General features: G+C 39.5%; 3 protein-coding genes across 4 annotated transcripts; 1 reads left to right on the top strand and 2 right to left on the bottom strand.

Annotated features, from left to right (window-relative positions):
- The first annotated feature begins 10,556 nt into the window (after positions 1 to 10,556).
- Positions 10,557 to 12,529, top strand: MGAT2 (alpha-1,6-mannosyl-glycoprotein 2-beta-N-acetylglucosaminyltransferase). Its single transcript, XM_043984328.1, has one exon. The coding sequence runs from the start codon at positions 11,045 to 11,047 to the stop codon at positions 12,404 to 12,406; it is 1,362 nt and encodes a 453-aa protein (XP_043840263.1). The 5' UTR covers positions 10,557 to 11,044; the 3' UTR covers positions 12,407 to 12,529.
- Positions 12,530 to 12,569: 40 nt separating this feature from the next.
- DNAAF2 (dynein axonemal assembly factor 2) lies at positions 12,570 to 39,145 on the bottom strand. The gene is given in 5 exon segments (XM_043984327.1): positions 12,570 to 15,787; positions 20,524 to 20,661; positions 36,755 to 38,995; positions 38,997 to 39,116; positions 39,119 to 39,145. Coding segments are annotated over 5 exon segments (3,060 nt in total). The 3' UTR covers positions 12,570 to 15,253.
- A 1,386-nt stretch (positions 39,146 to 40,531) lies between these two features.
- Positions 40,532 to 83,337, bottom strand: POLE2 (DNA polymerase epsilon 2, accessory subunit). Of its 2 annotated transcripts, none has more exons than XM_043985616.1 (19): positions 83,163 to 83,337; positions 80,676 to 80,776; positions 79,485 to 79,560; positions 77,648 to 77,725; positions 77,000 to 77,093; positions 70,572 to 70,646; positions 68,633 to 68,716; positions 65,803 to 65,859; positions 64,924 to 64,972; positions 61,779 to 61,851; positions 58,991 to 59,163; positions 58,174 to 58,263; positions 55,048 to 55,102; positions 47,970 to 48,026; positions 47,810 to 47,887; positions 46,575 to 46,683; positions 45,773 to 45,949; positions 43,670 to 43,737; positions 40,532 to 42,476 (listed from the first exon to the last, which is right to left on the bottom strand). In XM_043985616.1, exons 1-19 carry the CDS (start codon positions 83,228 to 83,230, stop codon positions 42,467 to 42,469), a joined length of 1,572 nt encoding a protein of 523 aa, XP_043841551.1. In that variant the 5' UTR covers positions 83,231 to 83,337; the 3' UTR covers positions 40,532 to 42,466. The 2 variants fall into 2 exon arrangements, with proteins under 2 accessions (XP_043841551.1, XP_043841550.1); XM_043985615.1 differs by having other exon boundaries at positions 47,970 to 48,029.
- Positions 83,338 to 102,403: the final 19,066 nt, after the last annotated feature.

Below are 102,403 nucleotides of genomic sequence, written 5' to 3' on the forward strand. Positions count from 1 at the left end.
TCCAGGGCCAGTGCTCTATTCACTGTGCTATCTAGCTGCCCCAAGACTTCTGGCATCTTAACCCCATGTTAATAGTTTTCCTAATGTTGAACCAGCCCTGCATTCCTGTATAAATCCCACCTGGTCATAATGTATTATCCTGGTGATCATTTGCTGTAATCTCCTAGCTAATATCTTATTTAAGATTTTAGCATCAATATTCATTAGGGAGATTGGTCTATAATTTTCTTTCTCTGTTTTGGCTCTGCCTGGTTTTGGTATCACCACCATATTTGTGTCATAATTGGAAAGATATCAATTGCTCATGGATAGGCAGAGCTAATATAGTAAAAATGACAATTCTACCTAAATTAATTTACTTATTCAGTGCCATACCAATCAGACTACCTAAAAATTCTTTTATAGAGCTAAAAAAAAATAACAAAATTCATCTGGAAAAACAAAAAGTCAAGAATATCAAGGGAGGGGACAGCTAGGTGGCGCAGTGGATAGAGCACTGGCCCTGGAATCAGGAGGGCCTGAGTTCAAATCCGGCCTCAGACACTTAACACTTACTAGCTGTGTGACCCTGGGCAAGTCACTTAACCCCAATTGCCTCACCAAAAAAAAAAAAAAAAAAGAATATCAAGGGAAATCATGAAAAAAAATTCACAGGAAGGTGGGTTAGCTGTACCAAATCTGGAGCTTTACTATAAATCGGCAGTCATCAAAACTATCTGGTACTGGCTAAGAAACAGAGTGGAGGATCCATGGAATAGGCTAGGCATAGGAGACACTTAGTAATGTAGTGTTTGATAAACCCAAAGACTCCAGCTTCTGGGATAGGAACTCAGTATTTGACAAAAACTGCTGGGAAAACTGGAAGATAGTATGGCAGAAATTAGGAATAGACCAACATCTTACACCTTATACTAAAATAAGGTCAAAATGGGTACATGATTTAGACATAAGAGGTGATACCATAGGTAAATTAGGAGAGGAAGGAATAGTCTGCCTTTCAGATCTTTGGAAAGGAGAACAGTTTATGACCAAACAAGAGATAGAGAATATTATGAAATGCAAAATGGATGATTTTGATTACATTAAATTAAAAAGGTTTTGTACAAACAGAAGCAATGCATCCAAAATTAGAAGGGATGCAGAAAGCTGGGAAACAATTTTTATGGCCAGTACTTCTGATAAAGGTCTCATTTCTAAAATATATAGGGAACTAAATCAAATTTATATGAATCCAAGTCATTCCCCAATTGAAAAATGGTCAAAGGATATGAACAGGCAGTTTTCTGATGAAGAAACCAAAGCTATCTATTCCCATATGGAAAAATGATCTAAATCTCTAATGATTAGAGAGATGCAAATTAAAACAACTCTGAGGTACCACCTGACGCCTATCAGATTGGCTAATATGACAAAAAAGGAAAATAATAAATGTTGGAGAAGCTGTGGAAAAATTGGAACACTAATGCATTGTTGGTGGAGCTGTGCACTGATCCAACCATTCTGGAGAGCAATCTGGAACTGTGCCCAAAGGGCTATAAAGCTATGCATACCCTTTGACCCAGCAATACCACTTTTGGGTCTTTTTCCCAAAGAGATCATAAAAAAGGGTAAAGGACCCACATGTACAAAAATATTTATAGCTGCTCTTTTTGTGGTGTCAAGGAATTGGAAATTGAGGGGCTGCCCATCAATTGGGGAATGGCTGAACAAGTTGTGGTATAAAAATGTAATGGAATTCTATTGTGCTGTAAGAAACAATGAGCAGGAGGAGTTCAAAGAAACCTGGAAGGACTTGCATGAACTGATGATGAGTGAGATGAGCAGAACCAGAAGAACACTGTACACAGTATCATCAACATTGTGTGTTGATCAATTTGATGGACTAGATTCTTCTCACCAATGCAATGGTACAGGAGAGTTCCAGGGGACTCACGATGGAAGGGGATCTCCAAATCCAGAAAAAAAAAAAAGAGCTGTGGAGTATAGATGCTGATTGAACCATACTATTTCTTTTGGTTTTGGTGCTGTTGTTTCTCTATTTTGAGGTTTTTCCTTATTGCTCTGATTCTTCTCTTATAACATGACTAATGCAGAAATATGTTTAAAGTTAATATATATATATATATATAAACCTATATCAGATTACCTGCTGTCTAGGGAGAGAGAAAAATCTGAAATTGGAAAGCTTGTATAAACAAATGTTGAGAACTGTCTTTACATGTAACTGGGGAAAAAATACTTTTATCAGAAAAAAATATATACATATATACACACACAGGAGCAGCTAGGTGGCGCAGTGGATAAAGCACCAGCCCTGGATTCAGGAGGACCTGAGTTCAAATTTGACTTCAGACACTTGACACTAGCAGTGTGACCCTGGGTAAGTCACTTAACCCCAATTGCCTCAACAACAACAACAACAAAAAGATGCACTAAAATATACAGAAAAAAAGCAGGAGGTTCAGTAGGGGACACAGAAAAACAGAACAGTGGTGGAACAATATTGGAACAGTGTAGAATTGAGTATGTACTAAGCACTAAGCCATAAGTAATGGAGTTTAATGGTATCATATACAATCCTCTTTTTCTTTTTTATTCATGGAAGTGTTCATGTTTTTTGATATTTGTCAAATCCATAGTAATGATGAAAAATAAAAGGCCATTACATATTACATGTATTTACAAGTTATTATCATCAAAATTATATTTTATTAAATTTAAAATAAATTTTAAAATAAACATCAATTAACAAATATTTAACCAAAATGATTAATATTTGATAAATCTATAGAAAATAAAAATTAGAGAAAGGATTCATTGTTTAACAAATGCTCTTGTAGAAAATTAGTTAGCAATTCATCAAGAAATGGATATAGAGCCTTTTCCTATACAACATATTTTAATGAATTACTGCTGGATGACAAAGTTAAAAAATAAAAATTATGGAAGATAGAACAATGGATTTATTTCAGTTGTGGAAAGGGAGATGACCTATTAAAATCATTAATGACAAGATAAATGGGCTTGATTATATTAAATGTAAAATTTAATACAACAAAAATATAATCAAAGGGAAAAGACAAATAGCAGATTGGGAGAAATGTAGCAAAAATGACAAATGACATCTAAAATAAATTAGAAACAATTTTCAGGAATCACAAAGTGGTAGTAGTTGCTCATAAATGTGTTTAATCTCACTACTAATCAAAGAGATGCAAATGAAAATAACTTTGAAGTATCACCTTACACCCATTAAATTGACAAAACAATGAGAAGAAACAAATTAATTCTGAAGAGATTGTGGAGAAACAGGTAATATCATTCATTAATGGTGGAATTTCAAAATTTCAAAATCTTTTTGAAGAGTTAACAGGTAGTATACCAAAGTTAGGATTAGGATTAGGGTTGGGTTAAAGTTAGGGTTTTGGAGTCAATAATAGAATAATACTGTGAAAGATAACTGACTTTGTTTTAGGACAATATCTGTCAGAAGCAATTCACTAATATCCAAACATACTTCCTTATGTTATGGGCCTGAGGTACCTCAGAAGTTTTCTGGGGAAACTCAGGGAACCTTCTCCTTGTAGAAGCTAAACCAAAGGACAGATATGCCTAAAGAGATAAGTGGCACCCAATAGGGACTGAGTTAACTCCAGGAACACCACCCTTCATTCCAGTCTCCCCCACCCCTTGGGGGAAGATGATCCCATTAATTGTGGCTGCTGCCTGAACGGCACCTAGGGGACAGATAACTCCAGAAGTCAGGACCACCTCCCCTCATTCCAGCTTCTCCCACCCCCAAAAGGAACTTTCCATAGTCAGATGATCACCCCACTATTGGTCCTCTATAAAAGTATTTGCCTTTCTCCTGCTCAAGGAGATTGGTATCTCAGAGAACCATGTCTCTGTGCTATGCTATCTCCCCATGAGAAAAGTTCAAGGACTTTTCTCTTGGTTTCCTTTCTCTAGTGCCTAAATAAAAGATTATTTTATCCTAATTGGATTTATGTGTGAGAGGGTATAATTCTTTTATTTATTTTTTTTTTTTTTTTGCAGGGCAACGGGGGTTAAGTGACTTGCCCAGGGTTGCACAGCTAGTAAGTGTCAAGTGCCTGAGGTTGTATTTGAACTCAGGTCCTTCTGAATCCAGGGCCAGTGCTTTATCCACTGTGCCACCTAGCTGCCCCCGGGTATAATTCCAACCATTTCCCCTGTGAGGCTGAGAAAAAGAAATCCAAACAGGCATATTTTTTTCCTAATATACTGAAAAATTTCCCTGATCCAATGCATTGCTTATATTTTATAGTACACAGACAAAATTCATTTAGTAAGATAAAACAAGACTACAAAGTTCAAGTTTAGGGTTTCTGATTTACTAAATAGAACTTTAGTAATATTAATGCTCAATCGAGGCAGCTAGGTGGTGCAGTGGATAAAGCAGCTGCCCTGGATTCAGGAGAACTCGAGTTCAAATGCAGCCTCAGACACTTGACACTTACTAGCTGTGTGACCCTGGACAAGTCACTTAACTCTCATTGCCCTACCCAAAATAAATAAATAAATATTAATGCTCAAGGTGCACCCTAGAAAATAATCTATTTTTTTGGAAAACTAAGGTCCAGTTCAGGGTAAACAGAAGGGTTACCTCCCTTGAATTGGTCTGCGATAAACTAATACTTTCTCATTTACAAATGGATAGCCCCCTTATCTAATATTAACTTCGGGAAATTGAAATCCTTTCCTGAACTTGCGTTCTATTACAAAAAAACTGATTAGATAATTGATTGAAGTAAGAGCAAGTACTTAAGACTAGGATACTGTCATAATATTATTTCTCATCATCATTATTATTTTTTTTTAGTGAGGCAATTGAGGTTGTGACTTGCCCAGGGTCACACAGCTAGTGAGTGTTAAGTGTCTGAGACCGAATTTGAACTCAGGTACTCCTGACTCCAGGGCCAGTGCTCTATCCACTGCGCCACCTAGCTGACCCTATTTCTCACTATTTTACAACATCATTGAGGCCTCAGTGGATATACCAGAATAGTGGAAAGGTATCTCTCAAATAAGGAAAGGAAAGACAGTTATATTTATAGTATGGGTAAATTGATTATTAGTCTCATTATAATAATCTCCACTTTGGGGAGGAGGTACAGGGGAGTGTCTGTCTTACTCATAATATTCTCCACCTTGGGGAGGTACAGGGGAGGGCTTATCCTAATTTGGAGTTCCTGGGGTCCTAAGCCAACCTCTGTGGAGGTGTGTTTTTGGGGTTTATACATCTTAAGGTGAATTTGGGAACAAATTTGGCCTTTTCTGCGCATGTCTCTTTCTGATTCCCATGGCTAGTTTCAAATTATCTCTATTTTCATTAGAATTTTTATACCCATGTTATTTCCTTTATTGTTATATGACCTGACCCTTTATGGTCCCATTATGGGAACTGATCACTATGGGTATGATAACCTAGCATAAGTTATCCACAGACTGGGGTGTAACTCCCATTTGGAGCTAATATCTGAATTAGAGCTTGGATCTTAGGTTTTTCTATTAACCCCTTTTTGCCTCCTACATCAATATGGATAAATTGATTATCAGTCTCATTATTATAATATCCACCTTAAGGAGGTACATGGGAGGGCTTATCCTAATTTGGAGTTCCTGGGGGCTTAAGCCAATCTCCAAAATGGGTACCTTTTTTCTGTGGAGGTGTGTTTTTGGGGTTTACACATCATAAGGTGAATCAGGGACAAACTTGGCCTTTTCCGTGCCTGTTGCCTTTTCATTCCCATGCCTAATTTCTGAATATTTTCATTTATCAATTAGAATTTCTATAGCCAGTCTCTATGTCTTTGTTATAGTTAAGGTCTCTATGACCTGTCTCTTGCTGTTCTTGTTATGAGTGGTGATTAATGTGTGTAACAAGAGCCTAGGCTCTGACTTGTAAGGCCCAAATCTTAAATTATTCATTAATCCCTTTCTGAGTTGGGGTCTGTAAGTTATAACCCCTCTTGGAGCTCAGCTCTAAATTAGAGCTCGGGTCTTAAGTTTGTCTGTTAACCCTTTCTTTGCCTCCTACATCAAGATCACAAGCTTGCCATGAAAGTGTGATATAGTAGTGATGAAGGGCTTCAATTATTTGGACATATGCTGTCAACCTCGGTCTAAAGCAGAACTACTTAAGATTTCTTGGTTTGCTTGGGGGGTGGGGGTGGGGAGGGGGCCTTCCCCACCCAGCGCATCTCCACCAATAAGTTTGGGATACCAATGGAGTTTGGGATAGAGGTTACACATGAAACTTTAATAATTTTCTTTAATAACTTTAATAATTTTCCTTAAAATCTGTTTTCTAAGTTAGCACCAACAATATCTAATTTTTTAAAAATCTGAATTTTCTTGCTATTTAGTTATCTTCGTTTACAAAGTTTGGGAATCTGTGTGTATTGTTCTTTTGGTTTTGTTTTGTTTTGTTCTTCCTATATTGCTTTGAATTCTTCATAATGACTAATAGTCATTATGAATAGAGCATTGAGTTTGGAATCAAGAAAATTCATGTTCATGAGTTCATACCCAGCCTCAGACACTAGCTGTGTGACCCTTAGCAAGTCACTTAACCCTATTTGCCTCAGTTCATCATCTGTAAAATGAGCCGGATAAGGAAATATCAAACCACTGCAGTATCTTTGCCAAGAAAACCCAAATGGGGTCACAGAGATGTATACAACTCAACAAAAAAACCAAATTCATATACCATAATTTGTTTGGTCATTCTCCAGTCACTGGATATAGTTTGTTTTTGTTATTTAAAAATAGTGCCACAATTAATAGTTTTATAAATGTAAGTCCTTTTTGTTGTCAATAACCTTTTGGGGGGGCGGGCATAAACCCAATGGTGAGAATACTAAATCAAAGAACATGAACAATTTTCTCATTTTCCTTGCAGAATTCCAATGTTTTCCTGAAAAATGGATAATGTGCCTGTTTTTAACACTCACCTTCAATTTTTCCATCTTCTACTGTTTTTTTATGTGTCATGTTGTATTAGTTTACATTTCTCTAATTATTAGTAATTTTCAGAATTTTAAAAGATTGTTGATAATTTACATTTCTTCTTTTGAGACCAGTTTTGTCTTATCTTTTTGACCTGTGGCCATTGTTCGGCTTCTTGATGGCTCTGGGTGGGCCTAAATGGCAATTGTTTCTATTTTGTCCAGAAACCCTGTCTTCCCCCTCCCCCCCAATCCTTTTCTTTTTGACTAGGTAAAAGAGGCCTTTCCCACTGTATCCAGGGCCATCTCTGTCCCCAGCTAGCTTGGCACAGTCCTTCCTCATTTAAATCCATTTCTCTCTAAGAAGAGGGGTGGGGTGTGAGAGGTGGGGGGGGGTGGCAAAGAACAACAAATCTTTTACATATCTACATATCTACATAGTTTGCTCCTTGAGTCCTCCAGTGGAATGAATGTGAGTTCCTAGAGGACAGGGACTGTGTTTAACCTTTTATCTCCAGTGCTTAGTACAGTGCCTCTAACATAATGTTATAGGCCTAGTGTACCCCAGAAGTTCTCTGGGGTAAATCAAAGAACCTTCTCCTTGAGAAACTAAACCAAAGGACAGACACACCTAAAGAGATAAGTAGCACCAGATCAGGACTGAGCTAGCTCCAGGACCACCACCCTTCATTCCAGTCTCCTTCACCCCTGGGGAGATAAGATTAGGTGTGGCTGCTGCCTTCGTGTGCAGAGGAGAGAGATGGCTGGAGAAATCTGCAGCCACCTCTCACCCAACTCCCCCAGCCACCACAAGTGGGGGATGGTCCTCCCCCCAATAAAGGAACTTTCCACAGTCAGATGATCACCCCTATCAGTCCTCTATAAAAGTATCTGCCTGTCTTCTGCTCAAGGAGATTGGTATCTCAGAGACACACCTCTGTACCATGCCTTGTCCCCATGAGAAGTCCAAGGATTTCTCTCTTGGTTTCCCCTCCCCAGCTCCTAAATAAACTATTATCTTATTCTATTGAATTTGTGTGCAAGAGGGTATAATTCTTTAAAGAGGAATTCCTAAGGACCCCAAACCCCTACCCCTATTCCAAACCCCCACTCTATTTCCCCATCACAATAGTAACGTCTTAATAAATGCTAGTTGGCTAATGCCCTCTCGGAAGACTGAACCTGAGATCCTACTGACAAGCACAATTTACTCAGAACGGACTTGATTCCCTGGCCAATGAATTGCCTGGGGCTCACCAGATTTTGTCCAATTCCAGCCTCTCATTGTTATGTAGATCTCCCAAATTCTCCCCCCCCAGAGATTCCCAAGCTTTCTTTATGTACTTGTTATATAAAACAGCTTACCCTATGAAATTATTTGATACTTAACTTCCCAAAAAGTAATCTTCTCACTCTATCTGCTTGTTTTGTAAAAGAATTTAACTGGTGAAACCAAAGAAGTCCCTTCACTCTCTAGATCTTTGTACTGTTCCCAGAGGTTATAAGTGGCTATGTCGGTATCACGAGTTGCAACTCTTCCGCCCCAACTAAAGACCTTAATTTTGGGGGGTGGGGCAAGGGCAGGGCAACGAGGGTTAAGTGACTTGTCCAGGGTCACACAGCTAGTGTCAAGTGTCTCGTCTGGATTTGAGCTCAGGTCCTCCTGAATCCAGGGCCGGTACTCTATCCACTTTGCCACCTAGCTGCCCCAACACCTTAATTTTGTTATATTGATTGTTTTAATTAATTTTCAGGTTGACACTACTTTGATTATTATCTTTAAAATACATTTTTAAAATCCTTATCTTCATATATATGTGTGTTTTAAGAATCACTTTCTATTCCCTGCTCCCCTCCCCCCCGTTTCAATTTCAAGAAATATTTTACTTCTCTCTCACCTCTTCCTATCAATATTCCATGTCCCATTTTTGTCCTTTTCCTTTTCAAGGAGTTATTTTTTCAAATTTCAAACCATTGTTATTTCACCTTCTATTAGGTGAAATAGTAACCATCTATTAGGTCTACCTCAGAAGCTCCAACCTTCTTAATGGCCTCCCTCGAACTAATTAATTTTCTTATTTTTTACACCTTAATTGCATTCAATCTAGAATACCTTTAATTTTTTTTAATGTTTTTTTTTAAGTGAGGCAATTGGGGTTAAGTGACTTGCCCAGGGTCACACAGCTAGTAAGTGTTAAGTGTCTGAGGCCGGATTTGAACTCAGGTCCTCCTGACTCCAGGGCCGGTACTCTATCCACTGCGCCATCTAGCTGCCCCTGAATACCTTTAATTTTTAAAAATTTGCTTGACCTCTTTGCATGTTTGGATTTCTTCAGAAAGAAAATTTCTAACTTCATTGGAGCTTTTTTTTTTTAATGGGGAAAAACATTTTCCTTTGCTATTCAGTATCTTTCATTAAAGTACCTTTAGTAAAGATGCAGGTGCTATAGAGTTTAGAGATCTGGACTTTGAATCTAAATCTTTCCATTCTGTCTCTAATACTTACTAGCTATCTGACCCTAGGTAAATTACTCTCTTAAAGCCTCATTTCCTCATTTGTAGAATGGGGATAACGGTGAGGATCAATTCACCGACTATTATTAAATTTCTTCTCCTGTCATATTCAACTTGCTGGAGAGGGTAGGGGTGGGAGTGGAGTGGTGGGGGTGGTGTTGATGTAAGACAGTCTTTGCCCCCAAGGAGCTCACATTACAATCTGGGCATGGGGAAAACTGTAACACAGTATTGCATAAGTTAATACATAATCGTGCATAATAAAGTGGCACGTGATGCCATAGGATCAAAGATTTAGAGCGGATGAAGAAACTGTGCTTTGCCCCAGGTCATAAAAATGTGACAATGATATTCAGCACCTATTCTGTGCAAGGCATAAACTAGAAAACGAAAAACAATCTAGGAAGTAAATGGAGCAGGGAGTCAAATCCATAACCTCTAACTCAAGACTTTCTTGAGGAAATGCCATTTGATTTGAACTTTTAAAGCGTGAAAAACTCAAACTCTAGATAAGTATTTTTATTTCATTTTGTTACCCGTCAAAGAAAGCCAGGGGGCTGGGTTTTTAATCGTTCTTGTAACCTTCCACTTTCTCATCTCTGATGCCTTTTCAGAGGTCCAGAGATGCCACGTTCCTACAATACTCATACAAGTTTCCTGTTCCCCAGAAACTAGGCTTTCAAGGATGACGTGTCGTTATTGCAAAAGATGGGCTACGAGGCCAACAAGGCCCCTATGCTGGGGGCTCCAGCACTTCATCGTGTGGGTTGCCCGAGCAAGTTTAGTCCACCTGAAACAGAATGTTCCCTAACCTTGGCCCCAATGCAAATACCACCTGGGCACCTGCGCTCCAACTCATCGTACCGCGCCTGACGGGAAGGGGCGGGACGACCATAACGGAGTGACGGTGCCCCCGCCCAATGGGCTACACGAGGCCGTGATAGGGCGCCTCGGGACGTGACTGAGAGGCACCAACCAGGAGGCAGGGAGGGCGGGACGTGAGGCCGGAGGGCAGAGACGTTCGCTGGCCGTGTCACAATCTACGCCGCCAAAGCTGGAACACAGCTGCCACCTGCGTCGCTCCGCTGCCGGCAAGTAGAGGGGGCTGCGCGAGGATGAGCGCGGAAGGGGCGCAGGCTGGCTCGGGTTGCGGGAGCAGAGTAGAACGAGGGCACTGAAGCTGCGGCATGCTCTTTCCGGAGCCGCTGTGCTGAATGGCGAGAGCGCGGAGCACCAAGAGCCGGGGCTCCTAGCGGCCGGGAAGCTGTCGGCGCTGCTGTTGCTGCTGCAGAAAAGGAGAATGGGCCGCACCGGGTCGGCGTGGGGCCGCTGAGGACCGCTGCGGCTCCGCTGCCTTCGGGCCTCGGGACGGTCCCAGCCCCAGCCCCCACCTCCCGCCGGGCCAGGGATGAGTTAGCCCGGGGGACTGCGGGGGGCTTGGCTGCTGCTGCTACCGGCGGCCTGCCGAAGTCAAGGCTCCGCGCGGCCGGACGCCGCTAGCTAGCCCGCTCCCTCCTCCCCGCCCCGCGGCCCCGGAGACCATGAGGTTCCGCATCTACAAGCGGAAGGTGCTGATTCTGACGCTGGTGGTAGCCGCCTGCGGCTTCGTCTTCTGGAACAGCAACGGGCGGCAGCGGAAGAATGAGGCCTTCGCCGGCTCGGCGCCCGCCCCGGCGCGAGCTGCAGGCCCCGGCGACCTCCGCAGGTTTCCCAACGGCACGGCCGCCCCGCCGCCCGAAGTGGACAACATGACGCTGGTATACCGGTCGCTGGTGTACCAGGTGAACTTTGACCAGACGCTGAGAAACGCCGCGGCTGGAGGAGCGGGCGCGGCGGGAGCCGGCGGCGAAAAGGCCGGCGGCGGGGGAGGAGGCGGCGGCGCCGGGGGCCCCGCGCTGCTGGAGCCCGAGCTCGTCCTGGTGGTCCAGGTGCACAACCGGCCCGACTACCTCAAGCTGCTGCTGGACTCGCTTCGCCGGGTCCAGGGCATCGGTAACCTCTTAGTCATCTTTAGCCACGATTTTTGGTCGGCCGAGATCAATCAGCTGATCGCCGGGGTGGATTTCTGCCCCGTGCTGCAGGTCTTTTTCCCCTTCAGCATTCAGCTGTACCCCAACGAGTTCCCCGGCAACGACCCCAAAGATTGCCCCCGAGACCTGCAGAAGAAAGCAGCTTTGAAAATGGGCTGCATTAACGCGGAATATCCCGACTCCTTTGGCCATTACCGGGAGGCCAAGTTTTCTCAGACCAAGCACCACTGGTGGTGGAAGCTGCATTTCGTTTGGGAGAGGGTCAAGATTCTCCGGAACTATGCTGGGCTTATGGTTTTTCTGGAGGAGGATCACTACTTAGCTCCAGACTTTTTTCACGTGCTCAAAAAAATGTGGAAATTGAAACTGCAGGAGTGCCCCGAGTGTGATGTGCTCTCTCTGGGGTCCTATTCTGTCAGTCGCAGTTTCTTTGGCAAAGCAGACAAGGTAGAAGTGAAAACTTGGAAATCCACAGAGCACAATATGGGCCTAGTGTTGACTCGAGATACATATCAGAAACTGATTGAGTGCACAGACACTTTCTGTACTTATGATGATTATAACTGGGACTGGACTCTTCAGTATTTGACTACAACTTGTCTTAAAACTTTCTGGAAAGTCATGGTTCCTGAAGTTCCTAGGATTTATCATGCTGGAGACTGTGGTATGCACCACAAGGATCCCTGTAGACCATCCACCCAGAGTGCCCAAATCGAATTGCTTTTAAACAAAAACAAACAGTATCTGTTTCCTAAGACTCTAAGTATCGTTAAAAAGTACGTTATGGCTCCTCTCCTCCCACATGGGAAAAATGGAGGATGGGGAGATATTAGGGACCATGAACTCTGTAAAAGTTATAGAAGACTGCAGTGAAAACTGCACAAATAAAAATGACAGTTTTTAAAATTTGGATCTTATTGGTCTAAAGGACACAACTGTACAAAATGATTTAGGAACTGGTTTCTGCTTTAATACAAATAAACATTCTTGTTAAAAGTGTTAAATAGTAATCTTTTTTAATCATAACTTTTGCATTTTAAAGTGGAACAGATTCTATTTTGAGGGTAGTACTTCAGAGTCCAAAATCCCAATTGCAAAAGGTAACATCAATTGAAAATTGGAAGGGCTGAGGAATAGAGAAAAACATAATTAAAATCCATCCATTAAATTTTTGCTATCTGGATCTTTGCATACTTTACTACTGGTTTTATAACCCATATCAAAAAAGTTATTTTCAGAATGGCAGTTACCTGTATGTAATGTTACATGAAGACCTGCCTGCACAGAACATCCTTTTGGTATGTATTTGACAGGGAAAGCTTAAATATTGTTTCTACTTTAATGGGGAAATTTACCTGGTTGGTTGTTTTTTAATGCTGCCAAAATAAAAATCCACATTTTTGCATATAAGAACTCAATTTTTTAGGTCAATTGTATTATATAACCTCAATGCCAAAATTTAGTTGGTAAAAAATGTTTTGAAAGATCTTTGTATTTTAAAAGTGTGGTGTTAATTAGTTCTTTAGAAAATATGGGAGTGGGGCAGCTAGGTGGCAGTGGATAGAGCACCAGTCTTGGAGTCAGGAGTACCCGAGTTCAAATCCAGCCTCAGACTCTAGACACTTACTAGCTGTGTGACCCTGGGCAAGTCACTTAACCCCAATTGCCTCACCTCCCCCCCAAAAAAGAAAGAAAATATGGGAGTACTAGAAAGAATACTAAGATTTGGAATCAGGACCTGGATGTAAGTGGCCTTGCCACTGTGTAAACCTTTCTAAGCCTAAATTTCTTAATCTATAAAATGAGGAAAAACATCTACCTCATAGGGTGGTTGTGAAGATCAAATGAGCAGGTGCATGTGAGTTACTGAGAATGTGTAATTCTCAATTTCAAATAATGCATCCCTCCCCAACAAAAATACCAATGGAAGAAACATTTAGCTTTCAAATGAACAATAAAAAGACTTTAATGGAAATGAAACCTAAATTTGAACACAAAACCATGAGACAAAAAGTATTGGCAAAACATTTGCTCTGGTTGGTCTGTTAAAACAGGAATCACATTTTTTAAAATGACAAATTACAAAGACTAGTAAACAGCTTATTTAAAATATTCATATATAGAGTAGTAAGTTCTGCAGCTGACTAAAAAAGGCTATAGAGTATTTACAAAGAAAATGCTAGCAAATTCATTAACAATAAATGAATTACATGGATTTTAAGTCATCACATTCCATCCATCTTAGGAGAAACTTAAACTAATGCTGCATTTTGTCCATCATTCCACACCTCTTCACCCCAGGAGATTACACCAGCTCTGGGGTTTACCAGCTCTTTCAGGTTTGGCCTGGAATTCTTAACCCCAAAAAGCTTTGACCCAAGGGGGTCAAGCCACTATGTACAGTTCAAAAAGTAGACTCATCTCTGGACTTGGGGTTGGCCAGAAACTAAACATCTTCTAACTTCTCTTTCTTGCTGTAATTTTTTATTAAAGCTGGGTCCCTTCTGAGACTTCGTGAATTAAGTATTGTTCAGTGAAAGTTTTACTTGTCCTTTTGACTAATGATATCAGACTATTGCAGGGGATTGAATGCTCTTCATTTCTGATTTTTTTTTCTCTCCTATTCCAGGAAGCATGAAAAATTTACTTTAAATTAGTAAATAAGAAAATGCAAACTGAATTTTGTATAATTAATTATCCAAGCTATGTTAGATTTTTGTTCCCTTGAGATAAATTACAGAAAATTTTCCTATCTGATTTTTAAGATTTTTCCTTAAAAAAGTTAGTTATATGAAACCAAAAGACACATTTTAATACATACGTTGTAAGAAACACTGATGAATTTTTGAAGTAATTTTAATGAGGAAAACAAGTGTTTCTGATAATCCTATTATGTATGCTAAGGCAAAGAACAAATTTTCAGAGCTGAAGTAAAAATACTAAATACTATTTTGCTCTAGAAATACTGTATCTTTAATTGTTTAGTGCTTTAGTGATTGTTAAAGGGGTTCTTTTGATACCATCTGAGCTTCTAGAACAGAAAATTCTTGAGTATATAATGCAAGTTAGAATAATTAGACAAAATCTGGTTGTAAGACATGTATCACAGTTCAGAATTCTGCCCTAAGTATTGCTAGTTGGTTTCTACTCTCTTGAGAACTCTGGAATAACAAAAATTCCAATTTTATGAATAACTCAAAATAATAGTCAACAAAAGGAAAAAATACAGTTGTTTAACTTTTAAAATTCAGAGCATTTAAAATTTAGAAAAAAAGGAATTAGTGAATCAGTATTTGATTTTAAAATATTAAATGAAAAACTAAAAGGATATAATGTAAAGATTTGAACTGTTTAGCTATATGATTCATTTTTTAAAATCTCTGAAAGTAATTGGGTAAATGATTTACTATTTACTAGTTTCTTCCAGGCTCTAAATTTGATGCTTTCTTTTTTTTTTTTAATTTTTAGTGAGGCAATTGGGGTTAAGTGAACTTGCCCAGGGTCACACAGCTAGTAAGTGTTAAATGTCTGAGGCTGGATTTGAACTCAGGTACTTCTGACTCCAGGGCTGGTGCTCTATCCACTGCACCACCTAGCTGCCCCAATTTGATGCTTTCTTAAGTGAATTTAGATATAAGCTAATTGTTACAGAGACACCATCTCTATTTTAGACCTAGGGACTTTATATTACCTTGAATCTGATAAATTAAAATCTCCAAATTAATCCAAGTCATATAACAAGGAATTTTGAAAAGTGAATGCACAGTCAGTCACATGTTCTTCAATAATCTGTACACTTCCATCCTTCATATTGGTTTCTTTTATACTTTGATGTATGTGATCTTCATGCAGTTCTTTCTTTTCCATCAATGCTGGTTCTTTTACATTTTGTTTTTCATTACTTGAATAAACAGCAGTTATTTCTTTCGTGAAAACAGGTTTGGACACGGAGTCAGACTGTTGAGGTTTTCTAATAACCTCTGTAGAAGTACCAGGAGGTTGCATGCAGGGAGCTGACCCACAAATGCTCTTTTCTAGTGCTTTGTCTGCTGTATAAGAATCAGAATCAGAAGGTTTGGTGTCTCTTTTTGTATGTTCTTTTTCAACATCAGTTGTATTGTTATTGTTTTTTGTATTTGTTTGAAATATATTTCCCTTTTCAGGCAGTTGGTTTTCTTTTTCAGTCAGATGGCTTCTTATATTAATTCTTTGTTCCTTTTCATTAAACTGATCTTGGCCATCTACTTCTTGTGACTGTCAAAAGAAAGAAACGAATTGCTCTTTGAAACAAAAACAATTAAATGGTAGGGCTTTGGTAAAATAACTAAATATAAAACATCAGTCATCTCTAAAAGAATACATTAATTACTATAAATTCTGTGTGCCTGAGAAAACAGAAGATATAGACCTGGACTGGCAATAAGTTATTTCTCTAATAGTCTATAAGATGTGTTATATAGATAACACATCTAATTGCCTCCAACTATGTAGATGCTGGCCCATTCATGCCTGTCTATCCTTCTTGCTACTTTTGACTGTGTCCTCTCATAAATATGCAGTAAGAGGTATACTAAAATGCTGGGGCCTTTTCTTGAATTCTCTTGATGATATACTAAAGGGAGCACAAAGGCAATTTAAATAAAACTGCAGCAAGATATAAGTAATTGTCTAAGCAATAAGAGGCTCCAGCTTCAGCAGCCAGCCTTGGCTCTTCTCTTTCCTAGGTTCCCAGTCACTATCTCTTCTCCCAGATCTCCAGGCTCCTGAGTTGGTTTAAATTTTACTGCTGCCTTAAGTATCTATTCCTCAATCTGTATCGAAGAAGGTTACTTTCGTGTTTCTTCCCTTGTCATTTTTTTAAGTTATAATAATCTTTTATTTTATTTAAATATGTAAACATGAAAATAAGAATTCTTACTGCTTTATATTAAAAAACAAAACAAAAAACCCCACAAACAAATAGGAGCAGTTTACTCATGTGATTTCACTTAAACATTTCAAGAGCTTAATGTTACTAAGAAATTAAGGTAAACCAAAGAAAGCAAGAAAAATACAGGAAAGCTTACAACATGAAGTGAATTAAGTTGTAAGCAAGCCAAGCTTTAATAAGTACAAGTTTCTGAATTGGTTTGGATCCTAAACAAAGACACACAGAATTCTAGCATGAGGTAGATTTTGGTTGCACCACTTCCAAGATAAGTAGAATCTTGAGACTTTCCCAGTACCTGCCTCTCCTAGTGTTATTTCTGAGTGTAAACTGTTCCAGTTAATATCTTTAAGCCCTAGTTACATTGCACTAACATTCTCTGACTATCTTTGGCCTTTATAAGTTATTGTTCTTATTCCTAGAAATCTGGATGAAATGATCTTTAGAGGCACTTTCCTATCTGGCTTCTAAAAGTTTCTTCCTCTAGGAATAGATGAAATTCTGTCATCATTCTTGGAAATGCCTATGGACTCTGGCCCCCAGGACGCTTACTTTATCTATTTTTTTTTGGCCATGTTTGCATATTTTCTCTGGTGGCTGTGTGGTTAAGATTAGCAAAATTATTTATTTTTTCAATCAATAGTATTGTCCATTTCCCCCCATTTATATGTAAAGATAGTTTTCAACATTTCTTTATAAGATTTCTAGTTTCAATTTTTTCTCCTTCCCTTCCTTCCCTGATCCCTCCCCCAGACAGAAAGCAATCTGATAGAGGTTATTTATGTACAATCACATTAAACATTTCTAGCAGATATTATTTCTCTTTAGTCTCTTTGCATCCCAGTAAAAAGAAGCCAATAGTCCATGTTACCTTTTGTGCTACCTATCATTGGCTGTCGGAGGGATACTTCCAGCTCTGAGTTCATTTGCAGAAATGTCAGATCTGTCCTAAGCCATCAAAATATACTGAGCTCAATGAATGAATGATAAAGCAAGATCAGGTTACCAGTTTCATTCATTTCAACCAGTTCTTTCTTTTGGGGGAACCTTTATTATTGTATCCATAATTTGGTAGCATCAAAGTTACTTTAACAAACATTAAAAGTGATAGATATAATTTGCATAAATGAAAGCAAAGAGTTTTGTGGTGAGGCAACTAAGATATTATCCTTTTTTTCCCTGTGATTAATCAAAGGCCAAACCAACAAACGTAAGGTTTCATTCAGAATTTTTTTTGGGGGGGGGGGAGGGCAGGGCAATGAGGGTTAAGTGACTTGCCCAGGTCACACAGCTAGTAAGTGTCAAGTGTCTGAGGTTGGATTTGAACTTAGGTCCTCTTGAATCCAGGGCCAATGTTTTATCTACTGTGCCACCTAGCTACTCTTCATTCAGAATTCTTGAAATTGGTACTGGACAATTACCAAATGATTTGACATGAAGTGTCTAATACTTAAAAATCAAAACAAAAATAGCTAAATAGAATAATTGTCTAAATGATTAATTTTACAATGTCCAACCTACTTATTCAAGACCTCTGTGGTACTGGCACCCTTACTGATGAGGAGGGGCCTATTATTGCTTACTTTATATATGGCATTTTGTTGTTGTGAACCTGTTATCAGAGGAGGATTTTTTTTTTTTTTTAGTGAGGCAATTGGGGTTAAGTGACTTGCCCAGGGTCACACAGCTAGTAAGTGTTAAGTGTCTGAGGCCGGATTTGAACTCAGGTACTCCTGACTCCAAGGCCAGTGCTCTATCCACTGCACCATCTAGCTGTCCCAGAGGAGGATTTTTTAAAAATTAACTACCCTAGAAGGAAGCTGTGAGCCATAATTCTTCAACCCAATTATAGAAGTATGTTGGAACAGAAAAACATGTCAAGTCTACTGACCCCAGAAGTGTCTGTCATCCCAGTCCTGCTGACAAGTTAGAAACTGGAAGCAGAGGATTACGACTGGGTTGTGTGTGTGTGTGTATGGGGAGAGGGTTGTTAGGAAAATTTAGGCTGGGGTGAGGAGGATCCACTTGGGGAACAGTAGAGGGGCTTAAAGCTCAGGGAAGCTGGAATTCTAAAAGACATTTCTTCCAATGAGATCACAAGCTCTCTGGAGAAGAGGGGTATCATTACAGTTAAGTCAGTTAAGAGAAACAGTTGAAGAAGTCAACATTTTGCTATTAGGATATCTTTATGTCATGCCAGTGGAGAATAAACTGTTAGACCACAGGCAGTCTCTATGTCAGACTAATGAATTTACTTCAGGCAAACCATTCAGGAGAGAAATCCCAGGTGAATGTAAGAGAAAAATTACAGAACCTGGAGGCATTGAGATCTCTAGTGCAAGAGGAATAATTTTTGGAGGACAAATAGGGACAGCAAGTGAAAAGGGACAGGGCTTCCATGGCTCAGTATCAATGATTCTAAGGTTGAGAGAGATGACAAAATATCTTTGTAGGTTAGAAGCCCAGGAAATGACTCACTGGGGAAACAGAAGATCAAGGAAACAGGTACCTCATAAATTTGAGGGGGGACATAAATTCTAGAAGGGCTAATCCTAGATTATAAAAAGAATGTTTTGTCTAAACCTTTTCCCCACCCTAATTCGACCCCTCAGCTACACATAGCAGGCCTGTTTACTGTGTTTTTTAGACTATCTGGCCAAAAGGAATCCTAGTGAAAAACCTGAAGCTTGATGTAATAAAAAGTGCTGATAGTAATAATTAATAAAATCTAGGAAAGGGTTCAATCAAGCAAGATAATGGAAGCTAAGAAAAATTAAGTGTCTTTAAAGTTTATCTTTGTTTTAGACTTGAAAGCCCATCAGACTAAGTATTAAGATCTGTGTGGAGACCATAGGATTTTGATTGATTTGTTTAGGATCAGTTAAACACATCCCCTGGCCTCCCTGGTATGAATAGCTAGAATGAGTCCACATGGCATGTGGATAAAATGCTTGACTTGGAATCAGGAAACCTTGGTTTCAAAATCCTGCCTCTCACACTCACTGGTAAGAAAACCCATTTAACCTTCCCCTGGTTCAGTTTTCCTCATCTGTAAAATGGAGATAACTGTAGTCCCCATCTCACAATGGATGTTGAGGTTCAAATGAGATGTAAAGGTAAAGTTCTTTGCAAACTGACATACATGTAAATTATAATTTGTGGATGATTATAAAGAACTTGCCCAAGCATTTTCCCTGGAGGAAACTGTAAGATACTCTGTTTATTTGTTTCTTAACACTGGGAGTCAACATGGTATATAGTGGAATGAGAAACCGGATTGAAAGTTAAAAGCCCTGGTTTGGGGCCTAACACTAATTTGCCATATAAGATTTTCTATTTCTTGGGCCTTAGTTTCTTAATTTGCAAAATAAGGGAATTGTACCAGATGACCTAAGATCCTTTCCAAGTTTCAAAATTCTATGACCCAGGAACCTAAATTCTAGGTCAAGTTCGTTCTCTCTCTCTCTCTCTCTCTCTCTCTCTCTCTCTCTCTTTCTCTTTCTGGCAATGAGGGTAAAGTGACTTGTCCAGGGTCACATAGCTAGTGTCAAGTGTTTGAGGCTGGATTTGAAGTCAGGTCCTTGTGAATCCAGGGCTGGTGTTTTATTCACAGTGCCACCTAACTGCTCCAAGTTCTATCTTCTCTTGTACACCAGGGCCAAATTCTATGGAAAGGCTTCTTCATGAAACTCTTGAATATTTTCCACTTCCAGATCAGCAATCAATCAATAAACATTTATTAATCATCTACTGTGCTAAACAAGTTGTAAAATAAATATTAATAATTATTAAAATAACTAAAGAATTGCAGAATTTAGTAGTACATTATTCAAATTAATTTGGTTCTAGGATTAGAAAATATAATCTAGATAGCATTATGTTATAGTTACAGCATCAAGGACTATGCACTTTTCTTATAAGTGAAATTTAAGTGTAATTTTTGTGTGTTAAGTTACTGTTTAAATGTTCAAAACATTAAAAGACACTAAAAGAGCAAGAGTGGGATTGTTAGACTTTAACTATTTCACAAATCTCTCTTCTAGAGAGTTCACCAAAATTTTACCTTTAACTGAATTTGGGTCTTCTTATCACTAACTTCAAGTACTTCAATTAATGGCTGGGTTTTGGGGGCTGACTTTTTAAAATTCAAGATGTCTTCAAGAAATTCATCAACATTTTCTTCAATGACAAAAAATCTTTCCTAAAAAAAAAGAAGAAAAGTGATGTATTTAAATCTCCCTTTAATATTTGTTGAAAATTAAATATAGTTTTCATACCTATCCTCCTACAAGATAAACAGAACCAGGACTCACATAAGATCAGAGAAGGCTATTTCTGCCTCCCAGAAGCAGGTACCTCACAGAAAACCAGATCAGAGAATGGGTAGAAAAACTAAGCATAGATTTATTTCATCCCAATAACAAGCATGCATGCCATTCAGAGAACTTTACAAAAGAAAAGTTCTCAAAGATTTCCATTTTTCTGAGAGTGTATAAGGTTTTTTTGTCCACTGGTTACAGTGTTATGTTTCAATAGTATGATACAGAAGCAAAAGCAGTTTAATAATTTCAGTTATAACAAGTATGGAGGAAATACAGAAGCATCATGATAAGATTACAGGATTCCAAAAAAGGGTTTGGCTAGGATCAGGACACCCAGATGTCCCCATAAGATAGGGACTTGCTATCCTGAGAGAAAAGAAGTCACCAGGTAGGGACTAATCTGCTAGCTATCTGGGTTCAGTTTGGAGTTCAATTGAAGGGCATTTTGTTCCTATTAATCCAGGTTTTCATAAAACTCCCTTGGATAATAAGGCTGTTCCATCAAATCCAGGTGATTCAAATACTTGTTAATCATCTCACTTGAATCTAGATTAATTATTTGGCATAACAAATTATACATGAATGATCATTTATGCCTTAATAATAACACTTATCTCCCAGAGTTGTTGTGAGGATAAAATGATATAATACTAATAAAGTATTTTGCAAACCTTAAAGTATTAGCTAAAATGTTAGCTATTATCATCCTGTTACACTTGAAACACCTGCACCTAAAAGCTCATGAAGAGACAAATTTGAACTTCCCAGTCAAGGGCAACTTTTTAAAATGATGCATAGTTTAAAAAAATAAATATTTTTGTTATCTTTTTGTTTTTATATTATATAAAATTCTCAATGTCTCCCTCCTCCCTGGGTGGGGGAAACACACACAAACACACACACACACACACACACACGTTCCCAGAAGGGGGCGGGGAAGGGGAGGCACCAATAAAAATGAAGCAGAATAAATCTTATTCTAAATACACCCACACACACTATCTTTCTGTCCAATTTCATATCATCCCTCTTCATGCAATTTCCTTTCTAGTCAAACCAACTCTAGTCTCTTTCTGCTTTCACTTCTATTTTTTCACTTTTTCCCTGAATCTTTAGCTTCCTTCAAAGCCCAGCTCTGGTGCCACCATCTACATGAGGCATTTTCTGAAATCTCCAGTTATTGGTGCTGCTTTACTCCTGATATGACTTTGTTTATATACACAGGGCATTTGAAAAGCAATTAGGACTAGAACTTTTGGATTTCTCCCTCTTCCTCCCCACCCCAACTCCTACTCACTCAGTCCACTGAGATACAATACCTTAATTGCCTTAAATATATAACAAATACAACTGCCTTAAAGACAAGAGATGGTTTGCTTTTTTTTGTACTAATTTCTTTTCTTTTGGGGGTGGGAGGGGCGGGGTTCAGGCAATGAGGGTTAAGTGACTTGCCCAGGGTTGTGCACACAGCTAGTAAGTGTCAAGTGTCTGAGACCAGATTTGAACTCAGGTGCTCCTGAATCCAGGGCTGGTGCTTTATCCACTGTGCCACCTAGCTGCCCCTTGCTTTTTGTTTATACCAAGCACCATGTCTTACACATAGTAGGCTCTTAAATGTCTGATGAATTAAACTGAACATGATTGGTTTCTGTAAAGAGACCTGCTGGATAATTAGAGAATCATAAAGGACTGTCAGGACTACTACACAATAAGAGAATATCCTATTAACATGGCATAGCAGGTGCATAAAAAGATATATTTATAGCTATAAAAAGAACTGATTTGTGGTCAAAAAGAGTTACAGTAAGCTACCAAGATGAAAATGTAGGCAGTGTGAGATGCAGTATGCAAGATTTAGCATCAAGGGGTCTAGGTTTGAATTGGGCCTCTTCTCTAACATCATTCTAACATCTAATATCCTCTCCTTAACCAACCCTCATTTCATCTGACTGCTCCCATTACCTATCATTTAATTGCTTGGGCAGCTAGGTGTTGAGTGGATAGAGTACCAGGCTTGGAGTCAAGGAGGACCTTAGTTCAAATCTCACCTCAGACATTTTCTATCTGTGTGACCCTGGGCAATTCACTTAATCCTGTTTGCCTCAGTTTCCTCATCTGTAAAATGAACTGGAAAGTGGCAGCTAGGAGGCGCAGTGGATAGAGCACCGGCCCTGGATTCAGGAAGACCTGAGTTCAAATCTGGCCTCAGACATGTTACACACTTACTAGCTGTGTGACCCTGGGCAAGTCATTTAACCCCAATTGCCTCACCAAAACAAAATAAAACAAAAATGAACTGGAAAAGGAAATGGCAAACCACTCTAGTATCTTTTCCATGTAAATCCCAAATAGTGTCGCAGAGTCAGACACAACTGAAATGATTCAACAATTGTTCTGGAACAGAGTAGGCATTTAAGAAATGTTTATCATTGATTTTTTTTTGAAGGAGCCAAATTATGAAGAACTTTAAATGTCTTTAAAAAGATTTTTTATATGGTCCTGGAGATAATAGAGTCACTAGAGTTATTCATTGTGGGACTGGGGTTATTAATATGGCCAGACCCACACTTAAGAAAAAAATCTCTGGAAGCTGTGAGGATGTATTGGAGTGGAGAAAGGCTTGAGGCAGGAAGAACAATGAAATGATAACTAAGTGTTACAAATACAAATAGGAAAAAGAAAGATAGTCTCTGTCTTGAGGAGCTTACAATCTAATGGAGAAAGACAAATCACAAAAGAAAGTTGAAGGAGAGTGGAAATCAGGAAGGGTAACAGAGCAGCAGATGGCAAATGAAGGAAGCTGGAAAAGTTTGAGCCCTCCGTCTTGGGAAGAGTTCATTGCTCTGCCCTTCAGTTCTCCAATCAGAAGGGAAAGGCAACTAACTGGCAGCTAGTGGATAGAGCATTAGGTCTGGAGTCAGGAAGACCCGAGTTCGGGTTCAGATTCAGAGACAACTTACTAGCTATATGACCTTGTGGAAATTACTTAACCTTGGTCTGCCAGTTTCCTCATCTGTAAAATGAGAATAATAATTGAACTTACCTCAAAGGGTTATTGTGAGGTTTAAATAAGCCAATAATTGGACACTTTTTGTTTGTTTGTTTTTTAAGTGAGGCAATGGGGGTTAAGTGACTTGCCACAGCTAGTAAGTGTTAAGTGTCTGAGGCCAGATTTGAATTCTGGTACTCCTGACTCCAGGGCTGGTACTCTATCCACTGCGCCATTTAGCTGCCCCTTGAACACTGTTTTTTACATGTAATTGGGAGGAAATAAAACACTAAATTTTAAGCAAGAAGAAAAAATGAGCTAATAATTATAAAGTGCTTAGCATAGTGCCTAGCACACAGTAAGAACTATAAATGTTAGTTATTGTTATTATTAACTGAGGGTGCTGTGATTTCAGGTGAAGAACTGATCCTGGGAAAGGTCCTTTCTGACCTTCCAGCTTCTTTGCTTCCCTCCAAACTGAGTCACTGAACCATTAACATATCAATTAAGGCAAGCAGTCCAACAAAGTTCTGAATCAACCCAAAGTTACAAATTCATTTGATTGTATTACCAAATCCTTATCTCCACATTTTCTCCACAAGAATAAATTCTAAGTAAGCTTTACTTCAACTAGTTCAGTAATCTTATCAAAAAAGAGAATAAGTTTAGTCTGTCTTGGCATTTTCTGGATGTTGGCTCTTTGTAATTACCATTTGACTTTCTATGTGTTCTTTAACCCCTTGTTTAGTGATACATTCTAGACTTTTTCCAGGTATCAAAGGCAAATTCACTGGCCTATAGGTTCTGGCCTTTGTTCTCCTCTCTATGCCCTCTTCTATTCATGTGGTATGTCCCTTCTGTTTTCCATGACCATTCCAATATCACTAGTAACAGCTCAATAATTACAGCTGCCAGTCCTTCCAAGACCCAAGAATGCTATACAGTGGGGTGACCTGAATTCATCAAGGGCAGCTAAGAACTCTTACAAACTCATTTATCATCAGCTCCTTATTAGTCATTTTTATTTTATCATTTCCAGTATAAAAGTCATTGTTCTTTGCCAAGAAAACAGAAACTAAACTTGCTTCACCCTCTTGCTGTAGTTGTCATCTGAGTCTAGTCTAATCCAAGCAGGGCAAAGGTCCTATCTATCCCTTCTGAACCCTTCTCCCAGTAAAAATTAAAAAAACCAAAACCTATCCCCTTTGTTATCTTGAGGTTTCCTCACCAGTCTCAGTTTATTCAAAGCTGCAGGGCCAAGGCCCTGCCCCACTCATATTCAGGTTCTGTTTCCTATCCTTGTGTTTTGGGGGAAATGGGGTACAGGGTTTGGGGTTCTTAGGAATTCCTCTTTAAATTACACCCTCTTGCACACAAAAACAGTTAGAATAAGATGGTAGTTTATTTAGGGGCAAGAGAAGGCAAGGGGTGGGGGGAAGGGAAACCATGAAAGAATTCCTTGGACTTCTCATGGGGAGAGAGGTATGGAACAAAGCACGTGGCTCTGAGGTACCAATCTCCTCGAGCAGGAGGCAGGTAGGTACTTTTATAGGGGGCTGATGGGGGTGACCATCTGCCTGTGGAAAGTTCCTTTAGTGAGGGAGGACCATCCCCCACTGGTAGAGACTGGAGGAATTGGGTGAGGGGTGGCTATGGCTCTCTCAAGCCATCTCTCTTTTCAGGACACAAAGGCAGCCGCCACACCCAAAGTTATCTCCCCAGGGGTAAGGGAGATCAGAATGAAGGGTGGAGGTCCTGAAGCTAACTCAGTCCAATCTGGTTCCACTTATCTCTCTAGGCGTATCTGTCCTCTGGTTTAGTTTCTCAAGAAGATTCCTTGATGTGCCCCAGAGAACTTCTGGGGTATTTTAGGCCCACAACACTTGCTTCTATTTTCTGTATTTCTTTTAAAAATCTAAGTCAGTTGGTGAGTTCTCTGTGAATCCACATTGGTCTTTCCACAAAAATCACATTTTCCCTCTTTACTGGAATTGTTTTCCTTAGTGTCGCCAATTTTGTTCTTATTCTCCATGTGCAGATTTCCTCTGAAGTCTTTTATCCCATGGGACCTTACCTATCTTTCCTCTGATCTCTGAAATCTGCTTTCCTAGAATTTGGAGTACATGTCCAAGTATGCCCAGATTGCCTCTCCTCCATCATAAACTCTAGGAGGGAGCCATACTAGAATTTCCCCTTCTTGGTTCTGTTATGGGCCCAGGGCACCCCAGAAGTTCTCTGGGGCACATCAAAGAACCTTCTCCTTGAGAAACTAAACCAGGACAGACATGCCTAGAGAGATAAGTGGAACCAGATTGAACTGAGCTAGCTCTGGGACCCCCACCCTTCATTCTAGTCTCCCCCAACCCTGGGGAGATAAGATTAGGTGTGGCTGCTTCCTTTGTGTTCTGAGATGGCTTGAGAGATCTGCAGCCACCCCTCACCCAACTCCTCCAGCTACCACCAGTGGGGGATAGTCCTCCCTCACTAAAGGAACTTTCCACAGTCATATGGTCACCCCTATCAGTCCTCTACAAAAGTACCTGCCAGTCTCCTGCTTTAGGAGATTGGTATCTCAGAGCCACCCTCTCTGTGCCATGCCTTTCTCCCCATGAGAAGTCCAAGGACTTCTTTCATGGTTTCCCTTCCCTTCCCCTTCCCCTAAATAAACTACCATCTTATTCTAACTGCTTTTGTGTGCAAGAGGGTATAATTCTTTAAAGAGGAATTCCTAAGCACCCAAAACCCCTACCCCTTACCACATTTTCCCCATGACAGTTCCTTCACCTTTTGAAGGATGAAATTATCACTAAGGCAATTCAAGAAGTTATTAGTTATTATTTTGTTTTTGCTTTTGGCAGAGGGAGAGCTCCAGCAAATGTTGGGAAAACTGAAGTCCCTGCATCATCACTCTATCATACCAAGCTTGTGATCTGTTTTCCATACTACTACTCTTCTATCTTCTTTTTCTGCCCAGATGCTTTGTAGTATATTTTACTGACAAAGTCATTCTGCTTCTCCCATTCTGTTTCTTAAGCTTGAAGAATTCTCTGCTACTATGAGAATCAACACGATTAGTTGTTCTTTGTCCTTCACTCTCCATTTGGCTGTGAGGTTTATATGCCCTAATACATAATCAGTTTTTGTGTATGTGTCATGTACTGATGAGAAAAAGGTATATTCTTTTCTATCCCGATTCAGTTTTCTCCAGAGGTCTATCATATTTTTCTAAAATTCTATTCACCTCCTTAACTTCTTTCTGATTAATTTTGTGGTTAGATTTGTCTAGTTCTGAGAGAGAGACAGAGAGACACAGAGAGGTTGAGGTCCCCCACTAATATAGTTTTGCTATCCATTTCTTCCTGTAATTCACTTAACTTCTCTAAGAATTTGGATGCTGTACCACTTGGTGCATACATGTTTAGTATTGATATTACTTCATTGTCTATGGTACCTTTTAGCAAGATGAAGTTTCCTTCCTTATCTCTTTTAATTAGGTCAATTTTTGCTTTTGCATTGTCTGAGATAAGGACTGCTACCCTTGCTTTTTTTACTTCCGATGAAGCATATCTTCTGCTCCAGCCTTACCTTACTCTGTGTGTATCTCTCTGCTTCAAATGTGTTTCTTGTAAACAACATATTGTACAATTCTGGTTTTTAATCCACTCTGCTATCTGCTTCCATTTTATAGGAGAGTTCATCCCATTCACATTCACAGTTATGATTACTGTGTATTTCCCTGCATGCTATTTTTCCCTTGTTTGTGTTTTTCTCTTTCCTTTTCCCGTCTTTTCTCACTAGTGTTTTGTTTCTGGCTACCTCAGTCTACTCTCCCTTCTATCAGCCCCACCTCCTTTTGTCCTTTCCTCTTTCAATTCCTAGTTTTGCCCTCCCTTCTATCAACCTCACCTCCTTTTTGTCTTTTCCCCTTTCCCCTCCTAGTTTCCCCCCTCCCTTCTATCAGAACCCCACCCTTTTCTTTCCCCTTTCCCTTTACTATAGGGTAAGATAGAATTCTATACCCAATTAAGTGTGTATGTTATTCCCTCTTTAAGCCAAATCAGATGAGAGTAAGGTCAAAACAATGTTCACCCCTCCCTTCTTTCCCTCTATTGTAATAGATCTTTTGTGCCTCCTCACTTTGATGTGATCTACCCCATTTTGCCTTCCCTTTCCTCTTCTCCCAGTATAGTCCTTTTTGTTTCCCTTTTAGTTTTTTTTAATAACATCACATCAGAATCCACTTATACCCACACCTTCTGTCTGTGTGTACTCCTCCTATCTGTCTTAATAAAGATACAGTTCTCAAGAGTTACAAGTATCTTCTTCCTGTGTAGGGATGCAAACATTTTAACCTTATTGAATAACATGGTTCCCCCCCCCACACCTTTTACCTTTCCATGTGTCTCTTGAGTCTTGTATTTGTAGACTGAATTTTCTGTTCAGTTCTGGACTTTTCATTGAATGCCCATCTTTTCCCCTGAAAGATTATAATTAATTTTGCTCGGTTGTAATCCCAGTTCTTTTGCCCCATATATTCCAAGCCCTCTGATCCTTTAATGTTGAAGCTTCCAGGTTGCATGTAATTCTGATAGTTGATCCTTGATATTTAAATTGTTTCTTTCTGGCTGCTTGCAGTATTTCCTCCTTCACTTGATAACTTTGGAATTTAGCTACAATATTTCTTGGAGTTTTCCTTTTGGGGTCTCTTTCAGGAGATGATAGGTAGATTCTTTTTTTTTTGGCAGGGCAATGGGGGTTAAGTGACTTGCCCAGGGCTGGCACTGCCCCTAGGTAGATTCTTTCAATTATTCCTTTTTCCTCTGGTTGTAAGACATTGGAGCAGTTCTCCTTGATAATGACATGAAATATGCTGCCTAGACTTTTTTTGATCATGGTCCTCAGATAGTCTAATTATTCATAGGTTGTCCCACTGGATCTATTTTCCAATTCTGTTGTATTTCTGAAGAGGTATTTTTTGTTTTCTACTTTGATATTCTTTTGATTCTGCTTTGCTTCTTCCTGTTGTCTCATTGAGTCATTAGCTTCCATCTGCCCAATTCTGATTCTTAAGGAATTATTTTCCTCAGTCAGCTTTTGTACTTCTTTTTCCATTTAGCAAATTGCATTTTTTTTGTTTTTGTTTTTGCGGGACAATGGGGGTTAAGTGACTTGTCCAGGGTCATCCAGCTAGTAAGTGTCAAGTGTCTGAGGCCAGGTTTGAACTCAGGTCCTCCTGAATCCAGGGCCAGTGCTCCATTCACTGCGCCACCTAGCTGCCTCCATCGAATTGCATTTTTTGAGCCAATTTTGATGAGTGTTAGGCTCATTTACTGCCCAGATTAGATTACTCCGGGGCAGCTAGGTGGTGCAGTGGATAGAGCACCAGCCCTGGAGTCAGGAGTACCTGAGTTCAAATCTGGCCTCAGACACTTAACACTTACATACTAGCTGTGTGACCCTGGGCAAGTCACTTAACCCCAACTGCCTCACTAAAAAAATAATAATAAAAAATAAAAAGGTTACTCCACCTAGTTAGGTGTGTCTGTTAGTCCCTCCTTGAGGCAGCTCTGATGAGTTTAAGATCTTTGAGCCTTTTCTGATGAGTGTAAAATTCATTTACTGGGGCAGCTAGATGGCGCAGTGGATAGAGCACTGGCCCTGGAGTCAGGAGTACCTGAGTTCAAATCCGGCCTCAGACACTTAATACTTACTAGCTGTGTGACCCTGGGCAAGTCACTTAACCCCAATTGCCTCACTAAAAAACAAAACAAAACAAAAAATTCATTTACTACCCTGCTCCTCTCCCATCTCTTCCCCCACTCCATAAGCCTTTTCCTGTTACTTTCATGTAGGATTTCACTTCTGCCCTTCCCCCTCCCCCCAGTGAATTCCCTTCACCCCTCAATTTAACCCTAAAGATGTTATCATCTAGCTAAGTGACACAGTGGACAAATCATCACCCCTGGACCCAGGGGGATCAGAGCCAAAACTCGGCCTCAGACACAAGAGAGTACTGTACGACCCCAGGTACGTCCCCCAGCTAAAGTCTTCTTTTTCATTAAAGTCTCATTTTTTCTGCTGAAAGATAATGCTGAGTTTTGCTGGGTAGGTGATTCTTGGTTGTAATCTCATTTCCTTTGCCCTATGGAATATCAGATTCCATGTCCTCCGGTGCTTTAATGTAGAAGCTGCTAGATCCTGTGCTATCCTGACTGGGGCTCCACAGTACTTGAATTCTTTCTTATTGGCAGTGTACAATATTTTCTTCTTGACCTGAGAGCTGTAGAATTTGGCTATAATATTCCTAGGAGTTTTCCTTTTGGGATCTCTTTCTGGAGGTGTTTGGTGGATTCTTTCAATTTCTATTTTAGCTTCTGCTTCTAGAATTTCAGAGCACTTTCCCCTGAGAATATCTTGGAAGATGATGTCTAAGCTCTTTCCTTGATCATGGTTTTCAGGTAGACCAATAATTTTCAAATGATCTCTCCTGGACCAATTTTTCAGGTCAGCAGTTTTTCCCAGAAGATATTTCACCTTGCCCTCTATTTTTTTATTCATTTGGATTTGCTTTATTGTGTCTTGGTTTCTCATCAAGTCACTGGCTTCCATTTGTTCAATCCTAATTCTTAGGCAATTATTTTCTTCAGAGAGCTTTTCCATTTGGCTTTTCAAGCTGTTGACTTTTTTTTCCATGTCTTTCCTGCATCACCCTCATTTCTCTTTCCATTTTCCCCCCTACCTCTCTAACTTTATCTTCAAAGTCCTTTTTGAGCACCTCTATGGCCTGAGACCAATTCATATTTTTCTTGGAAGCTTTAGATATAGGGGCCCTGATGTTGACATCTTCCTCTGAGGATGCCCCTAAGTCTTCCTTGTTACTGAAGAAACTTCTATAGTCCTCACCTTTCTCTGTCAGCTCATCTTGCCTTTCTTTTACTAGACTTTTAGCTCCTTAAAGTAGGGCACTGTTTCCAGGCTGCAATATCCCAAGCTTAAGGAGTCCCAGGTGGTATGAATTAAGGAGGATCAGGTTCTTCACTCACCTGGCCTGTTCCCTGGTCCTTAGATGACCCCAGACCAACTTGCTAATCAACCAACTTTGTGTGTTGTGGTTGTTAGCTCCGACAAGCCTGTGCCTCTCTCCCACCTGGGCCACTTCTACTCGAGCCTACCTCCTGGTTCTCAGCAGGGGTGTAAAATCCAAGTTCTGCCTTAGCACCAGCTAGTCATTCCCCTGCCCAGGGCTCAGCCCACTCACCAGACTGTGAGCTTAGTTCCAGATGACACTGGTGCTTCAGCTGATTCAGAGGCTCTGGGGGTCTCCTTCTCTGGTGAGGACTTCCTGAGACTGGATCTGTGTTAGGGTGACTGTGGGGTTGGGCTCAACTCCTGTATAAGCACAGCAGCTCCCTCCTTCTGACATGCCAAGCTGTTTTTGGTTAGAAGATGATTTCAGCACATTCTTCTTTGAGTTTTACTGCTCCGGGCATTTTCCTGTGGCGTTATTTGGATGTTTTTTGGAGCGATCATGTCATGAGTTTGGGAGCTCACTGCCTTTCCTCCGCCATCTTGGCTCTACCCCAGAAGTCCCCTGAATTGCATTTTTTAATGAGTTGTTGTCCCAAATTTTTGTCCTTTCTCCAAGCTTCTCTTGCATAACTCATTTCTTTTCCCAATTTCTCTTCTATGTCTTATTTGGTTTATAAAATCCTTTTTGAGCTCTTCTAAGGCTTTTTGGTCTGAAGACCAATTCTTTTTCCCTTTTAAGTCTTTACATGTAGGTGTTTTATCATTGGATTGTAAAGAAATGAGCTGCTCAGACCACATAACCTTTAATAAAAGAATTTTACTTAATATCATAGGAAGCATAGTCATCAAAAATCCAATTTTGGTTTTGTTAGACACAGCTCTTCTCCAGCACATTTCTTTCTAATCATGAGCCTGAAACATGGTGCTGACTTGAATCAGGTGTGACCCAGAACATACTCAATGATTTTGCAATTTCTTTTTTGTAATTTCATCCTGCTTTCTCCTTCCCTTCTTCCTTCCCTTTCCTCCCCATGTGTGTTGTCTTCCCTCATTAGATCGTAAGCTCCTTGAGAGCAGGGACCGTCTTTCTTTTTTGAAGTGCCACATTGTAGGCACTTAAGAAATATTTATTGAGTATTGACTATTAGGTCTTCTGTTCTCTCTTTTGCTGATTCCTCATGCTCTTCCCAACCCCTTAATATAGGTATTTCCTAAGAGGAAATACCTTAGTCCTCTTCTCTCCCCACACTCTTTCCCTTGGCAAATCTTATTCTGTCCCTTGGAGGTGATAGACAGAATTAGCTCTAGTCCTAAATTTCCCTTCTGCCCTCTAGACCCACTGATCAAACTGCTTACCTTGCCACCTCAATGTCACACTGCCATATGAAACTCAACATGTTTAGAACTGAATTATCTTTCCTCAAGTCAGCTTGCCCTCCTGACCTCACTTTCCCAGTGTTCCATGATTCAATTCTTTCCGATCCCTTTATCTGGGGTTATTCACATACATCCCACTCACCTTTCCTATCTAAACATTTACTAAGTCTTCCTCAGTACTCAACATATGTACTCTCCTTGTAATTCCCACTGCTATATTTTTATTTTAGCCTCTTTTTTGCCTTTTAAGGTTGAGTTCTGCTCCTGGGGTACAACAGACACTGTCCAGAGCTTCTTTTGCTGGGGGCCGAGTCACCTGCTTTCTGTTCTGAGGCATTAGCAGCGTTGGGGCTGGAAGTCATACGCCTGGTCTGGTGTGCCACTTGTTTAGCTCAGGAACCTCGGTTGCTCAGCTGCTGATGGCAGTTAAACTAGGTTTTGAAGGATGAATAAGGATATAGAAAAGGAAAGGAAGGACATAAAGGAGCAAAGGGATGGAATTGGTTGAATGGCCCAGGGAGTAGTCTAGTCTAACTTGATCATGGTGGAGAATGGGGTGGTACCATATTATGGAGGTCCTTAAGAGAAAGCACAGTGTTATGGATTTGGAGAGACCTGTCTCCTACAATTAGTCTGTGACAAGGGTTGAGTCTCTAAAAGTCAGCTGAAAAAGATCCAACGAGATCTAATGTTTGTAAAGCACTTTGTGGACCTTTAAAACCACAAAGATTCACCTAGATCCTCCAGTCAGCAATAATTGTAAACCTTAAAAGTTTTATGTAACTGTAGACCAGGACATTTCTTTGATACTTTGATGGATTTCTGACCTCAACTTGGGCCCACTCTCCAAAGGTACAGATTACAACTCATCCTTCTTGTATACTTCTTTCTTGTCCATGTTCTCCTGCATACTCTACCCTGGAGGTCCAGAAGACATGCTGGGGTCTCTAGAGCCTTTAAGTGACTTGCCCAGTGTCACACAGTTAGTAAGTGTTAAGTGTCTGAGGCCGGATTTGAATTCAGGTACTCCTGACTCCAGGGCCAGTGCTCTATCCACTGCGCCACCTAGCTGCCCTCTAGAGCCTTTATAATGTACTGACATCAGTGGAGCTCTTGTTTCATAACAGCCAATCTCCTTTCCAGTCATAACTCTCCAGTGGGATCCTTTACCACTTTTCTCTTGTACAATTCTTCACCTGGGGTTCCAGCCAGTGTCTCTCAAGCTTCTAATCTTGACCCCTCATGTTCGTTCACTACACATATCCAAGTCTAGTTTCTACCCTCACATCTCTCAGAGAAATGCCTTTCTTTCCATGCCCCTGAGCTTGTGGACTTATCATTTCTTGTTTGAAGTATTCTTACAACAGCCTTCCAATAGGTCTCCTGTCTCAAGTCTCTCTTCATCCTAATCCATTCCCACAGCTGCCAAAAGAATTTTTCTAAAGGGTGAGTCTGATAATATTGCCTCCCTAATTCAATAAGCTCCAGTGACTATTATCTCCAGATCCAAATATAAAGTCCTCTGGCATTTAAATCTCTTTAAAACTTGGCCCCTTCCTACCTTTCCAGTCTTCTTACAAATTTCTCCCCCTTCATGTACTCTATGATTAAGCTTCACTGGCCTAATTGCTGTTCCTTAAACAGATGTTATAGGACAGCTAGGTGGCCCAATGTTCAAATCCTGCCTCAGACACTTACTAGCTGTATGATCCTGGACAAGTTACTTAACCCTGTTTGCCTCAGTTCCTCATCTGTAAAACGAGATGAAGAAAATGGTAAACTACTCCAGTATCTTTGTCAAGAAAACCCCCAAAAGGGGTCATGAAGAGTCAGACATGACTGAAAAGTGACTAAACAACAATAAAAAACAGAACACTCCATCTTTTATCTCTATGTCTTTGCACTATTCATTCCCCATTCCTGGAATGCTCTTCTTCCTTACTTCTGCTTCTTAGCTTCCTTGAAAGACTAGGTCCAGATCCTACCTTCAGCAAAAACCCTTTCTCAGACCCAAGGTACCTTTTATCCATTTTTTTTTTTTAAAAACAAGATTTGGGGGCAGCTAGGTGGTGCAGTAGATAGAGCATGGGCTCTGGATTCAGGAGGACCTGAGTTCAAATCTGGCCTCAGACACTTAACACTTACTAGCTGTGTGACCCTGGGCAAGTCACTTAACCCCAGCTGCCTCACTAAAAAAACAAACAAAAAAAAGAACCAAGCTTTGGCCAGTTTATTAAAGAATACTTTTGTAAAGTTTATTTTTCACTGGTCTGTTCTGGCATGCTTCTAATGATATCAGAATCACCTAGATTAATGACAGCCAGTGTACAAACTCTGTAGTATTTTCCACATGCTGTATTTGCAAGTTGTTTTCCCCTTTAGAATGTGAGCTCCTAAAGGGCAGAGACTGTTTTTACCTTTCCTTGGATCCCCATATCTTAAGCACTGTGGCTACCAATTAGCAAGTACTTAATGCTTGTTGAGTGACTGGTCATATATTGCAGCCTACTTATGCCTACCATTTTAATTAGATTTTATTCATTTTCTGTCATTAGAATACATTGCCAGCTCTCATTCTCCTCTGGCTTTTTTTTTTTTTTTTTTTTTGCGGGGCAATGGGGGTTAAGTGACTTGCCCAGGGTCACACAGCTAGTAAGTGTTAAGTGTCTGAGGCCGGATTTGAACTCAGGTATACTCCTGAATCCAGGGCCGGTGCTTTAACCACTGCGCCATCTAGCTGCCCCCTCCTCTGGCTTTTAAAGCTCTTTATATCTTCTCAGACATTACTACTCTCTACATCCTCTGCAATCTAGTGACACTGGTCTTCCTGCTGTCACACAAGTCACTCCATCACCCAACTCCACATATTTTCATTAACTGGAACTCTCATGCCTGATCTCTCCCCACTTTTTTCCACTTCCTGGCTTCCTTCACATCCCAGCTAAAATCCCACCTTCTAGGAAAAAACCTTTCTTGATCCCCCTTAATGCTTGTCCCTTTTCTCTGTTGATTATCTCAAATTTATCCTGTATATATCTTGTTTGAAAATACTTGTCATCTTGTGTCCCCTATTAAGGCAGCTAGGTAGCAAAGTGGATAGAGCTCTGAGTCTGAGTTCAAGAAGTTAAAATCCAACCTCAGATACTTACTACGTGTGAGGCCTTGGGCAAGTCACTTAACTTCTCCCTCAGTTTCCTCAACTGTAAAATGGGGATAATAATAGTAGCTCCTATCTCACAGAGTTATTATGAGGATCAAATGAGATATTTGTATAGTTGGCACTTTAAAAATACTTATTCCCTTCCTTTTTCCATTAGGAAATAGGGGAAGATTAGACTTATGAGATATTTGAAAGAGAGGACTATTTTTTTGTGTGCCTTTCTTTCCCCTGTGCTTAGTGGAGTGTCTGGAACTTAAATACTTATTGACTTTATCTATTGAGGCATGGGTACTCTAGGTATAGAACTGTTCGCTTATTATTATACTTGCTGAATAGTTTTATGTTACAGCATTAATTGTAAAAGTGGGTAAATCAAATGTTTCCTCATTCTCCCTAAAAATATTTAAGTTGATTTCTACTTACTGTAATGGGAAGAGCTCTGGATTTGGAGTCCTCTGACTTTGAATCCCAGCTATTCTAAATTACTAACCTGTATTACCTTGGCCAAGGGCACATTATAACTTCCCTGGGCCTCTGTTTCCTCATTTGAAAATTGTAGGACTAGATTTGTAAATTTGATGACTCAGAAGAGTGTGGCTGATGACTTTTTGGAAAATTCTGCCTCCCTTAAATCCAATACACATGCAAATCAAGACATTACCTGTGATGTCTTTGATCTTGGAAAATTAAAGTCCAAGAACAACAAAGTGCTGTCAATGAACTTATCTTACTTTATCTTCAGAAAAAGGTCATTTATGTACTATATATATATATATATATATATATATATATATATATATATATATATATATATATATAAGATACAAAGATTCCAAACCAAGTTTATGCTTAAAAGACTAGAATCCAGGGGCAGCTAGGTGGCACATTGGATAAAGCACTGGCCCTGGATTCAGGAGGACCTGAGTTCAAATCCAGCCTCAGACACTTGACACTAGCTGTGTGACCCTGGGCAAGTCACTTAACCCTCACTGTCCTGCCAGAAAAAAGAGAGAGACAAAGACAGAGAAGAGAAAATAAAAGACTAGAATCCTTTGCTCTCAATTAACTGTGAAGATGAGAATTTTGAAAAATAGGTACACTGAAACTCAAAACAATTCAATTTATTCTCTCCTGATTTAGGAGATGTATTTTTTTGCTTTCAGCTTTCTGTTTAGTTCAGTTTTTGTTCACCCTGAAAAGAGTTAAATAAACTATGTAAACCACACACACACACACACACACACACACAAAATAGGTACACTGGCTTCCCTATAATTTGTATTTTATACATTTGAATCTACATCATTAAAAATATTTCATAATGAAAAGATACACTAATGCTACAATGGGAATCCATACTAATTTTGAAAAAATGGAATTATTTTAAAAGTTATAAAGTAGAATAGAGGACTGTTACCTGCAAACAGTTGTTGCTCAAACCAAAATACCACTTTCTCCAGTGCCCATAACTCTCCGGAGATTTGGCCAATTCGATGGCTGTATTGAATGAAGAAACATTTATTTTCGGTTCTGTGGTGCTCAGCTTATTTTCAGGAGCAAACTGCAAAACGAATGAATAAGAAACAAAATCTTGTGTGGAGAAGCAAAGTTTGTACTGATGGGGACTCAAATCACTTAGAAGGCTTTGTGGCTGGACTTGAGGCACTTGGATTAACAAAGTAAGAGATTCTTCATCTTGATTACACTGCAAAGGAGGGCACAGGGGTTTCACTCTATGTGTCTCTGAAATGACATCTGTTTCCCTAGGTTGAACTTTATTCGTATTCCCTGGAAAGCTTTCATTTCCAATAGTTGTTTTCTCTTTGGGGTCTTCTGCAGACCCTGTATTCCCCAGAAAGCTCAGTGTCCCAAAGGGTGGTACCTCATTACTGCCCGCAGGCACGGCAGGCTCCTTTCCTCCAGTGCCATTTGATAGATCTGCTTTACTATTAAGTGGCTGCCCTGAAGTACCCGGTGGACCTGCATTCCCTGATAAGCTCAGGGTCCCAGAGGGTGGCATTTCATTAGCGGCCCCAGGCAAGGCCACAGTGCCTGAAGGAAAATCCTCTCCTCCAGTGTAACAGCGTGGATTTTCTTTAATAACAAGTGGCGGCCCCTTAGTATCTGGTGGAATGACCGCCATCCCAATAGCTGGGTCCTGCGTGGTACCCTCCTTAGGGTCTATCGATTCTTCACCAGCCAAAGCCCAGGAATTCTCAGGCTGGGACTGGAAAGGAATGAGGGCATCTAAAGGGATTTCTTGGTTCCTAGTATCCCTTAAGAGCTTGTCAGACTGGCTTCCTAGCTCTTCAGAAGAGTAAACAACAGACCGAGAGTCATCCGTTTCCGGCATGCCTTTTGATGCTAAAGGCAATTCCTTCACCCCTCCTTGCTTCAGAAGTGTGTTTTCCGAAGTAGAGATCAGGCCGGTTCCCTCCTCTTTTTTCTCCTCCTCTTCCTTTTTCTCCCCCTCCTCCTCTCCCTTTTTCTCCTCTTTCCCCTCTTCCTCCGTCTTCTCCTTCCCCTGCTCCTGCGGGCCCAGGTGCTCTATGCTATGCTTCGGAGGGACCACCGGCAAAGTAACTACCAGCTGCCGCTTGGCCTTGTTGAACTGAGCACTACCTCGGCTCTCGTCTACCGGGTAAGGAAGCGGGAGGCGGAGCCTGTAGTCGGGTTTGCGTGAGTCGAGCAGTAGCTGCTTCTCGGTCACCTCCAAGACGGCTTGTCCGGTGGAGCGCAGCAGGGGCAGCTCGATGGTAACCACCAGCTCCCGGGGTACGGTACTCGGGCACGAGTCCCGGGAACACCGGTAGTCCTGCAGGTCCACGTGGTGTCGTTGCACTAGGCTGTGACGCGGCACGGTGGGGGCCAGCTGTGGAGGCTCCTCCCGGGGAGGCGTGGAGCCCTGGGGCTTCGGGGCAGGAGGCTGCTTCGCCGAGTCGGGATAGGGGCAGGGATAGGGGAAGGCGGGTAAAGGGTTGTCTCCTGACTCCTCCCCCTCGGGCGCCGGCGGGGGGCCCCCGGGGAGGGGCGTCCGCAACACGGCCGCCTCTGGCGTGCCTTTGTATTTGATCTTCAGTGTCTTAGCGTTGCGTCTATCCAGCTTCACTCCGAACTGCTTCTCCACCGCCTCCAGGGCCGTCGAGTCGATCATGCTCCGGAACCGGTCGTGGAGCTTGCCCAGCGACAGCGTGTTCGGGTGGAAGATCACGTCGTAGACCTTGTAGCGGGCACCCTGGCGGCCCATGTACTCGCGGCCCGGAGCCAGGCTGTAAGGCAGGGACCAGAACTGCCCCCGCGAGGAGCCCTGCGGGCCCCCAGTGCCGGGCCGGCTGCTGGGCTGGCCCAGCAGCGGGTTGCTGCAGATATTGACGAAGCATCGCTGGGCCCCGTTGAGGCTGGTGCGCAGCACATGGCCCGGCTCCGGGTGCACGAACTGCACGTCCACGCCGCGCTCCCGCTCCAGCGCCGTAATCTCCTCTTCGTAGCGTCTCCGGTTCTCCGGGTCCGACAGCTCCGCCGCATACTCGCCGAAGAGACGCCGGAACTCCGGGTCCTCGAAGGCGTTGGTGAGCTTCTTCACCTCCTCGGCGCTTAGGTCCAGGTCCTGGAGCAGTGAAGCGGGGTTCTCCGAGGCCATGTTCCTGATAGGGGAAGGAGGAGGAATCCTCTCTTCGCCTGCGGGCCCGCTGGGGACCCGCCTGTCCAGCCGTCCGGCGAAGTGGACGGGTTAAGTGGGTTACCAGGGAGACTGGCGGTTGGTAACCGCGGAGGGGTGTGTGTGATACGGCCGCGTGGCTGTTGTCATGGGGATGAATGACATTCGTGCCCAAACATTGGTGGTGGGGAGAGCAGGCAGGAGGAGCCTGAGTTTGAGTCTCTCCGTGCTGGTGGAGCGAAAGGGGTGAGACCTGGCTGGTGGGAAAGCGGTAGAGTCTCTGCCCAGCCACTTGTTTATCACTATTGATTTTAATTCTAGAAACCACCTTCAGTCTCCACCAGAGAGTCTCCACCAAATCACCTATTTATTCTAAAAAATTTGTGTAGAAAGCTTAGCCAGCCCTAAGAGGTTGAGTATAAAAAAAAATTCGGTGTCTGTCATTTTTTGGACGTTGCCTTAAGTTAGTCTATCAATAAACATTAAGCAATGTGCAAGGCACTGTACTAATCACTGGGGTTGCCAAGAAAGTCGAAAAATAGTACCTGCCCTCAAGACGTTAACAAAATAACGGGGAGAAGACAACATCTAGAAAGAAACTGAAAGGGGGAAGGAGGAATAGGAGGGTGCCCAGAGGGTAGTCATAAGGAAGCCCAATAGGCTTAGTGAGCAGTGAGAAAATGGTTGCCCTGGGTCGCCCTCTTAAATGGAGTGCCTGGGAGGAACTTTCTAACATCCACCTTCCTCTTCGATCGGAAGATGGAAAGGGTTGGAGGAGCTGAGGATACCGAAGTTTGAGTTTCAGAGTTAAGATATCCCCTTGCAGAAAGACCACGTAATCCAATATAGCAGTAAGGTGGGAATCCCTACCATTCATTTGTTCCACTCAAATGCCAAAGTACGATTCAGATTTCAATTGAGTTGTAGTAGTTAAGATTTTGTGGCTTTTAGAAATGCAAAATTACTAAGCGGAAAGAGATCTTAGATAAAATCTAGTTTTCTCCTTATTTTTTCCTACTTAAAAAAAAATCAATCTGTCCCTCTCCAAACCGACTTCCCTACCTCCGAATTTTAAAAAGTAAATAAAACCTTCACTGTCCACAATATATATGTACCAAGAGAGATTTCCACACTGTCCAAGTCTCAAAATGTATTTCTCTGTATTTTAAGTTCATCATTTCTTTGGTAGGTGATCAGAAGTGTTTCATCTTGATTTTGTATTCATGGTTTATTGCTGTGATTGGAGTGGCTTTTTTTTTTTAAAGATGCTTGATTTCTTTCAGGACTCAGTTCAAATTCTACTTATCCCAGATGCCCCCTGACACTCCACGAGGGGCTAATGCCTTTCTCTCTCAGAATGCCTTTTATATACTCTGTGTGTGTGTGTGTGTGTGTGTGTGTGTGTGTGTATATACATATATACATATATATATATATGTATGTATGTATGTATGGTTTTTTCTGTTTCTCCCTCCTTAGAATGAGAACTGCTTGAAAGATGGCGTTTTTGTGTCTCTCCCCCCCCCCCCTTTTTGGTATCCTCAGCATTTTATACGTCTGGCAAACAACACAGTAAGCCCTTAATAAATACTGGTTGACTTGACTAATGACAACGGACATCCTATCTTTATTCTTATTGGAAAGGTTCTTTCCCACACAGGCTGTGGGAAATGTTTCAGAATTGAAAGTTGTATGACCTGGCAGTTTCTCTGTTCTGTCATCCATGTTGATTAACCTCAGTGAGTTAATGAGATAAGCCAGATTCCTGGAGAATAACTAATATTGGTGTGGAATTAGCTATTTATACCTCCTTTGTTTTCACTGGGTAAAGCTTAATTTAAAAAAAGGACCCTTGTCCTTGTCCTTGTACCTCAATATCGAGGTAGCTATGGAGTATCTGAGTGGTTGTGGTAGGCTGGACAATGCCATCCTTTCCAAATAAAACAATCTTCATGGAAAAATAGGATGCTTATTAAGTATTTTAGAATCTACTGTTAAGGTAATTCATGATATGAGTGGAGATAGAGGCTTTAAGTGAGATGTCTCATAAACTCTGAATCCAGTTTTTTTAGTCGTTGAAGTGAAAAAACCCTGCCATCCTTGATTCTGCTGATGGGTCTTACACTATATGTCAACACAGATCAATTGTTTAAACTGCTCCCTTGATAGATTTAATACTTCCATAGTGATGCCAGTCTATTCTGTACGCTTCACTACTCATGATTTTAACTTGTTCAGCTGTTCTTTTTAAACAATAGTAGAAAATACCTGTCTATTTCATTGGCGCTTTGAGTAGCTTCTTTACAATCATTGTGGGAACTGGTTTAATTGCCTGCCTTTAAAGATGTCAGTTTTAGTCTATCTAGCAAGACTGCTTGTATCTTTTCAAAAAGATGAAAAGGTAGTATGAAATCTTTAATAATAGGGAACCTTAAGGCTGTGGAAGTGAAAAAAAAAAACTATTGAAGACATCTCTAGAAGAAATGGTGATCTCATGGCTTTTTGAAAACTTATTTTAAAAAGATTCTATAATTTTGTAGGGGGTTTTTGCTATTAAATGGGCTCACATATGGAAAATATAATTATTGTCTAGAGACAACAAACCATTGAGACCACTTAAAATTGTTTCATTAATCTAGACCAAGAACAATGAATAACTTTATTCTTGTTTTATCTTTTTTTTTTTTTTTTTGCGGGGCAGTGGGGGTTAAGTGACTTGCCCAGGGTCACACAGCTAGTAAGTGCCAAGTGTCTGAGGCTGGATTTGAACTCAGGTCCTCCTGACTCCAGGGCCAGTGCTCTGTCCACTGCGCCACCTAGCCGCCCCCGAATAACTTTATTCTTAAAAATATAAAGTACGAGACAATGCACTAAAATAACTTCGATATGGTTGGTTTTGGTTTCTGTTAACACTGTCATTGTATACTTTTTTCAAATATTTCATGAAAAATGTATTGCATTGAGAATTTTAGCTATAAAATTAAAATGCTTTATTTTGTCATTGTTGATAAAAAGGCTCAGGATTTTCATGGTAACTCTCTCAGCTGCTCTGGTTTCAACTTCATGGAACAGTATGGTACTCCTTATCTCCTTGCATCTTCTTTTTTGTGTGTTGTTTTCCTCCATCAGATTGTAAACTCCTTGAGGGCAGGGATTTTCTTTCTTATTTGTATCCTCAAAGTTTAGCACAGTGCCTGGGCACTTAATAGATGCTTATTGGATTAGAACATGCAGAAAATTTTCTTCTATAAAATTTCCTTCTAGAGGTTAACATAATTTTTTATTGCTTTTATTGTCGGAGGCCAGATTTGACCTCAGGTACCCCTGACTCCAGGGCCGGTGCTCTATCTACTGCACCACCTAGCTGCCCCTTTTATTGCATTTTAAATAAAGATAATATAGCATTTTAAATTAAGTTAAGCAAAATTCTAAGTAAATTTGGTTCCATCTTGGAGAATCCCAGAAGTCTTATTAAAGTTTGCTGAAAAATAGAGAAAAATGTTACTTCATTTAATAAAATTAAATATTTAATAACTGAAATAAAACCATCCTTTGTGTTTATGATACTGACACTTTCCTTCCCTCTTAAATGTCCAATTCTTATAATCCCAGGCTTCCTTTACAGAGTTCAACTACTCATGTTTGTAATAGGGGTTTAATTTTTCTTGTTTTCTAAATGGAGGGAGGTGAGTGGGAGAGAGGAAAGGTTGATCTTCATTTGAAAACACAGCTCTTGGGGCATCAAGGTGGTACAGTGGATAAAACGACAGTCCTAGATTCAGGAGGACCTGAGTTCAAATGTGGCCGCAGACACTTGACACTTACTAGCTGTGTGACCCTGGGCAAGTCACTTAACCCTCATTGCCCCAGGAAAAAAAAAAAAAGTAAGCTTCTTGAAGAAAGACACTGTTTTTTTGCCTTTCTTTGTATTCCTAGTACTTTGCATAGTGCCCAGCACAGGTACTTAAAAATACCTTTTTTTCTTCTATTTACTTCTTTTCTTTATAATGTTTTTAAAAATTCAACTTTATTTTATTTTCAGTCCCGCATTCTCTACCTCCCTCCCCACCCACTTGAAAAGGCAAGAAAAAGAAAACCTGTTATAAATTTTTAGAAATACTTTGTTGACTGACTCAAATATTAAGAACTTGGTGTTAAGCCTGCAAACCAGCTGACGCAGATTTCACAAAGAGTAGAATGATTGAAACAAAGTAAGACAAGGCTGAGTTAGTATTTAAATCTAGAAGTTTTGAGGAACAAAACATCAAAATCATAAAGGGAATTAAGGAAAAAATGGGAAGGAAGGAAGCCTAGTAGTACATAGTAAGCATCACAAAAAGCAAAATCCAGAGCTAGAGACAGAGTTCTTAGAGATAGTTAATTTTATCAGCCCATGGAATTAGAGCTGGACAGAACCTGAATCCAACCTCTTCATTTTACAGATGAGGAAAATGAAGCTAGTGTCAGAGGCAGGATCTGAACCCTGAGGTTTTCCTCACTGCCCTCCATGTGGCCTATGCCTTATCCACAGCACCAGATAGTGACAAAGAGGTGGAAATACACCATTTGATTAAAGTGACTTTTTAACCTTTTCCCTTTTAAAATGATTCCTATTACATATCCCGAAGAAAGCTGATGGCCTAACACAGTTAACAGAATTGTGAATACACTCACCTGTCTTCTACTGTCTTATTAGAAGGATAGAAAACCTTGAATGAAAATCCACTTCTTGGAAAAGAACCCTTAAAAAAATTTAAGTATTTAAATGAAACAAATTTCAGTTTACAAAAGAAGTAATTTTAAGGTCAAGGCTTGTACTAGTAGTTATTGTGAAGAACAATCCATATTCTTTCATGTTGAGATAAAAGTGAGGGGAGGAAAAATTGGATTTTATATGATCTATAAGTGAGACACTTGGTATTTTAAATGAAATGAAACAGTGTATCAAAATGTATCAAAAGTAAGTGTCTTTACATCAGTAATTATACTTTTGAATCCCAAATAGTAAATATAGCAACTCATTTGTATTTCTTACTTTTGATTCTTATTCTCTGATACTTAAAATCTTATTGTTTTTGCTTGTACTAGGTCGACTAGCTGCAATGACATTTTCTTTTTAAACTGGCTATGCATTCCATCATGAATAGGGGATATTCACTTTAAAAAATTAAAGACAGGGGCAGCTAGGTTGGCACAGTGGATAGAGCACCGGCCCTGGAGTCAGGAGTACCTGAGTTCAAATCCGGCCTCAGACACTTAACACTTACTAGCTGTGTGACCCTGGGCAAGTCACTTAACCCCAATTGCCTCACTAAAAAAAAAAAAAAAATTAAAGACAAACATCGATGATGGGGGGAAAAAAGCAAGTGAGCCAGCTAGTTGGTGCAGTGGATAAAGCACAATCCCTCAATTCAGGAGGACCTGAGTTTAAATCGGACCTCAGACACTTGACATTTACTAGCAGTTTCTCACTGTCACAAGAGGTCTAAAAGAAGGAAGGGAAGCTGTGTGTTTATGATTGAAGGGTGTTTTTTTCCCATAGTATAATAAAAATGTGGAAAAAGTAATAAATTTGGTTCATTTAAGAAGAATTAATTGTGAGGATAACAGATGATAGAAAATTTATTAAATGTTTACTATATTAGCCACATACTGTTCTTAACCTTGGGGATACAAATATAAGCAAGGAAGTCTCTCCCCCTAAGAAGTTTACATTCTAATGGGGTGGGGGTGAGGGGGAGAGAGAGACAACAAAAAAGGACAGCTATTATTAAAGAGCTGATTTATAAGTATATTTATTCTGAAAGAAAATGTGAATACACAGAAAGTTTTTCAAAGACTGCTACTTAGAGTATAAGCAACCAAAAAAGGGACAAGCATTAATAATTCTTTTTCAGGGGAAAATTGAACAAATTTTTTTGAAAAGAATTTATGATGGGTTTTTATCATAAGACCTGGAAATAAAAGGTCAAAGCCTTTAGAAAAAAACCCAACATCCTAGAGATTTAGAGAAGTACATATATCAAAATCACAAATGACTGTTGACATTTCTTTGACCTTAATGACAATGCTTATTTAATATTCATTCCCTAAAGTCAGAACTAATCAATTTTATTATTATTATATAGAAAATCTGAAGCATTCATGAAATTCTGTGCTATAGGGGAAAATGAGTCCAACATGTTATCCACAATTGGCTCATATACTTTGTAAGTTTTTAACAAAAAAATTTCATTTTCCAGGTGTTAATTCATCCAATTTATCTCCAGATTATTTTTGCCAATTAAAAAAAAAGTCTTCAATCAATACAAAGTCATAGCAGTGGTTGGAGGAAGTAGGTTTGTGTATCTGTTGATACAACATTCACTTTCATGTAAAAGTTCTGCTATTTTTGTAAAAATGTGGGGGTGGATATCATTATTTAGTAGCCACATCTGAAAGACAGTAAGCTTTCTTTCTGTTATAGCAAAACAACCAAGTTCTCTTGCTATTATTATATTCCTATATATTCTTTTTTTTGTTTGTTTGTTTGTTATTTGCGGGGCAATAAGGGTTAAGTGACTTGCCCAGGGTCACACAGCTAGTAAGTGTCAAGTGTCTGAAGCTGGATTTGAACTCAGGTACTCCTGAATCCAGGGCTGGTGCTTTACCCACTGCGCCACCTAGCTGCCCCCTATTCCTATATATTCTGAAGTGAGTCAAATTTTAACTTAGAAAGTTAAAGATCTTAAAAAAATCTAATGGTAGCAAATAACATAATGTTAAATGAATTCTTACCGGGTTTATACAAAGACAATCTGTATTGGTAATAGTAAAAGGATCATATTTATCTGCGATGACAAGTAGATCAGGAACAGGATACACTCTCAAAGTATGATCATATGGCCAATACACTGGACAGACATAAAGTGGTAAGGGAGTGAGATGTCCTTGTGATAAAAGAGTCTTTACAAACTACAAAAGAAATAGAAAAAAGTATATGTAAGACAAAAAGAACCTCAGTTTTTCACTTGAAAAATCTGATGTAGACAAGTTATTTCAAATCAGGTAAGAAACAAGTAATATAAAAAACTAAAGGTACAAGCTTGACCACTGTTGTAGAGACAAACAAGATACTCAGACATAAACTCCTTATGTCAGGTAAGGTAGTACACAATCCTCTAAAAAAAAAACCACAATAATTGCATAAAAACTGAAAAGATACTAGCATCTTTAAATATGAATGTACTTAAAATCTTCATTTTACACTTTAGATTAAAGATAAAAAATAACAATTCTTTAAAACAGTCCTCAGTAACACATGGTTTAATCTGTGACAGAAGCATTGAAAAAAAAAAGTATAAGTGTTATATGACTGTGGGACAGATAATTTTTATTTAATTCAATATGACAATACAGTTTAAGAAAATATATTGGGGGGGCAGCTAGGTGGCACAGTGGATAAAGCATTGGCCCTAGATTCAGGAGGACCTGAGTTCAAATCCAACCTCAGACACTTGACATTTACTAGCTGTGTGACCCTGGGCAAGTCACTTAACCCTCACTGCCCCGCAAAAAAAAAAAAAAAATGTTAACTTACATGATGAGGAATATCCAGATTGCTGCTAGGAAAACGGACACAATTTCTGCACATTTTATTCACCAAGTCTTCACGAAAGATAATGATTTCTTGTGTGCAATACTGAATTCTAGGATGAAAATGGGTTAAAATTTTAATACTTAAGCAGGATTTTAAAAAAATTATTTTTGTTTAGGGACCTCCCAAGTGAAGAAATACTTTCTACCACCGTAGGTCATCATCTCTACAACTTGATAGTCTTTGAAAGTCTGCAAGAATGTGTCAAAAGGAGGTGCCTAGGGGGCAGCTAGGTGGCGCAGTGGATAGAGCAACGACCCTGGATTCAGGAGGACCTGAGTTCAAATCCAGCCTCAGACACCTGACACTTACTAGCTGTGTGACCCTGGGTAAGTCACTTAACCCCAATTGCCTCACACTCCCCCCCCCCCAAAAGGAGGTGCCTTTCTGGCTTCAAGACTGGCTTTCTATCCATTATGCCATGCTATCTTTCTTTGATTTTTTAATTCAAAGCAAACTTCATTTGTAATAGCAATCCACTTATCCCATTCGTTTTGCAGAAAATTGTTTTACAGACAAAAATTATAATCAGTTATATAGACAGCAAATGTTTTGTAATGTTTCCATTCTTTGATAAATTTTCTTAAAGGGTGAGGTTCTGAGAACAATTTGTACACACATAGGCAATAATGTACATTTTCAATAATTTATCTAATATGTAAAATACTACTTATCAACAGAACAGTTTGAGAGAGCTAGACTGGACCTCAGAAATAGGCAAATTCAGTCCCTACATCATGCAGATTAAAAAGAATACAAGAAGGCAGCTAGATGGCGCAGTGGATAGAGCACCGGCCCTGTATTCAGGAGTACCTGAGTTCAAATGGGGCCTCAGACACTTAACACTTACTAGCTGTGTGACCTTGGGCAAGTCACTTAACCCCAACTGCCTCACCAAGAAAAAGAAAAAAGGGGGGAAAAAGAATACAAGTGACTTATCCAAGGTCACACATATAATAAGCGTCAGAGCTGTAATTTGCACCCAGGGCCTGTAACTTCAAGTCCTGCTCTTTCTACTGTACTATACCATTTCTCAACAGCTTTGAATTCTATTAGTATCTCTTCTTTTTCATTTACGATGAAATGATTTTGATTCATCCACGAGAAATCAATAAATACATTGAAAACATTTTAATCAGGTCATGTATTTCAACAAAAGAAAAAGAATGATTACTTACCTGCAGGGATTAGTAGTGAAAACTGAAAATGGTACCCGTTGCCTAAAGTCATGAGTGATGCTTTCAGCAAGTGGTGGCCTATAAAAATAATTTGGATGGTACAGATTACTTCTTAAAAGTTCCTCAAATTTCCCTTAAAGTTGTAAAAAATATGGTTTACCTTGGTAAAATAGAACCAGGCCCAGGATCCTCTGGCCCAGGCACAAACACAAAACGACTGCTGTAAACATAATACATCACTTGTTACTTAACTACTAATAACAAAACAAAACAAAACAACCCCCCCCCAAGCAATTAAACTACTTTTTGGCAGGAATGATTTAAATATAGACCATTACAATTTTTTAAAAAGTCCTGGGGGGCAGCTAGGTGGGGCAGTGGATGGATAAAGCACTGGCCTTGGATTCAGGAGGACCTGAATTCAAATCCAGCTTCAGAAACTTGACACTTACTAGCTATGTGACCTTGGGCAAGTCATTTAACCTCACTGTCCTGCAATAAATAAATAAAAGTCCTGCTGAATCTGCTTTTGTCACAAAGAAACAAAGTAATGACAGAAAACATACATGTAATATGTAGAGATCAATTTATAGATTACTGGGTACAAGATTTTTTTTTTTGTGACAGTTATGTGGAGCACTCAGGAAAAATCAACACCCTCCACAAATGGCTGTCAAGACCAAAAAAAAAAAAAAAAAGACCCCCTTTGCTGTTAACCTTTGAATGAATCAATGAAATAGCATTTCTTTGCTCACTATGTGCAAGGCACTGGGGATACAAATGAAAAAAATAAAACACCTGCTCACAAGGAGCTCTTCATCAGGTTCATTAAAAGGGTGAACCCTTCAAAAATGAATGAATTTCAAAGACTACCTATTTGCAGAAAAAGCATCTATAGATGGGCTTCATGTAATCTCAGTTAGATACCCATATTTGACACCAAATGAATAGAAATAACATCAAAGGAGCATTATTAATTTGCTTTGCTGTTACACTCAACGGACCATGGGACCGTTCTGTCTAACTTTCAGATGGCAACCTTCCATATATGTTGTCTTCCCCTTTAGTATGGAAGATCCTTGAGAGCAAAGACTCCTTGCTTTGCTATTTGTAACCCCAGTGCTTTGTAAATAGTGAGCACTTAGCAAATAATTCATTTATTCATTTATCCTAGTTGCACTCCTCTGGATGTTTTCCAACTTATGAAAACTCTTCCTAAAATGTAATACCCAGGAATGAATATACTATTCTAGATGTGGTCTCAGCAGGACAAAGTAACCTTGGATAATTACCTCTTCATTCCTGGAAACTAAGCCTTTCTTAATGCAGTTTAAGATTGCCCCATTTTTTCTGGCTGCCATCTCACACTACTGACTCATATTGAGCATATAGTCTACCAAAATCTCCACATCTTCTTCACGTGAATTGCCAATGTCTTACACTGTATGTAAGGCTTTATCAGTACAAAGTACTACATATTTTATCTCATTTGATCCATATAGCAACCTAATGAGATATACAAGTTGTTGGGGTTTTTTTTGTTTATTTTTGGTGAGGCAATTGGGGTTAAGTGACTTGCCTAGGGTCACACAGCTAGTAAGTGTTAAGTGTCTGAGGCCAGATTTGAACACAGGTCCTCCTGACTCCAGGGCTGGTGCTCTATCCACTGCGCCACCTAGCTGCCCCCTACACGTTTTTATTATCCCTGGGTTTTTTGTTTTTTTTTTTTACTCTTTTTTGGCCAGGCAGTGGGGGTTAAGTGACTTGCCCAGGGTCACACAAGTAAGTGTCAAGTGTCTGAGGCTGGATTTGAACTCAGGTACTCCTGAATCCAGGACCGGTGCTTTATCCACTGCGCCACCTAGCTGCCCCTATTATCCCTGTTTTAAAGATAGGGAAACTGACATTCAAAAAAGTGAAGTGACCTCCCCAATGTGAGATAGCTAGTCATGTCAGAGGCAGGTCTTGGACTCTCCCCACCTAATCCCAATTACAGTGGCTCCAATATTCAGACCCTCCAGTCATTTTTCCTTTCTCAAGAAGTTCAGCACCTGGTTCACCTTTCTCTAATTCTCATCTTCTGCCCTTATACTAGGAGACCTCAGTAGTCACACAGATGCTTCCTCAAAGCTCCCTAACTTTCTTAAATCCCATGACCCACTCCTTCACCTTAGGCACACACCAGGATAGTCATACAATAGATCTCATCATTATCCATAAATGTTCCAATTCCCTAATTAGAAACTCTTGACATTCTTCCCCTGTCTGACAGTAACCTATTGGCTGTTCCACCTTTCTCTATGCCCCAACTCCTCCTCAGCTCATCCTTTACCCTCAATCAAAACATCTAACCCCACTCCACTCAGTAACTTTTCAGACCATTTTTGCTCTGACTCCCTCCTTTCCTCCTCCTTCTGAACTCTATAAACTGTCCCCTGTTCTTGAATCTCTTGCCCCCTCTGTCCTATCAACTCATCTTTTTCCAAATCGTAGCCCTGGATCCACTTGACGCAGTCCTGCTCATAAGACACTGAATGCAGTGGGAGGAAGTCTCATAACTGTGTTGACTGGGTACATTACAAATTGTACTGTCCAACCTCCACTGGACCCTTACTGCAATAAAGCAGTCTTTAAAATTCCTTGTCACTGCCCACAGAACCTTCCCTTTCCCCAAGCCTCCTCTACCTCTCCCTTCCCCTCTCAGCTGAGTACCTTGCCTCTTCTTTTTTTTTTGGTGAGGCAATTGGGGTTAAGTGACTTGCCCAGGGTCAGACAGCTAGTAAGTGTCAAGTTTCTGGGGCCAGATTTGAACTCAGGTCCTCCTGCATCCAGGGCCGGTGCTGCACTGCGCCACCTAGCTGCCCCTGGTACTTTGCCTCTTATTGACAATTGAAGAAAATTGAAACCATTCAACTGTGATATCTCTTCCCATTGCCATCATCTCAAAGCCCTTTTTGACATCATTTCCTGTTTTTCCCCCCAGTGTCAGACAGAGCAAAGGCAACCTTTTAACAGTATGTTTGATCCCATGCCTTCCCATTTTCAGCAGACTGTATCTGCAATCATCCTCTCTCAATCTCAAATCTTTAACCTCTTCCTATCTACTGGTTTCTTCCCTACTGCCTCCAAACATACCCAAGTCTCATCCAAATTGTCACTACACTGTGTGCACTTTGTCTTGCTGGGGTGGAAGTGGAGATAAGCTCCCCCTCTCTATAAAATGCTCCAGTGGTGTGCTTCTCAAATAGCCTCTGACAACCGAAGCCCAACTCCTGGCCTTCTCATGGTGGAACTTTTTCCACTAACGAGAGAAGGGGTGAAGGCGAGTCACTGGCGCCTTAAAACCAGTCACTTCGGGTAGGTGGGGCTTGTTAGCCTTGGCAGGCAACCCGCCTAGGGGAAGGAACCCTGATTTTAAACCTCCACTGCCTTGCGGCTATACCCATATATGGGAAAGGCTTCAGGAGTTAACCCTGAGGAAAAATCAGGAGTCGGAGTCCTTTAGGCAGTTGGATGTTGGACATCACATCCCTCTGGCAACTCCTGTGGTGGCACTGGTGCCAAACTGTATTGGCTCTGCCTCTCCTTTGGATCCACCAACGTCACGGAGAGGGAAAACCTGCTGCATGGGCAACAGCTTGTTTTCCATATTGATCCGCCCAGGCCAGCGCCCTGGTGAGGACACTCCAGCTGCTCCTCATGGGGTAGATATAACACAGGATGCAGCAGTTACCGGTTATAAGTCACTCAGGAGGGGGCAGCTAGGTGGCGCAGTGGATAGAGCACTGGCCCTGGAGTCAGGAGTACCTGAGTTCAAATCTGGCCTCAGACACTTAACACTTACTAGCTGTGTGACCCTGGGCAAGTCACTTAACCTCAATTGCCTCACTAAAAAATTAAAATTAAAATAAAATTAAAATAAGTCACTCAGGAGCTGTGGCTCCCATATCGTACTGCACAGCCACACTGTGGCCTGTGGCTCTTCAAGGCGCTGATCCATAGTCATCCGCGACTGGTGGAGGCCGCCTACTACTACTACTACTACTACTACTACTACTACTACTACTACTACTACTACTGTGTGTACTTAATGAATATTCAGTGGTATAGATTTTCAAAGGATCATAGATTTAGAGCTAGAAGGCTCCTTAGAAGCCATCTAGACCAATCCTCTCATTTTGCAAATGAGGAAACTAAAGCTCAGAGAAGTTTAAACAATTTGACAAAAGGTCATACATATAGCTATGTGGTGCCGTGAATAGAGTTCTGGGCCTGAGTTAGGAAGACCCGAGTTCAAATTTTCTTTTCTTCTTTTTTTTTGCTGGGCAATGAGGGTTAAGTGACTTGCCCAGGGTCACACAGCTAGTAAGTGTCAAGTGTCCGAGGCCGGATTTGAACTAAGGTACTCCTGAATCCAGGGCTGGTACTTTTATCCACTACGCCACCTAGCTGCCACCCCCCCCAGTTCAAATTTGACTTCAGACATTTCCTAGCTGTGTGACCCTGGGCAAGTCACTGAACCCTGTCTCCTCACCTGTAAAATGAGCTGGAGAAGGCAATGGCAAACCATTCCAGTATCTCTGCCAAGAAAATCCCAAATGGGGCCACAGAGTAAGACATACCTGAAATGCCTGAACAACATAGCTAAGTGGCAAAGCTGGAATGATGGACTATAGGTTACATACATTTCCACACATGACCATTAAAATACAGTGACATAAAAAGAAAAACATACAAAAGAAGAATGACTGTCAGACAAAAGTTTGACTTTAAGAAGTTACAGGAAATGAATTAAAAAACATGTCCAATATCCAAAGGGAAAGTTTTTATTTGTCAGGAGGTGAAGAGGAAAGCTTTTTAGGGGGTGGGAAGAAGGGAGCAGCAGTAGTAATTAAAGAAAAGCTAAGAGAGGAAAGAAGAAAAATTAAACATTAAAAATAGGGACTAGGGATGGCACAGTGAATAGAGAACCGGAGTTCAAATCCAGCCTCAGACACTTACCAGCTGTGTGACCCTGGGCAAGTCACTTAACCGAATTGCCTCACTAAAAAAAAAAGGGACTAAAGAGACCTTCAGTGGAGAATACTGACAAGCAGGGCAATGTTGGTACTACTTCAAATGTACTGTATGTTATGTAAAGAATTAATCATGATTTAGAAGCCCCAGTGCAGGGGGCAGCTAGGTGGCACAGTGGATAAAGCACTGGTCCTAGATTCAGGAGGACCTGAGTTCAAATCTGGCCTCAGATACTTGACACTTTCTAGCTGTGTGACCCTGGGCAAGTCACTTAACCTTCACTGCCCTGCAATTTTAAAAAAAGCCAGTCTAGAAGCCCCAGTGCATGCCCAGGTGGGGAGCTCAGGCACTGAGCCTCCTTACTGGCACAGTGCTCCACCGACCTAGAGCCAACGCCTATGTGGGCCTGGCCAAATTATAATGATAGGAAATCGGGTGAGGGCAGTCAAGTGACCTCCGGCGTCTGTTAATTCTGTCAGTCAGGGCTGCCAGCCAATTAGCTTTGGGCTGTGTGTCTGTCCGCCTTGTTTCCTGGGAGCCAAGGGGTTGCTGGTAAGTAGAAGGGAGGAGATTCGCCATTCTGACTTTGGAGCTGGAAAGCATAGGATGCAGCTGCATACTCTGTTGAGCCCTGGGTGGTGGTGTGATTCAGGTCATATTATTTTCCTTCCCCCATTCCTTTTTTTCCTTTCCCTTAATTCTTCTAATCTTACTTGTGTTTTTAATTTCGTTGTTAGTAAACCCTGTTCTGTTTTTGAAGGAGGCTATTATTGCAGTGAGCCGCCTAACTAACACTCCCCAATTAAAATTTGGCCCCTACAGTTAAAAGGGACATACATATGTAGATTCGAAGTTGCCACTTTCAGGTCTTTCTTGTGTTTGGAAATGTTCATGTCTGTTGATTTTCTAGTTTGTAATTTTTAAGAAGTGGGGAGGTGGCATTGCACAGAAGACCTTGTTTAGGGCCCATTTCTAACATACACTGGCTGTGTGAATGTGGACCAGCCCCTTGAACACATTGTTTCAAGCAGCTCTCTAAGAGGAGCTTGGTGAAATGGAGAGAGCCACATACTTTGAGTCTGGATGACCTGGGTTAAAATATGGTCTAAGACACTTGATAGCTGTGTGACCCTTGGCAAGCAATTTAACCTCTATCTGCGTCAGTGTCCCCATCTATAAAATGGGAATAATGATTGTACCAGCCTCCCAGGGGTGTTGTGAAAAACAAATGACATATTTGTAAAGAGCTTAGCACAATGCCTGGTACATATTAGGCACTTAATAAATTTTCCTTTTCCCTCCCCTCTACCTTTCAAGATTATAAATTGTAGAGAAGGTACTGAACTAGTACTATTTGTGCTAGTAAAATGATAGGTCTGGTCCCCACCCCCATCCCTAAAAAAGGAAAAAAAACCCCAATAATCCTGAAACAAGAAAATGAATAGTATATTATCTTAATTGAGGAAAGGAAAAGTTCCTCACAGATCCAATTATGTAAACATTAAAAAAAACATACACAAGAAGAATGACTGTCAGACAAAAGTTTGACTTTAAGAAGTTATAGGAAACTTATAATGTGAAACAGTGAGAAGTTAAAAAAAAGCAAAATTAGAAGTATTGGTTTTATGGTAACAGCTCTATAAAAAAGTATATCACATGTGCATTAAAATAGTATATGCTTTTGAATGGGCAATCCTAAAGATAATAAATAATATTAACACATTGCCTTCAGTGTCTCTACATACCATTTCTTTTTCTTAATATTGCCTTCAGTGTCTATATATACCATCTTTTTTTCTTAATAAATTTTCATTAGCTTTTTTTTTTCCGGCAAGGCAATGGGGGTTAAGTGACTTTCCCAGGGTCACACAGCTAGTAAGTGTCAAGTGTCTGAGGCCAGATTTGAACTCAGATACTCCTGAATCCAGGGGCAGTGCTTTATCCACTGCACCACCTAGCTGCCCCCTTCATTAGCTTTTTTTTTTTTTTTGCAGGGCAATGGGGGTTAAGTGACTTGCCCAGGGTCACACGGCTAGTAAGTGTCAAGTGTCTGAGGCCGGATTTGAACTCAGGTCCTCCTAAATCCAGGGCCGGTGCTTAATCCACTGCGCCACCTAGCTGCCCCCCCCCATTAGCTTTTAAACAGTCACTAATAGAATTCTGTTTTGTTAAAAAAGAAGAAAAACAACAGAAACATATAGCATAGAAGAGTATATCATTACCTTTGGTGAATATTAGGGTATTCACATATTATGTCTGCAAGAGCCTTCAGGGAATCTAAAATTTTAAAAGAATATTAAAATCAAATTTTGTATGCTTCTGGATATGAAATGAAATACCATCAAAACACTGCGATGGCTTGAACCGTTTAAATTAATGATGCAAATTATACTAATTTATAACTAAAATATAATATAAAAATGGCTTTAATCTGTCAGTTAACTATTTGGAATCTGGAATGTATTTTCCCAAGTTATAAAATTGATGGTTAGGTTCTCAAACAAAATTGCAAAAACCTGTTTGACTCATAACTGAGCTTATGTGGTACTTTCCTTTTTTTTTGTGGTGCTTTCCTAATAAGTGATACTGAACCTAACCATTATCTGCAATCATTTTTCTATAGAATGTTCAAAATGCCAACATAAAAGAGACCAAGAACACATTTTTCTTTAGTATAGGAAAATAAGGGACTCCTACTCTTGCCTCAGGGACTGACTGATTGCCCAGGCTCCAAACAGGTTGGAAGCAGGGTGGACAAAGGCAAAGATGAAAGCTGATGAGCTAAGGTACTACCAAAGTAAACCTCCTTTTGGGCAGCTCTTTAATAACTGGCTAGACAACTGCTTCAGATTAGGATTTCTGTTCTCTGGCCTACAGATTATCATATTTAAACTCCTGTCTCCATGGGGCAGCTAGGTGGCGCAGTGGATAGAACACTGGCCCTGGATTCAGGAGGACCTGAGTTCAAATACAGCCTCAGACACTTGACACTTACTAGCTGTGTGACACTGGGTAACCCCAATTGCCTCACCAAAAAAACCCAAACAAACAAAAAAACAAAAAACCCACTCCTGTCTCCAAAGCAAAAACCAGAGTAAAACTAGTCAAGGTATTGTAGGTATATTAACAAAGAAGAAAACTAGCTGTGTGACCCTGGGCAAAAAAAAACAACAAACAAACAAAGAGGAAAGAGACAAAGAATAAAATGCAAGAGCTAAGTGAAAGTCCTATGTAAGTGTTAATAATGGGTAAAATACTATGAGGATGATAATAATAATTAGCATTTTTATAATACATTAACATTTGCAAAGCACTTAACAATAACCTTATGAGGTAGGTGCTATTATTATTCACATCAGAAAAGCAAGGCTGAGAGAGGTTGCTGCCCAAGATCAAACAGATTTTAAGTATAGGAGTAAGGATTTGAACTTGGGTCTTCCTGATTCCAAGTCTAACACTCACACTGTACCACCTAGTTGCTCAAGTGATCCACACATTTTTTTGTTGTTGTTGTTGTTTGTTTTTTTGGTGAGGCAACTGGGGTTAAATGACTGGCCCAGGGTCACACAGCTAGTAAGTGTTAAGTGTCTGAAACCGGATTTGAACTCAGGTCCTCCTGAATCCAGGGCTGGTGCTTTATCCACTGTCACCTAGCTGCCCCTGATCCACATATTTTTGATTTTGTATTCCATCAGTAAAGTATGAACACATATTTACAATACATGTATATTTATTTTAAAATCATATAAGACTATACTAATATTTATTGTACTTTGTAAACAGGAAACATCACAAAAAGATTAAAGGATGAGGTAAAGATGAAATAACATTTCATCTTAGAGTCAGTAGGGAGCCACTGATGTTAATTAAATAAGGGAATAAAATTATCAAATCTACCCTTTAGGAAAACCACTTTGGCAGCTCTGTGGAGAAAGGCTTGGAGGTAAAAGGCTAGAGGCAAGAGCATCAAAGAAGAGGTTATTGTAATAGTCCAGATCAGAGGTGATGCTGGCTTGAAATAGGGTGATGTAAGTAGAGCAAAGGGGACATATGCAAGTGGTATTGTAGAGACAGGAAAGCCAGGATGAGAGTAAGGAATTAAAGATGACCTTGCAGAGGCAAACCTGGATGGCACCATGATAATTATAAGGAAGTTCAAAAGAAAGGTGATTTTGGGGGGGGGGGAATAATTAATGTATCTGCTCATCCTGTGAGACTGTCACAAGGAAATCAAAAGGGGGAACTGAATGGTCCTCTAATTGACTGGTCACTGCCCAGAGCACAGCGAACGAAAGTGCCTGTAACAGCCACAAGTTGAGCTGGAGAGCAGGAAGGGGTGGGGGTTGGGGGTATGGCTTGCTCTGGGTACCATGATAGTTGAATTGCCCTGGTACACAAATGCCTCAAAATGACTGAGGAGTTTAGGAACTTACAGAGCTTCAGGAGGGGATAGAATGGGGTGTGGTTATGTAAGGTCATGGTCTCCTTGCATTTAGGCCATGATTCCCATTTTATGGAAACCACTGTACTAGAGGGGAAGAAAGAGGGCTAGGAATAGTAATGATGAAGAGTAGTCTTAGCAGAAAATTATTATTCTTATCTCCACCAAAACCAGAAAGAGAGGGAAATGCCAGGCACTGCAGTGGCAAATGAAGAAATCTCTATAGCTGTCAGCCATCCTTAGGTTCATAAGAACATAGTTACAGAGTTGAAAGAGACCTTGATTATCAGCTATTCTATTGCCCTCATTTTGCTGGTAAGGAAACTCAGGTCAAGAGGGACAGTAAAATGTAAGCTCCTTGAGGAGAAAGGACTGTCTCCTTATATAGTTGTATTCCCCTTGCTTAAAGGATTGTTTCCTGATATAGTTGCCATCCTCTCACCCTCAAAATTTTCTAGTATACAGTAGGTGTTTAATGTTTGTTGATTGCTTGATGCACAAGGTTAAAAAAGATGGTAAATAGCAGAACTGTGATTTGAAACTAGGAACTTTGACTTCAAATCCTGGACTTTTTCTATTATACAGGGTAGACCAAAAGTCACAAAGGGGTTTCAATATTTAACGACTCCTTTTTTTGGTTTGTTTTTAATTTAAAATACCATAGCATCATGTAGAGTACATATAGGAAATGAATTTGTTATGTGTGAAAAAATCAAATCTCATAAATGGTGAAAAATAAAAAATAATTTTCAAAAAGTTATTAAAACAATGTGACTTTTAGAACACCCTGTACAACATAAGGAGGGCTTAGTCATGGAATAGTTATCACTTTTATACACAATTTGATTTATGAAAACATTCTCGTATTTCTTATTTGTGTCTTGTTTTTAAAAAGATCCTTCAATACCTTTCAATGACTGAATGTGATTTTTTCCATACGGTGCAGATGAAAAATTTCCACAGAAGATGAAACAGGTTGGAGGTACAGAAGAATAGCCTAAGGAGCATGAAAACAAATAAAGATTACTTTTTAATGCAAGAAGTCTATTTATAAACACATTAGCAATGTACATCATGAGGTTCCTTAGGACAAAGGGTAAGGACATTTTTCAAAGTCTAATCAAAGGGGCCAGTAGATGGTGCAGTGGATAAAGCATTGGCCCTGGATTCAGGAGGACCTGAGTTCAAATCTCCCTCAGACACTTGACACTTACTAGCTGTGTGACCCTGGGCAAGTCACTTAACCCTCATTGCCCTGCAAAAACAAAACAAAACAAAGTCTAATCAAATTGATAAATTGAAATAAAGCTGTCACTTTCCAATTTGATAGAACCTGCTTGTCCTCTGCTGTAAAAATCTATATCACCTCTACACTATGATGAGGCATTGTATTTGTAGAAATCACTGTTCTTATTTATTAGCTTCAAAAATCTTTTAAAAATGTTTTACTGTTAAATCATTATAAAAACTGAATGGGGGGCAGCTAGGTGGCGCAGTGGATAGAGCACCGGCCCTGGAGTCAGGAGTACCTGAATTCAAATCCGGCCTCAGACACTTGACACTTACTAGCTGTGTGACCCTGGGCAAGTCACTTAACCCCCATTGCCTCACTTAAAAAAAACAAAACTGAATGGTCAAAGAATGCATTTTCTGAGTGTTTTGCTTAAGATATGAAATTATCAAGACAAGGATTCATGAATTCAGAACAATGACAAAATACATACCAGAAAACATAATGTGAAGCTTTTCTAATACTTCTACTTGGTCTAACCAGACATCAGATACCAATACAAACATGGTATCTTCGTTCTCTTCTTCCAACTGTTTTAGTTTTGCAGAAGCTTTTACAGATGTAGAAGTTGGTCCACCAAAAAAATTCACATTTCCATAGTATGCCCTACATAATAGAAAAAACATCATTTTTTTCCTTCCGAACTACACTCTAGATCTGAGTAATTTCCCTCCTCATTTTATACTGCAGCTCTGTTCCAATTAGGGGTTTTCACAACAATATATTTCAAGAAAATACTCAAACCTAAACAAACTAATCAATATCATAAACAATTAAAAGGTATAGAGAGAGAGTAGGGAAGAGTGTGGAAGTGATGGATGGTTAGCAGAAACATCTGAACATCAAAAATATGCTATTTGCCTTGCTATGATGGTGTCCATTTTAGACAAACTCCGGGACTGCTTTTTGCTTTTCTATCCAGCCTTTACTTTGTCAGTCTTTGCTAGCTTCAAAAGGAATAAAATAATTTTGAAATTATAAGAGGAGGGGCGGCTAGGTAGTGCAGTGAATAGAGCACCAGCCCTGGATTCAGGACCCAAATTCATATCCAGCCTCAGACCCTTAACACTAGCTGTGTGACCCTGAGGAAGTCACTTAACCCCAATTGCCTCACAAATATATATGAGGAAAGCAGTGAATAGATGTAACTGGATGACATGTACTTACACAGATAGACAAAGGAGGAGGATGAGAGTATTATGTGAAGGTGGTATCTATGAGTTTTGTCTCTTCCTCTATTCTGTTGGGTTTGGTTTTTTTTGGTTGGTTTGTTTTTTGTTTTTTTTTTGCGGGGCAATAGGGGTTAAGTGACTTGCCCAAGGTCACACAGTTAGTAAGTGTCAAGTGTCTGAGGCCGGATTTGAACTCAGGAACTCCTGAATCCAGGGCCGGTGCTTTATCCACTGTGCCATCTAGCCGCCCCCCCTCTATTCTGTATTGCAAAACTTCTCTATACTATATCCTGTTCTTTGCTCCTATCTCAAGACTGTGAGGCAACCTTTCTCCTTACTAGAGCCACCCCTTTCTTGCAGCCCTTGATTCCAACAACTTTTATTTAGCAGTTTGACTCATTAATCTTGCCCCTTTTAACACGTTCAGTTTCTCATTTTCTCCTGCCTAAAAAACATGATCAGGCTTCTCTACTTTAAAAATCTTCTTTTGACTCTGCTATTGCCTTAAGTTATTTTCCTCTTTTTCATGATTAAGGGGAGAACTTATGCACTGCCTCTAGTCTTTCACTGCTTATGTAGTCTTCAACCTTTTGCAATCTAGCTTCTGACTCCACCATTCTAATGAAACTTGGTTCTCAAAGGTGGCCAGAGATCTTTTAATTGCTAAATCTGATAGCTTTTTCTTAATAATCATTATCATTTATAGCTCACATAATACATAATATATAACACAGCACTTCAAAAATTATTAAGCACTTTCCTCACAATAATCCTCCCATTTTGCAGATGAGGAAAGTGAGTATGTGTCTAACTCATAGTCACAGAAATAGCACCTAGCTAGCCCTGTGAGCATTCTTTCTTAAGTCTCCTTCATTGGTTCATTATCTGTTTGTTAATATAAATAGTCTCGGGGCAGCTAGGTGGCACAGTGGATAGAGCACCGGCCCTGGATTCAGGAGGACCTGAGTTCAAATACGGCATCAGACACTTACCACTTACTAGCTGTGTAACCCTGGGCAAGTCACTTAACCCCAACTGCCTCACCAAAAAAAAAAAAATAGATAGTCTCCTTACACTTCCTCCTCATTTCAAAATTTTTCTTAGCTCAGGTGCCAACTACTCCATGAAGCTTTCCTGGGTCTGGTCCTTTGTTCCCACTCTTAAATGAGAGCATTCTCTCCCTATCCAGATTTTCACAACTCATTCTGTCTGGTTGTCTCCTTTGTCCCATTATTCTCTGCTTTATATTGATCTGTGCTTGTCACAAATCTTTTTATCCAGTGCCCAAGACAGGTGCTTAATGTTTCCTGAATATGTTGTATTCTTTCTAATGCAAGTAACTTTTCTTTTTAAATGTCTCTAGCTGCTCAAACCTAAAACCTAAAACTTCCTAAAGTGGGCTTTGGCATTCAGAATTCAGAATTTGGCTATTCTTACAATGGAATCTTAATCCCTTTTCCAAAACAACAATGGCAATGATTATAAAAACAATAACTGCAATAATGTCAATAACTGACATTTCTATAGCACTTTAAGGTCAGTAAAGCACTTTGTATCGGTTTTCTCATTTTATCCTCACAAATCTGCTCTCAGGTAAATGTAAACATAATGCTATCATCTTACCTATATGTAGCAATTAATATTTTCAAACTACATTCACATTTATCACCTCATTTGATCCTCAACAACCCCATAATGTATGTAGGGCAAATATTTTTATGTCCGTTTTCCAAATGACAAAACTGGGGCCCAGAAAAGTTTATAGGAATTAGTACTGAAAGGGATTTAAGTAAGTTCAACTCCCTCCTCCCAAAGATGTTAAATGACTTGTGCAAGATGACACAGTTAAAGGAAGAAATAACACTAGAACCTGGGTTTGCTGGGCCCAAAGGTTTTTGTACTAGGCCACAATTTCTCAGGTGCTATTTTTACATACCTGTTACAAAGGTAATGCTAATATCATATCTGATAATATCATGTCTTACATTTACTACTGCCAAATTTACAACATTCACATATTTGCAGATGGGTCAAAATACAAATTTTTACCTAGTTGTGCTGGAAGGTTCAATGGGAGGAAATCCAAAGGCATTAACATGAAAAATCTGATCTTCAAACCAACCTGAAAAATATTATATTAAGCAGATACAATCAGCTGTATTCAAATTGGGAAAAAAACAAAATTAAGTAACAATTAAAGCTGGTCTACATAGTTATCCAATGTGGAGTAACAAAATTGCAGCCAATTCCCCTCTAGGCTGTATTCCCCACTTTGGACTTTCCCTCATAGAGCCTGTTGTCCTGGCTCAGTACCTCTCCCTTCCTCATTTCAGGTTCCTTTTGGGTGTCTTCCCCTACCAGAATGTAAGCTTCTTGAGTTTTATATTCCTTTCTGCTTGTATTTGTATTTCCAGTGCTTAGCGGCACAGTGGATAGAGTGCTGGGCCTGGAGTCAGGAATACCAGAGTTCAAATCCAGCCTCAAATTCTTACCAACTCTATGACCCTGAGTAAGTCATCTAACCTCGGTTTGCTTCAGTTTCCTCATCTGTAAAATGAGGCTAGTAATAGTACCTATTTTCCAAGGTTGTTATGAGGACAAAATGAGATAATATTTGTAAAGAACTTCTTAATACAGTTCCTGGCATATGGTAAGTGCTATATAAGTGTTAACTATCATCATTATTATTATTATTTCCTCCCGAAAAATAAAGATACAAAAGGCATCAATAAAACGTTTCTTAATGGGGAAAAAACTCCATTTGACCCTTCTGTCTCTTCAAGTTATTATCCTGTATCTATTTTCTTTTTCATAGACACACTTCTAAAAAACCTATCTGGGGGGCAGCTAGATGGCGCAGTGGTTAAAGCACCGGCCCTGGATTCAGGAGTACCTGAGTTCAAATCCAGCCTCAGACACTTGACACTTACTAGCTGTGTGACCCTGGGGAAGTCACTTAACCCCCATTGCCTGCAAAACAAACAAACAAACAAAACAAAACAAAAACCTATCCACACTCATTGCCTTTACTTTCTCAACTCCTACTCACTTCTCAATCTCTTGGAATCTGCTTTTGCATCCCATAACGCATTTGAAACTGCTCTCTCAAAGATTACTGAAAATCCCAAATGCTAAACTTGATCATTTATTTCTCAGTCCTTACCCTTCTTAACCTATTTCCTTCTTTTGTCACCATTGAACATACCCTCCTCTTAGGGTCCTCTTCTCTTGGCTTTTATGAAATGGTTTTTCCTGGTTCTCCTACAATTTGTCTGACTTCTTTGCTCAATCAATAAGCATTTACTGAAAATCTACTATGGGGGCAGCTAGGTGGTGCAGTGGATAAAGCACTGGCCCCGAGTTCAAATGTGACCTCAGACACTTGACACTTACTAGCTGTGTGACCCTGGGTAAGTCACTTAACTCTCATTGCCTCACCAAAAAAAAAAAAGAAAAAGAAAATCTACTGTATCAGGCACTGGGAATACAAAGAAAAAAATGAATAATCTCTACTCAAACAGTTTGTACTCTATTGGGGGAAAGACATGTACATACACATATGTATATACATAAGTACAAAATTAATAAACAAATGGGAACAGAATGCAGAATAGTTAGAGAAGGCACTATCAGTTGGAAGGATCAAAGAAGGCTTAGAGTAGAAGGTGGTGCTTAAACTATTTCTTGAAGGAAGTCAGGTGGAGGTGAGAAATGAGTGCATTCCAGGCATGATCAATGGCCACTGCAAAGGCAGTGCCACTCTCTTCATCCTTTCTCCATGATCTCATAGGCTCCCATCAATTCAATGATCATTTTTATGCATATGACCCCCAAATCTATATATCCAGCCCTAATCCAGTCCCACATCACCAACTGCCTGCTGAATTCCACCTGCATGTCTCAATGGCATTTCAGATACAGTATGTTCAAAACAGAAATTGTCATCTCCCCCCCCCCCCAAGCTCACCCCTCTTCCAGATTTCTCTATTTTGTTAAAGGGTACCAATATCCTCCTAGTCACCTGGAATGACAATCTTTTTTTTTTAAATAAGTTGTGTGGTTTTTTTAAATTTATGTCTTTTTTTTTTAACTCAGGTCTTCCTGCTTTATCCACTGTGCCACCTACCTGCCCCCTGGAATGACAATCTTAAAAAGTCATCCTCTACTCTTTTCTCTCCTTCACTACTATTCATAACAAACCAATTGCCAAGTATTGTCAATTCTACCTCTACAATGTGTCTCATAGATATTGCATTAGACCACTATTCCAGGTGCTCATGACATCTCACATGAACTATGTATGGTAAATGCTTCCCAGTTTGACTTTCTAATTTAATTTTCATCCATTCTCCTCACAGCCACCAAAATAACCTTCCTAAAGCACCATGTCATTCCCTGGCTAAAGAATCTTAAATAGTGCCTTATATTTCAATGAGACAGTTTGATGACCCAGAAGCCATTACTGATCTTCCTATCAGCACTCTCTCTCTGAAAGAGAAGCTAGTCTATGGAACAAGAGATTCCCTCACAGTTTTATTCTGGGGTCAGGCTGAATCAGAGAGTGTTTATGCAATGTAATTTCTGAGAATATTATAGAACATATCCACTAAAGTGCCTTTGAACCCAGAAAGAGAATTAATAAATTCAATCAATAGCAATAAGGGATGAGGCTCCTGTGGCTATTCCCAAGTACAACTGACCGGTCGACCATCACATACCCACACCCTACAAGAGATATATTGTCACTGTCATTTAGTTACTAATGATATATTACAGACTCCCACTCAGGTTTGTATGAGTTAAATTGTAGAGGAAAGAGGCAGCAAGGTGACACAGCAGACAGAGCACTGGCCATAAAGTTAGGAGGATCTGAGTTCAAATTCATCCTCAGACAATCGACACTCACTAGTTGTATGACCCTGAGCAAGTCACTTAACCCTCACTGTCTCACTCCCCCTGCAAAAAAAAATTGGAGGAAAATAGGACTCTATTCAGACCAATAAAATATTATTAAGAAAATATTTTGTGATGTGACCCTAAATTAAATTTAAATTTAAACATTATTTATATGAATTCAACTTCCCCAGATAGTTACTTAGTAAAAATTCAAACTTTTATAATGCTTTCTTATTTTAATGTACCTAGAATATACAGAATTATGGTCAGGAGAAAAAGAGAACATTTTAAAACTTACCTTCTGCTAAGACAAAGCATGACTCTGTATATAGACCACTATGATACTGGTATTCATTAGTTCAGGAAAATAATGAAATCTGTCTTTGGTGGGTTGGAGGATAAGAACCTATGATTTCACCAGGGAACTCCTAATATGAAAAACTGCCTTCAGAGATGCATGTGAAATCTATGTTACAATGATGTCTTGGCAAGGAGATAAAAATGATTTGCCGACAATCATAGTTACACACACACACACACACACACACACACACACACACACACACACCATGTTCTCTCTCAACTAATAAGATATTTCTATTTGGACACATTTAACATTTATCAGTGTGGACATACCATTGCCAAAGAAAATTGTAAATATGCATTTTGTACCACATGATTAATCCCAAGGAGGCTTGCCTTATCATGATGGTAAAGAAAATTTTTAGCATCACTAGAAATCTTCATTTTACAATGACTTGGGAAGCAGCTAGGTGGTGCAGTGGCTAAAGCACCAGCCTTGGATTCAGGAGGAACCGAGTTCAAACCCAGCCTCAGACAGTTGACACTTACTAGCTGTGTGACCCTGGGCAAGTCACTTAACCCTCACTGTCCCACCAAAAAAAAAAAAAAAAAAGAAATTAAGGTGACATAAAAACTAAACATAACAATAGAATGACTTGTTCAGATTCCCAGGGCAAGTTCCTTGTGGATAGAGAATAAAGTTATAAAGTATATGATACTATATCTGTGAACAAAATTATTTTGTTCCCTTTCTCTACAGAACTCATTGATAATCTAGACAGGTCATTGTGTGGAAAAGATGTAATTAATTTTCTCAATTCATCAATAAGTTCCTTTGGGAAAAAAATATTGCTTCTTGATACATAAAGGATATGGCTTTACTGAGATTCAGTTGCACTGTTCCTGTAGGATCTTCCAAGAAATATTTCCCCTAAAAATATTAAAAGAAAAAGGTAAAAGTATGTGCAAAAATTAACAATTAACTGCCTCTTAATGAAAACTAATAATTATCATAATGTGGCACAGTGAAAATGGCACTGAACTAGCAATCCAAACATCTGAGTTAAAATTACAGATCTGTTGGGGAGTATGGGAAGTTCATTTCATTTCATACTGACTTTCCACATCAATAAAATAGAGATAATACTATATGCCCTGTCTCCACCGCATAAGGCAGTTTTGAATAATAAATGAGATAGTATATGCTGAAGCAACCTATGGCTCTTCGGTTGTTTCAGTCATGTCCTACTCTTCATGACCCCATTTGGGGTTTTCTTGGCAGAAACACAGGAGTGGTTTGCCATTTCCTTCCCCAGCTCATTTTACAAATGAAGAACTGAGGGGTGGCTAGGTGGCACAGTGGATAAAGCACCTGCCCTGGAGTCAGGAGTACCTGAGTTCAAATCCGGCCTCAGACACTTAACACTTACTAGCTGTGTGACCCTGGGCAAGTCACTTAACCCCAATTGCCTCACTAAAAAAAAAAAAAATTGAAGAACTGAGGCAAACAAAGTAAAGTGACTGCCAGGGTCACACAGCTAGTAAGTGTCTGAGGCTGGATTTGAACTCATGAGGGAAGATGAGTCTTCCAGACTCCAGACCCAGTATTCTATTTACTGTACCACCTAGCTACCAGAAGCAACTATAATCTTATACTTAATCAAACAAAAGCAGCATGCAAAAGATATTCAATAACTCATGCTTCCTGATTCCTTTTCTAAAGAGTTCTTTCCTTTGTTCTATTATGTTCAACCTATTTTTTATCCTTACTGCCATCTCCAATCCCGCTACCCCTCGGTACTCTTTCATACCATCACCCAAGCTCTGACTTTACCTTCCTCCTTTCCCAATTCTTACCCTGTGGTTAATAAATTCAACTCCATTCTGTCTTCTACTCTCAAATCTCTTGGCCCTCTGTTCTTTCACTACTCATGTCTTGTCAAAATCCAAACCTGGATTAATTCTACCATTGATTATTTACTGAGCTAAGAGAAGTCACTCAAGCAAGCTAAATGGGTCCACTAAAAATGGACATTATCCACAATGACCAAACACAATTCCAGAGGTTGAATGGTGAAGCATACAACAGAGAAAAGTGCTGGGCTCAGGGTATAGAATAAGCACATACACATACACACACACATATGCATACATGCATATATACACATACATGCACACACATATACATACAAAGACAGAGAAAGAGAGAAAGTCACCCAACAAAGCTAACTAGGTCCACTAAAAGTGTATGTTATCCACAATGACCACACACAATTCCAGAGTTGATTCTGATCCTTGCTACTCTCTTTTCTGGATTTTCATAATACTTTCTCCTGATTATCTGAGCAGACCTATCATCTCCTTTGTGGGTTAATGATCTACATTATACCCTCTAGGATATATAAGAGTATGTCCTGGAAGTCCTCTCTTTCTATACTGTGTCACTTGGTAACCTCACCAATCAGTTAAAAAGTATTTATTATGGGGGCAGCCAGGTGGCACAGTGGATAAGGCACCAGCTCTGGATTCAGGAGGACCTAAGTTCAAATCTGGCCTTAAACACTTGACACTTACTAGCTGTATAACCCTGGGCAAGTCACTTAACCCCAATTGCCTCACCCCCCCCAAAAAAAGTATTTATTATAAGTATGTGCCTTCAGAAAAAAGAACTGTGCAATCTGAATCATACTGATTCTACTTTTTTAGTTTTTCCTTTTTTGAGGTTTTTCCCTTTTGTTCTGATTCTTCTTTCACAACATGACTGATGCAGAAATATGTTTAATGTGATTGTACATATATAACTGCTATCAGATTGCTTTCTGTCTTGGGAAAGAGAGGGAGGGAGAAAAATTTGAAACTCAAAATCTTATAAAACACTTATAAAACACTTAACACTTACTAGCTGTGTGACCCTGGGCAAGTCACTTAACCCCAATTGCCTCACTAACAAAAAAAAATGTAATTGGGAAATGTTTAACAAAATAAACAAAAACACAATACAATATAGATAATGTTAATTTGTGGTTTTCTAAGTCAACATGCAGCCCACAGGAATGCTTTTCTATTTGATTTAACTTTACATTGCTTTATATAAACTGTCTTTTCTTCAAATAGATAATGATGGGTGTACATCTATAGCTGATTCCTATGTGTTGCCTGAATTCAAGCACATGCTATTTTTGCTTTTCATAATTCAGGCAGAATGGACTACACAGGAGAAAGACAATAGCACTACATGTCTAGAGAGCTGAGTTCAACACCTTTGATAAGTCATTTTAACATTGGGCTTTCTTTTCCTTATATACAAAATGAAAGAACTGGTCCAAATATCTCAGATTCCTTCTGTCCTTGACATACTATAATTCTAGTTTCTGAATCTTAAGATTCTGGTCATGCTTCTCAATATGAGAAGAGTGAGACAGTTTAAAACCTCAATATTTATAGTACACATTTATTTCGTGGCTAATTCTAGCAACATTTAAGATTATTCTTCCATACCAGTAATTAGCTCAGTTAGGATCTTGAAGTATCTCAGTTCTGGTTTACAATCAATTTTAAGAAGAAAAGGTTAAGTAACAGACATGGTAGAAAAAGAAAAGAAGAAACTATGAGTTATGTAGAAGAGTTTTGTACAACTGACATTCAAAAATAAAAGTTTCTCTAAATCAGAATGTTGACTATAAAGCAGTTTAAGTTTAACCTACCTCTTTCATTTGTGTTATCATCCCAAGAACAATCACTTCTCCAATTTTGGCTGTACTGCCCAATAAGGTTTCTATTGTTTTAAGCTAAAAGAAAAAAATTCCTCAGATTTACAAATGCACACATTCCAGAAATTTATTTCTAAAAGCTAAATGTTTTGTACAATATTGACAAATAATTATTAAATTACATGATAAGCTATTTTTTACTTTTTCTGGGTTTTTTTTTGGTGGGGCAATGGGGGTTAAGTGACTTGCCCAGGGTCACACAGCTAGTAAGTGTCAAGTGTCTGAGGCCGGATTTGAACTCAGGTACTCCTGACTCCAGGGCCGGTGCTTTATCCACTGTGCCACCTAGCTGCCCCTTTCTTTTTCTTTCTTTTTTTTTTTGATAAGCTTTTTAAAAAAAAAAAATCCTAAACCTGCACCAAGACTTTTAGGTCACTGCATAATTTCATGTCTGTTTAAAAATTTTTATGCACACTCCAATGTCCTCAAAAAACCTTTAGTCGGGGCAGCTAGGTGGCACGGTGGATAAAGCACCGGCCCTGGATTCAGGAGGACCTGAGTTCAAAGCTGGCCTCAGACACTTAATACTTACTAGCTGTGTGTCCCTGGGCAAGTCACTTAACCCCCATTGCCTTTCAAAAAAAACCTTTAGTCCAATATATCAACATCATGTGAAGGTGATCTTGGATTCTCAAAGGCTCTAGTAGTATTCAAACTCTAGTAGGTGTTACCACTTTGGAAAGGCTTCAATTACAGTCTCAGCAAATGAATGTGTTTGATTTTTGAGGATCAGCATAAATGGTACAAAGAATCTTATCACTGGCAGGGTGGTCATTGGTGAAAAATTCTTTGGCTACAAAATGGTGCTCAATTTTGTGCTTCTCTAATAATGCTATCAGTAGAAAATAAAAGGGTGTTAAGAATCAGAGACCATCTATAGACATTAACTTACCTAAATGTAAAATCTTTGCCCAGTGACCAATGAGTGGATATGCTATTGAAAGAATTTAATTGAATCAATCTTGACATTCTTGTTATAAGTGAAATCTGAAGACAAAAATAGGTTGCAGCTTAATGGAAGGATAAGTTCTTGGGAAGGCAAATCAAAGAATTGGGGAAGCTAGTTTAAGCTTATGCCCAAAGGCAATAAGAAAAATAAATTCTTGGGACATTTGGTCTCACATTGTAGGGCTCATGATGTGAATTTGCAAAAAAGACAACCTTGCAAATAGCCAGGGTATGAGTTACTAGAAGCAACAGGTATATTGTAAAAATTATTTATTTTAGTATCTATATAACCTATATCTGATTGCTTACTGCCTCAGGGAGTGGGGAGAAAGGAGAGGAGGGAGAGAATTTGAAACTCAAAACTCAAAACTTGAAATAAAAATTTTTTATTATCTCCCCCCCCCCCAAAAAAAAACCCAGCCATTCAAAGAGAGGATTCCAAAGGGTTTCAGGACTAACCATTCAAATTTCACAGACATACAGCTATACTCAATATAAGAGTATATGTTGGCAAGTAAGTGATATTATTTTCCAAAACCCCACAAATGAATTAGGTCTCTAGTGAACTCTTCTAATATACTTTAAAGCTCTAATATGAATGCCTACAATGCTTCATTTTGGGGGGGGGAGGGGGCCCAGGGTAATGAGGGTTAAGTGACTTGTCCAGGGTCACACAGCTAGTGTCAAGTGTCTGAGGCCGGATTTGAACTCAGGTCCTCCTGAATCCAGGGCCGGTGCTTTATTCACTGTCCCACCTAGCTGTCCCCCCACCCCCCTTCATCTTAATGAACAGAGCAACATGACAGTGCTTAATAAAAAGACAAGTATGTCATTCAATTTCATTTAAAATTCAAGAAACAAAGCAAGAAAAACATGAATAATTAGAAAAGCTCTTCACCCCAAATTTCTAATAAAATATTCTAACCTGAAATTTGCTTCTGCTTTCATCAGGATGAGCACCTGTTGCTAGAGGAGTAAACAATTCATGTCTTTGGGTTCTCTATGAAAAAAGAAGATTTGCTTGGGTTAATGAGGCAGACATTTTTTAATCCTTGAGATTCATCACAGTAGTTTACTTTATTAATTATTTTATGATTGGTATTCAAAATAACTCCAATAATCCTAAAGGAGGGTTTCTTTTCTAGCACTGAGGCAGGACTCTGTTGCTTTGCTCATACTTGGATCAAGGTCCCAGTCCTGGGTGGCAGTCCCAGGGGGGTAGGAGCACTAGCACACCAGAGCCTATGGCCATAATGGAGTGGGGCCTCTCCTCACAGTTCCAAGACAGAAAAGCAGACTTGTGGTGACTCACAGATCAGAGCACAGGCCAGGAAAGCAATAGCCACAGCTCTCCTTAAATCATACTACCTCAGAAGAACTGAAAACTTAGCCATTCCTAGAAGTATCTCTGAAAATAGCTGTACAAAACCTCTAAAATTTGGGACAGTGCACCCTCCACCCTGAAAGCAGAACCTTATTTTAACAAAGAATTAAAAGTCAAGAAATAGGTTGGGGAAATGAGCAAACAGAAAAAAATGCTGACCATTGAAATTTACTATGGTGACAAGGAAGATCAAAATACACTATTAGAAGATAACAAAGTCAAAGCTCCTACATCCAAAGCCTCAAAGAAAAATATGAATTGGTCTCAGGCCATGGAAGGACTCAAAAAGGACTTTGAAAACAAAATAAGAGAGGTGGAAGAAAAAAAGGGAAGAGAAATAAGAGTGATCCAAGAAAATCATGACAAAAAAGTCAACAATTTGGTAAAGGAGACACAAAAAAATAATGAAGAAAATAACACCTTAAAAAACAGACTAGGCCAAATACTAAAAGAGGGAGAAAAAGCCAATGAGGAAAAGAATACCTTGAAAAGCCCAATGAGTCAAATGGAAAAGAGGGTATAAAAGCTCAATGAAGAAAACATCTCCCTACAAATTAGGATTGTGCAAGTGGAAGCTAATGACTTTTATGAGAAATCAGGAAACAATAAAACAAAACAAAAAAAATGAAAAAAAATAGAAGGCAAGGTGAAATATCTCACTAGAAAAACAACTCACCTAGAAAATAGATCCAGGAGAGAGAATCTGAAAATTATTGAACTACATGAAAGCCATGATCAAAAAGAGTCTAAACATCATCTTCCAAGAAACTATCATGGAAAACTGCCCTGATATTCTAGAAACAGAGGGCAAAACAGAAATTGAAAGAATCCACCAATCATCTCCTGAAAGAGATCCCAAAAGGAAAACTCTCAGAAATATAGCCAAACTGCAGAGTTCCCAAGTCAAGGAGAAAATATTGCAAGCAGCCAGAAAGAAACAATTCAAGTATTGTAGAGCCACAATCAGGATAACACAAGATTTAGCAGCTTCACATTAAAGTATCAGAAAGCTTGGAATAACATATTCCAGAGGGCAAAGGAATTGGGATTACAACCAAGAATCACCTACCCAGCAAAACTGATCATAATCCTTCAGGGGAAGAAATGGGCATTCAATGAAAGAGAGGACTTTCAAGCATTCTTGATGAAAAGGCCTAAGCTGAATAGAAAATTTGACTTTAAAATACAAGACTCAAGAGAAGCATAAAAAGATTAACAGGAAAAAGAAATCATAAGGGATTTTAAAAGGTTAAACTATTTAAATTCCTACATGGAAAGATGATACTTGTAACTCATAAAAACTTTTTCATTATTATGGCTGTTGGATAGAGCATATATAGACAGAGAATACAGGTGTGGGTTGATAATATCTTCAAAAAATAAAGTATCACAAAAGAAGCAAGAAAAAGCTTATATAGTGGAGGGAAAGATGGGGAGGTAAGAGGGAGAATTGGCTCAAAGAGGAAATAACATACACACTCAATTGAGTACAGAAATCTATCCTACTCTGCAGGGAAGTAGAAGAAAAGGGATAAGGGGGAGGGAGAGATAGAAGGGAGGGCAGATTGAGGGAGGGGGTAGTAAGAAGCAAAACACTTTTGAGGAGGGACAGGGTGAAAGGAGATAAAGAATAAAATAAATGGGGTGGGAATAGGATGGAGAGAAATACAGCAATAGTAACTGAAAAATTTTTAAAGCAAGTTTGTCTGATAAAAGCCTCATTTCTCAAACATATAGAGAACTGAGTCAAATTTATTAAAATAAGAGTCATTCCCCAATTGATAAATGATCAAAAGATATGAATAGTTTTCTGAGGCTGGATTTGAACTCAGATCCTCCTGACTCCAGGGCCAGTGCTCTATTCACTGTGCCACCTAGCTGCCCCAGAAATTAAATTTAGAGAAAACTGTGGGAATATCTGTAGAGAAACTGAAGGACTTGAGATAAAGGAGAAAAAGGATATGAAAAGACTTAAGCAGAAGGACCTGAGAAGAAAAAAAAAAGTAAAGCAAAAGCACTCAAGTTAAAGGAGAATATGAACTGAAGTCTCCTTTAAATATTGCTGAAGCAGGATTAATAAAATTGGAAAGTAAGGGGATGCTCATCAGTTAGAGAACAGTTGAAGATGTGATGGAATACTGTATTGCTATAAAAAATGAAGAGGATAACTTAAAAAAACAGCACGTGGAAAAACACATGAGCTGAAACAGAGTGAAGTGAGCAGAATAATAACATCCTACACAGTAACAGCAATATTGTAATGACAATCAACTGTTAAAGACTTCAGCTACTTTGATCAAGACAATGATTCATGACAATACCAAAGAACTCATAAAGAAAAATGCTATCCACCTCCAGAGAAAACTGATAAACGGAGTGAAGACTAAAGCAAATGTTCTTACTTTTTTTTTCCTTCCCCCCCTCCACATGAGTAATGTGGAAATATGTTTATGATTTCATATGTACAATGGGTATTATATTTCTTGTTTTCTCAACAGATGGGGGAGGGGCAGGAGAAGGAAAATTTGGAACTGAAAATCATTTAAATAAATTTTTAAAGACCACCAAATGTGAGGAATACAAAGAAATTCTAGAAAGAACTTTGTAAAACAATGCAAATTTTAAGGTATAACCAAAAGAATGGAGTTGACACTAATTATGACAATATATGAGAAAAAAGTGAATGATAGACAAAGAGTCAATAAATCAACAAATAAACTAATCGACTTCTATATGCCAGGCATTATGCTAGGAGCTGGAGATACAAATAGAAAGTAGTTAAATATACAAAGGAGGTCACTACTGAGGAGGGAGGACCAAAACAGAAAAGGTTCATAGGAAAGATAGTGGTTAAACTGAGGCTTGAAGGAAGAGGATTCTAGGAGGAAGACATGAGGAGAGAATCCATTCTGAGCTTGGGGAGTGGAGTGGCACACAGATATGAGTGAAAGTGTCCTATATGAGAAACAGAGAGAAAGCCAGTTTGTTGAGTATGGGAGTGACATTGAAGAAAATCATGTTGACAGTGTTAAGGACAGACTGGAGGGTGAACCTTGAGAGAGAGAGACAAATCAGGAGGTCATTGCTGTCATCTAGGTAAGAGACAAAAAGGGTCAGAAGTTTAGAAAGGGCGCCAGGAATGAGTTGGTGGGGAAAGATAATGAGTTCTGTTTTGGACCTGTTGAGTTGGAGATGTCTACTGGATATCCGGTTCAAAATGTTCAATAGGAAGTTGGTGATGTAGGACTGGAGCTCAGAAGGTATGTATGTGTAAACTTGTATGTGTAGGGGGAAAGAGGGAGGGAGGGGAAGAAAGAGGGGGAGAGAGAGAGACAGACAGACAGAGAAATCCAGAGTGTCCCAAAAATCTTAGTGGAGTTTTAAACTATTAAGGCTAGTACAGATCTATACAGGGTCATTCTGTATAGATCTTGGAGATATCTTCATAGAAACAATAATTAAACCCATGGGAGGTGATGACATGAGCAATTAAGAGAGCATAGAGGGGGCAGCTAGGTGGCGCAGTGGATAGAGCACCGGCCCTGGAGTCAGGGGTAACTGAGTTCAAATCCGGCCTCAGACACTTAACATTTACTAGCTGTGTGACCCTGGGCAAGTCACTTAACCCCAATTGCCTCAATGAAAAAAAAAAAAGAGAGAGCATATAGAAAAGAGGTATAGGACAGAGTGTTAGGATACATCCACTATTAGGAAACATGGTGTGAATGATGATCCACCAAAGAAAACTAAGAAGCAGCAGTAGGAAGTAGGAAGAAATCTAAAGCAGAACAGTAAAACCCAGAAGGAGTAACTAAGAGGAGAGGATTGTCAAAAGTGTCAAAAACTGCAGAGGTCAAGAAGGATCAGGGCAGAGGTAAGGACCTTGTATTCAGCATTTAAGAGATAATTTTATAAAGGACACAGCATTGTACTAGAAAGGAAGAGTCTTGGGTTTTTATTCTAGTTCTATAACTAACAGGTTTGCAACCACAGACAAATCACTTAAACTCTCTGGGCCTCAATTCCCTCATCTATAGGAGATTGATTGGACTAGATGATCTCTAAGGTTCCTTTCAGCTTTCAAATCCTATGATCCTATAATACCTACTATAGTAGTTTATATAGGTAAAGGGATTAAATAAATATTTTCTGGAGAATGAGAGAAGATATTCAGATCGCTAAAGTTATAAAGTATTGGGGTTTTTTGTTTGGTTTTGGTTTTTTTTAGTGAGGCAATTGAGGTTAAGTGACTTGCCCAGGGTCACACAGCTAGTAAGTTGTTAAGTGTCTGAGGCTGGATTTGAACTCAGGTCCTCCTGAATCCAGGGCTGGTGCTTTATCCACTGTTGACTTTTTATCTTGACTTTCCTGCATCACTCTCATTTCTCTTTCCATTTTTTCCTCTACCTCTCTTACTTTATCTTCAGAGTCTTTTTTGAGTGTCTCTATGGCTTGAGACCAATTCATATTTTTCTTGGAAGCTTTGGATGTAGGAGCCCTGAAATTGCTATCCTCTTCTGAGGGTGCACCTTGATCTTCCTTGTCACTAAAGAAACTTTTTATGGTGTGCATCTTTCTCTGTCTCCTCATCTTTCCTGTCTTTTACTTTACTTTACTCCTTCTTCTTCTTCTTCTTTTTTTTTTTTTAGTGAGGCAATTGGGGTTAAGTGACTTGCCCAGGGTCACACAGCTAGTAAGTGTCAAGTGTCTGAGGCCAGATTTGAACTCAGATCCTCCCGACTCCAGGGCCGGTGCTCTATCCACTGCGTCACCTAGCTGCCCCAAGTATTGGGTTTTTAATGTAATATATAGAAGGAACAAGCTAATTCTATTTTTAAAAAATCAACCTGCCCTACTCCTCCAATAAACTATATAATTTTTAAAGTAGAATTTAATACAATAAATAAAACATTTTCCAGGACAACAGTGAACCAGGCTTGCAATAAAATTTCAGTTTTAGAACAATCTGAAATATCATGAATACTTGAGTACTTCAAGGACTTATGATTCCACCTGCTATTATTTCCCTCAAGTGATATAATTCAAAACCCTGTCCATACCTAAGTAGATAATTTTTTGAGTTGTCATGACCAAAAAAGATTCATTACCTGGGCCTTAGGTGAGAGACATACTATACGTATACTATGGATACCAAAGATTTTTGTTTTTGTAATTTTAAAAATTCCTTATTTCAACTATACACAGCTGCAAAGCATGAAAATAAAAGGGATGAAAGGCACAATCAGTGCAATCTATTATCAGGCTTAAAATTTATAAAAGCAAGCCTTCAAATAAATAACCAACTACCTATATAAAAAGCTAACAGGTACCCCAAAAGATTACTGTAGCACTACAGAATGTTAAGGCAGGAAGGGACCTTATAGTTAATTGCTAAAATTGAGTTAAGTGATGTTTCCAAAGATCAGATAGTCTCCTCTAAACACAAAATATTAAATGAAAACTGGCCCATACTAGACATCATTATCTCTATTACTATTTATTACCTAAAAATCCTGAAATATAATTCCCCAAATTTGTCTTTACAAATATATGGGGGGCAGGGAACAGCTAGATGGTGCAGTGGATAAAGCACCGGCCCTGGATTCAGGAGGACTTGAGTTCAAATCTGGCCTCAGACACTTGACGACACTTACTAGCTGTGTGACCCTGGGCAAGTCACTTAACCCCATTGCCCTGCAAAATAAACAAACAAACAAAAGAACAAATATATGGGGGCAGCTAGGTGGCGCAGTGGATAGAGCACCGGCCCTAGATTCAGAAGGACCTGAGTTCAAATCCGGCCTCAGACACTTAACAATTACTAGCTGTGTGACCCTGGGCAAGTCACTTAACCCCAATGGCCTCGAAAAAACAAAAACAAAACCCCATAAATATATGACGAAAATTCCCAAGTCAAACTGTAAATACCAATGAACCAAAGCCTACCTGCCTTTTTTTTTTTAACTCACCTGCTGTAAAATGGTATAACGTTCACGAAACACTTCTGCTTTGTCTCTCGCTTTACCAAACAAATTTGTTGAAGGGTGACTGGTCATTGATAGCCTGGTAAAAGAGGAACGTCTTTACTCTTTCAAAATGAATGTCTTGTTTCTTAAAGATAGGTACTGTATGAAATAAGCACACATAAGTGGACATTTCAAAATCTGTAAAAGGCAATGTGGTGTAGGGAAAGCACGTGGGGCTCAAAAGCAGGAGATATGGGTTCAAGTACAGATTTTCATGGGGAAATCACTTTAACATCTATAAACCTTAGTTTCCTCATCTTCAAAATGGGGGCAGGGTAATACCTAACTCATAGGGTTGATTTCTGTTAAATGAACAAGCATTTAATAAACTCTCCAGTATTTGGGTGAGAGCTGTATTATAAGGTTTCTAAATAGTTACTGGTATTGGCCCTTTGAAGAATTCCTATGAATCACAGCTTGCCAGTCTCCCCTCACCCCACCCTAGGCTTTCTTCTGGCTTTGGTTAACAAAGAGGGAATGAACCAAAGTGCACTATAGGGTTGTTGAGAATTTTTTTTTTCAAATCTTTAAGGGCTATATAAATATGAGACATTATACTTTATATGAAAACTAATACTTAAGAAAACTTACGGTAGGAATTTCTTTCTTTCTGGATTATACACAAAGTGTGGAATATCAAATGCTCCAATTATATTAAGAATATGTTCTCTGGGAAAAACAATAAAACACAAATACATGAAACCTTATTCTACTTCAAAAGATTCTACTTCAAAATAGCAACTTGTACCATGCAAATTATTCTATTACATATTAAACTTTTTTTCCCATTTTAGATATTTCAATCAATAAGCATTTATCAAGCATTGATTACACACAAGATACCATAGTAGTATCTGAAGATAAAATGACAAATGAAATACTCCCTGTCTTCAAGGAATGTTCTAAGAGAAACACCATGTTCATATTTATTTAAATATAAACAATATAAATGCAAAATAAAGGGGGACAAGAAAGGCTAAAAATTAGCAGGTGGGAAGAATTAGGAAAAACTTCATATAAGTGTTGTTTCAGCTGAGATTTGAAGGAAAGAAGGGAGTGTATTCCAGGTGTGGAAGACAGCCTGTTCAAAGACATGGAAATGGAAGATGGAGAACCAGAAATGAAATGAAAGGCTACAGATTGAAGAATGATTGAAAAAAAAGTATGGCTTATTCACATAATGGAATATTGTTATGTAGTTTTTTTAAAAAAAAGGAAAAATAAAAGGAATTCAGAGAAATTGCAAAGATTTACATAAACTTAGAGTGAAATAAGCAAAATCAAAAGAACAGTATACACAATGATTATAACAATGTAAATGAAAATATCACTTACAGAAAGCTAAACTCTATTGAAAATCCTCAAGACAGAAAAACAGGTAACTAGTTAGTAGGAAAGAATACTCTCAAACATTTATTAAATATAGTCAAGATACCAGATATTTTTATTTAATTGCTTTTCTTTGTTACAAAGGAATATTCTACCAGGAGCAGGAAATTTCAAGATTTTCTATGTTTCAGAAAGACCTAAAAACAAAAGACTTTGGTTGTTGGGGGTTGGGGGGAAGACGGTGTTTTGCTTTGTTTTAAAATTAGATGGGTGAGCTATGGTTGTCCAGTTGAACTGCTTGAGTTAAAACTGCTCTAGCCACCTTCCTACCCCTGATAAAAACTTTCTGATCTTCATTTTATTTCCCAAATATACTCCTTTATTTGGCAAAAAGGAGCATTTTTTTTACTGTAAGTTATTAAATTGTCTTTTGTCTCTTAATTCTGTGGTTTTTAAGAATGGCTGGTTATTCATGACTACTGTGGAAATATGTTTTACATGATTGGACATGTAAAACTTATATCAGATTGCTTGCTGTCCTGGGGAGGGGGAAAGGAAAGAAGAAAAATTTGGAACTCAAAATCTTACAAAAATGAATGGTGAAAACTATTTTTACATGTAATTGGGGAAAAAATAAAATACTATTTAAAAAAAAGAATGGCTGGTTATTACTCCAAGGAAAAACTGCCCAGACTAATAGAGCACAGGAGAATACAAAGATTCCCATAAACTAAAGGGAGAAGTTCTAATTCACAATTACTAATCTGATACATGGCTTTAATAGCAAATTATCTTTTTGGATGTCTAAACCAACTAACACATAAAAGTGGGCTGCCAACAAGTCAATATAAAAATGTACCCTCTACTTCAAAGTGCATATTAAATATTTAATAATTAAATAATAATTAATATTAAAGACCTCAAAACCCAAGAAAAAGAACAGATGAAAGAACAGAATAAAGCACATGATTTGAATGAAAATATCTCGAAATAACTGAACTTTCTATTACAGACAATGTTGAATACACTTCTTTTTCTAAGGAAATCAATGAAAATTAACTTTTAACAACTTAATAAGATGATACTTATGTCAACATACACAGTTTCATCTACTGACTGACTGCATTCCTGGACTGCTGCTTCCACTACAGATCGTTCTATCATATTTGATGACACTGCAAAGACAGTTTAAAAGTTATACTTTTTAAATGGTTGTTATTTTTAAAACATCGACTTATTTTTTCTGAAAAATATTCTTTAAAATTATTTCAATTTTCAAGATAAATATTTTAAGATAGTTCTTAACCTGAGCCCTGTGAATTTGGTGTTTATTAAAAATATGTTGATAACCATATTTTAATAAAGCTGGTTTCTTTTGTAATCTTAAATATTTTATTTTATGCATTTTAAAAGCATTTTTCTGGAAGTCCTTTGGCTTCAACAGATTTCCAAATGAGTCAATGACACAAAAAAAGTTAAAAGTCCACACCACACAAATCATAACAGTTCACCAATTAGTTCATAATAAAAAATACCCAGGGTCATTTTACTCCTGTATCATATTTCCAACCACTAAGATATATGTGCAAAAAGTGCTCCGTTATATCTATAGATCTTTGAATGAGATATAGGGTTGAGAACTATCTTTACATGTAACGGAAAAAAATATAAAATACTTTATTAATTTTTTTAAAAAATGAGATATAGGAACTTTTTTCACCTGTATTGTGACAATATGTTTCTATGTCACAGATGTGATTCTCTTCCTTCTGCAGTAGCAGTAGGAATAGATGAGAAAGCAGAATCATTAAAGACCAACTCAGGGAACTGACACTACAGATTTGTGCCTGTTGTAACAACAACAGTTGATGTACATTTGGAAGGATCAAGATGACTAGTCCTTGGTTACTGTCAGTAGTTGGAGAGTTCAACTTTTTTTTAATCAAATGGGCATCAAGGGAAAGATAGATGTCTGAGAGGTGCTTCCTAAGTTAACAACAACTTTCTAGAAAGTCTGGTATAATACTGCAATTACTTCTCTTAGTTCTTCTGAAATCAGAAATCAAAGGAAGATGAGAAAAGATAATAACATCAGCTATGACTTCAACAAATAAACAGAGGTCCTTGGGAAGCAGGCCAAAGTTCAGATTTAATACTTTGGCTACTGTCAAATTAGGGAAAGGTGATATCATGGTAAGTATGTCTAATAGGTAAAGTATTATACATAAGTCACCACATTTAAGGATAAAATTAAATTTGTAACTATGTGAACCATTTAAGAGTTACTTACAAGGCTGCTTTTCAACAGCATCAATGATACTTTCCAATGCATCTTCAAGCTCTAATTCAGGGACAGGCTTAAGAGCTTCAGTAAGGTATTTAGTGGCTTCACTAATAGAAGAAAGAAATAGGAAATCGATTTTTAAAAACAGGCAATTTGTACTTAAGAGAAAAATACTTTTTAATATTAAAAACATGGCATTAAAGTACTGGACTAAAATCATCATTGAAATATATAATATATATATAATATATTATATATATTATATATAAATATATAATCTTGGGGACAGCTAGGTGGCACAGTGGATAAAGCACTGGCTCTGGATTCAGAAGGACCTGAGTTCAAATCTGCCCTCAAACACTTGATAGTTACTAGCTGTGTGACCCTGGGCAAGTCACTTAACCCTCACTGCTCCACCAAAAAAAAAAAAAAAAAAGAAATGTAATCTTGCTCTCCTGAACAAACTTTACACATCTGTGTGACTTTTGCTCATACTATTTTCCAGTCTAAAGTAGTAGGGCAAGAGAAGAGGTAGCATGTGCCAAGCAAGTCAAATCACCATTATCACCTTGATCACAATTTCCCTCAATACCCTAATAGGGACAGCCAAAGACTCTGAACCAAAGAGTCTTGTGAATAGAACCAGACCTGCTTTCAGCCCATACCTTACTGCCATTATCTGGAAAGCAACTCCTGTGAAGGGGCCAAGCCTCTGTGCCTTACTACTTCATCCACAGGGCAGGAAAGTCAACTGAGCTGAAGCAGCAAGACACCCTGAAGGAGAGATGGGTTGCCAGGCACCTAAACTACCACCACACCACCTTGAACACCATCACCCCATAGTTCAAGATGGGGAATGCCCAGGACCAGGAACCCAAAAGCCATGGGGACAATTACATTAGAGAAGAGGCATTAACATTTGTTTTTGCAACTGTACTCTAAGGTCTGCAGGGCTTTTCCACCTAATTTGCAGCTGAAACATTCCAAGTCTCCTCCATTAGATTATGAGCTTATCTGGCTGCTCTGTACATAGTAAGCAATTACCAAATGCTTTATTCATTTATTCTATATAGAACTGAAAATGGGGATCCCCCAAAGGGAAATGAAATGGTAGAAAGTGGGCCTATACAGGCTTTAATACATTACATACAAAAACCTTTTGTTTGGGATTCATTACCTAATGACTGGGAGGGATAATCAAAAAGCAGTCCATGTGCTCCACTGCTATTCATGTAAATATCAAGAGCTTACCCCATTGGGTGGCCCATCTACAGTGAATTATAGGAGCAGCATGTGATGAACAGTCATGGATGAGATTCAGTCTGCATTATTGGAGATTACATATCCATTTAGATTATATATCCATTGGAGAAATAGAGTAGTTGAAAAAATTACTTATAAAATAAATTTATAATAACAGACTTTTCAAATGAGTTTAAAATAACACACTACCTTTTTAAATATTTCGTATTTTAAGATGAATTTCTTATGACTGGGTAAATCTAACCATGGACAGACAAGCAGGTCTTTATATTCTCCCCAATAAGTGGAATGTTGTTCAATCTTTTTAGTCCTGTCCAACTCTTTGCGATCCCATTTGGGGTTTTCTTGGCAAAGATACTGGCGTGTTTTGCCATTTTCTTCTCCGGCTCATTTTACAGAAGAGGAACGGAGGCAAACAGGGTTAAGTGACTTGCCCAGGTCACAGAGATAATGTCTAAGGTCGGATTTGAACTCAGGAAGACTCATCTTCCTGACTCCAGTCCCCAGAGCTCCAGCCACTGACCAACCTAGCTGCCCCAAAGAAGTGGAATTACGGCTGGCCAATTTATACTCTTACAACTCCATAAACTCCAGTGGCTTCCTAACATATAAAACCCTCTGTTTGGCTTTCAAAGTCCTTCACAACCTAGCCTGCTCCTACCTCTCCGGTCTTATTCTCGGCTCCCCTCCACAGTACTCTAAGATCCAGTGTCATGGGCTTCACTCCAGGTCCTGACTCCGTGCCGTCCCCTAAGCCTGCAGGGCTTTCCCTCTTCACCTCTGCCTCCTGCCTTATTTCAAAACTCAGCTCAAATCCCCAATTCGGCAGAAGGTCTTTGCACCCCCTCACCGCTGCAGATTACCTCCATTTATCCGCTATTGTCCATTGTTTGTACTTAGCTGTTCGCCATCATTAGATTGGAAAGCAGGGCTTGTCATTTGCCTTGCTTTTTGTATTGTCGGCGCTGATAACAGTAGGCGCTTACTAAATGCTTCCCAAAAAAGGCCCAGGATGCCCGAGCTTCCATCTCCCGCATTCTTGGGAGGAATGGGGGGGTGGCGGTGTCAGGCTCAGATTTCCCCACTCCAGCCTAGGACCCGCAGAGCTCAGGGCGTGGGGCTGGGGCGGGGGGGGAAGGCAATAGACTGTCGGTCAGGCCCGGGACATTCCCCGGACCCGCCTCCTTCCCATACCACCCCTTTCATGAAATGTACCCCGTGAAAACTCACCCCCGGAGCAGATAGCCCCGCAGTTTAAAGGCAGAGACCGCTTTGCTCCGCAAACGATCCAGCGCCATTTTCAGATTTTGGCGCCAAAGCAGCTCCACCTCCTCCTCCTCCTTTCTCCGCCTTCTTTTCCCCAAGGACCCTCCCCCAGCTCCACACGTGACTAAAGGACGGCACACACACACACACACACACACACACACACACACACACACACACACACACACACACACACACTCTCTCTCTCTCTCTCTCTCTCTCTCTCTCTCTCTCTCTCTCTCTCTCTCTCTCTCTCTCTCTCTCTCTCTCTCTCTCTCTCTCTCTCTCTCTCTCTTTCTCTCTCTCTCTCACACACTCTCCCCCTCCCCCATACCGGAAGTTGTGTCAGCAAGGGCACCCTGAAGAAGACATTCCGTGAGTATCATAGGTAGAGCACTCTAGTCCTAAAATCATTCTTTCTCCCTCTCTGATCTCGCTAAACTTGGGCCGCCTCTCGTGTTATTTTTCACCAGCGATATTGGGGAAAGCATTTATTTTTTCCCCTTGAAGAGAAAAGTCCTTTGGGGCAGTGTTTATAAAGGCTCGCCTTTGGAACGGGCTGGTTTTAGGGGCAGCTGCTGACCAAACTTTCATGTAGGAATATTATTGTGCTATAAGAAATGACAAGCAGGACGATTGCGGAAAGGCGTAGAAAGACTAGTATGAACTGATGTATAGTGAAGTGACCAGAACCAAGAGAACATTATGCACAGAGACAGTGATATTGCTTGATGAAGAACTATGAATGACTTGACCTTTCTCAACAATACAATGATCCAAGACAATCCCAAAGAACTATTGATGAGACATACTATCCACCTCCAAAGAAAGAACTGATATTGATGGAACAGACTGAAGCATGCTATTTTTCACTTTCATTTTTCTTTTATTCAAGTTTTCTTATACAAAATGACTAATATGGTAATGTTTTACATAATTGCACCTGTATAACCTCTATTTGATTGCTTACTGCCACAGAGAGGAGGAAGGAAGGGAAGGATGGATAAAATTTGGAATTCAAAACTTTAAATAAAAATGTTTATTACTAAAAAAAACACTTTCATGCATTTATTTTAAGGAAAATACATACTGGGCTTCAAAAGAGTTTGGAATTACCTGGAATACACTATTACATCCTCACTTTGCAACTTTAGAATATCTTTTTTGTTCTAAATTAGGTTGAACCATCACCTTAAACATGATGCTTTAGTGACATAATCCCCATCTGCTAAGGCCTACTCCCCTCCAACCTTATGAACTGGTATACAAATCAGCAATGGTCATATAAATGTGCTTTTAACAGTAGTTCAGTAACTGACAAGGTTATCAGAAATTAAATGAAACCCTATCATATCCCCTAGACTAATTTATTTGGTTTTTTTGTTCGTTTTTTGTTTTTTAGTGAGGCAATTGGGGTTAAGCGACTTGCCCAGGGTCACACAGCCAGTAAGTGTTAAGTGTCTGAGGCTGGCTTTGAACTCAGGTACTCCCGAATCCAGGGCCGGTGCTCTATCCACTGCGCCACCTAGCTGCCCCCCCTAGACTAATATTTAAAGGAGCAGATAGATATACTTCTATTCTTGTACCTGTGATGAAATAATGGGATTTAGCAGATACTCAAAGACCCACCTGGAGATTAATCTATACTGATTGAATCAAGTGAGAGTGATTGACTGCTGATTAAGCCTACTTCAAGTTAATTGGATTGTTATCACACCTGGCTATCCCTTAAGAAGGTATTGTTCTCAGAAACTAGACTGTGAACTCAATTTGAGAACACCTTCAAAGCCAATGGATTTGGATGACGCCAACCAATCACCTTGAAGCAGTGTGTAAGGACCACCTCTGTTCCAGATCTATAAAAAGCTTCCACAAACAGCTTGCTAGGGTGTGTTCCTGATTAAAGCAGGCTCGTGGAGGAGGACTTGAGGAAGTACCCAGCCAGGCTGGAACTCTAGGCTAGACTGGTGCTGAAGCTTCTGATTTAAGGTGACCACAATTTAGATTTTAAACAAACATCACATACCCCTTCTCTCTAACTTAGAAAGTCTGACCTTGACTAGATATCTATTTCAGTTGAGTTTTGGATTTCTTGTAATATATTAGTTTCATTGTTCTCTTTTGTTGTATTTTTTAATTTTTGTGGGGCTTTTAAAGCATGAATATTACCCCAGGAAAACATGGAAAAAATATAGCTCTTAAAGAATATACTTCAATAACTTTTTGAGTTATTGCAGCAGTTATTGGTGTGAAGTAAAGGATCATTCAAGCTTACAATGAACCAGGATTAGTTGCGCAGTAATACAAATGAAAACTACTAACTGATGTGGGATGGATTTAATTGATCAGATTGATCATGAGGCATCCCAAAGAATTACAAGACTCAGTGACTCAGTTTCCCAAGTTTTATTGAAAGACTGTTGACCACAGGGAGAAACAGAAAAATGGAAAGGTATCTCTTGAATAGGGAAAGAAAAGACAGTTATATTTCTAGTGTCATTGGGAAAAATAGGGTAGGGAGTTTGGGATAGGGGTAGGGATTTGGGGTTTGGGGTCCTTAGGAATTCCTCTTTAAAGAATTACACCCTCTTGTACACAAAAGCGATTAGAATAAGATGGTAGTTTATTTCAGGGCAAGGGAAGGGAAGGGAAACCATGAAAGAAATCCTTGGACTTCTCATGGGGAGAAAGGCATAGCACAGAGCATGGCTCTGAGATACCAATCTCCTCAAGCAGGAGACAGGTAGATACTTTTATAGAGGACTGATGGGGGTGACCATCTGAGTGTGGAAAATTCCCTTAGTGAGGGAGGACCATCCCCCCCTGGTGGTGGCTGGAGGAGTTGGGTTAGGGGTGGCTGCAGATCTCTCAAGCCATCTCTCCCCTCAGGACACAAAGGAAGCAGCCACACCTAATCTTATCTCCCCAGGGTTGAGGGAAACTAGAATGAAGGGTGGGGGTCCCAGAGCTAGCTCAGTCAGATCTGGTTCCACTTATCTCTTTAGGTGTGTCTGTCCTTTGGTTTAGCTTCTCAAGGAGAAGGTTCCTTGATGTACCCCAGAGAACTTCTGGGGTGCTCTGGGCCCATAACATTCCCCAGTTCTCTATATATAAGGAAAGGGGACGATGATTCTTCTGAAACTACTTCATGCTGAGTGGGTCAAAAAAATCACAGTGCAGGGGAGGGGGAGGAGAGAAGTAGAGAGTGAGGAGCTGTGAGGTCCAGAGGGTGGGAGGAGACACATAGGAACAGTGGGGTTGAATCCTTGAGCCTAGATGGAACAGACTTAAACAAAAGTTTTAAAAGAAAACAGGGCAAAAGATGAAAAACTCATCAGAAAAGGAGTAAAAAGTAGCTGGTTCCCCCCACTCCCTACCCCAGTGGAAGCTGAATGCAAGACAGGGTATGGCCTGCCTTACAAGAGTTAAGTAATCAAATCATAGCTTAGTTCTGTGCCATTCAATGGTTAGATTTAAAAAATATTTTTCTTTGCAACTTTTACACATTATAAATAATTCCCAATTTTAACTATTTTACCACAAAAGATTTTAAGAGTAGCAGTAAACAGATCAACAGCTGTGAGATAGCTACAGGTCTTCTGGTCTATGCAGTGAATCAAAAGCTCATAAGCTAGTTACTTCTCACTGAGCTGCTTTTTTCTTGACATCACGCCCTGATAAGGCCCAGGTAAAGAGGGTAGAAACAGGGAGTTATGACAGAATTTCTGATCCTCATGCATACACATTAAAGGCAGTGTCTGTCTACATTTTAGGGTCCTTTCCCTGATCCCCACGACTTTGTGCCTTGATTGTATGGTAGGACCTGAATGAGAGAGTAAGACAGAGGTCACCCTTGAATCATCCCTAGGGCTGCACTGGGGACAAGGAGGTAGGAGAGGTGGCCTCACCTTTGTGGGGTGTCCCCCACTCCTGTGTCCCAGTTTATTGCAGCTGCCAGAATCTCGGCCACCTGGAGATCTGCTGGTAGCAGACGTGATGGCTGCTGCTATTATCAAGGCTTGTTCTATGGATTGGGCATGAGCCATCTTTTTTCTCTCTCTGGCTACCACAAGGTCCCTGTTATTAAAAATCTTAAAAGCAATATCAAAGAGTTGTGAGGATGGGGTCTGGAGTCTAACTTCTGGAGTCTTCTAATGTCAGGAGCAGATTGGCTAATAAAATGAATATTGAGGACAGTTATTCCTATATCTCTTCCTGGATCTAGGCTGGTATATTTTTTCAGAGAGTCCACAAGGCGACTCATGAAAAGAGCTGGGTTTTCCTCAGGCCCCTGTGTGACCTCCTTTACCTTCTCATAACTGACTTGTTTCTTAACCCCCCCTTCTCCTTCCCTCAACCAGGCAGGTGACCATGTGGTTCCTATGAGCCCTGTCTTCTCTATTACGATAGTCCCATCTTGGGTCTACAGCTGGAACAGTTGTAGTTCCAGGAACCCCAGCCCAATTTCCAACCTGCAAGTATTTGTCCCCGACTTGTACCGCCAGGTCCCAAATCTGTTTTTTCTCATCAGGGGTATAACAGCTGGCAAGAATAATTTGCAAATTGGTCCAGGGAAGGTCAAACTGCACTGTCACACACTTAAAGCAAACTATGAACTTTGTGGGGTTCTCTGAGCAACACCCCAATTTCTCTTTAATCTGAGATAAACTGCTCATGGAAAAAGGAACATGCATTAGTGTTGTATCCTTCCCAATGGGAAATTCCCTTAATGGAAGCAGGGGAGCAGTGGGAGATGCTGGTACAGACCTGGGTGAAGCCGGTTGGAGAGGGGATGTGGATGCTAATGGAATAGGTGGCTTGGGTGGAGGCAGAGCCAGAGGATTAGGTGAATGAGCCAGGTTAGTCTGTGAAGTGGGTGGGGGAGGAGTAAAGGCTACTGGAGGAATGGGCATAGGCAACTGCAGATTAAGTAAAGCAGATGCAATAGGCTGCTGAGTGGAAAAAATAGGAGAATAGAGAATGTATTGGAACTCCCCCAGACTGTGACAGGGGTACAGCTGTGAGGGGTACAGCTGGATAGATTGTGGAGACCGCTGTTGGGTGGGGCAAATAGAAGAATACTGACATCCACTCCCAGTGTGGCTGGAAATTGGCTGTGGAGGGCACAGGAGATTGGTTCTGAGATCAGCCAGTGGGCAAAGAGAAGTCTCAGTCATGGAGTGGTATGACAGTGGTTGACCCATAGGTACTGAAGCAGGCGGGGAAGAAGTGAGGTGAGAAACAGGTAGGGAATGAGTCTGAGGAGCAGGAGGGGATGGGGTCCCAGAGGAAGTGCCAGAAGGGTTAGCTAATTGCTTGGACTTGCGGTGATTTTCTACCAGCAAGAGGACATCATCCTTTCCTTTTGACTTCTGGCTTAAAGCCATAAAGGCCAAAATGTATGGGATCTCTGTCCATCTCCCTTCACGCTTGCAAAACTTGTCCAATTGCAAAATGGTGTTATAGTTAAAGGTTCCGTGTACAGACCAATTTCCTTGAGATCCTAGCGGATACTGTGGCCAGACAGTGTTACAATAATAGATCAAACATCTCTTTCTCAAATTTTTAAGTTCTAATTTAGTCCAATCCCTGAGGATACACCCCAGTGGTGAGCCTTTTGCTACACTCCCTTTCTGCCCCATGGCTGTACCCAGAAATTGTCCTGTCTAAGGAGAATAGTCTGAACGTGGTTCAGATGTTAGGTTGAGCTTTCTCAAGGGAGGGAGACACTGGCTGCCTGTCTCGTGGAAGAGCAGAGTGCTGGCAAGAGATAGACACACAAACACAAAAGTTCTTACCCAGAAACATGGAGTTCGAGCATGGTTCGGATGTCTAGCTGAGCTTTTGGCGAGGGAGGGAGCCCCAGGCTGCCCATCCGCTGTTGTGTGCAAAAACTGACCGTCTCTACCTCTCCGTGACTCAAATGGGAGGTTGAGTCAGGTGGGAGAGGAAGAAAGGAAACCCAGAAGAAAGGTTCCTACCTCCAGGTTTTGTGTGCCAAGAGGAAAGAGAGAATTTCCTGTACCCTTCAGCATTGCCAGTTATATTATGGGGAAAATGGGGTAGGGGGGTTGGGAAAGGGGTTAGGGGTTTGGGGTCCTTAGGAATTCCTCTTTAAAGAATTACACTCTCTTCCACACAAAAGCAATTAGAATAAGATAGTAGTTTATTTAGGGGCAGGGAAAGGGAAGGGAAACCAAAAGAGAAATCACTGGATTTCTCAAGGGGAGAAAGGCATGGCACAGAGCATGGCTCTGAGATACCAATCTCCTCGAGGGAGGACCATCCCCCACTGGTGGTGGCTGGAAGAGTTGGGTGAGGGATGGCTGCAGATCTCTTAAGCCACAAAGGCAGAAGCCACACCCAAATTTATCTCCCCAGGGGTGAGGGAGACTGGTATGAATGGTGGAGGTCCCAAAGCTAGCTCAGTCAGATCTGGTTCTATTTATCCCTTGAGGTGTGTCTGTCCTTTGGATTAGTTTCTCAAGGAGAAGGTTCTTTGATGTGCCCCAGAGAACTTCTGGGGTACTCTGGGCCCATAACAGTATCATCAATATCTAGCACAGTACCTGGTATATAATAGGTCCTTAATAAAAACTTGTTGATTGATCTTCATCATACTGTAAATCATCCTCCCAAAAATGTTTTGGGAATTTTTTTTTTAATTCTAGTGAGGCTGGAAATCTTGTCTCTCTTGAGCTAATTATGAACTATAATAGATTGGTATGCTAAAAAGCAGAATCATTCCAGAATTACAGAAACTCCCCAATGGAGATAAAATATTGCAACATAATCTTATATACTATATAAACACATCAAGAAATTTGTCTAAGAGATGTAAATAAACATTGAAGTCAATGGGCTAAAAATTCTCCTGATTTAAACTCCATTGAAAACACACAGATTATAATCAAGTCTTGACTTTTAAAAATGAACTTTAGGGGGCAGCTAAGTGGCACAGTGGATAAAGCACAGACCTTGGATTCAGGAGGATCTGAGTTGAAATGTGACCTCAGACACTTGACACTTACTAGTTGTGTGATCCTGGCCAAGTCACTTAACCCTCATTGCCCTGCAAAAAACCAAACCAAAACCAACAAACAAAAAAATGAACTTTGCAATTACTGTCAAAAGTGATGAAAAATTTAAAAGTCCATGCCCTCAAAGAGTTCAAAATCTATTTGTGGAGGGAGGGAGACAATATTTGAACAACTATATAAAAACAAGATGTAAATATACAGGTGTAAATTATGTCCCACACAGCTAGGTGGTACAGTACTGAGATGCAATTAATATCCTGAGGATACAATGTATATCCTTGAATAAAAAAGGAGTTTTGGCTTCAAGTCAGTAAGACATCTTTCTGAGTTCATACTGGCCTTAGACATTTACTGACTATGTGACCTTGGATAAGTCACTTAACCCTATTTGCCTCAGTTCCTCATCTGTAAAAATGAGCTGGAGAAAGAAATGGCAAATCATTCTAGTATCTTTTTTTTTTTTTTGGTGGGGCAATGAGGGTTAAGTGACTTGCCCAGAGTCACACAGCTAGTAAGTGCCAAGTGTCTGAGGCTGGATTTGAACTCAGGTTCTCTTGAATCCAGGGCCAGTGCTTTATCCACTACACCACGTAGCTTCCCATCACTCTAGTATCTTTGCCAAGAAAACCCCAAATGGGGTCACAAAGAGTCAGACACAACTAAAACAACTCCACCACAATGACAACAACAATCCCCTGTCCCAAAGATCATTGATATGGGATGCTCTCCTTGATGGAGGAGGCTAAAAGGGTTGACAGATAATTGATCAATAGTAGGTATCAATAGTACCTAAAAGGGATTAACAGAAAAACCTAAGACCCAAGCTCTAATTTAGATCTGAGCTCTAAGAGGGATTCAGAACCCCATTAATGGATAACATAAGACTTGAGTCTTTATTAATACAAGTCAGGGCCTAGGTTCTCATTACCCACATTAATCAGTACTCATAACAAGAACATAAAGAGGCAGGTCATAGGGACCTTAACTATAACAATGACACACAGACAGGGTAAAGAAATTCTAACTGATAAATGAAAATATTTTGAAACTAGGCATGGGAATGAAAAGGTGGCATGCTCAGAAAAGGCCAGATTTGTCACCAGATTCATCTTTTGACATGTAAACCCCCAAAACACACCTCCACAGAAAAAGGTACCCACCTCAGGAGTTGGCTTAAGCCCCCAGGAACTCCAAATTAGGATAAGCCCTCCCCTGTACCTCCCTAAGGAGGACAATAGTATAATGAGACTGATAATCAATTTATCTATACTATAAATATAATTGTCTTTCTTTTCCCTATTCGAGAGATACCTCTATGATGTTCTTCCTGTGGTCACTTACAGTATTGCAATAAAACTTGGGAAATTGAGTCACAGAGTCTTGTAATTCTTTTGGGAAGCCTCATGATTTATTTGCCATCCCAGATCATATACACATACATATTTATGTTTATACACATATGAATATATACACAGATATAAGTAAAGAGAGTCAGTGGTGATCAGAAAGCAAGGGATTGCCCCTCTACTCCCTCTTCCAGACACTGCTCTCTGTTGGGCCATTTTAATACTCCCTGAAAAGGTGAAGGATATTCTTTTTTTTATTGTTTTTTTGGTTTGGGGGGTTTATTTATTTATTTATTTATTTTGCAGGGCAATGAGGGTTAAGTGACTTGCCCAGAGTCACACAGCTAGTAAGTGTCAAGTATCTGAGGCCAGATTTGAACTCAGGTACTCCTGAATCCAGGGCCAGTGCTTTATCCACTGCGCCATCTAGCTGCCTCCGGTGAAGGATATTCTTGCTGTGAGGCAAGCCATGTAAGAGTATGGAACCAGAATAGGGATGTACAGGATTGCTTCTTCCCATTTGTCCTTCAGCTTTAAACTTCTCCTTCTTTGTGAGGGCAATAATAATAATTAGAATTTATATGGTGCTTTAAAATTTGCAAAGCACTTTGAAATATTACTTCATTTTATCCTCACCAACCTGGGATGTAGATGCTATTATTATCTCTATTTTATAGATAAGAAAACTGAGGCAGATAGAGCTTAAATTACTTGCCCAAGATCATTCAGTGAATAAGTGTTCAAGGCCAAATCAGAACTCATTTTCATGAGTCCGGGCCCAAAGTTCTATCCATGCCATTTAGATTATCTGTACTAAGGTAACTAAGTTATTACCTCTTTTAGGCCACTTATCTCAAGGCCAAAGTTGATACAGAGACTTGCTTTATACAATAGCCCACCCAGTGTTCCTAGGCCCACCAGCCAGGACACACCATGGAGGGAGGAGGGTAATACCAAATCTTTGCTCCTTTGCAGGCCTCTCATCAAAGGCTGTGTTCTTCTTTCATGCAGACTGAAAAAAGACTCACTTTCATCTAGGGATTCAACATTGCCACCAAGTCAACTAAGGGATCCACTTTCTCTTTAACTTCACATTAACTATAATTAATCAGAGGTTTTACCTCCCTATCAATGAACAAATAAAAAAGCATTTATGAAATGCTTACTATGTGCCAACTACTGTACTAAAGACTGGGGTTGTAGATAGAAAAAGTAAGTCAGTTCCTGCTCTCAAGGACTTTACACTGTAATTGGAGGAGATAACACAAAAGAAAGTTTGGCTGCAAGGCAGATGGAAAGGTCCAGAAGTTCTCAGGGTGATGGGACAGATGACAAGGCAAAAGGATCCTTAGGTTACACAAGTAGGACAGATGAAAGTACTGAAGACTGTTAGGGCAGCCAGACAGCAATGGTTACCTGTTGGTCCAGGAATTGGAAAGCAAGGTACCCTTCAATAACTGTAATCCTTAGTCCTTCAGATTCCTTTCTGGTGAGGAATTGTCTAAATATACTATGAAAATACTTTCCAGTTGAGGGCAACCTGAATCACTGGGACCCCAAAGCTTTAGCAACTCCATGCTGGGGATAGAAAAAGTGAAGAATGGAACCATATCCAAAAACAGTCCATCTTTATTGGTTAAGTATTATTAAAGGCCAGATCTAAAAAACTAAAGGACTGAAAATTTTTCCTCCTTCCTAGGGTAGAATCAATTTGTCAAGGATATGGTTTCTGAGACACCATTCTGGTAGTCAGGATCATAATGAAGCCGCTATTTCAAGATCATGCTTCAGGGGAAGAACCAAGATGATGGAGTAAAGGCAGAGAGTCACCTAAACTCTCCTAAATTCTCCCTCCAAACAATTTTGATGCCTCAAAACAAATTCTGAACTGTCAGAACAAAAAAAAAGGTTGGGGGTGAAATAATTTCCAAGCCTAAGACAACTTAGATGGTTGGAAGGAAAGATCTATCTCACTGGGGTAAGAGTGGAGTGCAATCCAGAGTAAGGTTGTACCTGTGTAGGCCATGACTCAGCAAGCCAGCAGCAAGTCTTGACAGCTGTAGCTCCCAGAGTTCTCATCCCCAAAGATGGTGAGGGTTTTCAGACAATTAGTTAAAAGGAGATTTCAAGAAACCCTTAGCTGGCCCTGGGAGCAGATCTCTGTTGCATTAACCATATATGGTTCTGGGTCACAGTCCTAGAACTAGTTGAAGCAGTAGCAGAAGTGGGGACCCTGGACACAGTTCCAGGGGAAAAGAGCACCTGTGGTCACTCACAGACCAGAACACAGTCCAGAAGAGCAGTAGCAACAGCTCTCCTTAAATCGTACTGCCCTAGAAGAAATGAAAACTTACAGACCCCCAGAACTAGCTCTGAAAACAGCAGCATGAAAAACCTGAATCTTGGGACAGTGTTCCCTCTACCCTGGGAGCAGAGCCCAACTTTAACATAAAGTTAAAAGACAAGAAAAGTGAGCAAACAACAGAAAGAACCTGACAATAGAAAGTTACTATGATGACAGGGAAGAGCAAAAGACAAACTCAGAAGAAGACAACGATGTCAAAACAGTGACATGAAAAGCCTCAAAAAAAAAAAATGTGAATTGGTCTCAGCCCCCCCCCCCCTTCCCAAATCCTGGAAGACAAGAGAACAACACCTATTGCAAATATGTATAGTAATGCAAAATGAAGTTAACTAGGTGGCTCAATAGATAAGAGTGCCAGGCCTGGAATCAGAAAGGCAAATCTCTCAACCCTAAAAAATGACTGAACAAATGCAAAATAAATTCTCACATTAGCCATGTCAGAGAGAGGGAGAGAGAGAACAAGAGAAGAAAATATGCTTCAATTTACATTATGAGTCCATTAATTCTCTTTTTGAAGATGGGTAGCATGTTTTTTTGGTTTTGGGGTTTTTTTTTTGCAGGGCAATGGGGGTTAAGTGACTTGCCCAGGGTCACACAGCTAGTAAGTGTCAAGTGTCTGAGGCCCCATTTGAACTCAGGTACTCATGAATCCAGGGCCGGTGCTTTATCCACTGTACCACCTAGCCACCCCGATAGTATGTTTTATCATGAGTCCTTTGGAACTGTGATTGATCATCATGTTGATTAGAATTATTAAGTCTTTCAAAGTTGCAATATTGCTGTTACTGTATAAATTGTTCTGCTTCTATTCACTTCACTTTGCATCAGTTTATATAAGTCTTCCCAGGTTTTTCTAAAAACCATCCCCTTCATAATCTCTCTCTCTCTCTCTCTTTTTTTTTTGGTGAGGCAATTGGGGTTAAGTGACTTGCCTAGGGTCACACAGCTAGTAAGTGTTAAGTGTCTGAGGTCGGATTTGAACTCAGGTACCCCTGACTCCAGGGCCAGTGCTCTATCCACTGTGCCACATAGCTGCCCCCCTTCATAATTTCTTATAGCACAATAGTATTCCATCATATATTCATATTCCACATCCATTCCCCAATTGATAGGCATCCTATTAGTTTTCAATTCTTTGCCACCACAAAAAGAAATGCTATAAATATATCTATATGGGTTCTTTTCTTCTTCCTTTGATCTCTCTGGAGTCAAGACCTAGTAGTGCTATGGCTGGATCAAAGGATATGCACAGTTTTATAGCTTTTTGGATATAGTTCCAAATTGCTTTCTACTAGTTCACAGTTTCACCAGGAGTGCATTAATGTACATGCTCTCACACAGTCCCTATAGCATCTGTCATTTTCCTATTTTGTCATCTTAGACAATGTGATGGGTATGAGATGATACTGCAGCATTACTTTTTTAGTTGACACTGTGGTTCTCTAAGTAAACCATCATATTATCTCCAAAGAGTGGTAGTTTCCTCCCTTCTTTACTATGCTTATTCCTTCAATTTCTTTTTTCTTATTTTATTGCTACAACTAGCATTTCTAGTACAACATTCAAAAGTAATGGTGATAATGAACATCCTTGCTTCACTCTAGTTTTACTGGAAAAGCTTGTAGTCTATTCCCATTAAAGATAATGTTTGCTTTTGGTTTTAGATAAATACTACATATCATTTTAAAGTACGCCTCATTAATTCCCATGCTTTTAAAAAGCAGGGAGCAAAATACTTTATTAATTAAAAAAAAAAGCAGGGAGTAGCTAGGTGGCACAGTGGATAAAGCACTGGCCCTGGATTCAGGAGGACCTGAGTTCAAATCTGACCTCAGCCACTTGACACTTATTAGCTGTGTGACCCTGGGCAAGTCACTTAACCCTCATTGCCCCATGCAAAAAAAAAAAAAAAAAGGCAGGAATGGTGGTTGTGTTTTGTCAAAAGCTTTTTCTGCATCTATTGGACTGATCTCATTGTTTTTATTGGCTTTGTTATTAATATGGTCAATTATGCTTACAGGTTTCCTAATATTGAACCAGCCTTACATCATGGTATAAATCAAGTTTAGTCATCATATGTGATCTTTGTGTTGTGTTGTATCTGGAGCCTACTTGCTAATATTTTATTTAAAATTTTTACATCACTATTCATTAAGGAAATTGATCTATAGTTTTCTTTGTCTGTTTTGATTCTGTGGTTTAAGTTTCAAGATTAAATTTGTGTCACAGAAAGAATTTGGTATCCCTTCTTTGCCTATTTTTTTTTCAAATAAGTTATATAGAATTGGAATTAATTGTTCTTTAAAGTTTGGTAGAATTCACTTGTAAATCCATCTAGTCCTTGGGTTTTTTCTTTGGGAGTTCATTAATGGCTTGTTCAACTTCTTTTTCTTTTTCTTTTCTTTCTTTCTTTTTTTTTGGTGGGGCAATGAGGGTTAAGTGACTTGCCCAGGGTCACAGAGCTAGTAAGTGTCAAGTGTCTGAGGCTGGATTTGAACTCAGGTCCTCCTGAATCCAGGGTAGGTGCTTTATCCACTGTGCCACCTAGCTGCAGCCCCAATCTTTTTGTTTTTTGGGGTTTTTTTTGTGGGCAGATGAGGTTTAAGTGACTTGCCCAGGGTCACACAGCTTCAACTACTTTTTCTAGATGGGGTTATTTAAGTATTCTGTCCTCTGTTAATCTGTAAAATTAATATTTTTGTAAATATTCATCCATTTCATTAAGATAGTTCTATTTGGGGGCAGCTAGGTGGTACAGTGGATAAAGCACTGGCCCTGGAGTCAGGAGGACCGGAGTTCAAATCTGGCCTCAGACACATGACACTTACTAGCTGTGTGACCCTGGGCAAGTCACTTAACCCTCATTGCCCCTTGCAAAAAAAAAAATAGTTCAATTTGCATATAGTTGGACAAAATAGCTCCTTTTCATTTTTATACTTGTAATTTTCCTCTCAATCAAATTAGCTATCAGCTTATCTATTTTATTGTTTTTTAAAAATCACTTCTAATTTTATTAAGTCAATGTTTCTTTTTTTCTACTTTCAAATTTTTTTATCTTTCATTTGATTTTCAGATTCCTAATTTGGTGTTTAATTGGGCTTTTAAAATTTTGTTGGCTTTCTAGTTGTTTTAGTTGCATGCCCAATTTATAGATCTGTTCTTTCTCTCTTATTGATAAAAGAACTTAGAGACAGAAGTTTTCTCCTAATTACTGCCTTGGCTACATCTCACCAATTTTGGTATGTTCAAATGTTCAGGTCCTCCTGAATCCAAGGGCTGGTGCTTTATCCTCTGTGCCACCTAGCTGTCCCTTATCATCTAAATTCTTAAAGGGGCAGCTAGGTGGCACAGAGGATAAAGCACCAGCCCTTGGATTCAGGAGGACCTGAGTTCAAATCTGACCTCAGATACTTGACACTTACCAGCTATGTGACTATGGGCAAGTCATTTAATCCTCATTGCCCTGCAAAAGAAAAAAATTTAGGTGCTATGTCATTTGGAATATATGTATAGTATTGATATTAATTCATTGTCCATGGTACCGTTTAGCAAAGTGTAATTTCATTACTTATTTCTTGTAAGTAGGTAAATTTTTGCTTTTGCTTTGTCTGAAATCATGATTGATACTCCTGCCTTTTTTTCCTCAACAGCACTTTTCACATCAGCTGAGGAGACCCCCAGACTTGCCATAGCCTACAAAAAGCCTTTGAAGGGCATGATGGTTTGGTGGTGCAATTTAAGATTAAGAGACACACACTACTTAGTAAACTAATGAAAGCCTATTGTGAATGACAGAATTTGTCAATAAGGCAGATCAGATTCTGATTTGATGGGCAACCAATCAATGAAACAGACACAGCTGCACAGTTGGAAATGGAAATGGAAATGAAGATACAGTTGATATATTCCAGCAGCAGACAGGCAGTATTTACTAAAAAGAGAACCTGCAACTCTACTCCAGAACTGTGCTCCCAAGGAAAACAATACATTCACAATTAGAAAACCAAGATTTTGGGGGCAGCTAGGTGGCACAGTGGATAACCCTCATTGCCCCATGCAAAAAAAAAAAATAGTTCAACTTTCCCTTGTCAGAACTAGATAAATCTAAACAAAAAAGAAGTTAAGGAATAAAATTCTAGAAAAGTTAGATATGACAGATCTCTGAAGAAAGTTGAATGGGAATCTTCTCAGCAGTACATGGAACCTACACAAAAATTGTCCATGTATTAGGGCATAAAAACCTTACAACCAGATGCAGAAAAGCAGAAATAGTAAACACATCCTTTTCAGATCATAATGCAATAAAAATTACATTCATTAATGGACAATTGAAAGAGAGATTAAAAATCAATTGGAAATTAGTAATCTGATCCTAAAAAACAAGTGGTCAGGGCAGCTAGGTGGTGCAGTGGATAGAGCACTGGGCCTGGAGTCAGGAGTACCTGAGTTCAAATCCGGCCTCAGACACTTAACACTTACTAGCTGTGTGACCCTGGGCAAGTCACTTAACCCCAATTGCCTCACTAAAAAAGCAAAAACAAAACAAGTGGTCAAAGAACAAATCCTAGAAACAATTGATGATTTCATTAAAGAAAATGACAATGATGAGACAACATATCAAAATTTATGGGATACAGCCAAAGTGGTACTTAGGGGAAATTTTATATTCCTAACTGCTTACATCCATAAAATAGAGAAAAAGCAGATCAATGAATTGGACATGGAACTAGAAAAACTAAAAAAAATGAACAAATTAAAAATCCCCAACTAAACAAATTAGAAATCCTGAAAATCAAAAGAGAGATTAATAAAATTGAAAGAAAACCACTGAACTAATAAATAAAACCAGAAGCTGGTTTTATGGGAAAAAACCCAATAAAATAGATAAACCATTGGTTAATTTGATAAAAAAACAAAGGATGCATAAATTTTTATTACACCCTATTTATGAGATAATTTCCCCCTTCTTGCTTCCTTTTTCTCTTAGTGCACCCCTCTTCCCACTCATTCCATTCTTTTTTCTAGAACATCCAAACGTGATTCTTTCAATTAGACTCCTTTTATAAGCCCTAGTGATTTTATCATTGAAGGTTACAGTTTTCATTCTCTCATATAAGAATGTAAACAATTTAATCTTTTTTAGTCCCCTATGTTTGCTCACTCATGTTGACCTTTTTATGCTTCTCTTCATTTTTGTGTTTGTATGTCAAATTTTTAACTCAACTTTGTCTTTTCATCAGGAATGCTTGGAACTTTTTTATTTCATTAAAGATTAATTTTTTTCCACTCTGGGATTATATTTAGTTTTCCTGGTTAAGTTATTCTTGATTGTAAGCCTACATCTTTCTAGAATATCATATTCTAAGCTCTCCACTGCTTTATATTGGTGGCTGCTAAATCTTTTTTTTAATCATAAAAGTATTTTACTAATTTCCAGTTCCATGTAAAGATAGTTTTCAACATTTGTTTTCATAGGATTTTGAGTTCCAAATTTTTCTCCCTCCTCCTTAAGACAGAAAGTAATCTGATATAGGTTATACATGTACAACAATATTAAACATTTCTACATTAGTCATGCTGTGAAAGAATAATCAGAACAAAATGGAAAACCTTCAAAAAACAAAAAAGAACAAACAAAAAGGAGAAACAGTATGGTTCAATCTGCACTCAGATTCCACAGTTCTTTTTTCTGGATGTGGAGAGCATTTCCTATGAGTCCTTTGGAATTGTCTTGAATCATTTATTGCTGAGAAGAGCTAAGTCTATCACAGTTGATCATCGCACAATGTTGCTATTACTCTGTAGTATTCTCCTGGTTCTGCTCACTTCACTCAGTATCAATCCGCTTAAGTATTTCCAGGTTTTTCTGAAATCTTCATGCTCATCATTTCTTATAGCACAATGGTATTCCATTGCATTCATATACGACAACTTGTTTAGCCATTCCCCAAATGATGGGCTTCCCCTTGATTTCCAATTCTTTGCCACTAAAAAAGAGAGCTGCTATAAATATTTTTGTGCATGTGAGTCCTTTCCCCTTTTTTTATGATGTCTTGGGGATACAGACCTAGTAGTGGTATTACTGGATCAAAGGGTATGCACAGCCCCCTAGCCTTTTTGTCATGGTTCCAAATTGCTCTCTAGAATGGTTGGATCAGTTCACAACTTTACCAACAAATGCATTAGTATTCCAATTTTTCCACATCTTCTCCAACATTTATTATTTTTCCTTTTTTGTCATATTAGCCAATCTGATCGATGTAAGGTGGTACCTCAAAGTTATTTTAATTTGCATTTCTCTAATCAATAGTGATTTAGAGCATTTTTTCATATGGCAATAGATAGCTTTGATTTCTTCATCTGAAAACTGTCTATTCATATCCTTTGACCACTCTTTTTTGTTAATTTACTTCTTGATTATAAGCTTTATGTTAGTGCTAGGCTCTGTACACTTCAGTGGGGTGGATGTCTGGCTTGAGCTTTTGTCTTCTCATGTTCTTCTACTGTTTTCCTAGTTCAATCTAGGGGTTAGTTTAGGTTCCCCAAAATCTCAGGGGAACATTTATTCATTGCCCTCGTGGTCTGATTTTTGAGAGTTCCTGACCTAAGTTTGGTTCTGTCAGCATGTTTTTGGTTGGGAGTTTTATCAGACTGCTGCTTGACTCAGTCACTATTGGTCTGCTGGGATGTTCTGTGGGTTCAGAGTAACTGAACTGCAGGCTCCCTTTTCAGATGGAATACTGTTTTCTGGTCCATGAATTAGAGTCACACAGTTACCACTTACTTCCTGGTACTCATTCCCTGCTCAGTACACTTTTAGGGCCAATTTTTAAACCACTCCTCTCCACCCTGGATTAGTCACTTGGGCCCGAGTGGTAGGCAATAGAGCTGTCAGATGGCACAAATTCCTGTACCCAGTGCCTACTCAGGGAAACCCTCAGATATCTTTCTGGTCCTCTGTCTCAGCCCTTTCTGTCTCTGGGCGCTGGAATGTTCCCCACCACAGCTGCTGTGTGCTCCTACCAGTCCCTGTCCCATGTCTTTAGGGGAATGGGGAATAGCTGAACAAGTTGTGGTATATGAATGTAATGGAATACTATTGTGCTGTAAGAAACGATGAGCAGGCAGGTTTCAGAGAAACCTGGAAGGATTTACATGAACTGATGCTGAATGAGATGAGCAGAACCAGAACATTGTACACATCAACTGTGATAGACTTGACACAATGGTCCAAGATAGTTCCAAAGGACTCATGATGGAAAATGCGCTCCAAATCCAGAAAAAAGAACTGTGGAATCTAGATGCAGATTGAACCATACTATTTCTATTTTTTTGTTTTTGTTTTTTGAGGTTTTTCCTTTTTGCTCTGATTCTTCTTTCACAGCATGACTAATGCAAAAATATGTTTAATGTGATTGTACATATATAACCTATATCAGATTGCTTACTGTCTTGGAGAGGGGGGAGGGAGGAGAAGGAGGGAGTAAAATTTGAAACTAGAAATCTTATAAAAATAAATGTTGAAAACGATCTCTACATGTAACTAGAAAATACTAAAATACTTTTATGAAAAAAAACATGGAAATTATATTCAGCAAACAAACAGCTTCCCATATATCTCCATATGGAAATGCACCCAATTAAATAAATCAGCCCCCAAGGAAGAATTGAGATGGCAAGAGTGAGAGGGAGCATTGGAATCTAGCTCTCCCCCCACACTAGAGAATGCAACAGATTGAATTCTAATTGGAAAAGCAAAGAAGTCACAATGAATCATTTTTCCAGCCCAGGGCAATTTAGGGAGACATGTGGGTCCTTTTCCCTTTTTTATGATCTTTGGGAAAAAGACCTAATAGTGGTATTACTGGGTCAAAGGGTATGCACAGCTTTATAGCCTTTTGGACATGGTTCCAAATTGCTCTCCAGAATGGTTGGATCAGTCCACAGCTCCACCAACAATGCATCAGTGTTTCAATTTTTCCACAGCTTCTCCAACATTTATTATTTCCTTTTTTTTGTCATATTAGCCAATCTGGTGTGAGATGGTACATTAGAGCTGTTTTAATTTGCATTTCTCTAACCAATAGTGATTTAGTACATTTTTTTATATGGCAATAGATAGCTTTGATTTCTTCATCTGAAAACTGCCTGTTCATATCCTTTGACTATTTCTCAATTGGGGAATGACTTGGATTCTTATAAATTTGATTTAGTTCCCAATATATTTTAGAAATGAGGCCTTTATCAGAAATACTGGCTATAAAAATTGTTTCCCACATGCTATTTTTAAGTAGACTTCCATTTATTAAATGTAATATGGTCTACAAATTGTATCTTGAATGAATCAGACAGTCAGGCCTGGCCCAGAATAGACTATCAAGAGTCTACTTTATAATAGAGTTTACTTATAGTAATAGACAAACATTATGTCATGTTTTTTTTCAGTGTGAAAGT

This window comes from Dromiciops gliroides, chromosome 2 (assembly GCF_019393635.1).
Source record: "Dromiciops gliroides isolate mDroGli1 chromosome 2, mDroGli1.pri, whole genome shotgun sequence".
Classification (NCBI taxonomy): domain Eukaryota; kingdom Metazoa; phylum Chordata; class Mammalia; order Microbiotheria; family Microbiotheriidae; genus Dromiciops; species Dromiciops gliroides.

Bases quoted from the DNA above. Each gene is read 5' to 3' on its own strand.
- POLE2 (XM_043985615.1), bottom strand. From the start codon at position 83,230: ATGGCGCTGGATCGTTTGCGGAGCAAAGCGGTCTCTGCCTTTAAACTG. The intron at 80,777-83,162 runs GTGAGTTTTCAC...TTCTTCTATTAG, and splicing joins CGGGGCTATCTGCTCCGGGG to TGAAGCCACTAAATACCTTA. The intron at 47,888-47,969 runs GTAAACCATATT...TTATTTTTATAG, and splicing joins CCTGGTTCTATTTTACCAAG to GCCACCACTTGCTGAAAGCA.
- MGAT2 (XM_043984328.1), top strand. From the start codon at position 11,045: ATGAGGTTCCGCATCTACAAGCGGAAGGTGCTGATTCTGACGCTGGTG.